Genomic DNA, 124,336 nt, shown 5'->3' with positions numbered 1-124,336 from the left:
AAAATGTAATGATAAGAGAATAATTGTCAAAAAGTATAAAGAATAGAGAAATATGGCATAAAATATCAAAGAATACAGAAATTAAGAACCCCGAATCCAGACCATCATACTAGTTGCCTTAATGAACGTTAGTTTGTCTCTGGGAGATTGCTATTGGTTATCATATGGTTTCTCTTTATTTCTATGTCTAATAATTCAGAAGCATGCTTTCATTATTTACCAACATTTTACATATCACATTATAAAAAAAGACTATTATTTTGCAAACTACCATAGATATTCGGTAATTGTTCTGCATAGACCACACCACATTGGAGTCCCTGTAATTTTTTTTCACGTGGTCCGCAGTTACCCACCCTACCCCATCATTACATAAAAGTTAATGAACAAATGTCTACGGAAATACTTCTGTCCGAACAATGTGTAAAGGGGAGCTTGGTAGCTGATGTCTGCTGCAGAAAAAAATCAAGGTTGCTGTTTAGCTTATTTTTTTTCAAAGATAGGTCCAAAGTTGGGGTCGAACACCGAACCCCATCCTTACCGAAAATGTAATAAAAATTGTCCTCACTAGGTGCAAAGGGAAGCTTTGTAGCTGGGGTCTACAGTAGAAAATCCAGGGTGTTGTTCTGCTTAGTTTTTTTTTCTAAAGTAGGTCTAAAGTGGAGGTCGTATACCCTACAAAAACCCTTACCACACAGTTAATAAAAAAATTCTACGGCAATACTTTTATCTGCTCTAGGTGAGAACGTAAGCTAGAGATCTAGGGCCTACTTGATCAAAATTACAAGTTAATTTATAGCACGGATCAATCTTTTTTAAGCTAATAAATAATTTACTTGCCCACCATACTTTGAATACAAAATTAAACCTCTTGTCCAGTCATATTTAAGCGAAATCCACTAGTTCAGAGGTAGAATGTTTTGTAAAAACAGTTTTGTGTGGCAAAAAAAAGTTAAAGCACGAGTGCAACTTTCTTGTCTTTTAATGCAGAATTATTATTACTTTTCATGAACTATTTGACAGGATGCCGATAATAAGAAAAGCTATTTCACCCAATAGTGCAATTTTGCCATCATTAAAAAAAATCATAATTATTTACGATTCTATAAACACTCCAAGTGTTGACTATTTAAAATGTAAAGCGGGCAGTACGCTGTGTAATATATCGAAAGCGATTGATTTTGGCTTTATATAACTAATAATAACATAAGATGGATGTTTCATTATAATTCGTTATTCTGATTGGCTAACTGCACATCTCATGTTACATTACACAACGAAAATCATTATTCATGATGACACGAGGTCCCACAATAAAGTGCAAAGGTGAATTTAATAAAAACTTGATAAAAATCGTGTTTTCATGATCCTAGCTAAAACATGTAATTATATGGGGACGAAGTCCCCTATTACAGTAGAAAATTCAATAAATAAAAAAAATAAAAAAAATCGGGAAAATTTCCCGAATTTTTCATTGTACTAATGAACTCAAAATCGTTCAATTTTTTTTTTTGTCGTGTTTTTTAATTTCCGGATCTGCGCAGAACACATAACTCTACTTCCTTCTTCCTGTCTTGTTGTCGTGAGACTTTGATTAGTCTAGTAAAATATAGGAACTCAAGGAACACAATACTAATATTTCATTTTTAATCATTCTTTGTCTTTGGTATGAATAAACGTTAGGCCTACCTGATGCATTGCGTTTCTTTGTTTACATTGAACATGACGTCATAACTTAAATAACGTCACAAGTAAAATCCCTAACAACAGAAACAAAATCGGAAACGTTACGGTATTTCCGTATCTTTTTTTAAACAAATATTTAAAATACAAAAAATGCTGCTTTTTGTAACTTCATAGGGTTGTAAAAGCGTTGACCGTGCGTACATTTTCAGAATGAAGCGCTTCCGCTTTTCATACAAAATGTATTTCGGTCATCGCTTTACACCTCAATGAAGTAACCAAAAAAAAAGCATTCAATTCTTAAATAAACCAGAAATGAAATTTTAAAATTCATTGAAAAGTGTCTTTGACTGCTTAAAGACAAATCCCTCTATTGTTTTTGCGCATATACAAGCGCAACAGTACTATGCCGTCAGCGGTTTATGACGTCGCGGTTTCCGCGAACTCGAAACGTAAATTAGAGTTATTCCTCTTTGACCCGATGGAGAGAGTGACAATCGTTTTGATACGTAGATTTGCCGAGAATAAAATGAAAATTGTTTTTATATAATAGACATGTTCCAGAATTGGATATACACATTAATTATGTGAATTTAGTGTAGCTGAAACAAACAACAAAACAGCAAATTATGAAATATATGAATAAAAACTATACAGCAATCTAACAACAAAAAACACATAAAACGACTGTCAAGAAACGAAACAAAATCTGGATACTCGACAAAAAGTTGAGCCAATTAAATTATAATATAATACTAATTTCCTTAATTTGCTACGTGTATGGACTTATCCGAGTCAATCTCTTTGGTACGTTTTAAATTGTATTTATATTTCCATAAATCATTAAGAAAGTACGAAAATCTTCAATCATGTCTTCAAAATTCAATGTATCTATAGCAAAAGGTACATTTCGTACATATATATATATATACCTATATATGGATATTGCAAATACATATTTTGAATGTGAACGGCGATTACATTTTTACACGAATATAATATTAAGATTTCTGATAAACACCAACAACTCAGTAACCATGCACGCATACGTGTAAAATAAAGTCCATCCAGAGAAGTTAACATATACGCTTCTAACATTGTAGGTTTTTGTATTTGACTACTCCAAGTCTGATCCGATTTACCAAGTTTAATATTTATGTACTAGGTTCGCAATTTTTATATAAAAACAAAATAATCGTGCCTGTGTTTAAAAGTTGTCGGAATAAAGAATTAAAGAGGAATACATATGAAAAAAAATCAATAGTTTCATTTGAGAAAAAGAGGTCGGACTAGGTTCCATTCATAATCACGGTATGACAACTGTATGAGTATACTTAGACTGTCTAGCAACATTACGGAATATTTTGATATGCATATATAGATGCCTATGGATGCATGCTCAAAACAGAAAGTATGTTAAATAGACCCCGTTAACACTTGAACAAAATTGAATCGATCTTTAAGAGAATCTCGCGTTTACGATCTTTTTATAACTTGTGCGTTTACATTTAGTATACATTGCAGTTATAAAATAATCGGTCTAATCATTTCGTTAAAAAAAATCGTAGAAAATAGAATAAGGAAATATTTGGTTCATTTGATATGCTTTTACATTTCTTAATTATCTTTTTGATTAACATGTCATAAGTCCTCAAGTAACAGTGCATTAGTCAAGTACTGAAACGAGTATTTACGCCTTAATAGTGTTATTTTACCTATTAGAACCAATAGCTAGCACCAGACGCAAGAAACAATGGAAAAGATTTGTTTCAAAAGATATAACACACGTATTATAAGCAAATAAGTTTACACGGCATCGGTCTAGCGCCGAAACGGGTACATACGAGCTAATAGGGATGTTTAACCTTTAAGAAAACTTAGCTTACACCAGAGACAAGCTATATAGATATAGGAAGATGTGGTGTGAGTGCCAATGAGACAACTCTCCATACAAATAACAATTTAAAAAGTAAACCATTATAGGTTAAAGTACGGCCTTCAACACGGAGCCTTGGCTCACACCGAACAACAAGCTATAAAGGGCCCCAAAATTACTAGTGTAAAACCATTCAAACGGGAAAACCAACGGTCTAATAGCCTTTTTGTGCTAATGTGGCGTAAAAATACCAACAATCAATTAAGAAAACCATTTTTTCTTAAAAGTTTCAATGTATTACAACGTGTATTTAGCTAATAAGGAACGAATAAGTAACGGTATCAGTCGAGCACTAAAACGGGTCCTGTCCCAAGCCAGGAGCTTGTAATTAAGTGGTTGTCGTTTGTTAAAGTGTTACATATCTGTTTTTCATTTATTTTTGTTTGGTTCATAAGTTAAGCCGTTATTTTCTCGTTTGAATTCTTTTACATTTATCATTTCTGAACCTTTTATAGCTGTATATGCGGTATGAGATTTGCTCATTGTTGAAAACCGTACGTAGGCCTATATTTCCTGTGTCAATTAGTCTCTTGTGGAAAGTTGTGATATTTTCAATCATACCACATCTCATTTTTTCTATTTATCTTTCAGAAGAATGAGGCAAAAACGTCGTATACATTTTTTTGTTATCTCCCTGGTCCTTTAAATCATTTAAGAATATTGCTAAAACACTGAAATCAGTTACTTATAAGGATATTTTAAACTGACCATGCGCAGATTTATTTTCATATCTACATAAAACACTTTGAATTGTAGATCGGTCTATCGCGATGTATCTAAGCGTTCACACTTAAACAAAGATCAGGGTTGCGTTCAATTGCGTAGCGGCTACATTGGGCTACTTAGATTTTTGACTATTGAACGTGTAGCTAGCCTAGCTGCTACATAGATATTGATAGAAGATAGACTAGCTACTCGTTCAATAGTCATAAATCTACGTAGCCCTATGTATATATATGTATAGAGCCGCTACGATATTGAACGCAATCCAGGAGGTGGTATTTTTAAGTCCGATGGAGATCGATCCATCTCATTTTTGCAATACTAAAGATCGGCGATCTTTATTGTTAGTGGAAGCGGGGTCTTAGATTTCTATTGATTTTAAGTAATTGCCATAAAAAAAGGAACATAATTCTAAACCGAAATTAGAATTCATGATCGTAGGCAAAGTTCTGTCTTGTCTTTCAGATATACTTTGACTGAACTATGAAATGGTATAAACAATGTATTCACTATTTTAAGAAGAATTTCTGTTCAAGACAGACATGAAAGCACTATAAATAACCTGAATAGAAATGTTGTTTATAGAAGTATTCGTGAGTACATTTGTACATTGCATTGTTTTCCAACCACCGCATTTATATTACGTGTCTGTGAAACTGACTGAAAACTAAGTACTATCAAGTGTAAGTTAATGTGCATTTATTGTAGTTGAAAACAAAAAAACAACAAAACAGCAAACTACGAGATCTGTGTTGTCCGTAATTTGTAAGAATATCGTCCAAACCGGCCGAACGTCTTTCGACGTTGTTTTAGAATTGGCGCAATGTATTCCCGCCAATTCAAATTGTTAAACCTTTTTTTAGAAATATCTCTTTTTCCATTCCGGTGACCCCATCTTTTTATTTCATGATTTTATTTAGATATAAACAACGCTTATTCTGTTGAATACTCAAAGAGAAATTATTGGTCAATTTTTATGAAACTTAATTTTTTTTATAGGTATTTCACAATAAAAATGGCGGGAAAACTATTATAGCAACTTATCGTTATTATTTTCCACTCAGACAATGGTAATATTAGTAAAATAGTTTGTATTAACAACTAGGTTAACAGAACAAACAAGTTTTTATTGGATACGGACTTTAAAAAAAATATTACACTGCTATTGACTAGAAGTCCCGATTTCCAAATTCCATGAAAAATATGGCGTTTTAAATCGAAAACGAGGTCGGTGACCCCATTTTTTTTATTTGCTTTTTTTGAAGCTTTTACCTAACCTAAAGTAAAAATAAAATATGAAGAAGATATTATTGGTAGATCTGAATAGAAGGATTTGTCTTTAATTGTATTTTAAAAACAAATGATATACTGGTTATATATATATAAAAACATTTTAAGTACGTTTGAGTCTTATGCAATATTTGTTTTTATATATTTGAAAACTGACTGCTACCGACTGGTTGCTTGAGCCTGGTCTCGCAAACTCCGCATTTTCATTACAGCCGATTATACATTGAGTGTGTAGACAAAGGTAATATCTTTGGATCGATTGTTTGTTAGCTGAACTATGAAGTAACTAGGTAAGGTATACCACCCTCCTGTAGAAGGAGCCTAGTCCTACAGACAGATTGATTGGTTATTTGTCGAACTAGTCTACTCTTAAACCTAACCTAATAATACAAGCAAGCTAACCAAGGATAGGCTACCTTTGCCTACACACTCAGTGCAATCGGCTGTAACTTTTTTACATTACAGGTTGCAACACCTTGCCAAATCATTAGGTTCCAATAAACGTTTGGAAAATTTAGTTAATGTGCTTTTCCATAGGGTTTTATGCAGAACAATTACCGGAAATCTATTATGGAAACTTGCAAAAACAATATCAAAATCGAAATCTAAGTGAACAATGAAGTTACTCACATTAAAAAAAGGTTGAGACATTGAAGGCCAAATATTTTTTTTTATTCTTGCGTGTCTTATTATAATCAGACGGTAATTTTAGAGTTTACAAAGAAATTTAATATTAAGACAAACATTAATGTCGAGTTTCATTGGTGAAATTAACACTACAATACAAATAAAGGATTCTCAAATGATCATGACTTTTGCTTGTAGTAAAATGATCAATGAATGAATGAATCAATCAATCAATCAATCAATCAATTGATCAATCAATAAAATTGAGAATGGAAATAAAAAATGTGTCAAAGAAACAACAGTCAGCCTAACCAAAAAGCACAGTCGAAGGCCACCAATGAGTCTTCAACACAACGAGAAAATCCGGGCTTCGGCTGGTCTCTCAATAAAAATATATACAAGTAATGTGAAAATGGACGTCACACTTAACTTAGACAAAAAAAACATAAAAAAACTAACAAAGATCAGAGTCTACTGTCTTGGGACAGGCGCAAAAATACGGCGGGTCTAAACATGCTTTGTTAGATCTCAACCCTCCCGCTATACAATTATATCTAGCTCATGTAGAATAAACAAACACACAACAATATGCACAGAGAAACTCAGTTTAAAAGAAATCCGAGTCCGATGACAAAATAGTAAACAAAAGAAACTACACAAAACGAATATGATTCATAAATTAACAAAGAACTACTAGCAGTAACTGACATGCAAGCTCCAGACCCCAATCAAAAATATCGAAAGAATATATAGATATAAGAAGATGTGCATGGTATGAGTGCCAATGAGACAACTCTCGATCCAAGTCACAGTGTGTAGAAGGAAACTATTATAGGTCAAAGTACCCTCTTCAACACGAATCCTTGGCTCACACCGAATAGCAAGTTATAAGGATCCTCCAAAATGACTAGTGTAAAACCATTCAAACGGGAAAACCAAAGGTCTAAACTCTATATATAACTAGAGGCTCTGAAGAGCCTGTGTCGCTCACCTTGGACTATGTGTTTTTGGTGATAGTGGTGTGTTCGTAGATCTTACTCTACAAAACATTGTTGATGGTTACAATTATCTCTATCTATAATGAACTTAGCCTAGTAGTTTCAGTGGAAAATATTTTGTAAAAATGTACAAAGGAGTAGGTCCGGTAAGACCCCTTTTTGGCCCCAAAATATAGCAGTTTTACAAAATTGTTAAAATGTAAACTTTTAAATATATATTGGACAGTAGAATGCTTCTGCTACATAAATATTGGTTGTTTTTGGCAACACAATGCACATATATCGAGTACTAGCACCATTAAGTCACGCTAAATTACTGAAATCTTCACAATTCTATCATTTTAGCTAAATTTTAGACGGTTTTCGTGTAAAACGAAAGTGGCCGCATTCGTGTTCATCCTTAATATTGAAATGTAAGTTGTATTTTATGATAATACATAACATATATAAAGATTTTGGATGAACACGGATGCGGCCACTTTCATTTTTGACAAAAACTATCTAAAAAGTGACATTTTTCGACATATTTGGTAGATTTTTCATATTTGAGCTTGAATCGGATCGTTTTAATGACTAAATCAGTTAAAATCTTTCACATAAACTAATTGATTCAAATGAAATAGAAACTTAAGTGTTTAAAAAGAGGTCAAATTCATTCGTCAGATGAACTTGAAAGGAATAAGTTCGGAAAGGACCATATTTGGCCCCAATTATAAAGTTCATAGTTAAAAGACAATAAATGTTTAAAGTTGCCTTAAAGACATGTTAGAAAGTTAAACAGAACTGTTTTTGTCAAAGTTTTATTCTAACACGTTGCTTTTTACATCCAAAAAAGGTCAAAATTAGAGATTTTGGTGAAATTTGACAAAATCAGCTAGATTTCAACCAAACAAAGGACTAGGAAACATAGAGCGCAGGCGTCGACAAGCTTTAGATTCAAATAAGACATGTGAAATGTCTTCACAAACATTATTTTAAAAGATCTGTGTTGTCGACGTATGCGCTCTATGTTTCCTGTCCAATAATTTATGGAAATTTAAACATTTTCATTGATTTTTTCGTGAAAAATCAATATGAGTATAATTTGTGACGTCATAATGAAACGCAGAAACATAAAACTTTCAACAAAATGGTTGATATCCTAGCTAGTCAATGTATTAGCTATAATTTATCAACATATTGGTCGATAAATCCGAATTTGAAATTTACGCTAAAAAAGGGGGCCATTTTAGGACCTTATCGAACATACTCCTTTGAGGCCAAAATTGATCGTTACCGGACCTACTCCTTTATGAAAATTGTTAAAAATTGACTATAAAGGGCAATTACTCCTTAAGGGGTCAATTGACCATTTTCGTCATGTTGACTTATTTGTAGGTCTTACTTTGCTGTACATTATTGATGTTTACAGTTTATCTCTATCTATAATAATATTCAAGAAAATAACCAAAAGCTGCAAAATTTTCTTAAAATTACCAATTCAGGGGCATCAACATAACAACAGGTTGTCTGATTCATCTGAAAATTTCAGGGCAGATAGATAATGACCTAATAAACAATTTTACCCATGTCAGATTTGCTCTTAATGCTTTGATTTCTGAGATATAAGCCAAAATCTTCATTTTACTCCTATGTTCTATTTTGATCCATGGCGACCATCTTGGTTAGTTGGGAAGGTCACTGGACACATGTGTTATACTAGATATCCCAATGATGATGGTGGCTAAGTTTGGTTGAATTTGGCTCAGTAGTTTCAGAGGAGAAGATTTTTGTAAAAGTTACGACGACGGACGACGGACGCCAAGATATAAGAAAAGCTCACTTGACACTTCGGGCCAGGTGAGCTAAAAAAACGAGAAGCGAGAACGACATCAACAAACGACAACTACTGTTTTTTGTGTGATTTTTTTATTACTAGACCAAATATTTCATGATTTTTTATTATCTAGGACTGTATTTTTGATTAACAATTGATAACCAAGTTTAATAAAATCATATGTGTGTATAGCAAACATATTAACTTTGGCTTGAAAGACGTCTTTTTAATTGTTTTCGACTCGCTCTGCTCGGTCGGAAAAATTGACAAGAATAAAATCCTAAGATTGAACGCGTTCGTTCAACAATCTTATTAAAATTAATATATATATTAATTTTCTCATACACATAAGTATTACGAAATCAGAGATATATATTTTGATTAGATTAGTTCGTCTTATTTACAAATGTAGTGTTATCTGTAGTAAATTTACTGACTTCTTTAATAAAGGATTTGAATAAGAATGTGTCCATACCACATAAATGCCCCACTCGCACTATCATTTTCCATGTCTAGTTGACCGTGGAATTGAGGGTCAGAACTCTATACTTGGCATTGGAATTAAAAAGATCATATGATATAGAATATGTGTACTGAGTTTAAAAAAAAAATATATCTGTACATTAACTTCACTTTCAAGTATAGAGATGTGAATTTTTGTTAGACCTTTTTTTCCTTCTGTTTTGTATCGATCTCATACGTTAAGCCCTTTTCCACTGATTTGTATAGCTTGTTCTTATGCTGTGCTGTAACAAAACTGTCCCGGCTATATACTCAGGAGCATGTAAATTTATGGTTTTCGTTTGTTGATGTCTTTTATATGTGTTTTTCGTAATTGATGTTGTTTTAAAATAGGCTGTTATTTTTCTCAATTGAACTGTTTCATATTTTTCAATTCATGGACTATTGTAGCCGACAATACCGTAGGTTTTTTCTCATTGTTGAAGATTATATGGTTGCCTATATATAATTGCTTACATCCACTACATTTGAACTTTGTTGGATAGTTGACTCATTTGCATTAATACCAAATCTCCTTAGTAAAAGTTGAGGGATGTGTGTGTGTTTCTTTGGAAAATTTCAATGTTTTTCTCCAAGGTCACCCAGTTTGAATAGAATATTTTGACATTTTGCTGTGCTCTTGGATTTGAGTTGAGAGCCAACCAAAGATCACGGCCTGTTGGTGGGTAGTTGATGACTATATGGTAAGCTCTGGATGTCTTTTTGAGTATTGCATACGGTGATTTGGTGATGTGTTCATGTCATGCATTGTCCCATTACTTTATATAGACAGCTTATCAGTCAACCTGATCTATCAAGTAGCTCTCCTCGCCTTTTGTATAGTCAGACGAAAAACAAGATATAAACTGACTTAGTTTGGTATATACATGTTTATTTGATATACTCATATAAATATAAAAAAGAAGATGTGGTATGATTGTCAATGAGACAACTCTCCACAAGAGACCAACATAACACAGAAATTATCAACTATAGGTCATCGTACGGCCTTCAACAATGAGCAAAGCCCATACCGCATAGTCAAGATATAAAAGGCCCCGAAATGACAATGTAAAACAATTCAAACAAGAAAACTAACTTATTTATGCACAAAAATTGAACGAAAAACAAAAATGTAACACATAAACAAACGACAACCACTGAATTACAGGCTCCTGACTTGGGACAGGCACATACATTTTGAATGTGGCGGGGTTAAACATGTTAGCGGGATCCCAAATTCAAGTCAAATTGATATTTTAAAACAACATAAAAGTTAAAAAGTGTAAACAAAAAAATATTTTAATAAATGTTGAAAATATTATTGTGTTTGTGAGTGGAAAACTACTTAAAATTGTAGAAATATTCAAAAGTAGCTCTCGCGTTTTTGTTCTGCGGCTACGTTAACGGAACATCAATCAGGTAATCGATCTTCATGACTATGGCTTCAATAACTTATGGTATAAAATATCATATTATGCTTGTCGTAGACTCAAAAAGACTTCAAGTTGGAATAGATCTACGAAGACTAAAGAACGTTCATGTGTGGTTTAGCAATTGTACATGCCCACGAAACCGACGTCCAGATATTGTTCGGAAGATGTTTTGTGAAGTTCCGATGCGACAAGTAAAATTAAACTGTTACAGTATATTACAGAACACAAAACTGGCTGTATTTGCTGTAAATACAAGTTGAAAACCTGACATGGTTTACATTAAAGCTAAAAATCCCAATCCCACGGCATCAAATAATTAAAAAAAAAACATATGACCTTTAACATTGGAGGTCTAAACTAGCTTTGAGCCGTGTCCAGGTCCGAAAAAAAAGGGATGTGGAGTAAATGTACACGGGACAAAATCGCACACAATCTATAGAAAAAATACAAATTATTAATGAACAGGGCTTTTATGCCTGTTCTTCATCTTGAAAGGAGCTGGAGGGTCTTCAACGGGGAACTAGACTATTGATCCTCATTATACAAAAGTAACATAGGTTAGTGCATCGGACTATACAAAAACATAAGTTCCTGGTTCGATCACCGTTCCGGTGAGAAAATTTCCAATCCACTATTTATAAATATGTTTAAACTAAAAATAGCCATACACTTGACTTTGTGGATTACATTATTTTTTTCATCATCCTACATATGTCTTTTGATATTGTTCATACATGTAAATACTAAAAGTCTTACACTGTATCTATATATTTTGCTCATAGACCAGAACATAATAAAATAGATAAATTAAAACTTGCGCTTTAAATTAAGAAAGGGTGTGAAAGATTTTGTATCATTTTTTCCAGTTCTTCTGGAGTCCTTGAGCCCTTCCCTCGCCAACAATATATAGTTTGCTTTATTTGTAAAAGAGGCTAGTTACGCTACAATATTATCATCTTAGATTAACCTCTCCAAACTTAAAAGTAAAGATCACGCACCCTTATTGTTTAGATTGATAAAGACTTTTGCATCCGTCGACATTATCTTCGATTAAAGTAGTATGATTGTTCTGACAACCGCTGTGCATGTATACTTTAACGACCTTTGAATGAATGACAAATGACAACATTGTCATTTTTTGAATGACAATTAAACTGTGTTGGAAAGATAACATAAATACACTTTCGTTTTTCGTTTTTTGTTTTTGTGAAATCAAAAATGAAAAATGAAAACGCTTTCATTTTTCGATTTTAGTTTTTGAGAAATCAAAATTGAAAAATGAAAATACTTTTGTTTTTCGTTTTTTGTTTGTGAAATCAAAAACGAAAAACGAAAACACTTTTGTTTTTCATTTTGGTTTTTAAGAAATCAAAAACGAAAAATGAAAACACTTTCGTTTTTCGTTTTGGCTTTTAAAAAAAAAACGAAAAATGAAAACACTTTCGTTTTTCATTTTGGTTTTTATGAAATCAAAAACGAAAAATGAAAACTTTTTCGTTTTTTGTTTTTTGTTTTTGATATTTCAAAACGAAAAACGAATGGACGTAGATATACACGGACCATAATGGTGAGAATATTTTTAATTTCTCATCAATTATAACCCTAAATAATATTTTCTATGTTTCCATGTATTCTGGACACACCACTGATTTTCCCATATACCCCATACTTCCTACCACAGTATACTTGTCAGCCGAAGTTGAATACATAAATTCTGGGTTGACACATATATGGTCTGTCTCAATTGTTGTACAGATTGCGCCACTCTTAGATATTGTTAAGGAGTTCACATATGTGTAAAAACAGCACATATATAATCCTATCCGTTCAGAATGTATATAAATCATTTATAATTTGAAATATAACTTTTTCAAATGTTCTCCTAAATAACCATCATTTTTTTAAGGTCGTTAAGACTTTCATTACACATGAACGTGTATTTATACATTAAAGCAATGTTTACTTCTTTCGACGTACAAAACCCCACTCCGTTTGGCGATAAACAGATTCTGATTGTTTCAAAATGTTTGTATATTTATGCTTGAAAATATATTTTTAGATATCTGAAATTCTGTCTGACAATTACTAAATGAACAAAAATACGAATTAAGTTAATCTTATTTTGAATCTGTTTTGATGGTCTTACCAAATAAACTTATTAAATCTGTGATCATGCTATAAGTGTAAGTATCCTTGTTGATGATCATGATTTCGTTTTAAGGAGTCGAAATCACATGCAGTGGTCTGTTACATAAAACCTTAATAAGGTTTGAATCAGTGGAAAGAACGTATTGCATAAAATCTCAATAAGGTTTGAATCAGTGGAAAGCTCATAATTTTATCTTTTTTCTTTTCAGAAAATGATTTTTGTCTTACGCAAATTCTACTTGAAAAGGGTATCAATGTTAATTTAGTAGATGTACATGGAAGATCTGCATTGTTCTCTCTGGTTAAAAAATATATCGGAAATGGATTATCCAGTTGCGAATCTAAAGATCGCACGTTTGAGAAAATTTTCAAGGTTCTTTTGAAGTATGGTGCCGAAATAAATCTATCTGACAAAACAGGAGGGACAGTATTGAGCTACTTCTGTATTTTTGGTTAGTTAAATCTATTTATAGTCAATTCGTTTTTAAAGATATATATATAGAATGTGTATTTATTTTTTTATGTCCCACCTACGATAACAGAGGGCAATTATGTTTTATGGTCTGTGCGTCCGTTCATTCGTCCGTCTGTCCTTTCTTCCGTTCATTCGCCCGTTCGGCCGCCGTTTGTCCGTCTGTCCTGCTTCAGGTTAAAGTTTTTGGTCAAGTTAGTTTTTGATGAAGTTGAAGTCCAATCAACTTGGTTCCAATAGGATATTAATAACTTTTCATTGTTCCATTACGATATTTATGTTAATACCATTCGGTCAGGCGTTATATGACTCAAAACAGTGAGTGATACAAAAGTATGTAAACAACAATCTATTTTGAAAGTTTGGGAAAATATTCAAAATTGTCACTTAACGATGAACATTGAATTGAATTTAAAGTTGATGTGACGACAGCTTCATGGCATACTACTGGTATCTGAACCAAAAACTTTACCTGCGAATGTTCTAGTCGCACACTATCATTAGTACTGATTCGTGAATTTCAATTAAGACAGTAATCCGGCTCTATAACGCGAATTTGTGTCATAAGGAACTAGTGCATTTTGTTTCAAGTTGATGCGAAATTACCTTCCTTGTACCAAGTCATGAATATGACAGTTGTTATCCATTAGTTTGATGTGTTTTAGCTTTTGATTTTGCTATTTAATTACGTGCTCTCCGTTTTGAATTTTCCTCGGATTTTGTCATTTTTGTTACTTTTTCGTTTTCCTAGTGATATACCATTTACATTTTTTTTTTACCGTTTTTACCGGCATATTATCTGATGGCCGCGGAGACCAAAAATCATAATATTCATTTACTACGTACCGTAGGGAGAGCATACAAATATTTTTTTGTCGTCAGCTGATTTTAAAAACTTGCTTGTTATACCGATAGTAAGCGATTTAAGTGATTACGCTCAAGCACAGTTATCTTTTGTGTTTTAATCTTCATATGAAATAAAAAAATTTAACATATCATAAACTATAGAATCGATATTGCATACTGCATATTACAAACTGGATATTGCTACATTGAACTGAAGGATGTGATATGGACATGTTTTATGTTATGTTCTACATTGTATACGTACCTCATACAATAGCTAGCATTGAAACATTGTCTACTTAACTTTACTGAACAGGTACAAATGAAGCACAAAGAAAAATACTGTTGGCGAACGGAGCGAACCCAAATATTGGATTCTGCCTTGCGGATTCATTCGAGGGTACTTCTTCAAATAGATATAGTTCTAACCCACTATACACAGAAACTGATCCTACCAAACGTAATACAAAAAGGTCTGATTTGATGCACAGTGTTCAGCAAAGACAATCAGGTCTTGTAAAAGAGTTAATCAAACACGGCGCTAACGTAAATTATACTGACGAAATGAAGAAATCAGCTTTACATTATGCTTCTGACCTTGGTAAGTAAAGTTGTGCTACAAATGTATTTGTCGATAAAATGTACACATAGTTTGTGATTCTGGGAAAGAAACGTTTTATTTGATATAACTTTGATACAACATATATCAAACTAGAATTCTATAAATAAAACATACACATAGTCCAATTATGATTTACGCCGGTTCATCGAATGATCGTATGCCCTAAAACACGCAGATACGGCAATATTTTAGATCGTGCACGAAAGCAAATATTTACTGTACCCGTAATTAAACACACTATTGATATTTACGTATAAGACTTAGAAAACGGGATAATTGGCAATCATGAACGATTTACCATTATAGATATAATTAGACAGGTTTGGAAGAAAGACAATAATTATCTGAGTTTATTTAAGGAAATTAAAAGAGCTGTCAACACATTTTTTTCATCGCTTGTTTATCTTGAATGTTTGGATGACCTTCAATTTTACATTCATGTACATATATGAACCTTTCCACAGAATGCTTATGTATTTACATCAGCTGCGAATGACGTCATTTAAACCAAAGAAAATTGTGCAACTCATCAATAAGAATAAGTCGACATGGAAGATTGAAACATCCAAAACTAATGAAAAAACCATTCACATATTGCGAAAGACAAACATTGACAGTGTCCCTTACTTTTGATTGTCACACGAACATGCATAAGTTGCTGGGTATAATGATATATTTTGTCTCCATCCCATCCCTTTTCATACCAATAAGTAAACCTGCATACTACAAATGTTTTAACATGCATTAATATCATGGCAGGAAAACCGTTTATGTGTGAAATATTTTTCATGTGAGTGTGACTTTTTTGTGCCCAAGTAAGTGTTGCTTATCGCGCCGATGTATAAATCTTGCTGGTTGCTGTTCTCAGATGTTCTGTATGTTTATATGTATGTGCTGTTCTGATCGCTATGATATAATGGTTTATGCATGCGTATTTGTGATTGAGATCGTTTTACCTTTCAGAAATTTATTTTGTGGATTGTAAACAAACTTTTTCATTTTACAAGCAGAAGATATGCTATGTTACTTAGTTTTGACAATTGGGTCGTATTCATCCTTCTTTCTATCGTTGTTTTCTTTTTCATTTTTCTTTAATGTGTGACAACAAGAAAACAACTGCCATAGTTACATTGATATTATCATAAGCATTGTCTTTATTTTTTTATCTTTTTATAATATTGTCTGTAATATGCTTTCTACATCAGGAATATGATGTTCAGTAGTTGTCGTTTGTTGATGTGGTTCCGTTTGAATTGTTTTACACTAGTTTTATTGTGTGCCCTTTATAGCTTGCTTTCCGCTGTGAGTCGTCAAGGCTTCATGTTGAAGACCGTACATTGCCCTATAATGGTTTATTTAATTATCATTAATATTATTATTATTATTATTATTATTATTATTATTATTATTATTATTATTATTATTATTATTATTATTATTATTGGTTTGACAAACAATCATAGCTTTATCTTTATAGGCCAGTTGAAGGATAGATATGAAATTTCAGCACTTCTCGTAAAGTATGGATCAAACTTAAACGCAACATCCGTCACTGGAGAAAAGCCTTTAGATCTTGTTGTGCAAAATATGATCAAAGAAATTAAGAATCTAGAGCTGAAAGGAACAAAGCAAGATACGTGCATGACACTAACAATCAATTTGTCTCTATTTAATCTACTTGTATGTGGAGGTGCAGATCTATGCCCTGTAGATATTAATTCAAACGAGGCAAGGTACATGTACGTAATGTTTTCTATTCACACAATGTCATCTAATGTTTAATATGTCGCAATATACAAGCAAAGAGATGTTGTGATTGAGAGATAGCAAACTATTTAGAAACGGCTTTCAATGAGGAAGGAAGATGCAATAAATTTATTTTTAAAAGTTGCTACTAAACACTAAAAAAAAGTGAGACAAAAAAAATCTTATACAAGGAAACTGAAGTGTCGACTGTCGATTTTAGTCATGATGACTTTTTATAAAGTCAATGACTTGTCAATCAGCTTTGCTGCAAACAGTTTGGTAACGGAATATGACTGTTCAGAGTTGGTTTTCACTCCATATTACATGGTTTCACATTTTCAAATTCCTCGAAACAATAGTTTACTTGAAATTTAAATTTTGTTTTTAATCATATAGATATAGCTATCAAATTTAGCTTATAAAATAAACCATGAAAGCATGGAGTCAGCCTTGTTATTCAAAAACAGTAAATAATATTATTAATAATTATTATATTTAAGGATGTTCGCTACTCTGTTTAAAAATAACAAGCTTTTTAAAAGACTGTTATAAATTGAAAGTATATAAATAAATAAACAAAAAAAAAAGCAGAAAAAAATGGAGGGTCCGTGTGCTGGTGTTTGAGATATAAGCCGTTGAAAATTTGGCAGGAAATAATTCTCTCTAGATTTTTCTTTCACTTAACATTGGCACCTTTTTTGTTTAAAAATCTTTGAAAAAATAACAAGGATTTCATAAGATTTTGAAATATGGCTTTTTAAATCATATGTAATAAAAATATGAAAAGAAAAATAGGGGTTAGTGGGCAATTTTGTTTAATGTTAATACATGGATAAAACCAGAGGATTTCGAAAATCTGGCAAAAATTCAAAAAGTAGAGGAGCAAACATCCTTAAATCTCACGCATAATGCTTTAAAATTGTAAAAATATGCATTTAATGCTAACAACTCCTCATAGACAGTTTTGTCAAATAAACGGTTTAAAGATGCTGCCCATCTTATGATATTTACCCCTTTGTGTATTGTTTGCTTAAATGAATCATAAACATGTAAATAAAACATAAAATTGAATACAGGCATGAATTATCTATATCATTAAACAGGTTTCTAGGAAGGTCACATGCAATACAATATTAGGCCTTGTTCACATTGACCAAAACTCGGTGTTGAGTTAGTGTAATTCACACGTAAACTAAACACAGTTACGTTCCCATTGATAAAACTCAATGTTTACATGTTGTTTAAATCATGTTTTGTCTACATGTAGTCAATGGTCAATGTAGGCCTTGTGTAGATTAAGTGTACACAAAACTAGATATTTAGGATATGAATTTTACCATGTATCTTTGAAGAAAAAACGGGTTTTTTTTAAAATAAAATTGATATTTATAATAACTATTAATTAAGTTATCTGCATAATTGTTTGTCTAAACTTGATATATTGCTTTGTTAATTAAGATAGCTTTATTAAGCCATAATCAGGACTCAAAGCTTCATCATTGCCAAACACGTAAACCATATGAAAATGTTTTCCGGAATCGACTGGATGTACACAGAAACATTTGCCTAGGGTCTTTACTCTATCAACGATTTACTCATATATGCACTATTTAAAGTAGCGTGCGGTAAATTGTATTGTTTGGCTAGAATCTCAGATCCAGTAAAATGCACTTTGAAAAAACCCATAAATTTGTAATGTACGAACTGTTATTATTTTTAAAGCCAAAGTCGTAGTTGTTAAGAAGTATCTGCATGGTAGTATTTGGTCATTGCTCTTGATTCAAACTCGGGACCGTTTTATTCAAGCAAAACTAATGAATTTAGAAAAACATGAATATTTTTCACAAAATCATCAACTCGCTATATCTTTTTAAATATTGCGTCTACACAAATGTATGCTTATCAATACCAAATTTGTCCAGCCTACTTGTGAAAACCCGTTAATGTCTGATTTATATTTATATCTGAGGGGGGAGTGGAGGAAGTATTTTGTCAAATGCTTTGGAATCAATAGGGACTTATATGGAACTGTTTTTTTTTTAATAAGAATTCATGCCAGAGTATTCAAATAACAATATATATAAAAACATCAATCTCGTCAAAACATAGAAAAAAAGAAGATGTGGTAGAAGACAAGAGATCAAAATGACACAGAAATTAACTATAGCTCACCGTACGGCCTTCACCAATGAGCAAAGTCTATACCGTATCGTCGGCTATACAAAGGCCCCGAAACGACAATGTAAAACAATTCAAACGGAAAACTTACGGCCTAATCTATATACAACATGGATCCAAGTATTCAAAGTATTGTTCAAACTGTCAAATATATAAGCATACTGTTTTAAATCTGAACTTCAAATACACTATTTATGAGAATTATATACCGTTTCTATGTTTTAGTTACACACTGTTGCTTTTCACGTTTTAGAATAAATCGAGATACAAACCGATCAGCATTGCTCTCGCTAATAAGTAACGGACTTTTCCAAACTGCCGAATACCTATTACATTGTGGATGGAATATCAATCTAGAAGAGTGGATACGTGCATTTGATGTCTCCAAACTTGATTTGGAAAATCTAAAAAGATATAACGGCATCTATAAAAGGCATGGAATTGAATCAAAAAAAGCAGAATTCAAATCTTTCTTTGAAAACTTTGTTAAAAGTCAGATATCCTTAGCAAAGATGTGTAGGAAAGAAATTCGACAACAACTCTTAATGGTATCAAACGGTTCTGAAATTGAAACGAAGATTGCAACACTACCGCTTCCAGCAAAAATCAAATGTTTCCTATCGTTGAAGGAATTCATCCAAGACAACGAAATTATTCAGCTTGCAAAAACAGAAAGGTATGTTTTAAATTCGTACATTTCTCTTTTATAATGCTAAATATGATTGCAGTCGTTTTATCCGAAGCAAAATATGCATATTCAAACTGTTTTGCATAATTATATGTACATGTTTGCGCCTTTTTTCTATTTCCATTAAGCTATATAATTTGAGAAACAAAGCATTCAGTCATTACCTTTTTTTTCCGAAAAAAAAAGAATATTATGATCCTAAAACAGGAAATAAACGTCACCTGTTTGCGATTTTTTTTTAATTATTTATTTTAATTGATCCATTTTTGCCTTTTTTCCTCGTTCCTTTCTTAAGTAAATAATTGTTGTAACCATTCCATTTAAGGAATTAGAAGCGATCAAAGTTTAAGAAGTATTTTGTAATGAAATGAATGGATACTTAGACCGAATAATCAATTAGTCAATTCTGCACTGTATCTATTTATTTTCATTTTTATGCAAAAATAAAAATGGAGTAACAGGAATGACCAACATATGCATATGCAAATCACATACAAAAACTAATGGTTATTTAAATGTTTTCTAAAGATTTAGCATTTTGTTTATTATTTTTGTATTTTTCTGCTTGATGTCGGTGGTTTTCTTCGAGAACTAAAGAATTCTTCGACCAAAAAAATTAAAAAAAAAAATGGTCGCTGTGATATAGCATAGGGTGTTGAAATTATGTTGCACACCAGCATTCAATCAACCCCTTCTGCCTATGTCTACATAAAGTTAACGTTGGTGCAATAAAAGCAATCATATTCAACTTGGTCTTTTTATAAGCATTTAATTAACATCACTTACAAATTATCAACATATTTAAGTTCAAGATAAACGAATGTTATAATGTTGCTCTTTTGTCGGGTTGTTGTCACTTTGACAAATTTCCCGTTTACATTCTCAATTTAAATTTATTTTTATGCAACATCTTTGTATCAATTTGTGATTCTCTCAAAGTAGTAGGGGGGTTCTTGCCATTCACTTTTCTTGGGTGCGACACAGTTCAATGAAGATGATAGATCGTAACTCGCATTTGTCACCTAATTATATCAAACTCATATTAACTTGATATTAACATTGATCATGAAAATATTTCAAATTTTTGTTTTCTACGTAGCCTTATATAAGTGGAAATCAGTAACGGATTGTTTCCTGAATGCAAGGACTCATTTACATCTTATATTTTTAATTTACATACGCACTTCAACGTTATTTTTTCAGCAACTGTCAAAATATAGCCTGACAATAAGAATAGGTTAACAATATTTGGTACATTATAAACTGTAGAAAAAACGTCTCAGATTCAGTAGTTGAATACTATAGTAATGTGGTTATTTTTTGTGCTTTATTTTAGGTAGATGTCTTCTGGATTCCAGTTATTAAAAGTAGACGGATCATACGGTGGTCTGTTCCAATTTTAAAACTAGTCCAGTTTTCTCTTTTAACGTCTGTCTTTGCAAATGACATAGCACAGACAGTTTAACTAAACAAGAGTTTTGTCTAATTAAACAAATCTAGATGAAACTAGATTGTTAAAGTTAAATGGTAATCTGAACATGGCATTGTTAGGTATGAATCTTATTTAATTAATTATGCGCCCTCTGTCCACTACTTTTCTCGTAAATGGAGTGATCGTTGTGATCGTAATATAACGACTGGATTATTCGTGTTATTTTTTTTGTATTTAAATGAATTGTTAGTTTTTGGTATGTTTTTGTAAAGTTTTCTCCGTTTGCATGATGCTTGGTGATATCACAAGATAAATAATTAATGCAAACATACCTAATTAACTGTTATTTGTATTGGTTGTTTATATTATTGAAGAGTATCATTGATAAATGTTTATGTTATTGTAAAAAAAAATGTTTTTTTTTGTGCATCGTTTTATTTTCATTGGATTTCTATTCTTTGACTTGCATCACTATATTTCTGTATTAATTGCATGTATAAAATAAAGCTCCCGGAGTCATGGATATCTTTTCAAATTGTAATAATATAATCAATAGACCCTTTGTTCATTTACTTACCTCTTATGGTATCTCCGATTAGCACAGAAAAAAAAATACAATGTACACGTCAGCAGTTTCAAATATTAAAATACTATTGACCATTGTTTTTGCTGATTATAATGTTTTACAAATTGTATTGAATATGCAGTATGCTTTTAGCCAAGGAGATACATTTTCAGGTAAGGAACTTACCGTCACCATGCAGCATTCGACAGTGATGAAATCGCTATATGAAGAGCTAATCAAATGTTGCTACATTTTTTTGTCATAAAATTCAATTTCATCATTCTTCTGATCTGAATTTGTGAATAGTCAAAATATGAAATAGACTTTCCTATTTGTTGTGTATCTTTTATTTCTTTGTGTACTTCAAAGGGATAGCTTCAGTCAAGATAATCACCAACTAATGAATTATTCGGGGAAAATGTCATCATCTGTATATTTGTAACGTGTAGTTAATATCAATTGTTTATTTGATGTTCACAAATACTCGTTTACTGGCTTCGTTTTCGAGTTGCCAGTAAACTGAATTTGCGACCATCAAATCACTTATTGGTGCCGTCGAAGCTTAAAATAAAATTAGTTATATCCTAAATTACTAGCCAGGATATCTGGACCATGTGCTGTTCACATGTCGTTTAAAGCTGATTGTGGAGGACTAATGTTGTAAAATTTCTTTGTTATTAACTTTAAAAAAAAATAGACCTAACTTTTCTTTTAAGCAAATATGTGTTAATAACCAATAACATGTATGTTGTTTTATTATTTGTCACTGATATCACTCGTTTGTAAAAACTGCACAATATTTAATTAATATCAAATAAAATAAAACTTAAAAGTCTGCAACAATGCATTAAGTGATTATGTAAATATATAAAAAAATATAAATTAAAAATATCACACATAAACATCAGAATTAAAATATAATACCGAACTCACATGAAAATTTAAAAACGGAAAGTCAACCAATCAAATGGCTCAAATACTTCAAACGAATGGATAACAACTGTCATAACCCTGACTTGGTTCAAGCTTTTTTGTAAGTAGAGAACGGTGAAGATAACCTCTCGCTTGTATGACAATTTCATTATATTGAAAGCAATGCATGAACAAAAAAACTAAACAGGTATAATTTATCAAATGTCAAAAATAGTGGCACAGCATTCATCATTGTGTTATAATCTTGGCATCTATAAAAATTAAACCAATTAATATTTCAACAAAGAAAAAATCATATAGATAACACATGTTAGCAAAAACGAAAGACAAAAATACAAAAATTCATCATAGTACAATAACGGGATATATAAGTACCGAGCCGCGTCAAATGGATATGACCAAAAGTAATATATAAACATTAAAATCAATAATTTACAAAAACAAATAAAAGAACACTATAACAAGTAACTAATAAGTAGAAACCTATTGGACAACACTGTGTTATGAATGGCTTTAATTTTTAAATTATAGGGTCATTATTGAAAGCTTCATCGGATACAGATAAGTAAAGATAAGTTAGACTGTCGTGTCAATTTATTGTGTAATGAAACAAATTGAAAAACAAATATAACATTATTATACATATTAATCTAAAATTAATAGATTATTATCGCACATTAAAATAATACTTAGGTTTTCAAAAAGAGATTTTGTCAATTATACTTTTCTAATTGAATTGTTTTTTTTTTCTTAAAAAGGCTTATCTTCTGTTCGGTGTACAAGAAAGTAAGATCGCAAAAATACTGAACTACGAGGAAAATTCAAAACGGAAAGTCCTTATTCAAATGGCTAAATTAAAAGATAAAACACATCAAACGAAGGGATAACAACTGTTATATTCCTGACTTGGTACAGGCATTTTCTCATGTAGAAAATGGTAGATTGACCATAGTTTTATCGCTAACTAAACCTCTCACTTGCAAGTTGTTTTCGTTTTACAGCACTGGTATAGTTCCTGACTCCAAATTTAATAAACTTGATATCAGAATAAATGAAAATGCATACCTTTCAAAAATGAAGAACAATGTTGATTTTAATCATTAAGATTTATAGTCAAGTGCAAAAATATTTCAGCCAATATTTACTTAAGGTTTCATCAATAAAAATAATATTTGATAGAACAAATGTATAATCAATACAATGTAAAACAAATATATAAATTTATATTTACATGTCACATGTCGGATGCCTTGATGTAGATGCATATAGTAGAATACAAAATTTTATGATCAATAAAAACAACAGTGTTCCTAGACAAATATCCAAACTAGAGGCTCTAAAGAGCCTGTGTCGCTCACCTTGGTCTATGTGAATATTAAACAAAGGAAGCAGATGGATTCATGACAAAATTGTGTTTTAGTGATGGTGATATGTTTGTACATCTTACTTTACTGAACATTATTGCTACTTACAATTATCTCTATCTATAATGAACTTGGCCCAGTAGTAGTTTCAGTGGAAAATGTTAGTTAAAATTTAAAAATTTTATGAAAATTGTTAAAAATTGACTATAAAGAACAATAACTCCTTAGGGGTCAATTGACCATTTCCGTCATGTTGACTTATTTGTAAATCTTACTTTGCTTAACATTATTGATGTTTACAGTTTATCTCTATCTATAATAATATTCAAGATAATAACCAAAAACAGCAAAATTTCCTTAAATTTACCAATTCAGGGGCAGCAACCCAACAACAGGTTGTCAGATTCATCTGAAAATTTCAGGGCAGATAGATCTTGACCTTATACACAATTTTAACCCCCCATGTCAGATTTGCTCTAAAGGCTGAGGTTTCAGAGTTATAAGCCAAAATCTACATTTCACTCCTATGTTCTATTTTAGCCATGGCGGCCATCTTGGTTGGTTGGCCAGGTCACGGGACACAATTTTTAAACTAGATACCCCAATGATGATTGTGGCCAAGTTTGGTTTAATTTGGCCCAGCAGTTTTAGAGGAGAAGATTTTTGTAAAAGATAACTAAGATTTACGAAAAATGGTTAAAAATTGACTATAAAGGGCAATAACTCCTAAAGAAATCAACTTATTTGTAGATCTTACTTTACTGAACATTTTTGCTGTTCACAGTTTATCTCTATCTATAATAATAATCAAGATAATAACCAAAAACAGCAAAATGTCCTTAAAATTATAAACTCAGGGGCAGCAACATATCAACGGTTTGTCCAATTCATCTCAAAATTTCAGGGCAGATAGATCTTGACCTGATAAACAATTTTACAGGATGTCAGATTAGCTCTAAATGCTTTGGTTTTTTGAGTGATAAGCCAAAAACTGCATTTTACCCCTATGTTCTATTTTTAGCCATGGCGGCCATCTTGGTTGGTTGGCCAGGTCACCGGACACAATTTTGTAACTAGATACCCCAATGATGATTGTGGTCAAGTTTAGTTCAATTTGGCCCAGTAGTTTCAGAGGAGAAAGGGATCAACAGGCCATTTTGGTTCTGCTGACTTATTTGTAGATCTTACTTTACTAAACATTTTTGCTGTTTACAGTTTATCTCTATCTATGATAATTTTCAAGATAATAACTAAAAACAGCACAAATTCCTTAAAATTACCAATTCAGGGGCAGCAACCTATCAACGGGTTGTCCGATTCATCTCAAAATTTCAGGGCAGATAGATCTTGACCTAATTAACAATTTTACCCCGTCAGATTTGCTCTAAATGATTTGGTTTTTGAGTGATAAGCCAAAATCTACATTTCACCCCTATGTTCTATTTTAGCCATGGCGGCCATCTTGGTTAGTTGGCCAGGTCACGGGACACAATTTTTAAACTAAATACCCCAATGATGATTGTGGCCAAGTTTGCTTTAATTTGGCCCAGTAGTTTCAGAGGAGAAGAGTTTTGTAAAAGATAACTAAGATTTACGAAAAATGTTTAAAAAATGACTATAAAGGGCAATAACTCCAAAAGAAATCAACAGACCATTTTGGTCTTGTTGACTTATTTGTAGATCTTACTTTACTGAACATTTTTGCTGTTTACAGTTTATCTCTATCTATAATAATATTTAAGATAATAACCAAAAACAGCAAAATATCCTTAAAATTACCAACTCAGGGGCAGCAACCTATCAACGGTTTGTCCAATTCATCTCAAAAGTTCAGGGCAGATAGATTTTGACCTGATAAACAATTTTACAGGATGTAGGATTAGCTCTAAATGCTTTGGTTTTTTGAGTGATAAGCCAAAAACTGCATTTTACCCCTTTGTTCTATTTTTAGCCATGACGGCCATCTTGGTTGGTTGGCCAGGTCACCGGACACAATTTCGTAACTAAATACCCCAATGATGATTGTGGTCAAGTTTAGTTTAATTTTGCCCAGTAGTTTCAGAGGAGAAGATATTTGTAAAAGATGACTAAGATTTACGAAAAATGGTTAAAAATTGACTATAAAGGGCAATAACTCCTAAAGGGGTCAACAGATCATTTTGGTCCTGCTGACTTATTTGTAGATCTTACTTTACTAAACATTTTTGCTGTTTACAGTTCATCTCTATCAATGATAATATTCAAGATAATAACCAAAAACAGCAAAATTTCCTTAAAATTACCAATTCAGGGGCAGCAACCTATCAACAGGTTGTCCGATTCATCTCAAAATTTCAGGGCAGATAGATCTTGACCTAATTAACAATTTTACCCCGTCAGATTTGCTCTAAATGCTTTTGTTTTTTGGGTGATAAGCAAAAAACTGCATTTTACCCCTATGTTCTATTTTTAGCCATGGCGGCCATCTTGGTTGGTTGGCCGGGTCACCGGACACAATTTTCAAAGTAGATACCCTAATAATGATTGTGGCCAAGTTTGGTAAAAATTGGCCCAGTAGTTTCAGAGGAGAAGATTTTTGTAAAAGCTAACGTCGGACGACGACGACGACGACGACGACGGACGACGGACGAAGGACGCCAAGTGATGAGAAAAGCTCACTTGGCCCTTTGGGCTAGGTGAGCTAAAAATTAAACCAATCCAACTGTCATGGATATCAACTAAGAAGTAGGTCCGGTAAGCACCGATTTTGGCCTCAAATTTCAGGTCCATCTGACGAAAGATTTTGACCACTTTTTAAACACTTAAGTGTCTATTTCATTTGAATCAATTATTTTATGCGAACGATTTTAACTGATTTAGTCATTTAAAGATTCAAGCTCAAATATGAAAAATCTACCAAATATGCCAAAATATGTCACTTTTCAGATGGTTTTTGTCAAAAATGAAAGTGGCCGTGTTCATCCTCAACCTTTATATATGTTATGTATTATCATAAAATCAACTTACATTTCAATATCAAGGATGCACACGAATGCGGCCACTTTCGTTTTACACGAAAACCGTCTAAAATTTAACTAAAATGCTAGAATTGTCGAGATTTCAGTAATTTAGCAATGACTTAATGGTGCTAGTACCCGATATATGTGTATTGTATTGTCAAAACCAGTCCATATTTATGTAGCAGAAGCATTCTACTGTCTAATAAATAACTAAAAGTTTACATTTTAGCAATTTTGTAAAACTGCTATATTTTGGGGCCGAAAAGTGGTCTTACTGGATAAACTCCTTTGGAGATTAATTAATTAAGCCTAAATATTGAACGCAAAGATACCATAATATTCAAGAACATGTTAATATTGAGACCGAAATTAATACCTGATTGTTGAAGAAAACGGGACCTTGAACAAAACTGCATGCACCCTTCTGAGTATACCATACTTTGTTTATATTCCGAACTGAACATATGACAAATCAGGACTACCTCGTGCGACGTTACACTACATAAGGCCTTGGTCGTTTTATTTTCTATAGAGTATATAGACATGACCGTCTTATAAATTATTAAAGACATAAAACAGAAACAGAAAATCACCTTGTCATAAATAAATCTGCATTTGTGATCGGTATGGTCGTGTCTAGTCATAAAGACAAGTGGGTATTTAAAAAGGTTTATAAATAAAGTTTTTATGTTAAAAAATCGTATGCAGTGGTGGACGAAAAAAGCATTTCCCTTGGCTTAGGGAGATACAAATGTTTTTTATCCTCGGACAGCCATCCGAAAAAGGAATTTTATCATGTAAACTAATTTTTATATCCTTCTCAGAATAGGGAGACAAATGCGTAATATACTCCTTTATATCAGGTAACGCATGCTGCCTTATTCATTTGTTGTAATTACTTTATTTATGACTTAATATATACATCTTTAAATATATTGGAAAAGTCAGCTTCACAAAAATTAATATACATCGTAATCAAAATCTGTAATGTGACTGTACTCATTATCATTTTCACTGTAATATGGCATCTCGAACCTGAAACAGATTAGAATACAAAATGTCATTGAATACAATTAAATAAGATTTATAACATTCGTTAGATTATTAACCTATACACCTTATCAATAATCCCGGCTGACCCGGCCGCTTGAACTTTTGACGTCAACAACAATCACTTTTCCATTGTGGCGTCAGATATTTTGCTTTATGACGTCAAAATTTTACGGGAACCTGTGTGATATCCAGTAATGGCGGACAAATAACGATAAGGTGTATTGGACAATACTGAAAAGCTTTCATTTCAAAATCATATAGTTGTTATTCAAAATCTTCTTTTGATTCAGATAAGTTAAGACAGGCAAGAATGTCGTGCATTTTATTTAGTATTTAATCAAATTTAAAATAATTAATATTATTATACATGTGAACCTTAAATTTATAATGTATTATGTATTATAATTTTAACAAGATATTTTGTCAACTAAATTTTTCCAAATGAATTTTCCTTTTTTTTTTCGGTGTACAAGAAAGTAAAATCACAAAAATACTGAACTGAAAAATAATGGACATGGAATTATTTTACCTAGAAGAACATATCTATACTATTAAACGAGAAGACCTCGGGGTGTCGCTTCTCTTCCTTCCACAATAAATCAATCATCATGCCTCTGTGTCCTATAGGTAACATGCATAGTCGCATTTGTCATCCACTCTTATGATTATTCAGATTGAGTTATTGTGGGAGAAAAACGACAAAAAAGGAGTCCGGATATGATTCCGTCATCGGACTGACTTTTAGTCATAGATAAGACTTCCGGTTTTAAAGATGCACAAATACAACCAATCGTATGATTGATAACAAAAATGAAAAATAAATAAGCCAATCAGAGCGTTCTCCATATCATGGTGTTTATATCGCAAGAACCACAACTATTATACCTCCTTATAGAGGACAATTATTTTTCGCGTTTATTTCCATGTAAACTACGATTATACTACTTTAATATATAGAGACTCTCTGTATTCTGTCTACTGTTTTCTTTGAAATGTTTAATATCTAAGGGGTCATACCAGTTGTATATATATTAATATAAGTAAAACATTTGACACAAGTACAACCAATCGTATGATGGATAACAAAAATGGAAAAAAATAAGCCATTCAGAGCGTTTTCAATATCATGGTGTTTACAACTATTATATCTCCTTGGAGAGGAGTATTATTTTTGCGTTTCATATCATGGTGTTTAGATCGCAAGAACCACAATTATTATACCTTCTTAGAGAAGACAATTATTTTTCGCGTTTATCTACATGTAAACTACGATTATACTACTTTAATATATAGAGACTGTCTGTATTCTGTCAGGGACTTTCTATGTTAGTATGCTAGTATGTTAGTATAGAAAGTCGGCCCTGATTCTGTCTACTGTTTTCTTTGAAATTTTTACTATTTAAGGGGTCATACCACTTGCATATATATTAAAACAAGTTAAACATGCTCTTCATCTAAAACTACCTCGACCAAAACCTTTAAGCTGAAGCGGGACAGACACGGACGGACGAACGAACGAACTAGAAAACATAATGACCATAAATGGGGCATAACAATTTATTGTTGAAAGGGAAAATAGTGATTTGGCAAAAATGAAAGTAAGGTAGAGAGATGAGAAGTAGGCAGGACCTTTTTCGGGGCGTCAGGATCGGGTGTTTTTAAGCTCGGGATTTGGGGATTGATCCTTACGGTATCCGGGAATATATTTTTCGATTTCGGGATTTCGGGATATGCATTTCTTTAAATTCTGCATCTCGGGATATCATGTTTTTAAGCCCGGCATTTCGGGATCAGGAACCGTCCGACCACCCCTCAAATAAGCCTTAGTAATTTATAGATGATTCATATCCTACCATTGGCATGTTAATAAGGCTCTCAAAAGAAAAAGAAAACACTGATGGATTGTCCTAGAAGCATATTGTATTATACTTATAATGGTCTATATATAAGCAGTTACATTTATTTCATGTTTGAAACGGTGCAAATTGTTAATTTGATTTGACTTTTACCAAAAGAAGCATTGTAGCAAGAAGAAGAATAATTGTGGTCTGAGGCCAGACACACGAAAATAATTGAATTTAACAGAAAGGAAACAAATATCGGACTTTGGAAAAAGGGAGAGGGCTTTTGATACCTTTTATGAAATTCTCCATACATAATATCTTTTACAAAAGATCAGTCTACAAGCTGTATATGCCCGCGATTTCGCGGGTGTGTTCTAGTATATATCAATACTTCCAGAGTATGATGAAAATCAACAATACTATACAATAAAAATACGAAACATATGCTTTCATAATCTGATGACAACGAGTTATGTCGTATTGAAGGAATAAACACACACACACACACAGATTTATTCAAGGAATGATTGTAATATGTGTTTATGTTTATTAAAAAAAACCATAAAAAATGCTGTGCACACTAGGCAATGCCGAGGGCCATTACATCATCAGAGGTCATTTTTACTGAACGAGGTCAAATAACAGGATCAATATAAACACTATAATTTTTTTACACTTTTTTTTAACCAAAATGTCAATGTTTAAAAATGTAATTGGTGTGTTTGTGCAGAATTTTAAATACATACAACCATACCAATGCAATATAAAAAAAAATTTAAATGCAGTATTTTGTTTTCATGTTCGAAGACATTTATGGCAAATAAAATACTAGAATTCCTTTAGGATTTTAAAACTCAAATTAATATAAATAAATGCATGGAATGCATTATGTAATAATTAACTTGAAATTTAATGGGTTTTTTTTCCATCAGAAATGTATTTGAATTTATAAGAACAAACTAGATGTGTCGAAACGACACGAATGGCCCCGTCTCAAAAAGTTGAAAAATCTGCAATTTTAACAACACATGTTGACTCAAAAACATGACGGTAGCCTCATATATGAAAAATATGTTCAACATCTGAAGGCGTATAGAAACAGTTTATCAAAGTCCAAAGCCTGTAATTTTTGCAAAAATTATCAGATCGGAACAAAACTTAAACTTGACCTGCAACTCATCATGGGTAACTCACATACTAAAATTCAGTCCAATATATGAAGGTGTTTAGAAAAAAAGTTCGTATAATTGTGATTTTCAACAATTTATCAAAGTCGAAAGCCTGTAATTTCCACCAAAATTATCAGATCGGAACAAAACTTAAACTTGACCTGCAACTCATCATGGTTAACTTACATACCAAAATTCAGCCCAATATATGAAGTCGTTTAATAAAGGTCCGTATAATGGTTTGTTGTGGAATAACAGAATAACGGAATGACGACATGACGGACAAGGGTAAAACTATATGGCACCGACAACTTTATTGCGGGGCCATACAAATCTGTAATAGCCTATTTTAGTTAGTGCATCATTTTATGCATAACAGCCCTGTATAAGTTGCCTTTTGGTCTGTAATGGGGCCGTTTTGCTTTTATTTGCAAAGGGGTAGTTTCAAATTAAATGCACTTAACGGATGTGATGGATATATGAAATTATCAGCACGTGTTATTGATTAGTATACGATAAAGGATTGAGAATGGAAAGACGTCAGTTCAAATTTCAATTTGATAACATCAAAAAGGTAAAGCTGATACATTTTATATCTCTATTCAATTATTGCATGGTGTGTTGTCTTTCCACTTTTTTATAAAGCTAATTAATGAGCATTGACTTACCTATTTCTCGTAGAATAAAGAGAGCTAAAATGAAATAGTGCAGTCAGTTGTTATTCGATTAGTTATTTCAATAATTTTCAAAATATTACTTTTAACCATCTATTATCAATCACAACAAAACAATCACCAGTTAATTTTTTCAACCAAAAACAAAAAAAGTAGATATTTGCATGTAACCAGTTTATTGATAAAATTGTACATATTTTATCTATTAAAAGTTCAAGGGCAAAACTAAAAATAACACTTTATTTTCAACCGCTATAGAGGCCATTTTCACTAAATTGAATATTTCCAAGGACATAACTTTTTTTAAAGTCGGACACCATTATCGAACTTGTCCGAGATATTGCTGATATCAACCTATAGTATAAATTGTATAAAAATCTGACAACATTTTTTCCGGACCGGACGGAGAGGAGGACGGACGGACGCCAAATATGTCTATGTCCAATTGCAAAATTGCAATCATTGCAGTACGCAGCGGACAATTATTGTAGTATATATATATATTTGACTTCAATATGTTTGCAAAGGGTTAAAAAAAAAACTATAATACTGAACTCCGAAGGAAAACCTAAACAAAAAGTCTATAATAAACAAGAATGTGTCCCCAGTACACGGATGCCCCACTCCCACTACCATTTCCTATGTTCAGTGAACCGTGAAATCGGGGTCAAAACTCTAATTTGGCATTGAAATGAAAAAGATCATATCATCAGGAACATGTATAATAAGTTTCAGGTTGATTGGACTTCAACTTCATCAAAAACTACCTCGACCAAAAACTTTAACCTGAGGCGGGACAGACGAACGAACGAACGGACGGACGGACGCACAGACGCACACACCAGAAAGCATAATGCCCCTCTACTATCGTAGGTGGGGCATAAAAATGTCCAAATCAAAAGCTTAAAATATCAAACGAATGTATAACAACTGCAATATTCCTGACGTGATGCAGACATTTTTGTATGTACAAAATAGTGGACTAAATCTGGATTTATAGCCAGCTAAAAATTATTCTAAAAAATCCATTTTTTTCAAACTATATTTTTTCCTTAATGTATTTAAATATATGATATATACGAACTTGGACTATCAATTGCAAATTTTTATCGTTAATTAAAATAAGGTTTTCACGCGCATAGCAAATATATAATCTAATGGGCAATAATATCAAGAACATTGAAAATAAATTTGGAATTATTTCTGTTTTGTATGTGCATATTGTATTTATTATCGCTTTTGTATAGGAATTTGTTCGCTAGTAGACATAAGAAGATGCAGTATGAGTGTCAATGGGACAGCTTTCCATCCAAGTCGCTGTTAGTAAAAAGTAAAACATTATAGGTCAAAGTACAGCCTTCAACACACCGAACAGCAAGCTATACATGGCCCACAAATTACTAGTGTAAAACCAGTTAAACAGGAAAAATAACGATAAAATCACAGGACAAGCGCAAACAAATGCAGCGGGTATGAACGTTTTAACAGGCGCTTCCGTGAGCAGTTACATGAATGTATCATCAGAACATAGAAAGACACGTTATAAAATATCAATTGAAATTTCTTAACTCAATCAAAAGACATGTTAACATAAACAAATACACTAACACAGAACTAAAACATTTTATCGATGACACAATGTAAACACAATATTAATAACAAAAAGGGGAAGATGAACATCAGTATCAGAAAGACAACTATAACCTTGGATAAAATAACGTTTTGTAAAATAATGCGTGTATCTTATATCAAAACGAAAAACTCATATACATTAAAGGAATTTAACACAACTGTATTCCTTACTTGGATAAAAATCGCACAATTTTGTAAATTATTGTATTGTGAGATACCTTTTCAAATTTTCTTTTTAATCATGACATTAATTACTTCTAACTTACCTATCTCTTGTGGAATAAAAAGAGCTAAAATAAAAGTATGTAATCAGTGGTTATTCAACCAGTTATTTCAGTAACTGGCTTTATTAACATTTTCTTTATTTATCTATCATGAATCGAAATATTATCATTTTTTTTTAAAGTGTTTGAATACTGGACATAAATAGCCTTTTTAGTTATTGTGTACCGTCTCTTTCACTTCATTTTAATACTCAGGCCATTTATGACGTCTACCTTAACTATTCTACGTGGAATAATTGTACACAGAGTCGTTATTCAGGTAGCTATTTCAATAACGTTGTACATAATAACACACAATCTTGATTATCTATCATAAATAACAATAAAAATCAATAACGAATTATTTTTCAACAAAAAAGGAAAATATTACTAATTTCGTGTAAGCAATCTCATCATTTTCAATAGTTCGGGAAATATTTCTGTGTTATGACTATATTGTCTGCATTCTGTTATTGTTTAAGAGTTCAGATTGCTGAACTTATTACTGAAAAACTATGGCGAAACCAATTTCCCGATGATTAAATTTCGATTAAGGCAAATCAAGGTAGTTAACACAACAAACAAAACGAGTTGAGACACTGATGTAGCGGATATAATCCTTATTTCGGTCTTTTATCATTAAATTCGTGATTGCGACCGTATCATTTAAATCAACCTGTGATTCTACAAATGTAAACAACACATAAAACAGATCAGCAAAGGTATAAACAAGAGGAGAAATATAACAAAGTAAAATTCAAATAAATTTCAAATAACGTATCTGTTGCATCCAACTTTTTTTTTAATGTTTAGCAATCTTTGTTTTAAAATAATTTACATCACAACTCGCAAAAGTCTATATACAGAAATTATTAGGGAAAACAACTTCATATGATATTTTTAGGTCCTTATTAGTATTTTAAATCTATTACTTTTCATACCTATGATTTTTTCGCAGTTTTATAATTTCGTAGTCCTTGAGAAGATAACGGAAGGCTAGGAATGATTGTATTATCGACGGTATAGGAAGAAGGTTAATCCTTGTCTCAATCTCTGCCCCTCTTGATGCTTCAATAAGCTGCTGTCTAATGGTCTTTCTACATATTATTGACAAAGATATTGGTCCTATATCTTTTTTGTCAATAAACTTTTGGAATTGGTCTTTACCATCTTGAACCTCTAGTTTTCTAGATGTTCCACAGATCTCAATGCCTGATGTATGAAGATTTGCGATTTTGTTAGTTCTGAACCATGTTTCACGTTCCACCTGCCAACCGCAACGAATGAGACATTCTGCCGTTTCAAACAATCCTGTTTGTAGTAAAGTTAATAAAACGGATTCATTTGAACGATCGTTGCTGTAAAAGATAACAAAAGTAATCATTAAGGTTGTTAACAAACTGCCATTAAAATGCAAAAAGAAATCATATTGTGTATTGATTTAATTCGAAATCACTCAAAACAAAAGAAAGATAACAAAGGCATAAGTATTGTTGTTTTATATGCATGGTTATTGCATTTATCCATAAAATGATTTGCGGTATATAATGAAAAAAAGTTGTTTCTTTCAATTTATTACCTGGCAATGAATTGAACCATATAAACTCTTACTTAAACAAAAGAATAAGGTCAAAAAAGACAAATATAGCGCAAACTAGGAAAAGGAAACACTATTCACTTGGTCAGTCATTTTATCAATTGTCGGTATTTGTATCGTCCATGATATGTGTTGTAATTTCACACTATATAGCAAACATTTTTCGCCATTTTATGTTATACTATCAACATGCATGATCGGTCACTTTGTTTTACACATCGCGTTTTGGTTAAACATTGTGCCACTTATTATGTTGTCTATTTTTGTCTTAATGTATTTGTCAATGTTTATGTCCAGATTTGAAATAACAGTACATATAGAGATTAGATTAGAGAAAATCGCCAATATCAAATTAATTGACCTTTAACTTTTTACATCAAAATATCTCATCTAAATATGGAACATGTGAGACAATACAAACAACTTTCGATATGTTTTTTACTTTTGTTGTACGATTAACTGGCTATCTACACAAATACTATCAATTTTACCACTGACGTATTGATAAAAATAATAAAACGTTTTTATACTTTTGATTATAAACAAGAAAATGTGATATGAGAGGTAATTAGAAAATCCAACATCTAAGTCAAATTGTATAGAGAGTTAACAATTGTAGGTCAAAGTACGGCCTTCAATAAGCCGCCTGGGTTTACATACAAAAGAAAGCTATAAATGGCTTCAAAATGACTAGTGTAAAACAATTCAAAAAGGAAAACAAACGAAACGATATCATCTATAAAAACCAGAGAAACGAGAAATACATATGACCCATACAAACAAAGAACAACCACCGAACTGAACAACTTGCTCCTGACTTAGGACAGGTGCAAAAACAACCAGTTGGTTTTAACGTTTTTACAGGCTCCAAACATCACCCTCAACCTGAGACAGTAGTGTAACATTACAAAATTAAAAAAAAAAAACACACTATAAAATATCAATAGAGACATATAAAAAAATAGTGAACAAACACATATCAAAATGTAGAAACCTATGTAACTTGCCATAAGTAATAGGTATTAATACAACAGATGTAGCAAGAGTGAAAAAGAGTGAAAAAGAGACAAATCTGTCCTCAAACAAAATGGCCTTAAATAAGACAAATCACACAGATAATTATAAATATAATAATATTGTTGTAAGGAGTACGGAAGTAATTTATAATAAGTGAAAAATTATCGTTATACTAGAATCTTACAAACATTTTATAAAAAATTGTGGGAAGAGATATAACACAACAGAATGAACATTGAATAACAGAAATTCATTACACAAATTGTGTCAACAGGTCAAGTTAACACGAAAGTATAATTTGAGAGTATTCGCAGTTACTGAAAGCTACTATAAGGCCAAACACAGTTAATAATGAAACATCATGCACCAGAGACATACTCTTTAAAACGCGTTCCATAGATTAAGTGTTTTAACGCAATTGACAGTAAAAGAAAAATTGACTTGTGCAATGCGAAAAAAAAAAGTATCGACAGGCAGTTCGTTTGAGGTATTTTGAAAATCAAAAATATTTATAACATGTAATGATGTTAATAAGAAGAGATTATTGATATTAGTCAATACGACAAAACAAGAAAAGAAAGACACATAAATTAAAACACAACGTTCTAGATCTATCAAACACATGAAATCAAAGCGTGCTCTCAATACCTCTGCAACTAGATATGGTATGCGTGTATAAACTAATTAGAATGATAATAATTCTTATCTGTTGTGTATTAGAACTACACGGGAAAACAAACGTACAATAATTATCTAAAATCAACTAACCTCTCTACAATTAAATTCGTTGACCATTCAAAAATGTATTTTTGGAACGATATAAACATGTCTGTTTTAAGATCTTGAACTGGAGTTAAATCACACCCTCCACTAACAAAACGATTGAACGAGGACAAATCAACTACAACATTTTGACAATATGGATCGTTTGGATTATCCCAGATATAGCAATTGTTTCTTAAATCATGTATCATACTCTTCATTAAAACATCTAGTGGTTTTTCTCCAGTAATTGATGGACAATTAAGATTTGCACCGACATCCAAGAGTTTATCAATTATTTCATCCCTATCCATCGCATTCTCTACAAATACACAAATATTTATAAATTGTTAATATTTACATTTTTTTATTGGAAATAAATCAATGAATTGTGACATATCGTATGCTTGTTCTGTTTTGACTATTTGTTTGTTTCTTTGGTATAGAGGGTATGTCGTTCCTGCTGATAAATGAGAAGTTGACAGCTCGACGGTTGAAGTTTTAATGTTTGTCATATTTTCCAGTAAGAAGTCGTCCTTCTGTGTCAATATCAATGAAAGATCAAGATATGAAGTAAAGCATCGTTGTGCTTATATTCCTAATTAGCAAGTTGAGTTTGATATATGCCATGCTAAAAATCACTGAAATATTGGCTATTGATTGACATCATCAATAAACATGAAATTGAAAATCAATAAATTAAAAACATATTCTTTCCATTTTTCTAAAAGAAGTTATATCAATTTGCTTGACGTAAGTACAAATGTCAGTTGTAATGGTGCAACATTTTCCACTAGAGTTTGTTATAATGTACATACAAGAGAAATTATGTATTAATTTTTATGCCGGTTTTACTTCCACAATCGCATGCAGAAATAAAAAAGATTTTGATTAATAGATCTTAAATATGAGTTATTGTTACTAAATTTTTCTTGATTTTCCTCTCTCAATTTCAAATATAAGTGAAAAAAACTATATTGGTCTGATATAATAGTATAATAATACGATCTTTCCAATAAAAAATCTGTTTTTGCCGAAAGTAATTCATTTCTTTTTATCAATTTGATTGTGTTGTTTTTATTTTTAAAATTTTCTTTACTTGAGGAAAGATATTAACTTTGTGAAATTATAACACTATTTAGAACTATGATTTTGTTTAAATGTGAATAAATTTAACACATTATATTTCTATGAGAACATCAATGCAATTTAGACTTTACAAACCCTTAATCGTGAACTAATCAAAAATGTATTTTTCTGCAAATAAATCTGCAATAAGTTTTTTTTACCTACATTATTATTCTGTTGTCCTCTACAAAACAGAATTTAAATTTGTCAATACTCATACAAAAAATGAAATGTATTTCAAAAAACAACTAAAAACCATCACACATTCTGTATGTATGTATAAAAAAGAAGATATGGTATGATTGCCAATGAGACAACTGTTCACAAGAGACCAAAATGACACAGACATTAACATCTATAGGTCACCGTATCAAGTCAGGAGCCTGTACTTCAGTAGTCGTTTGTTGATGTGTTTCATATTTGGTTTTCGTTTATTGTTGGTACATAAATTTGGTCGTCAGTTTTTTCGTTTGAATTGTTATACTTTTGTCATTTTGAGGCCTTTTATTGCTGACTATGCGGTATGGGCTTTGCCCATTGTTGAAGGCCGTATGGTGACCTTTAGTTGTAAATTTCTGTGTCATTAGGTCCATTGTAGAGAGTTGTCTCAATCATACATCTTCTTTTTTATATTTGCACACTTCTTTCTATAGAACATGCGTGTATAAAATTTCAATATCTTACTTATAATACAGGCATAATGCAACGCAGTTCTGTTTGTGTTGTCTGCAAAATTTACATCCCCTCCGTGCTTCAATATCTTCTCTATCAGGAGTATATTTTTCTTTACAGTAACTTCAATTAAATTTGATACATTTCCTTTGAACTCATTTGGAGATGCTCCTTTATCCAAAAGCAGACAAACAAAATTAACCCAGGGTTCGGTACTACTCCGTAATTGTCTATTTGTTACGGCAAAATGTAAACAATATATGTTATCACATGATTTTGGATCGGCACCTGCTTGTATGAGAGCTTCTCCTATAAAAGCATCGGAACCTGAAAATTAAAACAAACGAGATATTGTATATATTGTCTTGTTTTTTAATTGCCACAGAATTTGTATAAAATATAGCATGCCCTCAAAAGTTTTACGAGCTGGTTAGTTCTCATTGACTATCTATGTCACAAATGATGATTACGTGTATGTTCAAATTGTCATAACAACAGTCCTATCTTATTTAGCTCGATGACAACATTAACGAATAAGAATTATTTTGTAATTTGTAGTTTTGATGATATCATTAGCTTTAATAGGTGCCCAGTTCTTCGTATTATAAAAGGCCGTACATGTAGTTTTGTTTTTATTAAATAATGGATTTAGTTTTTATGTTCGTATTGTAAAATTTGCATTCGCTCGGGATAAAATGATTGAATATAAATGTCTAACTCATGAAATTAAATGAAAATATTTCTACTGCCATTTTTTATTTCCATTCTAATATCATGAATAGCCCAATTTTGTCAACCGTCATAGCCCTTTATACATGCTATTGTATGATTGTAACGTTTTACACACCATGTTGTTATATTAATAATTAAAACTTACCCATTCTCTTTTATTTAATCAATTACCATCAGATGCACACAAGAATGTCTGATGTTTATGTTTGATACCGGAAGCATACACATGACGTATAGTTGCTAAATTGCCAAAGTCATTAAGTTGATTTCGCAGATTTTTTTTTTATTGACATTTTACATCGAAAAAATATCTGAATTGGACGGATGTGTTTGATTTGTTTGTTTTGTTTATTTTTTTGCATTGCATAAGAAAAGAAATGCTTGGCCTCAGTCAAACGTTGGTTCTACTTTAAAAAAAAAAATTGAATATGCCTTACTTGACATTCAAGTCGAATAATAAATACGACTGGCGTAACAGGAACAGCCAAAAAGTAGATATACCATAACTATACTGGTTAAAGAAAAATAGGGCTTCATATAAGAATCATATTTAATTTTAGTGCATAGATTTCGTTGACTATCTAGATGTGTTTACTTTTATTGGCTGTAATCACACTACACTGCTAACTAACTTCTTTTCGCAAAGCGATTTTTTTTTGCGATTTTGGCAAGTAGAAAAATAACGTGAATATATAAAACTGTGATTGATCCATATTCAATTTACGAAGAATTTTATAAATCGAGAAATTAAAAAGCAGCAAAGTGGACTAGAAAAGGTAAACACGATATCCGGGAAAAATTTGGACTACAGTACTATTATACGAAAACAAACTTCACGATGTACTGACAAAAGTGAAACGTGGCTTCAATTATGCAGCGAATGGAAAAACGTCCATAAAATGATAAATGATGAATGATAAAACATTTGTAGCTTACAAACAAAAACTAACCTGAGTGACAGAACGTTGTTAAGGCTGTGTTTCCGGAGTTATCTTGTAAATTAACATCTGATCCATTTTTAAGCAGCTCAAGTACAATTTCTCTGGATGCATTATAATATATTTTTTTTGATGGAGAATAGATTTCCATTTCATCGCGGTCATCAATTGGATCATCGGAACACGTCTGAATGGCTAAAAACAATGCAGATCGTCCAGATTTGTCAACCATATCTACACGTATACCTCTTTCAAGCAAAAGTCTAACCAACTGCAGTTTCTTTTCTTTAAGCATGTCAAGAAAGATAAAGTATTAGCAGTTAGACAAACAGCGAATGGACCATTTTTTTTAATATATATTCTGTTATTATACATAAATTAGCCCGTTAGTTTGATCTCGTTTGAATTGTTTCACATTTGGCATGCGGTTGCCTTTTACAAAGGTATAGCTGACTAAACGATATGAACTTTGCTCATTTTTAAAGGCCGTACAGTTGTTAAAGTTACAAAAATTTAACCCCTGTTTGAGGTAATTATATACAGTGTATATAAAGTGCGAATCCAGCTAGTTCATTTTTACTGTCATATGCGGGTATGTCTATTGTAGAATAAAGGATCATGGGAAAACTGTATTTGTTTACGTTTTGAAAATACCAAATTGATTGATCTGAAGGAAAGTTTTTACATATTTTCATTGTGAAATATCTTTATTATGTACACACATAGCATTAAAGTTCAAATAAGTGTTATAAAAGCAACATAATATAGCATATCGATTATTGAAAGCGACCCATTTTAACTATAGATGCAATGAATTTTCACTGTTAGTGCAGTCATTTCTGATGTGGAATTTTGGAAGATGCGAGGAATTTTTATTGTAGAATTATGTGATAAATGCACTTGAAACAAATGAAAAAAACTTAGTTGATGACTTTAGAATTTATGGTAAATGTATTTTCAAATTGAAATACAAACTCCTCATTCATTCTTTATCAAATATATAGCTTTTCAAACTTGTAACAAAAACGCTTCTCAAAATGTCATATTGTATTCTTAAAATTACGTTTTTCCTTGATTTAAAAACAATATTAAAAGATATTTCTGTATTTTTTTGAAGTCACAGATTGATATGGCGGAGTTTAAGTGCAGTCTGTGTAAAATAGAGACGAGTACATTTGAGGACGTTATCTTCCACGCAATAAATACACTTGCGAACAGAGAAATATGCATCTTGAAACGCAACGTTGACAGAAAAGCTTATAAAAGATTAACTTTACATTGTCTTATCGGGGCCTTTTATAGCTGACTATATGCGGTATGGGCTTTGCTCATTGTTGAAGGCCGTACGGTGACCTATAATTGTTAATGTTTGTTTCATTTAGGTCTTTTGTGGATAGTTGCCTCATTGGCAATCATACCACATCTTCTTTTTCATATTTCCCAGTTGTACCCTCAACTGCTTCAATTTCCATATTCTGATAAAGACAGTTTTGGTAGAATAAATGTTCTTGACTCGATTGTTGCTAGCATGATTTTTACTGTATAAGGTGAAATGGTATGTGACATAAATTATCCACAGTCATTAAAACATGAAATGTAAGGTGTGTGGGCGAACTTTTTTGTTTGCATTGGTACGTAAAGTAGAGCACCCTTGATACAAAATTCTAGATCCGCGAGTGGATACTACCACAGAGGTCAAACAATGCACATTTGTGTAATTGTACACGACATGCATGCTACAATTCATGTTTGATGATCTTAAACCCTTTGGACCTCTATGTGGGCTATTACGGTAACTTGGTAAAAAATCCCCAAACTGGATACAAGGTTAGATTCAGCATGTCAAAGAACCCCAAATATCATAAGGTCTTTTGTCTATAAATTTGGAGACCACAAACTTAAAAAAGGGACCAAAAATATAAAAATGCATGCATGGGATACATTTGTTATTGAAGGCATGACTGTAACAATAGGATGAAGATAAAAAAACATCTTATTCTGGGGTCTCATTGGGGGGGGGGGGGGGGGGGGGGTCTGATCCCTGATCCCGCTTACTGCTTTGTCAGATTCCCGTATCCCGCTTATACTATGCAGTTCTCATTTTTTAAATTTTCCGTGTCCCGCTATACTTTGTTTCTCGTTTTCACGACACAATCATTTGACTTTCACGTGTCACGCTTACAAAAAAATCGGCTTACCCCAACGCGACCCACTATTCTACTCTTTTCTGACTCATACTAAGCCCATTATAAACATATTAAAAAAGTTTGTTTTTTATCCCTTTTTATCCCGTCTCGTTTCGGTTTGAGCCACAGATAGATATACGTCAAAATACGGTCCTCAACATGGAGTCTTGACTCACACCGAACAGCAAGTTATGAAGGGCCCCAGTGTAAAACCTTTTAAACGGGAAAACCAACAATTCAATATATATCAAGATGTACGTAATTAGTGGTGAAGTGTCATGGAAATGGATAAAAAAAAACAAGGATATGGAAATGGATAAAAAAACAAGGATAAAGATCCCTATACGATTTATGAAAAAATTAAATGGAATACATTTGAAATAAATGGTATTTCTATTGAATTTATTTAGAGTATTTTAAAACCAAACTTTCCTTCGTAAGTTAAATTTAATCAAATCCGTCTCTTACTCTATCTATTGTTTGAGCAAGTCGGCTTAATTAAGGCTTTACAGCTAATTTCCTACTGCATGTAAAGCAAAACTTTGGTTGACTTGCTTGCTTAGTTTGTATAATTGTTTATATAAACTTTGTAAATAAGATTGAAATCTTAAAACAATATGTATCGGCATAGTTTAACCTATATTTATATAATTATTATATTTGAATTAAATTGGGTGTTATCATAATGATTGTTAAAAAAAAACCCAAAGCAAACACGCCAACTAAGGTCTTGTTTTACATGCTTAAAAAAAATACGCTGTAATAGATAAAAAAAATAAAATATATCATACAGTGAAAATGCGCCGCATATACAATAATAATGAATCGCTCTACAGTTAAAATGAAAGAATATTATCATTATTCGACAGTAAACATGACTCGCATAAAGAAAGCATCATAGTAGAATTCTGTTCAATATGAAGAAACTGAATGACAAAACCTAGTCTACGTTATACAACTTTAATAATTGTGTTGAAATGAATATTTTTTCTGCAACAACATCTTACCTGTTAGTTATAAAACACCTGCACGATCTGTTCGTGAAATGTCCTAAATATTCACCTATTTTGGTATATATTTCAATGCTATTTGGATTTAGGCGCGAAAAAACCCCGTTCGCATCTCTTAATTTGTTTTATTTGTATTATGTGTTTCTTAACATATACTTTTTACCTAATTTTCTTCATTTTCTTCAAAAATAAAAAAAAAGTCGTCTGTTTATTTATCATTCTACATCAAAAATTTCTGGCATATACAGTAAAAATGATATTTTAGGATCCGCACTTTACATACACTGATATATATAAGTGGACGGTTTAAGCTGTAACACACATGATTGATTTTTGTTGTAAATGTCGTTTTTATTAACATATGCCATGCGATTGTTTCTTTAATTGTTGTTAAGCCGAGTCAAACATTAGTAAACCAATTTAGATCTGAACAGCTCTTATAAGTGAAACAACAAATTGTAAAGTTGAATTATTGAAGTTAAAACTAACTTCGGTATTTGATGACCTGCTCATATTTTTTAAAAGCTCTTAAGCGTTAACAAATTTGCTTTTTAAACGTTAAATTATAATACCGAGCGTAGATAATTGATTGACGTAACAGAACAACAAAATGGTGTATTTTCCAGCAGAAAGGTCTTTCGTACGTACATTTCATGAATCTAGCATCAAATAACACAGTGAACGAATTAAGAACGTTCGAAACGCAACGTTAAATTATATTTTATATTATACAATTATAGATATAAATTTTAAAAGCTTTGTTGATAATTTCATAAATGAAAATTAAGATATAGATAATGTCTCCATTGACTTTGTCAATGTAATTGTGTCCCACTTAACAGAATGTTATAATAAACAATCATACCAAATCTCCTCATTTGCATAATGATATAACATAAGTTCATGTTTGGAAATATGTCCGTACTTTTTATTCCGCTAGAAATAATTCTACTAGCTGTTATATTTTTTTCCAGTGGAAATTAAATTCAAGAATAAGTCTTTTATTTGGAACTCCATTAATGTCAAAATTTCTTTTACATGAACAAATAATACCAAGCATTCTTTAACATGAACAAATAATACCAAGCATTCTTATCCTTATATGGAATAAGAGAGGAGAACATTTCCTATCACATCACTGGATTGGTTGCATGTCAATATTTAGGTATAGCCATGTGGAAATAAGAATTTGGTTAGCGTATCTACTTCCAGTTGTAACATGTTAACAAGAAACTAAATTTCTGCATCCAGTACAATAAGCATTTGAACTCAACTGTTGAAATGGCAAGACGTTTTCTTCAAAAGAACATTACATTGTACATACGTTGTAGGGAAGGAATTTGAAATAAAGCAACTATCTTTTGAAGAAATTATAGAATTTCATGACTTATTTACGTTAGAAGTAAGATATAAATAACCACATACAAGACCATTTTGAACATATGTATATGTAGCAGAGAATACATATATACCACATTATTACAAAACGTGAATATATGAACTTGATATGATCGGTATATTAGGAAATATAGAAAATAAAAAGTACTGTTTTAAATCATTAATCAAATTAGAAAATAACCTCATAAAAGCCAACAGAAATATTTGTTAACAAATATAACATAGAATACCAAAAACTGAAACATAAATACATGTATGTAGCTGGATGAACGCATAATTTGCATTCGAGTGAATAACATATTCCTCTGTCCTATTCCGTTATACTTGTTAAGTTAAAGCTGATAATTAATCATATTTGGTATTGTCACAAATTACTAAATACAAAATTGAAGTAATCACAAGTTATACAAAAACATGGTCACCTTTCACTAGTTAATTCTTAAAAAAATGATTTGCATTATAGGTATTAGACAGTTAAAAGTCGTATATCAAGCCTTACCTTCGTCCGAAAACACAGAAAACAAAATATGGAGAATAGAACTTCCTCCACTGTTTGTTACATTTACATTCGCCCCCGAATCTAGTAAGAGTGTTGCTAACGCTATGTTATTTTGTCTGCATGCTGCTATCAATGGTATGTCATCACCTTCGTGATCGTTTGGGTCTGCACCATAATTCAAAAGAATTGCAGTTAACTTAGTTTTTAAATTTTCTGATTCCTCTTTTGAATGTGCATTACATTCTATCATTGACGAGAGATATAGAAGCTTCCCTCCTTCTAGCGATTTTATATCCTCTTTTAATAGTGCAACAGTTAGTAGTTGTGATAAAATCTGTGGACCATTAGTTTTATCTATAGATATAAATCATTCAAAAATACAGTCGAACATAGCAGTTTTAATGATTAAACTGCAAATCAATAAAATGGAAACTACCCAATAAACCACATCAAACGGAAAAATATTTCAAAAAAGTTTCAAAGGAATTTAAAATAGGACCAGTTGGCAGGTGTAGCTACTATCCACTTTTGAAAAATAAGGTTATAAAAAAGAAGATGTGGTATGATTGCCAATAAGACAACTGTTCACAAGAGACCAAAATGACAACATTAACAACTATAGGTCACCGTACGGCCTCCAACAATGAGCAAAGTCCATACCGCATACTCAGTTTTAAAAGGCCCTGATATGACAATGAAAAACAATTCAAACGAGAAAACTAACAGCCTTATTTATGTAAAATAAAAATCAACGAAAACCAAATATGTAACACATAAACAAACGACAACCACTGAATAACAGGCTCCTAACTTAGGACAGGCACAAACCTACATATTGTGGCGAAGTTCAACATGTTATCGGGTTTCCAACCTCCTAACTTGGGGCAGTGGTATAACAGTACAACATAAATTATGTAAGAACGAAGTTAGTATTCCTTTGGTCATATCACATTTATTTTCAAAATAAATATATTTTTTTGTTGAATCTAAACGTAAAGTGATCCAGTACATTTATGTCTGCAAATACGACAAAAATTCAACAAACGCCAATGTACACACAAATGAATGTAAACGATATAACTTTCTTTGGTTATCAGAAATTAGTTATGTTTGATGACCATTGCAGATTACAAATCTTTATAAAAACAGAAAATGACAATAAATGTCGTTTCATAATACTCAGTTTATTTACTTCAAACAAGATTTGTAAGTTTTCATCGAGTCCTTACATTTGTGTTTTGAAGATACAATTGACATTCATATTAACCAATATTTTTTTGCGTTAATTTATACATGCAATTCAAGTGACGTTAACAGCTATGTTCTATTTGTCTCTTTTTTACAACTATCTCATTCTTTCCATCGCGTTTATGAACATTACAATATGCCTTTACTCCTGGATTTTTAAATTCATAAACAACACGATGAGAAATACATGTAATAGTAGTGGAGCAGGATGTTTATTTTCTTTGTTTGTTCTTAGTAAAATATATAGACTTATTTACCTGGATATTCAAAACAAGAATGTACAGGTGTCAATCCACTTTCATTTCGACAGCATACATCGACGCCGTATTTTATTAATGCCTCTGTCGTTTTAGCATATCCTCCTATTGCTGCGTTATGTAAAGGGGAATTCTTGTATTTGTTCGCAACAAATTTTACATCATTTTTAGCAAAAAAATGAACAATTTCGACAATTTTTTCATCCTTTTTACCGTGGTTGCAACTAGCTAGCATAGACATCAAAATGGAATCTTCGTCGTCATTTACAATGCCCAAATTAAAACCCTTTCCGTGGACCCACTTCAGAAAAGCCAATGACTCATTAATACCTACAATAAAAAGTTGTGTTGAATGTTTTATAGAGCAATATATAACATATTCCGTTACAAAGGCATTCTTCATCCGTCAATATTCCATTTCACATAGGTCTGTTTCCTCATCATGTCGTGATATCGATCAAAATAACACCAACAACATGTACATAAAATGAAAATAGCATCAAATTACATAAAATTGAGAATAGAAATAAGAAATGTATCAAAGAGACAACACAATCCGACAAAAAAGTGAAATAAGTCTAAGGCCACCAAAGAGTCTTCGGCACAACGAGAACACCAATCACTCGGAAACGGTATCATCTGGTCCCTAAACAAAAATATGTACTAGCTCAGTTTAGATGAACATCATAATAAACTTCAAAACATATAAATGAACTACAATTAAAAAAAACATAGGCCAGAGGCTTCTGACATGGACAGTCGCAATAATGCGGCGGGAATCAACATGTTTTGTGATATCTCAACCCTTCTCCGATACATCTAGCCAAAGTAGAACAAAAACACACAACAATTACCACAGTAAAACTCAGTTCAAAAGAAGTCTGACTCCGATGTCAGAAAAGGTAACTAAAGAAACTGAACAAAATGACGACAGTACATAAATTAACAAAGGACTACTAGCTGTTACTGACATTCCAGCTCCAGACCGCAATTTAACTTTTTTTTTTCATCATAGTTGCACCAAACACAATATATCACTTTAGCGGTTTAGTATCATATTATCATAACATAAATGAGAAAAACATTTATCATATACTTAAAGAAGATAATGGTATAAGTGTACCCCATGGTAAAACTTATTGTCATATACTTATTCATTAAATTTGAATAATTGCCTAAGCCGTGTGATATGACTTTTGGTATCAACTACCTCCGGTTTATATCAACTGCTTCCGTTTCATATCAACTGCTTCCGGTTAATATCGCATGCTTTGCTGTAAAGTTATCGGATGACATTTCTACGTCATTCGGCAAATTCCGGAAATGAAAATCATTTCTTTTATCATATAATTTGGTATAAATCTTCCCGTTACAGATATAGACATCAAGATACCGGAAAGGACAGTGATGATTGTAAAATTATCTTTATCTAGAGTTAGTTCGGCAGGATACATCAGTCGTCATCATTGAGCAAATATATCATCCAAATATCTTAAATTGTTATTAATTTTTTTTTTCAAATCGTGAGATAAGAACAATCCGTGAAATAGCTAATGAATGTGTTTTTTCAATTTTATCATTTGAAGAGCTGTTATTTCATCTGTAGAAAGTGTTGTTTTTAATTTTTCTTCAGTGAGAGTATGCAACCAACAGTTCTATTTTGATGTTTAAGCCACGATTTTATCTTGAACATGTGTACGTTGTTCTTTAACATTTATTTTCGGTTTGCAAATCTGATTTTTCGGAGAGGTAGTGTATTGGTGGCTGATTTAGTATTTATTTGTGCTGTATGGTGTTTTAGATATTTCCTGTTTTTTCTTTAAATTTAATAATCAGATATAGTACGCCTAATCTATAGATTTACTTAAGATCTTATAACTAATCATACTACAAAATAGTAAATTTTACATGTGGGGCAGGATCTGCCTACCCTTCTGGAGCACCTTAGATAACCCCTAGTTTTTAGTGGGGTTCATTTTGCTTATTCTTGAGTTGTATATGTCGTGTCATGTGTACTATTGTTTGTCTGTTTGTCTTTTTTTCATTTTTATCCATGGCGTTGTCAGTTTATTTTCGATTTATGAGTTTGACTGTCCCTCTTGTATCTTTCGCCCCTCTTTTACTTTAGTCACTTCCCGTATATATATAAAAAAAATCAATGTCTTACAGTAGGACCAGCATACATGAAGTATTGAATTTCCAGATTTCTCTCGATAACTCATATCTGCCCCATGTGAAATCAATGCTTTCATTCCATTGAAATCGCCAGCATGGGAACAATTGATTAACGTGTTGTTCAATGAAGCATCTGTCGTTGTTGCCCCTGATTCTAAAAGACGAATCATCAAACGACTCAGCGTCATCAACCCCATCAATTGATGTTCAGTAAGATGGGTCTGTCGTTCATGGAACCACATCGACTGTACGATCTGAGCATCTATACAACACATAGCTGTTTCTAAAGCAGTCTTCCCTGCTCTATCTTCAAGATGCAGATTTGGTTGTTTCCTCAAAATGCAATCAAGCATTGACACTGCTGTGTGTAAATCTTAAAAAGATAAACAAGTACATGATTACATTAAAACCAACTTATTATGTTTTAACGTCGATACCTGTCTTAACTGGTCTTTTTAAAATGTTCATCCAAATTGATAAGAAGTCAGTTTATACGTATTTTCCTTAAGTAGTTATGATTAATGATTAAGTGAAGTCTTTTAATCTCAGCGTATGATGCTTATATGATGAACACAGACTACTCCCTTTAAAAAAACTCTTGTTAAAGAAGTTTACAAAGTACGATTATGTTTTAATAAAATGAATATGGATAAATAACCCCGAATCACACAATGCAAAAGAAAAAAGCGCATTGGCAATATCATACTTCTCATAATTAAAACGTTTTTCCAGGTCAATTTGTTTTAAAATAGTATAATATTTTCATTATGCCTTTTCTTACTGTGATTTTGTTTTCATACGATACAGTTTATTGTTGTTGTTGGGTTAAACAAGTGTTATATTCATTATACAGTTATTCTTACCCCAGGCATAGATTACCTTAGCCGTATTTGGCACAACTTTTTGGAATTTTGGATCATCAATGCTCTTCAATTTTGTGCTTGGTCGGCTTTATAAATATTTTGATATGAGTGTCACTGATGAGTCTTATATACGAAACGCGCGTCTGGCGTACTAAATTATAATCCTGGTACCTTTGATAACTATTATCAGCAATGAACTATTTATCTTATATTCTTATCAGCTCATAATTTATATTGTTCTGTTATTACTGATTAAGATTCAAATGGGCTACTATGTAAACACAATGGTTTAATTTGACATACAGTCATCTCTGACCAGAATCTATGACAAACGAGACGATTTTAATTTTGAAATTATCAATTTCCCCCACCTTAGTAGCAATATACCAACTTCACCTGCATATGGAATATACTTTTCTCAACTTATTTGGTATTCAAGAGCCTGCAGCTCCTACTCAGACTTTGTAAAACGTCACCAGTGTCTGAGCAGAAAGTTGATGAACCAGGGGTATGTCAAAGAACGTCTCGTCCTTTTTCTTACAAAGTTCATCGGAAGGTACCAAGAATTTGTTTATAAATATTCCGTATCAACTTCACAAATAATACACGATGGTCTTGAAGTATAGATTTTGCATACTGAAATTGTTTATCATCTTAATAACGTGTTATAGTATTCTTTTATTTGTCTTTATCAATATTACTTTTACTGTTAAGTTTTTTTTTTTTAGATATCCATTTGACGTGACTCTGCGCTTATGTATCCCATCATACTTTGAACGACAAAATTATTGTAATTATTAATATTACTTTTACTTATGTATCTTGTCATAGTTTTTTTACTTTGAATGACAAAATTGTTTTATTTATTAATACTACTTTTACTGTTAAGTCTGTTTTTTGTTTTAAACATTTGACGTGACTCTGTACTTATGTATCCCGTCATACTTTGAACCACACAATAATTTATTTATTATTATTACTTTAACTGTTAGGTGTAATACCACGAAATCATGGTACGTCACATCCGGTTGTATTAAAGTAGGTCTACAAAATTTTCCCTTGAATTTGACAGTTGTAGAAAATTAACCCTGCATTTCAATGCACTAAAATTTTTCTGAGTCATAAACATGTATGTTGGGTGTCTGAAAGCATCATTCCTTTTTTATTTTAAAATATTTTTGAAAGTTAACGTTACATAGTTACTAAAGCAGGTAACCAGTAAATAACAGTGTAAAATTTGGGTTGTTTACTTCCGGTGATGGTCACTTTCCTATATGCAATGAAATGTAGTGTGGAATTTTCACTGTAGCACTGGAAAGGATTAAACTTTATTCATGCAAAGTATTTCTATGGTTGAAATAAAGGTAAATACTGTACATCTTTTAAAAAAATGCCAATTTAACAAAGACTAATAGGGGAAAATCAATGGTGGTATTACAACTTTTTAGGGAAACTACATGTGCAGTCGTGACCTTATTGTCCTTTCATTTTTGAAATTTATTACTATACTAGTTCATACATTGTAAACATGGATTGAGACACAGAAAGCACGTTTGAGGTAAAATTGCCTTGAAATGGGGGTTTACGGGTGTTTGCTAAGTCAAATGGGTGGGCAGACGAAGCTGTATTCAGTTTACAGTGTCAAATTTTAAATCACCCTTACAGTTTTGTTTATACAACATGTGAATTTTTATTTCAGTGTTAACCATGTTCTGAAGAGCATTCTGTTGAAAAATCTTATATGTGATTTGGTCTGCAGATGAATTTCAGCATTGAGGTATGTATCAACTAATGTCATGTTTATTTGGGGGGTTTTTTTGGCCGCAAAAGTTTACAATTTGCCATTGTGCCGTCTGTATTTTGCACTGACAAAACATCATCTTAACATCTATTTGCCCTGGATTTATTCACATAGGAATCAAGTCTCACATACTTAAACTTTATAATTCTTACCAATTCATTTGTTTTACCAGCATTCCAAGGGACATAACCCTTTTAAAAACATTTTGAGGTATTTTTTTATTTCTCTTTCTCCCCATTTTCTAATGTAAAATACAAGAAAGTGGACTTTTTGTGTAAATCTAATAGAAATATACTGTTATAAGTAAATAAAAAGACTTTGATACGAGTAACAATAAATGATTGACTGAAAGGGAACCGTTATTTGTCATACTAGGGGAACAGATCAAAAACTCAAGTTACACATAAGGGCTTGTATAAACTTCCGTGGAGACTGTTAACATTTATAGAGACAGTTCTTTCAGTTAAAACACTTTAATTATTGATTACACATTACATTTATTTCATTTTTTAGAAAAATAATCACATTTGTTTTATTGTTTAGACAAAAGATATCAAGGTTTGATGAAAAAAGAAGGAAGAAGGAAAAATGGACCAAAAACAGACCAAAACAGACCTTCAAATGAACTCAAAAAGGTGCAATAATAATGTTTATCATCTGAAAGTTGTCTTTTGTATCCTATTTCATTATTTGAATACATAGATCATGAGTATGTGATCAGATATTAGTCAACACTGCATTTTACAGTGATACACTGAAATTAGGATTTTTCGAAGAAATTAGACTGAAATTGCCGTAGGATATGGCCTTACATTTTTCTCTAAAACTATGGCTCTGACTGAGACAAAACTTGACAGTTATGCTTGAAATAACTTTCAATTGGAGGGGAACAAATTATATTAAGTTTATTTGAAATTTAGGTGTTCTTTATGTGTAATAACACCAAATCATGGTACGTCACATCCGGTTGTATACGAAAGTAGGTCTAAAAAATTATTCCCTTGAATTTGACAGTTGTAGAAAATTAACCTTGCATTTCAATGCACTTAAATTTTTCTGAGTAATAAACATGTATGTTGGGTGTCTGAAAGCATCATACCTTTTTTATTTGATGGTCTTATAAAATATTTTGGAAAGTTAACGTTACATAGTTACCAAAGCAGTTAACCAGTAAATAACAGTGTAAAATTTGGGATGTTTACTTCCGGTGATGGTTACTTTTTTATATGCAATGAAATGTAGTGTGAAATTTTCACTATAGCACTGGAAAGGATTAAACGTTATTCATGCAAAGTATTTCTTTGGTTGAAATAAAGGTAAATACTGTACAATTTCTTTTAAAATGCTAATTAAACAAAGACTAATAGGAGAAATCAATGTTTGTATTACACCTATTAAGTCTGTTTTTTTGTTATATCTATTTTACGCGACTCTGACTTTATGTATCCCGTCATACTTTAAATTATTGTATGTCTACCTGTGCGAATTTCAAACGCGCAATTTTACACCAGTACTTTTAAGGGTGGATTTACATAGATAAATAAAATCGTATAATATAAGCAAAATGAGGATGTTAAATTTGATATATGCCTTTTTGTGCTTCTTCGTTACATTTGTTGTTTTTATAGTGATTAAGATGATAACACAATGTTGACTGCTGTACCCCTATTTTTGACATTTTTACCTATTGTGTCTGTTTGTTTTGTTCACGCATCGTTGACGATATAATGCAATTTGAAGCGAATGTCATAAAAGTGAGAGGTTTAGCTAGCTTTAAAACCAGGTTCAATCCACCATTTTCTACATAAGAAAATGCCTGTACCAAGTCAGGAATATGACAGTTGTTATCCATTCGTTTGATGTGTTTGAACTTTTGATTTTGCCATTTGATTTGGGACTTTCCTTTTTGAATTTTCCTCGGAGTTCAGTATTTTTGTGTTTTTACTTCTTTTTAATAATCTTGCTGGTCAAACGTCACAGACGTCAATAATGTCAGATGTTTGTTTACTGTGTGATTATGATAGTTTCTTTGTGTGTGTTTTTTTTGTGTTTTTTTTGTGTTTTTTTTTGTGTTTTTTTTTTGTTTTTTTTTTGTGTTTTTTTGTTGAATGCATATCTCATAACATGTCTCTTTTATAGTCTGAATTGTTCATACCAATTGTGTGCCATCGACATTTTTCTAGCTTTCGTGTGCATTTGTTAAATAAAGGACATGCATTCTGACCTCAGAATTTCTTCTGGATTGATTTCATTGGGGTATCGTCTCATCGACATTTAAATTCAATGACTTAACATAGTTTTGACGAACAACATCAGATCAACACATTGTCTGAATAAAGATAAATTCGGTGCAGCTAGTATTCTAACAAAGCTGAAAGTGCTCATTTTATTTTTCTCTGAAATAATATATTTATATAGTTGACATTTAAGAAGTGTTCATTTACAAATTATCAATTACACCGCCAGGCTTATAGTTTGATACTCTCATCTAACTTTTGTCTGTATATAAATCAACAATGGCACATTAATCAAACCAATATCGAAGAGGAAGAGTGTTGTAACTTTACTTCGACCTGTTTGCAAAACATGTCAGTAAAACTACATATACGTTAGACCTTATTTGTTACAAATAAACAATGTATTACCTCTTATCTTTATAATATGATGTATTGCAGTGTCCCCGTTCTCATCGATGGCATTAACATCTGTGTCATATTGAATCAAAAATTTAACAGCATCTAAACATTCCAGTTGGCAAAAGTAAATGAGTGCAGAATTATGAAGTTCATTTGGAATTACGTTGGATTTCGACAAAACCATTGATGAAACATTTCCAACAAGTTTTTTGTTAATGTCCTCTTTTAGAAAAGAAGAGGACGCCTGCAAGTCATACTGTTTCTGCATGTACTCCCAAAATTGAGGAACGAAAACGTTGATTTCTTCTCCATAACTTCTATTACTGAGTAAAACGTTCAACACTTCAAAGTTCGAAGTCGTGTTTTTATATTCATATTTATCTGAAATTATATTGATTCAAGCGTAAAAGAAAGAAAGAAAATACTAATGTTTTTCAAGATAAGCCATCTTTCTCATGTTTTCAGGTGTTAATGTAATCAAACAATATGTTACATTAACATACAACCATTTATATTATGTTCTTCGAATTTTTATCACGACCTGATAGTATATTGTTAAATTTTACTTTAAAACGCATGAACAAAAAACATATAAGCAAAATCTGAACGATAAGTATACAAACTTCATATCGAAATAGATATGATTTGCTCAAAGACTTGTACATTTCATGAATTTTGTGGAACTACATAATTAAAACACTCAAGTAAAGTAAGCGACAGAATTAAAAAAAAATTATATCTTGGAATTCTATGAATCAATTGTTATGGAACTATACCACAATGTAAAACAAGCTTGTGTATATTTGCAATCAGTGTATGGCATCAACAAGATGGTTACCGATGCCATGGAAAATGTGAAAATGTGAAGAAAAAAAGCAAATTCTAAATCTTTCATTATAAGACATAACTGTATGAAACTTTATGGAAATGTTACTTGGCTTGCCTAGATGTGCAGACAGTATTGAGAAATTCAAAAATGGCCGCCATTGTCATGGAAACAGGACGAAAGTTTAACATTGACCCTATGGGAAAAAATATCCAAGCTGCATCTTCTTGGAGAATATACATTAATTCCAATGAAACTTTTAGATATGTCACATGGCATGTACCAATGTGGTACATGTCTTTGGAATTTTTTCAATGGTCACCGTAACCATGAAAACATCAAAAGTTTCAAAACTAAAAATTCTCCAAATCTTCTTGAAACGTTACAAAAATGTTAATTGGCTAGTTTACATGCGTTCTACAACTTTGGAAATTTCAAAATGGCAGCGGTTAACCTGACAATAGGAGAAGGGTGCCATCAGTTATTGCTAGCCATTACAAATCTAGTTAATTTTTGAACGCAGCAAAATTACAAGGAATTATTTGACAGAATTCAAATATGGTAAGAAGAGGAATTACTCCGTCTTGCGTGTTAAGACTACACGTATTTCATTAACATGGGTATGTTCCTTACACAAATTTACTGCGAAATGATATGGCTGATTGACTTGTTCAATTGTCAATTATATGAAGGAGTTTACCAACATACTACAGATAATTGTAAATGTCTTACTTTTTGTTTGTATACATCTTTGTAATATTGACATACAATTTTCTCCAACATGATCAACATTTGCACCAAACTCCAAGAGAGTTTTGACTACTGATGGCAACATATTTTCAACTGCTAAAATTAAGGCAGAATCTTTTCCAATGTCCGCATTATTTGGATCTGCTCCTTTTTTCAGCAAAAACGATACTATTTTGTTTATTTCTGAGTCACAGTTATCTTTCCGTTGGAAACAACCATTAATGACGGATATTATCAATGGAGGATTTCCATTTTCATCTTTTACATTAACAGATGCTCCTTCATCTAAAAGTGTTTCCATTATCTCCAAAAGTTTATCTGAAAAATGTCTAATTGAGTTAAACCTTCTAATTGATATTTTATCGTGTGTTTTTCTATGTTGTGATGTTATACTATTGTTTCAGAAAAAGGGAGAAGGTTTGGTACCATTAAAACATTTAATCCCGCTGCAAATGTTAGAACCTGTCCTAAGTCAGGAATCTGATGTACAGTAGTTGTCGTTTGCTAATGTAATTTAAACGTGTTTCTCGTTTTTCGTTTTTTATATAGATTATACCGTTGGTTTTCCCGTTTGAATGGTTTTACACGAGTAATTTTGGAGCCCTTAATAGCTTATTGTTCGGTGTGAGCCAATGCTCCGTGTTGAAGGCCGTACATTGACCTTTAATGGTTTACTTTTATAAATTGTTATTTGGATGGAGAGTTGCCTCATCGGCACTCACACCACATCTTCCTATATCTATGAACATTCTTACCTTGAATGAAATGTTAGATTGTGATCCTAAAAGTGTGTATTTGAAACATAAACGTTGGAATCGATATACATTGGACCACATTTTCGTAACCATGGTAATATCGGAGAAATATTTTGCTTCTATACCCTTATTTGCAATAGGTTTTGAGTGATGTGTTTCGTGCTTCAATTAAATATGGTATAATTTTATTTAGTAGTAAGAACATCCAAAACCGCAGTTTAAAAAATACTTAGTGCAAAAATCACTAGATAGGAGCATGTTATTGTGGAAAATTATTAATATAGAAAAATAACTTTATTGTTAGTCGAAAGTAATTCCAGTTTACAAATAAAGGCAACATGTTTTCCACAACAGTGCACCAGGATAACACAATAGAATTATAAACTGTACGTGATTCATGTGTATAAACGCCACAAAAGGTTAAGTATTTTGTGTGACACTATTTTTATCACAGGTGCAACATATACCTTTATTTTCGAGGAAACACATTCGTGAAGCACTTATAAGCGGAGTTTCACATCTTTTATTTTTGATATCCACTTTAGCACCATACTTGAGCAAGGATTTTACCACTGTCGGCTGTTGTAGTAGTGTTGCAATTTCCAAAGGTGGATAATCTCCTTTATTAGAATCTGCACCTTTATCAAGAAACACTTGCAAGAGTTTTAGGACAATATCATTATGGTGTCTTGATAACAGTAGGTAAAGCGGTGATTTTCCAATTTCTGTAATAATGTTCACATCTGCGCCAGCATTTAAAAGAAGCGTTATTGTTTCTACAACTGCAAGAAAATCGCATTTCTTTTTTAAATTAATTTTTGAATATAAGTAAATTATCTTTATGAACGACAGGAAATACATACAAACTATAACACAGATGATACCAAACAGGGTATGATTAAAATCTGGCGAATTAAGTATTCAATTGCATTGGTAAACATAATATCAAAGTTATTTAAATACACGGGAAAATACTAGTACATCAATTGTAGAAATGATTAGTTAATAACATGCTAAATTCTCATTTTTACATGGACAGGCATTATACAAGTCATTATATTTATACTGAGAGTTAGTATGATATTATTACTCAAGTTCTTATAGGATTTTCAGATCATATGTACTTATAAGCAAATCCGAAGTGACAGTCAAATCTTCTAGCACACCAACTGTTTTACGAATTAGATAAAAATAAAACTTGGAAACTAACTTTAAAATTAACTTATTTTGATTTCCCACCAAGAATAACAGACACAAACAAATTGCTTATATCAAACCGGTGTTGTTAATAATGCAGATGTCCTTGAAACTTCTATTGTGAAGTCACACACATCTATCTCATGCTCATTATGAATTTAAAAAGCTGAGAATATCTTGATATTAGAATTTGTTTTAGTATTAAGAAGGCGGATCTTAAATAATTATATATTCATATGATTTTGAACATTGGAAATATGAACTTTAGTGATATACGTTCGAACGATGTTAACACATTTAAGATTGTCGAAGGGTGTTTGCCTTACATTTATATTGTGGTATACGATCTCATGTTTTTCAGCTAGGACACCAAATAGCAAGAAACTGACATTGTGTAAAGACAAAGGGTTGAAAACGATGCATACACATACAACTTTAAGGTCATGCATAAACATCAGTTTTTAGTAGGATGACTCAGTCACTCCTTACTTGGGTTAACATTTACTATAATATAGGAGAAATCAATGAAACATTTGACAAGTTATAACATCATTCTTATTCACCTTTGTCCATGTACTTGTCCTTATTCTTGCTCTTTTGAGTTTCAGGGGGAACTATAACTGCTTGTTCTGGCCAATTACATGATACAGTTGTTCTCATTTTCACAAGAGATTTTTCATTTTCAGACCACCAATACCTTTTTCCATAGCTGACGATTGGGTCTGTAACATATTCAAAAGAATAGAAATATCAATGAGTTCATAACATAATAACAAAACACGTTCAATTTACCTTTTTACGTCACAGAAATATATATCATTCGCGATGTAGATTACAACAAATTACAGGCAAACGAAACATTAGTAGGGTCAATGTACATGTAAAAGCTTCAAAATGATTGGCGTTATGTTCGCTCTTATCGCTTTTGTTAAGTAAACAAAAAATCGCTCAAAATTCAATGACGTTATCAAATCATTTGCGTGAATATGAATAAAGGCAACAGTAGTATACCGATGTTCAAAACTCATAAATCGATAGAAAAAAACAAATCCGGGGAACAAACCAAAACCGAGGGAAAAGCATTAAATATAAGAGAACAACGACACAACATTAAAATGTAACGATAGTTAATATGCCTTTTTTACGCAAACAAAATCTTCTAAAGTGGCATAAAGATCTAAGAAAGGACCTTGACGATGAAGGCAATGCACAGTAACTGCATTGGCAATTATATCTTCAAAATGAATACCGAATAACATTGGCTTACCATTACTCCTCCTTTGAACAGATAAAACTACGAGTTGTTACAGAGAGGCGTAAAATATCAAGAGTACATTCATATGACTGAGCACAAGTTTTAAAGACACGTGCTATGACTAAACAGTAAATCAATATATATTTGCAATCCAATTGTACGCTGCATATACTAAATAGTATACATTATGTATAAGTTGCGGTTCCCTTTAATCTGTAATTGTCAGAAACTAAACAATTGTCGCCGCAATTACGTAAAAAGAGCGCCAAATTATCGCTTCCCTGTCATCTTTGCATACAAGAAATTAGAGAAAAAAACAAACTCTTTAATTTTACAATCTTGCTTTAACTATTCACTAATTAAATAAATGAACCTAATCATAATAAGACATCTCAACAGCAACATCTTATGTTATAATTACCTGCTTGAACTGACGATTGTGTTGTGTTACTTGCCATTTGCTTTATTTTTGCTTCTATAGAAACATCAAATCGACATTTTCCTGCAATTGAACATAAAACAACCAATTTTTATATATGATATGTAAATGAAACTTTGTATATAGGACAAGTTTATATTCTAATATATATTAGGACGTCTTAAGATGTTAAATGTTTTAACAATATATGTGTAACTGACTTTAATGTTTCACGCACAAGTATCTATTAGCTTTTGTCTCATACTTCATTACATTGTTCAGATAGCATTTATGTTTTTTGTTTGTTGTCTTTTGTTGTTTTTGGTTTGTTTTTTTTTTGGTTTTTTTTGTTTTTTTTTGGGGGGGGGAGGTTTAATGTTTGAACATGTGGAAAATAAAAAACAGTTAATAACAAGAATGTGTTCTCAGTACACGGATGCCCCACTCGCATTATCATTTTCTATGTTTAGTTGACCGTGATATTGGGGTAAAAACTCTTATCACAGGGAACATGTATACTAAGTTTCAAGTTGTTCAGACTTCAACTTCATCAAAAACTACCTTGACCAAAAACTTTAAACTGAAACGGGAGAGACGGACGGACGAACGAACGAACGGACGCACAGACCAGAAAACATTATGCATCTCGCGTGAAAATTGCGAAGAATGTTAAATTACCTTTTAAAAGTGCAACATGCAAAGCAGTTTTTCCTCCTTCACCAACATGATTCAGATTAACCTTCGCACGTATAAAATAATGAAGTAATGCAAATTTATTGTGTTTTATCGCCACCATCAATGCTGAGCTACATTCTCCACTACTGGCATCAAGATCTGCGTCATTTTTCACCAGAAACTGTATATCGTCAAGAGCGAAATGTCTTCTTTTGATGAATCTAATTAATGGTGTTTCGCCTAAATCATTATGAATGTTCAAACTGGCGCCGTATCTTAATAAGATTAAGACTATTTCTCTATCAAACCTCTCTGAATCTTCAATATAATACAAGTAAACAAATGATTATCTAGATATATTAAATATAATTTGGGTTTTGTTATATCTAATTTGTGTTTTCTCTGTTATTGCTTTTTTGATTAATTGCTTGTTTGTTTGATTGATTGCTTGATTGATTGGTTGATTGATTATTGGATTGATTGATTGATCTTTAATTATCTGTATGCGATTTTCTGCAGTTTTGTCGTTTCCTTTTTAGATTTTGGGTTTCTGATTTGTCGGTTGTGGTTTTTTTTTATTATTTGGATGACAATTATATTAAAAAGGCAAACGAGTCATACCAAATACAATCAATTTAAAGAACCTTAGCGAGCGCGCTCACATACCTCAAGTCTCCACATTATCATTGTAGAATTAAAATAACTGTAAGAAAAAAAGAATTGTATAAGAAAATGAAATTGACTCATAATTTCCTGTCGATATGCTGCACAGTGGCGGATCCAGAACTTTTCCTAAGGGGGGGCCGCTGACTGACCTAAGGGGGGGTCCACTCCAGTCATGCTTCAATGATTCCCTATATAATCAACCAAATTTTTCCCACGAAAGGGGGGCCCGGACCCCCCAGCCCCCCCCCCCCCTGGATCCGCCTATGATGCACATCTACATAGTATGTCCTTAGTATCTACAAAGTTGGATAAGGATAAGGACCGGAGTTGCGATGACAAACTGTTGCAGTAGTATATCGAAGCAAATAAGTTCAAAGGGGCATAACTCCTAGAAAAAAATTGAATCGTAATTTTACTGTCGAAATGCAAATCTTCATAGTATGTCCTTATTATCTAAAATGGTTTCATGAAATAATGGTATGTGATTTCAGAGTAGTTGCGATGACAAACTGTTGCAGTAGTATATTGAAGCAAATAAGTTCAAAGGGGCGTTTCTCCTAGAAAAAAAATGAATCGTGATTTCCTGTCGATAAGCACATCTACATAGTATGTATATTATCTAAAAAGGTTTCATGAAATTATGTTATGTTGTTTGAGAGGAGTTGCTATGACAAGAAAGGGAACTGACGGAAGGAGGGACGGACAGACGGACGGGTCAAAAAAATTATACCATTCGCAACTTCGTTGCATGGAGAATAATAATTGTAGATAAAAAAAAGTGTAGAAAAGTAGAAGAAAAAATGCCGAGCTCCAAGGTTAAATATAAAACGATGAATGATGTCTATGGAAACTGTCGACAGTAATCGGGAGACTATACCAACCAACGGTACAGACGCTTTTTATTTATATTTTTCTTTTGCATAAATTTCAATTGGTGTTGGGAGCTTTTGATAACATAGATAAATAGCTTATACTTAAAGTAGCAGCACACAGTTAGAAGTTTAGTTCCGCATTATGGTCATGGTGAATGTTTCAAATATGTACGTTTTTGTACAATAAAATTGATTTTTAGATAATTGAAGAATAATATAGCCTTATTAATGGGTTTATATGAACATTTAGATAATTTTAAGCATGTTTTATAGCCCATTTATCTGTTTGACAGTCATTATTTTCCTATCCGTACCGCCAATAGGTCCATAAATTATTGTAGTGTTTTAAAATAACAAAGATTTAGCGCTCGATCTTTTCAATTTAATTTTATGGAGCAGAAATGCATATGATATTTTTTTTTGGACCACTTGATAGATATAAACCTATGTTTTCAGGAAAGGTATCACTGTAATTGATTGAAATTTTCCTTTGGACCAAATTTTGGAGACTTTTCTAACATGTTCACCCCCCTTTTTTGCTATATTTTGTATCAAAGAAATGCAGATTGATGCCATGGTTACACCCAAAAGGGATTATATTTCACCATTATGACCGTTAGAAATCAAATCTATAGAAGATTCTCTTTCTATAAATATATACATGCATAACACAAATATTAAGCCTTATATGTTAGAAAGGGGGGGAAAGAGGGTGTTTAAAAATTATAAGTGTCAATTTTAAGTTCTTTTCCTAACTGCGTATTTATACCTAAGGTTGGAAGAACATTTACAATTAAAAAAGAACTCTATGATGAAACATTGTAAAGGACCACTCTGATTCAAACAAAAAATTCTCTGAAACTGATATTATCAAGATGCTTGATTTCTTTATTGACAACATATTTGTTACGTTCGGAGGACGTGTTTTTCAACAGACTGTCGGCATTCCAATGGGAACAAACTGTGTCACTCTACTTGCCGACTTGTTTCTTTATTATTATGAGGCTGACTTCATGCAGGAACTTCTTAGGAAGAAAGATAAGAAGTTAGCAATATCCTTTAACTCTACTTTCCGCTATATAGATGATGTTCTTTCACTAAATAATTCAAAATTTGGTGACTATGTGGAACGCATCTATCCCATCGAGCTAGAGATAAAAGATACCACAGATACAGTTAAGTCGGCCTAATATCTTGACTTACATCTAGAAATTGACAATGAGGGTCGGTTGAAAACAAAACTTTACGACAAAAGAGATGATTTCAGCTTTCCAATTGTGAACTTTCCATTTCTAAGTAGCAACATTCCAGCAGCACCTGCATACGGGGTATATATCTCCTAATTGATACGATATTCCCGTGCTTGTATTTCCTATCCTGATTTTCTGGATAGAGGGTTGCTGCTCACAAGGAAGCAAATGGTGAAGTTGAAATCATCCCTTCGTAAATTTTACGGACGCCATCACAAGTTGGTTGACCGTTATGGAATAACCGTTTCACAAATGATATCGGATATGTTCCTTACGTCGTTACTACAATCCCCTTCCCTTACATGAATGTGACCTACCGAATTAGACTATTTGCCGGATTTGTTATCACATAAGCAACACGACGGGTGCCACATGTGGAGCAGGATCTGCTTACCCTTCCGGAGCACCTGAGATCACCCCTAGTTTTGTTATGGGTTCGTGTTGTTTATTCTTCAGTTTTCTATGTTGTGTCATGTGTGCTGTTTTTTGTTTGTCTTTTTCATTTTTAGCCATGACGTTGTCAGTTTGTTTTAGATTTATGAGTTTGACTGTCCCTTTGGTATCTTTCGTCCCTCTTTTATAACCATTTGAAACCTACCCATGTGAGTATGAAGAGCTGTATTTCCTTGATTATCCTTGCATTTAACATCAGCTCCGATTTCTATCATTTTTCTAATAACATCGATAGTACAAGACTGTGCAGCCAAAATGACGGGTGTTATGTTGTTGCTGTCGGGAGTGTTAATTTCCGTACTGTGGTTAAGCAGTAGAAGTACGTCTTTGATATGCATTTCGATGTCATCATATTTCATTCGTAATGCAAGATGTATTGGTAAGTCCCCATGAAGTGATTTTGCATTGGTGTATGCTTTTTCATCTAACAACATTTGAAAGATGAAATGTTTTCCAGCATCGATTCTGTTTTTGTATGTTTTACATCCTACAACAAAACTTCTTTATGTTAGGTAAAAGTAACATTAATAGATCATAACACTACTGTATTCCCTGGCGATATCAACTATCTTAGGACTTGTCAAAACCATTCCATTGTCGTTCCGTAACGACGTTGTACATGACAAAGTAAAAGTATTAAACACTTTTGTAGCAAGAATCAGTGTTATCTTTCTTAATTTTTCGTGAAAGATTAAAGGAAAAGATCTTTAAATAAAATTTATCAGTTGATAAAAACTCTAATCAAATCGTTTTAAACATACAGAACCGTAACCAGTACTTGCTGTCCCAATTGGATCATATAAACATTTTCTATATATGTCATCACTTTACCAATCTCGACAAAATACCGTTTTATTCCGCCATAATTAGATGTATATCTGTACATATGGAAATATAGCTTAAGTGTGCTTGTTTAATGTCAAAATGTATTTGTTTAATGAAGATGTATTTACATGTAGGAGTAAGAAAGAATGTTATCGAAAGTCATTTTACGATTGCCTCTAACGTTATGTTTCATTATAACAGAAAAATGTTTTTAAATGAATGTTTGCACCAAACAAAGGAAATCTCACCTTTTATGTGATGCTGATGAAAATAAATATGCAATGCAGTCATGTTTCCTTCTCCAACATAATTGACATTAGCACCTGCTTCAATAAGAGTTCTAACTAATACATGAGATTCAAATAAGATAGCATGCATCAATGTAGAATATCTTTTTGTTTCCTCAAGATTTGGATCAGCACCAAACTCTAGAAGTAGCCTTATATATACATCCTTTCTTTCTACTGACATCAAAGGCATGTCAGTTATGATTCTTGTCAATACGGTATGTCCATACTTGATTAAATAACTATTTTGTGGAATACAACTTCCGCACACGTTTGAAAGCTTCATGTATTTTGCATTTGAGGGTTCTATAAAGAAAAATTGCGTTAGACAGTTTAACAATATGCCGCTTAGTGTGATTGCAAATTTCAGAACTGATAAATATTATGGTAGCCAGAAGCGTCCATTTTGTTTTCTATTGAGTTTACGCCTTTGTTATCACATTGTTTTCTTGTTTGGTTTTCTGCATGCTGTTTGTTTTCTTAAAATTTCCATTACATTTTTAAACATATACATTTAAATCAAAGACTCATATAGTTGTGAAATTAAACCAAAACAAAGTAGAATACTGTGACGAAAGTTCGGGTATCTTCCGCCATCTTAGATTATAGAGCAATAAAGTAACAAAAGTATCAATGAACATTTAAAACGGATAGGTTATCCGATAGCAAAATCAAAAGCTCAAACATATCAAACAAATGAAAACCAACTATCATATTCCTGAATTGGTATAAACATTTCCTTATGTAAAAAATGATGGATTAAACCTAGTTTTATTACGAGGCAAACTTCTGACATGTATGGTAGTTGCATACAATTTCATTATATTGACAACAATGTGTTAATAAAACAAGCATATTGGATGGGGAGTTGTCTCTTTGGCACTCATACCACATCTTCTTATATCTATATATAATATGTAAAGTTTGTACAGCAGTTAACAATGTTTTAAAATAACATCTTTTAAAATAACTTAAAAACAAACAAAATTAATACAAAAACATATATAGAACAACACATAATTAGGCGAAAATGAATGACAATAAGTATCGAAGAACGTTCAAGGGGGTATTACTAAAAATAGACTAAACACACTAAAGTAATAGTTTACAAAACAAAGTATATGTAAAGCTGAAATTGAATATTTTCCAACAAGGTCATAGTATCTGTCGATGAACCTTTTTCAATAGCAGAAAAAATATCGGTTAAGGTCATTAATCAAATGTTCAAACTTTGAGAGAAAATGTCATTCATTTGTTAGACTTTTCAACTGAATGAAGATAACTATGTGTTTTATAATATTTTTGTGACTGTATGTTATAAATACAGCCATTGAGTCCCTTTATACTAATTTTTCTTTTTATATTGTGAAAGTCTAGTACAAGAGCAATTCTTAGTAGGTGCATCGGACTACTAACACAAATGTTCCTGGTATATCCCGTTCCAGGATGAAAATTTCAGGGACTGAATTTTTGGCTCTCCCTTGGCACCATTTGCGAGTATGGTCTTAATTCGTCGGAAGGGGACGATAAATGGCTGACCCGTGTTAAAAGAGAGCCATATATCTTTCACATAACAGAAACCCTTGTAGATTTCGAAAGAGCAGGCGTATGCCGCTACAAGGCAGCACTCGCACCCGCAAAGATGAAAGGGGTTAATAGAAAAAAGTAAAAACACAAAAATACTGAACTCCGAGGAAAATTCAAAAAGGAAAATCCAAAATCAAAAGGCAAAATCAAAAGTCCAAACACATCAAACGAATGGATAACAACTGTCATATTCCTGACTTGGTACAGGCATTCTCTAATGTAGAAAATGGTGGATTGAACCTGGTTTTATAGCTAGCTAAACCTCTCATTTGTATGACAGTTGTATCAAATTCCATTACATTGTCAACGATGCATGAACAAAACAAAAATACTCAAAGAGTAAAAAATGTCAAAAATAGGGGTACAACAGTCAATATTGTGTTATCATCTTAACATCACTATAAAAACAACAAATGTAACGAAGAATTACAAAAAGGCATACATCAAATTTAACATACTCATTTTGTTTTTCTTATACGACTTAATTTAAGAAGTTGCAATAACTTGTTTCCCAATTCACTATAAATGAAATGTATGGTCCATTACACAAAATTGTACATTCTTTATTGTATACAAAGTATGACATTTTTGCAAAGCCTGTAGGTTAAAATAAAATACCCGTGACACACAATTTCCTTCTTTTTTCTTTTTATTTAAGTCAGAGAGCATTGAAGATAACTACAATTTAGCTAAGTATCAATAAAACCCATAGATCTTAATGCCTCCCCCCCTTTTTTTCCCAAAATCAACCTTTATCGAAGTGGGACGAAAGATACCATAGGGACAGGTAAACTCACAGATCGAAAATAAACTGACATCACCATGTCTAAAAATAAAAAGACAAACAGACAAATGATAGTACAGAAGGCACAACATAGAAAACTAAAAACACGAACATAGTTTTGGAACAAATTTATCATACTGATACAAATTTTTTTTTATTTCAGGTAAGAGAATTTCATACTTTTGGAGCACTATAAGTTAATATCTATTATTCTGTATTTCATTTCGAAAAAGTAGAATGAAAAAAGAAGTTTTGAATATTTGATGTGAATTGTTTTAATTGGATTGCCTTAATTTACGACTTGAAATTAAGAGAAAAACGGTATACATGTACATTTTAAAGGGCAATTAAACAACTTTCCATCAAAGACAACAAATAACAACGATATATACAAATACATTTCACTGTACAGCATTAATGGGCAAAATCCATATCATATAATAATTTTTAAAATCCGAAACCATTTAGAAGGAAGAGCGATCTTGTGAGCGTTCTCCCCAAGTTTCTCTAATTTACTTATAAAATATAGTACCTTCATTCTCAACAATCCATGGTAACAGTTTTTCACCTCCTTTATGGTTGACATTTGCTTTTGCTTTCAACAAATCATTAACTATTTCTTCAAGGTCAAACTCAAGTGCAGTAGTCAATGGTGTGTCGTAATAGTTATCCATTATATTCACATCTCCTCCCATTTTCAGTATCAATTTAACGCTATCCTCACTTCGAAGCCATACCGCTATGATTAAAGGGTATATTTCTGACACAGTACACTTGTTGACATCAATTCCGGCCACCAGGAAAGATTTAAATACTTTCAACTGATCCACTATAAACAATACAGACATGTTATTTGCTTGATCATTTGATATATAGATTGCTATGGCTAGATTATTTGTTTTCATCTTATTTTCTAGATGCAGCCGTAATTCACTGACACCATTTTGATCAATCAATCAAAACTACTAGTAATTATTATGTAACATAATTTTTTTGTTTCTACCAAAACTAACCTTCTGTTATGCGGGGCATGTTTGTATTTTTCCGACTGATTAGTCGTTTTGGGAATGTATAACTTCGCACCAACGTTCACAATGGTTCAGTCAAAATCGGGAATCTAAGTACTAAACGCCACGTAGTGCTCTCTATGAACATTAATGAACCGTTGAAATACTCCTTAAAGGGTGCAAAGGTGGCCTGCTAGAAGAAAAACTCAGTAACCTTTGTTGACGATTTAATAAATTCCACGGAAACAACGATTAACACGAAAATTAACTCAATCTCTATGATTTTCAAGTACATTTTATTTGAATAATCTAATTTTCAAGACATTTCAACGTTTAAAAAAATTATTAACTGATGACAACTATTTTACATACAATTTATGTCTGAGTCTTTGTGTTTGTAGATTTCTGTCCTTGATTCCAGAAATAAATCTGTAAATAACATGGAAGATAACCTTTTGAATTGTCTACAACGTTTATAAAAAGTAAAATCACAAAAATACTGAACTTAGAGGAAGATCAATTGGGAAGTCCATAATCACATGGCAAAATCAAATAACAAAACGCATCAAAAACGAATGGACAAGAACTGTCATATTCCGGACTTGGTACAGGCATTTTCAAATGTAGAAAAGGGTGGATTAAACCTGGTTCTATAGCGCTAACCCTCTCAATTATCAATCTTTTTCAAATTGTCTTTAAATATATATCATACACATTTCTACCTAAATTACAACGTTCTAACTATTTCTGAGTAACGTACGTTGTATCCTTCACAAGAGTACACATGTAGGTTTAGGAAAATAAAACATATCTTTATTATGTATTTGAATGTGTTATTACTTATAAAAACATGTATAGATATAGGAAAGTATGGTATGAGTGCCAATGAGACAACTCTTCATCCCGGTCACAATTGATAAAAGTAAATGTAGGTTTTCACATTTCTGTATGCAACGCTAAGCTTATCATCTTACCACCATAAATGTCGAAAGCAGTCAGTCCTTTAGCATTCCTATAGGAAACATCAGCCCCTCCTTCTATTAGAGCACAACAGACTTGGAACCGTTTTTGTTTGACGACTTTCATCAGTATTGAATCATTCTCGTCTTTTACTAGATTTAAATCTGCACCCTTTTCAATCATTAACATCAGCACGGAACTGTCAAAATCTGCGTCAACTATAAGATCGATTAAATGGTTACCACATGGATGCTGGTTGTTAAGAAGCAAGCCTTTTTTAATCATCGCTTCCATGGTAGCATTTTTATTGGCAGACAATCCTACAAAAACATTGATGAACAAATTTAATACAGTAAAGTTTTAAAAGTTATTTTTGTATTTTCTCGTACAAATTCAATGGCAGATAGTGGCCACTCAAAAAGCGTAATTGAAAATGTCGTATCTTAAAGTAATATAAGATATTTTTCCAATGTCAAAGTAAATTTTCAAAGGCAAGACAAATTTTATATATCTTGTTAATTTTACATGTTTGTGTATATGCTACTATAGTCTTTTTGTTTTTAATGTCTTTCCTCTACGCGAGGAAAGACCTTATTGTTTTTCTAATGTTTTTTTTCTTTTTTTTTTTCCTTCCAGAATTTTTTTGGCACGCCCTCCTTCCGCTTCTATTGGAGTTATCAATACCAAATTTGAATTATCGATAGACCTCATCATGAACTTTTACCAGATGAGCTTTTGTAGGATTTCATCATTCCCTTTAGAAGTTATCTCCCTTTTATTGATTTTTTTTAACATGGCCCCCCCTAAATGTTTTAAAAGATATCATGACCTTATTTGGACAATAGGTAGATATCATCATGATGTATTACCATATGAGGCTGCATAGGATTTCATCATCCCCTTTGAGAGTTATATCCCCTAGAAGCAATTTCTTTTAATTGCATTTTTCTTAAAAACTATTAGAGATAGAATCAAATTCAAAACGGCACATGTACAAGACCAGATGGCAATGTTAATAAACATATACAATCATGTTGTTGTTAACCGTTAAATAAGGAGTAATTTCCCCTTGAAAAAATATACACAACTAGAACACACCCGTGATATCACGGGTCCGTGATTGAATTAAAGTATATAACTATGCGCAAGCCTTATTTTAGTATTAGTATTGTCATCTGTTAATGTCATGCCGATTATAAGATACACAGTTTTTCTCTGCTTTCAAGTCTTTCTGTTTGAACCCGTCGAACTGGAACTTATCAATTATTGGTAATATTAATTATTTGGAAAACAAAAGGTCCTGGAATGGAGTATTTTTTATTCAACAGCATTGTCCTATATAAGTTATAAGTAAAGTTGAATTATTTGCCTCGCTGTTTTACGTCATGCCCACTAACAAATTGAAAACTGTACCTATACGCCTGATTTTTAGTCCAGATTTTTAGTATTCGTATTGTTATCTTAGAAAGTCTAACCAGAGACATATAATACGTCTCATTATGTATTATATGTCTCTGGTCTAACTGATTAAAATACTACAATAGGTAACAATTTGACAATTTAGTAGTGTTAACCTTGTGGTTATGACCCGTGTATATAGCATATTAATCCTGAATACAACGTTTGGTGGTGCGCCTGTCAGATGCGGAACGTACAGATAAGGTAATAGGTAACAGGTGAATATACTATTGGTATCGGTAGCGGACTCGACCCGGAACTTCTTCATTATTGGCAATATTAATTACGTGGAAAACAAAGGGGCCTGGAGTGGTGTAATTTTTAATCTACACCTTTGTACTATATTAGTTATATATAAAGTTGAATTCTGTGATTCGTCGTTTTTACGTGATGACGGCTGACAAATTGGACCTCGTAATTTTAGTATTATAGATTTTTGAAAAATTGTATCTCGAGAACCGGAAGTCGTAAAGACTTGGGACCTACACCAATAATCTTAAGTTCATGTGACCTTCAATTTGCACCCAAGGTCCAAGGTCACCGAGTGCAAAAAAATAATTACGCTGCATTTTCAAGCTTACGTATTAGGAAAACGAGAAGTCTTTGCTGCATACATACAGCGTATAAATTGTTCCTCTCGATGAGCTCCACATTTCATACAATAAGCCCAAAAATGTCCAACCGTCTGTTTAAAAGTTACAACAGGATGATTCTTAAAAGTATACTATTGTGTGTATATCTTTTTAAAGGTAACAGATATTAACCTACTATAAACTGCAAAGATGATCAGTAATTCAAGTCCTTTTTGAACGTGTAAAACTTACTTTTACATATATATAAGATGACGCATGTGGTATGAGTGCCTATGAGACAACTCTCAATCCAAGTCACAATTATGTTTTTTTTATGTTGTGCAGTTTCACCATTAAAAGTTTAAACGGTCACAAACATATTTAACTTAGCTTTATTCACTGACTGCATTTGGTTGTTGTCGGTCATATATTTTTGTCTTTTTCATAACAATGTTACATAATCTTAATACAATGATTATTTGAATCCGTTTTAATTGGATTCGGTCAAATGGTTATATCATTGGCAATTATATATGTACTACATACATTTATAAATCATCACCATATGCAGTATAAGCGTTTACAATGTACTCGCTATACGATTTTTTGTTTGTGAATTCTTATAATACTTTAAAAACACGTCAAATACGAGCTTCTTGGAAAAAACAAGGGTGTAAAACAAACTCAAAAGTCGGCACAATGTTTTGTTGACTAACTTCTTGATGAAGTCAGAAAATGGAAAAGTAAGTGTATCACGTGTTACTCCTGTCCTTCATAAAATGACAAGATTAGATAAATTATCGTACGACTAAAACGTCTTATTACGTCACACCCGACGTCCGCTTTAAAAGAGATACGCAAAACAACTGTTTAAAAATGTTCAGACAGATTAGTAACGCATAAAGGCTTGTTAATATCATTTCTTTTTATCAATGATCTGTGCACGTCTATGCAATTGGACAAGAGAACTTGACAAATTAAACCAAACTATTATATACTTTTAAATCTGTATCATAAAATTTCACGTGTCATCTGTCTTAAATGTCTGCGCAAAAACTGACTGTGTGAACTTTAAGGTAAAATATTAAATTAAAAAAAGAAAATAACTACACATAATATTTTAAGACGCATGACTCAATATTTTTGTTTTTGCATTTCATAAAATAATGACCAGTGCATATCTACAAATAAATAGAAAAGAAAATATACGGACCCGAAACACAACATGCATTAGCAGGATTGGTCTCATTCTCTCCAACATGATTCACATTGGCACCAGCTTCAATTAATTTGTCTGCAATTTCAAACAAATTGAGTTTAATCGCTAAAATCAAAGGCGAATCTTCTCCCTCTTGAGCCAGGTTAGGATTTGCACCATCCGAAAGTAACTTTGACACCTCGTTTTGAATTTTGAGTTTTTGAGAACACGGAAACTTTGTTCTTAAAAGTTTGTCTAAAGTTGATACACCATGCCTTGATTCAATTTCATCCACGGAAATACCAGCCTGTATGAATAAATATAGTTGATCTGAAATGAGAAAAAGAAATATTTGTTTTATCATCGTTCACCCATCTTCGAATTCGATTTTAGACAAGTAATGATCGTTTCGTTTCTTTTTATTTTAATTCTATTACTAAACATTAAGCTACATGGATATTTTTGTATAAATTTGAGCTTACATATAAATGCTGTCATATATTTTGTAACCGTAATTTGCACTTTAGATGAAGTTTAGCTCAATTTAGTCTCTGTTTTATTACCAGAGTTGTAAACAGAAGTTTCCAGTTGTAATTAACATCAAATATCTAAACTTCTAGATCCAGATATCTTTTATCTTTAAATTTTATGAGAAGCAAGTTAATGACGTTTTATAATAGTATTTTTTCTAAAGAATGTATTTATATAAATGACAACTTATTCTTTACACTCACGGAAGTATCCAAAATGTTATGTTAAATCCTCCATAATGATTTTCCGTTTTGAGCAAGTTGGGAAATAAAATAATTTGAAAATGATTTCTGGATGTTCATTTCTTCATTACTGGCTGTTTTAAATCTTATGCTTACTTCTTCCCATTTATGTATAACCCTCCAGCTTGTGAGCACAAACCTGCGTTATTACGTCCAAATGCAGAGGAATCATATGAAACACAATTTACTTCTTTTATCTATGTATGTGTCTTAGGTGTAATAGGAAATGAATTTCATTATTTGCTAGTATGTTGTAACCCTAATATTGAAAGAATTAGAAAAATACATATACCAAGATACTATTTTTTTAACCCAACTGAGGACAAGCTATATTGTTTGCTATACTATTGTAATATAAAAGTGCTCAATAATGTTGCATATATATATAAACGCCTATATATATTTATATGTACTCGTACATGAATCATGATGATTTATTCTTTGGAGTTGTCAGGAGGCTGATTTAGAAGGCGGCCAGGGGGCTTGCCATCCTTTTCTGGGAAATTTTGTGGGCCTGCACTTATGAACATTTCTGGATCCACCACTGGTTGTTGGACCATAATAGTCCCAGTATGGACACAGTGGTGATCAGCAGTCATTATAAAAAAGAAGATGTGGTATGATTGCCAATGAGACAACTGTCTACAAGAGACCAAAATGACACAGACATTAACAACTATAGGTCACCGTATAGCCTTCAACAATGATCAAAGCCTATACAACACAGTCAGCTATAAAAGGCCCTGATATGACATGTATAACAATTCAAACCAGAAAACCAAGGCCTTATTTATATACAAAAATGAAGGAAAAACAAATATGTAACACATAAACAAACGACAACCACTGAATTACAGGCTCCTGACTTGGGACAGAAACATACATAAATAATGTGGCGGGGTAAAACATGTTAGCGGGATTCTGATCCTCCCCCTAACCTTGGACAGTGGTACATGTATAACAGTACAACATAAGAACAAACTATAAAGATCAGTCAAAAAAGGCTTAACTCATCAGATTGCCCATTGATATATCAAAAGCACTGAAAACTTCATTTGATATGTCTGATTTCAATTTATTCACATCATCAGGTCTTACACTTAGTATATTTTTTCGTGATAAACATTACTATTTGGTTGATTATGTAGGAAATCACTGAAGCATGACTGGAGAAGTCGCCCCCTCCCCCAGCCCCCCCCCCCCCCCCCCCCCTTATTGTCCCAGCTGACCTGAGAATCTGTCTCATTTTAACCATTAACGTCATACAACAATTACTTTTCCATTGTGTCATCATATATTTTGTATTAAAACATCAAAATTTTACATGGAATATACATGTATGTGATGTACATGCATGTTCAGTTTGTAATGGCAGACATATACATATTGTAGCAATAAGGTGTATCCAAAGCAAAATAATTAATAATAAATCAACTCAATGGATAGAAGCATACTGGTAAGTCAATTTTTTTTTTTTCACACAGCATCTGCATAGTGTGATGAGATATAAATCAGGAGATCAATCACTGGTTTTAAAAGTCAAGAATTTTTATATTTTACTTATTTGGGTAGATACATGTACATGTAACACAACATTTATCTTGTCATAATACCTGTACGCTCAGTGTTCTTCATGAAAACTATCACACTGATTTTAAATCATTATAGGAAAGTACAGTGTATAAGCAAACATTTCAGGAGGCAAAGAGTCTATTATAGGCTGACTGCAATAGTCTGTATATTATCTGAAAAAGCTTAGTTCTTGTCAACTTTCTTATTATTTCAAACATTTAAATAGATGTCTCCCAAATTTGGTGTATTTCTATTAGCTTTTTTAAGTCATTTTCATTTATTTTTCAACCTGGCCCAGAAATATGTTTAATATAGCTGATTTAGAGAAAGGCAACCTGGGTCACCTCTAACAAAGGCTATATTTATTGTCACTGCAAACATTTTACCTGTTCAACACCAAATGCTGTCAAGTTTGGGGCCCCTGGCCATGGCTCTTTTTTTTCATAATTCATCTTACATGTACATCTCCTTTGAATTGTTTGCTTATTTTTCTATGGTCTATCTATGCATATCTATCTATATACCACATTTTCATGGTCCCACAAAAATGTTTAAAATGTATACATTTGACTTTTTTCTAGCTTCTCTCATGTGATAGCCATACCTTTTTGGTCACTATTTATGTGTTGCGTTTAAATATGAATTGTAACACTTTACAGTGACTGAACAGGTAAAACAAATACTTCTCAAGAAACAGAAAAAAGAAGACTACTTGGAATAGCACCAGACTACATGTATGTACATGTATGAATAAACACTCAGATCGGAATAGCATGGAGGATATGATATGTCCTTGTGAATAAGCAAGGAAAGCTTTTAATAATAGTGCCTATTTTTTAATTTACTAGATTTTTCATTCATTATCTGTGCAAATTTCAACATAATTTGTCATAAATCCTTATCTAACTTTACTCAAACTTTCAGTGGTGGATCCAGAAATTTTCATAAGCGGGAGCCCACTGACTGCCTAAGAAGGGGCCAACTCCAGTCATGCTTCAGTGATTCCCTATAAAAACAACAAAATTTTTCCTAAAAAAGGGGTGGCCCAGGCCCCCCGAAAAACCCTAGTGCAGTCGGAAACCAGGTTGAAATAGAACAAAAGAATCGAAGCTCTTTGTTAGAAGAAACAGTAAAGTTACTTGGAATTGATATTGATTACCAACTAAAATTTGATGCACATATAAGTAACTTGTGTAGAAAGGCATCACAACAGCTGAATGTTCTCAAGAGAATTGGATCATTTTTAAACAGATTAAATAAACTTACAATTTTTCATACTTTTATTTTGAGTAATTTTAATTTTTGCCCTTTGGCTTGGCATTTTTGTACAGAGAAAAATTCTAAAAAACTTGAAAAAATACAAGAGAGAGCATTGCGATTTGTATACGACGACTATTTATCATCCTCTGAAACTCTTCTTGAGAACGCAAAGGTTCCAACCCTACAAGTAAGACGCATCAGGACAATGGCACTTGAGACTTATAAAATTTTAAATAATTTGGCTCCTGTATGTTTACAAAATTTAATAAAAATTAAACACACTAAATATTCTTTTAGATACAGCAATATTTTGGATGTACCACAGGTAAGAACTACCTCATATGGAAAAAACTCTTTTAGTTTTGCTGCTGCTACTTTATGGAATAGCTTACCTGACCACTTCAGGACTGTTAACAGCTTCTCACATTTTAAGAGTCTTGTACAGTCCTGGAGTGGAACAGAATGTTTTTGCTCTGCCTGTAGATAACATTGTGTTACAATATTTATGCTTTTTATGTTGCATTAACAGCCTGCGTTGCAACTGAAATTTTGTTTTTTACCTTTTAAAATTTGAAAGATTTGGAATTTTTTACTTTATAATTCATAAATTATTTAAAAATTAATTTTTTAAACAGAAAATTTTTAAAAATTTTAGTGCTTCATATATATGTTTTGGTATTTTGCAAGATACATGTATTATCTATTTGCTTAGAGTTAATTTTTGGTGCTGCTTCTTATTATTTATTGCATGCTGCATGCCTTGTTTTATTTGTTATTGCATATGTTTTTATATTCGGTGAAAAGCTCATTAGAGCTTATGTTTGTATTGTTTGTCAATATGCCGAATCCAAATAAAGTTTTACTTACTTACTTACTTACTTAAGGCGATAAATGTTTACTGTATTGTTTACTATAGTGACCAAATTTTTAAAAGTTAATAGAAACAAACAAAATTGCAGTTTTCTTCTCAATTACGAGGTGTTTTATTTTAAAAACACAATTTTCATAAGTTTTCAATTTATCTAGTACATGTACATAGTTAAGCAGAACAATTAGATATCAAGTCGACGACATGGGTATCTTTCAAGTTGGATGAAGAAAATGCATAACCTCCGATTTTTATGAAAAAATTACCACGGACGGAAAACATATCAATCTATTAGTTCAGTAATTTTCGTATCTACCCTTCCATTATGTGACTGAAGAAAAAATTCCAAAAATGGGCAACAAAAAGAAAAAATCGAATGCACCTTTTTATGTTAGGGCGTGTTTGAGTTGAGTATTTTGTCTTGATATCGTACAAAGTAAGAATATTTCATACATCGTCTCGCTTCAGATTCTATCATTTTTATATATTAAAGCTACAGGTTGACTTTATAACACAAAAGAATCACAGTACTAAAAGATGAAATATATGGGTCAAGTGAAATACCTATCTAATGAGTCACAAAAACAGAGAAGGTGTGTTCGAATAGCTATTTCTTTACTGAAAGTACTGACGACAGCCTTTCAAGTTGGATGATGAAAATGCATATCTTCGAAAAATTCTATTTTTGTGTGTGTGATTATTAGGGTTTATAGTCTTCATACACTAAAAAAAATCTAGTCTGCCCTTCCACGAAATATTTAATTAGAATTTTTTTAAATGTTTATGAATTTTCGAAAATTCCACCTGACAACCGATCAGACAATAGTTTTAAGTTGAATCAATGCAGACAAGATTATTAACTGATGCTCGCTCATTAGCTAGTTGATACATTTGTCTTTTAAAATACAACTAACATATAAGGATCGTAATGGTGCAATGTGGATATTTTATCGGTTTCCAAGAGCAATATTGGTAGCGCGTCATCCCTACAATGGCTTCCATTTCTACGATTGTGATAATGAACTGGCGTAATGGGGAGATAATTTTGACGAAGTAAACTCCTGACTGTAGTGTATGAAAACAAAAGCGTTGTCGACTGGAAGAAAGAAAATGCCCTCTTTTATTTGAATACACCGTCAGATGTAATTTCGGCGTTACACAAACGATAACTATACCGATTTTAGACGCAATATTGTTCATTATGTTATAGCCTCCACTAAAGTACTTCTACATTTTAATTAACATTTTAGATTAGATTTGCACTTTTTCCAACAATGTGTTATAAACTTATACATGACTTTTTTCACAGCTTAATGCTAATAAACAACAAACATGATAACCTACAAAAATCCAAAGCATAGTTTGTTCAGTAAAAATCTGTACAATGTAACAAAAATTGGGAGTGTCCACCTTAATCACTGCGCGACTCCATCTGAAGACCGTACGAATAGAAATAGACAAGCTAGATTTAATTATTTAATTCGGCAAACTGGACCTAAGATACTATATATTTTACTTACTGTAAGATTTGCAGCACTGTATTGCAGTTTTACCATCTCTTCCTTGTCTTGCGCCAGCCTTTATCAAAGCCAATAGGTCATTTCTGTTGGCGTAGTTCTCAAATGCAATTATCAAAACTGAACTGCCGTCGTTCTCAGTGTCTGGGTTTGCTCCACGATTCAGAAAGTCGGGTATTAAAGATGGACAGTTCATTGCAGCCAAGCAGAAACAATCTATCCAACCAATTTTTGTTACTCGACCTTTAAATGAAATATCAGCCCCCTTTTCCAGTAATAGTTTTGCATTTTCTTTAAGCTTGTGTTTAAGAGCAAAAAATAGAGGCTGGTGACCATACGGGGGATCTCCCCAGTGTTCATTCACATTGGCTCCATATTCAAGCAGCAGTTTTAACATTTTTGTGTGAGTTTCTCTCTCGGCTGTATAATGAATCGGTCGAAGATGTCGTCCATGAAATCCAAGATTCACGTCTGCTCCACATTGACACAATAGTTTTGCTGCTTCATATAGGTTCTGCTTTACAAGTGTAAAAAGAGCTGTACTTTTATTTGGTAAAGCCTCGTCTATATCTAAATTTCCCTTATTTTTTAAACAATAAATAATATTGCTATTACTAGATATAGCCGCATAGTAAAACGAGTTTTTGTAAACTTTTTTGTCAAAGTCCATTGTAAATGCTGATTTGAATGAACTGTCACTAACGGTTTGCATTAAATAATCAACAATTTTCTCATTACCTTTTTCACATGCAAAATGTAAGGTGTTCTTACCAGAACCTGCTGTCTCCTTTACATTGGCACCTAAGCATACTAACCTTTTTAACAAATCAACAGATCCAAATTCTGCAGCATAATGAACTAAGCTTTTTTTATCATAATATCCTTTGAAATCTAAAACAACCCTCTTCTTTGTTGGATCGTTACACAATGATAGAAGAGTTTCAACGCTTTTTGAATTTACTGCTTTGTGTAACTCTCTTTCAAATGAATCGACGTCGTCCATTTTGAAAACAATCTCAATTTAACTTTTGCTGGTTTTTCGACTGCTATAACATATTCGGCTCAGGTTTATAGAGAGATTTTATCCGTTCGAATTGTTCACGATATACTGGATAACAAAAGAAAGTGTGTACCTTTTAAAATATTTAATGAATTGTATAAATACTGCATTATAAGACAATGCGTACCCTGGTTTAAACAATAATGTCCCGGTATATTGATTTAAGGTCAGAATATTCAATCCGGAACTATTTTACAAAGCGATTTGTAACTTAGTATGTCACACTGTCACGTGTGTAAGTTATACTTAATTATTGTATACCAAATTTCCATTGACAAATATACCATACATGTGTTAGAGGGAGGAAGAAATATTCTGACTTGTCTTATAAAGCAACACCTTGACGTACATCATGAATAAACTAAGGTGCATTTGCCAAAACTTTTCGTAATTATGGGTCTTCAATTCTCGTCAACTTTGATCTTTATTTGACCTTTTTATTTATTTTTATGTTCGAGCTTCCACACCAAACAGCAAGTTATAAAGGACAACAAATTGGTAGACTAAGTGTAAAGCCATTCAAACGATACAACCAACGGTTTCTTCTTTTTTAGTTTCAGAAACCCATCAACATACTGATGTTTACTTTCCGGTTTAATCTATATATAAAAAAAAAACCCGAAAAACGCGAAAACTTATGAACCACATCAACAAACAACAACTACTGAACATTATATTCCTGACTTAGGACAGATCGACATATTCTATGCAGGAGTAATATGAATGATGATGTTTATCGACCAGGAAATGATAACTTTACCGGAGCACCCGCTCACCCTTGTTCTTCATAAGATGGCTTATTTTGTTTCGTTTTTTTTTGTGTTTGTTTTCCTCTATATTATTATATTTTTTAACCGTTAACTTTATATAAGTTATGTTGACGCATTTTGGCCCAGTATTGCCTGCCTTCATTTGGTAAATGACTTTTGTATCCCCCAATAGAAAATAGAAAACAATCGCTGAATATTCATATAAATAATTTTGTTCTGTTTGCAATAACATACTTACTGGACATGTTAATATATTTTTAAGGCCTACTTATCATTTAGATATAACCAAAACATTTGTAAGTGCTGAAACTATTGAATATTTGAACATAATATGTCTTGATTGATTGTTTGTTTTCAATGGCACAAAGAAATAATACATATCGACGCTTTAGAGTGAAAACCGGATTATACTTATGAATTGTTTATATTTATTGAAACGAATCAATACACATTGAAGTTTAACTGTTTCAAAAATGAAATGTCACTAATTAACATACAAAAAAGTTAAATGGTGTTGAATGTTGAAAGAATAAAAAAAAACATAAACTTACAGTAAAGGATGTATAAGTACCCGGCCACGTCCACTTGTATTTTTGTCCTTCTGATGAGTTAAGCCTTTTTCAACTGATTTTTATAGTTCGTTCTTTTGTTGTACTGTTATACCACTGTCCAAGGTTAGGGGATGGTTGGGATCCCGCTAACATGGTTTAACCCCGCCACATTATTTATGTATGTGTCTGTCCCAAGTCAGGACCTGTAATTCAGTGGTTGTCGTTTGTGTATGTGTTACATATTTGTTTTTCGTTCATTTTTTTACATAAATAAGGCCGTTAGTTTTCTCGTTTGAATTGTTTTACATTGTCTTATCGGGGCCTTTTATATCTGACTATGCGATATGGGCTTTGCTCATTGTTGAAGGCCGTACGGTGACCTATAGTTGTTAATGTCTGTTTCATTTTGGTCTTTTGTGGATAGTTGTCTCATTGGCATTCATACATGTACCACATGTTCTTTTTTTATAGTAAATGTAATGTAGATTTTTTTTACACTTTTTTCATCTAAAAAGAAATTAGGGCGTTATGTTGCTCTAAAATATTATTAAATTTGACGAGACATTCGCTTGAGAAATTATATGAACTATATATAAACAAAAGAATCAACAGAGTCACATTCAAGCGGGGAACATCCGATGCGAGCGTCATTGCTATCTCGGGAATTATATTATAATTTACCATAAAACACGTCAATTTTGTTAATACATGTAGTCACGCCACATTTTTCTCAAATCAAGTTTATTAAAAACTTTTTCCCCGTGCTTAATAAATATTTTAAAAATATTCGAAATTTTGTCGTATATATCAAGTACGAGTAGTCTCTGCATATATGAAACGTTTAAATGGACTGTACTTTGATTAATCAAAATATTTGAAGCCAAAACAAAAGTAAGTTTTTAAGAACATTCCTTTTTTGATGTATGATAGTAACAAAACTGTCAAAATCTATGTCAGACTAGCTAAGCTTAGTGGATACAACCAGTGTGTTCCAATACCTGAGACATACTCCAGTGATTGAAGGAAACAGAATATTTCAATGTTTTAATTAATAATCCTGCGTTTCACATTAGATATATGTATAGTGGAATTACAAGTAGAATGATTGTTAGACTGTTTTTTGTTTAATGCATTTCTAATAACAAGTTCAAACATGTTCAAGATTAGAACAAATTAATAATGAATACATTAAGCAGGTCCTGATTGAGGGGGTTGACCGAAATGAATCTTGGGAAATTTGAAATGCCATTAGAAAATGAGTGCATAGAGATTAGGCATAGAAGTTTTGTCTAGCAATTATTACGGGCCAAATCAACGAACCCCTCAAACAGCTGCTTATAATGTTCATAACGTGTAGACCGAAAGTTGCAGTGAATTATTGAATATTTAAAATTGAAAATGATAAGCTTAGAGAATGTATTCAAATAATGATAAAAACTTTATAATATCTTTATTCAGATACATGATCAAAAGTTGTGAAGCTAGAAAAAAAACTTGGAAAATAAATTTACCAAATTGACACACCAAGCTATTACAGCCCTTGGATGGTGTAAACTTTCCAAAAAAACGTATGGTGTAATAGATAAATTTGGTGTATTTACTGTCTTCTGATTGGCTAAAAGAATTGGCTTTATTTTCAATGTTATCAATTTTTATGGAGACACGCCCACTCTAACGTTGTGTTATCATACGCAAAAATCTGTGTACGTTGTTATTGGTATTTATATATAACTTTGAGCATTATATTTGATAGAAATTTATTTATAATGAATGGCAATAATTTATTTTGAATTTATTGAACCATAAAATTAATTTTTGACTGTTCACATTTAACATAATCCGCTTCGCGGATTATTCAATGTGAAGAGTCAAAAATTAATTTTATGGTTCAATAAATTCAATAAACTGTTCACATTTAACATAATCCGCTTCGCGGATTATTCAATGTGAAGAGTCAAAAATTAATTTTATGGTTCAATAAATTCAAAATAAATAAAAGCCATTCATTAAATGGTGTATGGCATATGGTGCAATGGTGTAAGGTATATGGTGCTATGGTGTATGGTGTAAAGGGAATGGTGTAATGGTGTTTGAGGAATATGGTTTGATTGTGTAACGTGCGATATGGAATGGTGTGAATGATGGTGTACGACATTTCATTGGTTGAAAACGAAGTTCTTTTTATTTTATTTTTTTGAATTGTAAACATAAACAATAATAATACTTTTAATATTTGAAATTTAATTACATAATGGGTAATGACGGTAATTTGGAATCGAGTAGATAGAATGGGGAATGGTGCATGGTGTAATGTGTAAGGTGTATGGTGCAAAGGTGTAACGTGTATGGTGTAATGGTACAAGGTCAAGGTGTATGGTGTAATGGTGTATGGTGTATGGTGTAATGGTGTATGGTGTTAGTGGGAAGTTTACACCATCCAAGGACTGTATATACAAGTTTGCCAACATTCTTTTCCGTAGCTAGCTCACTCTCGCACATATTTGTGTGTGTAACCAACCATATACTATTGTTATTGCCTCTAATGTATGTTAAGTGTTTGTCTCTTGTCTTTGTCTTGTCTGTAATTATAATGACCTGATGATGTCATATGACGCAAACTTATTTTATTTGTTTGATTTGATTTATTTATACCACTCAGACAAGTGGACCGCTGTAAAACTCAACTAAAATATCATAATTTGTATTCTTCAGTCACCCTCGTAAGGATGCCTTGCACAAAGGCAACATTTTATTATGTTTGATATTACTATCTAGTTAAATATATAAACTAGAAAATAATAACTTGAGTTACTGATAAGAAAGCACATTTAATTTTACGTCATGATTACCAGTATTAGAAAGTTTCTATAAGTTATACAAAGGAGATTTATGCAGGGCTAAAAAGATCATCTCAAAGAAAATGTAACACCTGAAAACATCTTTTGAAATAAAGCCTCTATACATTGGCAACCTCTGATGGGATCACTGGCATTCATCAAGCGTTTTTTAAGTCATATTTTTTATGAAAGCATTATGTCACTCATACTAAACGTATTTTAGCCAGGAAAGACTTATTTTAAAGGCAAGAGTCGATGGAATATTTTTTTATTCAATGCGTTTTGTGAGTTTAATGCAGTCATTTTATTTCGAAGTTCATACGTTATTTACAAACGGGAAACAATCTGTTCATTGCCGAAATGGCGTATTTTAACGGCTTTCTAACATTACCAATGCAAAATTAAAATATGCATAAAGACCAAACAAAGAGCTTTCCAATAGTTATCGATTATTGAAAGAAAACAATAGTTTATGGTATGTGTCCCAGCAGAAGAAACGAGTAGCGAAAAAGACAAGGACTCACAATGCCAAAAAAACAGAGTTTTTAAGGTCTACGTCAATTATAGGAAAACGTATCTCGAAATTGGAAAATCTAAATCGAGTATTTTTTAAATTAATTTCCAAGCTTTCCAAAAAGACTTTTCCTTTCAAGTTTTGATACTGGAATGAGTGAGCAATTAGCGTGTGAAATTTGACAAAAAATAGACGGAAAATAACGGGTTTTGGAAGCGGAATGTTTCTTACATTATCGCGACGTCCTGATTGTTGAACTTATTTTCCAACATTTTTGCTACTTGAAATTTTAACGAGACATACTACTTATTGCTTCTTAACCTGTACACATGGACGATGAGAGTGAATCTGACTGTCCTCTGTCGGAGGACGAGGAGGAATACCTTGATTTGCTCCTGAATAACCAATTAGAAGAGGAAAATTGGCGAGAAGATGACTTTGTGCCAGTTTTTTCTAGTTAAGGGTTAATTTGTTTATTTGTATTTGAGATTATTAGTTGTTCCCATATTTTATCTGTGTGGTAGCGAGCTTAAAATTCGTTCATATGAAATTTAATATCTATGTATCATTTGCTTTTGAATTGCTGTTGATGGAATAAATAAATGAAAAGAAGTGGGATGACATAGCCAGAAATTAGTAGTGGTTTTGCTAATTAATATTCATAATATGTAAATGAGAATTGTACCACGTGATAGTAGTTTGAACTAGACTGGCTTGATAGGCTTGATATCATTAAAATCTTTAAAACACGGATATTATAAGTTGCCCGTCACAGAGTCCTTGTTTACAATCACTTTGATATTTCCGTAAAGTTGTCGGCGGTCAAAATCAAAACAATGAACGCGAATTTAGTGAATTTTTCGTGCTTTTTTGAGTTTATTTTTCTTAAAATAGTGACATTTTAATTTTACGTGGGAAACTAGAGTTCAACGACTACATATACAAGGTTTGGACTTGCTTATTCTTTGGAAATTCAAGTTTCAAATTTCACCCCGGAAACCTGTTTTTGTAATGGCCTTGTACATTGTAAGCCAATTTTCAACACGAAGTTTGCAAATTTGACGTTTCAGCCATTTTAGCCTGTATTTTACACTGCAATGTTAAAAGCCTCTCGCTTCGATTTTTAAAATAGCTCAGGAACCTGTATTTTTGCAACAACAGTCATTATGTTTCGTGTAAATGGTGTATATTGTTGTGTATATTCATTTTCTGCCCCGGCAACCTGTCTATCGCTTAAATTAAAATTAAAACAGACATTTTTTCAAAATTCCCTATCATTTTAATGTAATTTCCGTGACCCGTATCCGATTTCTTTAGTATAATATTCAAATAAGCAAAGTGGCGTTGATTTCTGGATATGTCTGATTGCCAATGACCAAACTATCCAAAAAGATTTTGATGTATTTCAATAACATGTATGTACAGTTATATTAAAGCAGTATAGAAAAGCAGTGTTTACATTTAAATTTTAATGTTCTTAAAGGATGACTAAGAGATATTAATTCTCTCAATATTAACAATACTATTTTACAATAAAACATAACATGACATACATGTACATGTACAAATAAAATCAAGGGAGTAGTACATCCAACTGGTTTAGTGTAACTTGCTGTTTGGTGTGAGCCAAATCTCCGTGTTGAAGGCTGCACTCTGATAAATTGTTACTTGGATGGAGAGTTGTCTGATTAGCACTCATACCATATCTTACTATATCTATTGAAATATATAATTGGTCGGTTCTGGTTCATTATAGAGTTAAAAGTAAGGGAAATATGAATAATAAAAGAATGAACATGAATATATGATTATAGATTATTAGATAAGATATACATGTATTTGGGCAATTAAGTATAATCAAAAGTATGTCCTGTTCTTAAGAGGTGTCTCGTAATTGGACAGTTTCTTCCTTTTGTATAGAACGCCCGGTGATTGTTAAGTCTGATGTTGAATTTAGTTTCTGTTTCACCAACATACTGCAGCTTGCAAGTTCCACAAGTAAGAATATAAATACTATCCAATATATATATTATGGAGCATGAAATAGTGACCTATTCCAGCGACTCAGCTTATTAGTTATTTCACATTTTTGCGGTATAGTAATTAAATTTGTATAATTTTATTTCTTCCATGTAATACTTGAAATTGTTGCTCATCCATGTAGAACTATAACTCCTTAAGAATAATAATAATTTGCATTTTTTTTTTTCAAATTCGCAGTAAATACAAGTTAATAGTTGAAAGTTAAAAATAACCTAATATATCAAATATCAATAAAGTACTGTTCCGGTAAATCAAGTAAGTGCATTTTCGATTTGTTATCAATACAATAATCGGCCATATTTGAATGCCATTTATAAGGAATGTACTACATCTCCTTATTTTCATAAGACACATGGATGATCGGGGGTTTCTTGAAGGGCTAAAAGAAACAGTAAATATACAGGATGCTGACGAAGCTATCGAGACTTTAGTTAAAGCTGGTGCAAACTTAAAGTTAGACAGAGACCAAAAATATGGGATACAGTGCTGCGCACATAATGGTATGTTTTTTTTCTAAACGTTTATCAAAATATTCCATAGTGACACCTATATCGAAAAACTAAAATGAATATGATAAAATAAGAAGAGGAAGTATTGTTGCTAATGACACAACTTGGTTTTCCCTAGAGATCAAATAACATAAAACACGTATAAGTTGGCAAATAATGTTTCTTTTTTTTAGATTCACATATAGCCATTTAATGACGTGTGACCTATAATATCTATACAATTAACTGGTTGATAGTTTTGTCTGGGAGATCATTATTTGTTTATTATATAAACAAGAAGAAATTAACAGCTATAGGTCACCGTGCGGCCTTCAACAATGAGCAAAGCACATACAGCATAGTCAGATATAAAAGGCCCCGAAATGACAATGTAAAACAATTCAAACGAGAAAACTAACGGCCTTAAATTCATATAAAAAATAAACGAAAAACAAATATATAACACATAAACAAACGATAACCACTGAATTACAGGCTCCTGACTTGGGACAGGCACATACATAATAATGTGGCGGGGTTAAACATGTTAGTGGGATCCCAACCCTCCCCCTAATCAGGGACAGTGGCATAACAGTACAAAATAAGAACGAACTATTAAAATTAGTTGTTATAAGCATTAGATTAGCTGGTATATTAATAAAATTAACGGTACCAATTTTGTTGCACCAGATGCGCATTTCGACAATAAATGTCTCTTCAGTGATGCTCGTGGCCAAAATATTTAAAATCCAAAGCTTATATAAAAGATGAAGAGCTTTAAATGATTACCAGCCTTTTCTGGTGGTACTCGACTCTAGTATGCTTGTTCAATGAGTTTACATTGTAACAGAACGACCAGTTTTGTATTAATATCTTATACTATCACGACAACAGTCAACTGAATTTATAGCAGTGAATGATATAAAAAAAAATATTCTATAATAGGATTTCGCTATATTCTTTTATAAATGAACTTTTTCATATACTTAAAAGAAAAATGAAATGAAAAAATGGGGTCACCGTTCATTTAAGCTCACAATCTGCCTCCGGAAGAAGCATACATTTTTGTTAAAGTTCTTTTTTCTGTTGAACTAATAGGAGAAATAGAGGCAGTATAGAAATAAAAAAATAACCTAATTACAGCAATCGCTTAAATTTTACAATTATTTAGTTTATGTACAGCTTCTATGAAAACAATAATAAAAAATATAGGTCACCGATGAGTTAAAAAAGATATTTCAAATTTAATGCCAAAAAATGGCATTTTGCACCAAAGGGAGATAATTTGGATCTTTTTCAATGATATAAACATTTTAAAAGTCACCTGGGGCCAAACCGAATCGATTTTTGGGTTGATTTTTTCTACCATATCATAAAGTAATAACTAGTAGTGTAATAAATAAAATTTGTAATGAAAAAATACAGGTTAAATTATTTTGATGAAATTTTTGTACCCACGAGCCACCTTAAAGAATAAAAATATATAGAACAACAGTGTCTTGCTTACTTTGGAAAAAAATCACAAAATGTTAAATTTGACTGTTTTCGTTGTTTAGCATGTACAAACATATGCATTCTACTAGGATGTAACTTGAAAAACTAGTGAACCGGTAACCGTAAACACCATGCACTAATATCCATATTTGTTGTAAGGCGATTATATGAATGAGTAGCAATTTAACGTGTGAATACACACTTAACATAGAAAAGGGTAGATAATTTCAACCTCAACATGGCAATTATCCGTGCTTACATTCGAAAGATGTGTTTTGAAAATAGAATAAATATGCATTGTTTACAACTATAATTGATAAATCAAATTAAGTATGTATAAGTAGAAAGATTTAGAGAAGAAAATAAAAATGTGAAGGTTGGCAGATGATGTATGATTTAGCATTAGAGAAGCCAAATCCCTAAGTTGCAACTTCAGCTGGGAAAGCTAAAACATGGTTTGAAGTGTATGTGAAATACATTTCAAACATTCGTTCAATTGGCATTTTGTTGGGGTGCATTGTATATTTTTCAGTTTCTGCATCAGGAAAAGTAAATAAAATTTTAGAGTTGCGAACACACGATTCAAAGTCTTGTATCGACACAAATTTACCATGCAACTAGCCAACTATTGTTCATACAACAGGTACAAAATTTCAAAATGCTCCAAATTTATTAAAACTTAAAATTGACGATGAGCAATATTGTTGGATGTTGAATTTGGTGTTGGAATTTCTAAAATGTCTGCCGTTACCATGGAAACACGTCGAGACTGGTCAAAATGCTCCAAAAATCTAAAAGTAGGATTCACTTTCTTAAAATGGTAGGTCAAATGCATTTAAACTTTGAAGGTAAACTATGTTCCCTCCATTGTACCAATGTGGTATCTGCCATTAAATTTTTGAAATGATCTTAATTACAATATGAACCATATAAAATGTAAAAAAAATGTAAAACATTTCAAAATGCTTCAAAGTTTATGAACTAAATATGATTGTTGCCTAGCAAGTAAGTCTAAATAAGACTTTTGACTTTGGAATTTCAAAAATGGACGCCGTTGCCCAGCAAACATGTGAAAAAAGAGTAATGCTTTAAATATTCTGAATATTTACAGAAATATGTATTGCCATGCATATATGTGCATTCGAGGTGCACAACTTTACATAGGGGTCCACATCATTTCTTGTTTGAATCGTTATACATTTGTCACGTTGGGGTCTTTAACGGCTGACTATGTGGATTGGGGTCGTCTTATTGGCAATGGTACCACATCTTCTTTTCTTTACATTCAATATGACTTGTGATTGTCTGAGTATGCTGATGTATACACTTAATATCGATAGTATGTGTGGATTTTTGTGAAAAAAAAGTAAAATCACATAAACAATTTTTTAATAAAATATTTTCTGAAAAGAAAAAAAATGCACGACTTTCTTTTTGTTCATGAATATATAATATGTTGTCTTTCAAAAGTTTTCAATGACCATGGTATTGCTAGTCTTTGGAGATAAATAGATTCAAAATTGAAAGTTTTGCCACTAACATATACACTGTAGCGTATTATAATCGTTAAAAAGACTAAATATTGTAAGACATGTTATGTTAATAAACAAAACAAAATTAGAAAAGGACTATAATCAATTGTAAACACCTTAGGCTCGGTTAAAAAGACAATTCCTGAAAGTAGTACCCATTTAAGTCTAATTAAAACTGCATCGTATTTGATAACTTTCCAATGTGCTCGTATATCTGTAATGTCGTGAATGTTATTTTAAGACTTTTTCAAGTGTGTTAAACTGCAGTTAATTTTAACCACGAGATGTACTAAAAAGGTACTACATGTGTATATGTACAATTAGCAACCTTTGATTTTTTAATAATTTCAAAATTTATTAATTAGACTTTAATATTATGTAAATAGTACCAGATGCAGAGCAATTGCTACTAGGCTAAACATTGGGGTTCCATCTGGGAAAAAACAATCCACTAGCGTTACGATCAAGAAATAAATCATTCATCAACAGGCTATTTGGACAGATCGATTGGCATAGTGTCGGTTACGTTCTTTGCAAATACTACTTTTACTACCGGATAAGCTATAGCTATACATTTACTAGCCCATGTCATTCTTATTCATGTTTTATTATCAAAACTAGGCACACTGAAAGTATCTTCTGATGTGGTCATTGAAAACTTCTTAAAGATCAAAAAGCTCCTGTATTGCTTTTTTTACCAGTTTGGGATTTCAGCAAACGTTCCATTTCTCTCGAAACTCAAATTGTCAGAAATTAGATTAGAATAATTGTTTACTCTTTTCTAGCTTTAGATGATGCATTGGAATTTTTGCAATTCTCTGGGGATACAGGAAATTCTATAAAAAGTATTGATTCGGCAGAACGCTCAATACTATTATCGTTGTTGTCTGAAGAAACACGTTGCGATGATGATATGAACAAAGTTGAAATAAAATCAAATATAGCTTCATTCCTTGTTAGACATGGAGCATATTTTGGGAAAGATCAAGACGGAAATGGTCCATTGCATATAGCTGCAAAGACTGGCTCCCTAGCGACTTTAGAAGTACTCTTACAATTGTGCAAGAATACAATAGTTGACAAGAATCATGTAGGGGATACAGCGGTACATATGTGTCTGAAAAATCGTAAGTAAACTAATATTTACAGGCTGAATCAAATTAACATATGATATGTCTCTTACTGATAATTATGTGTATTTTTTCGACGATTTAATGTGTATATACTCTTTGACCTTATAACGATAGTTATCATGTGACAGCAACGTTGTTTTAAAGTGAGCATAATGCTGACTTGTATTAAGTCTTGTAAAAAAAAATTAAGAAATGTCCCCTTTTCCATTTAAACTTAGAACAGCAATCGAATCAAAAAAGTACAAAATATCGATAAACAGACAAACAAGGTACACTTGACACAACAAAGAAAACTAAAGAATAATCAACACGAACCCCACCAAAAAGAAGGGGTGGTCGTAGGTGCTCCAGAAGGGTAAGCATATCTTGGAGTTCTATTTTGTTTTTTCTAGGAATATCCTCAATATGTTGAATGAACGTTGAATAGTTGTTCAAACTTTCATAGAGAAAACAAAACAGAATGACAAAATAAGTGATTGACAGCTATGTGCATTTGAATGATCTCTCGATCATGTTTTCTGATAAATAAAGTTAACTCGTCATTCTATTTTTATTTGTAAACGTTATTTACAGTTGTTATGGAATGAATTGAAATTTGGTGATACCAATAAAGAAAAGAAGCAAACACGTAGCTTCCAATATTTATCATATTCCTGGTATTTTGTTATACTTGTAAATTAAGTATGGACATTCAAACCAATCCATGTAGTCCACCGTTGATATTCAACCTGATAACAGCAAAGTGCACAATCCATAATATTTATATTGTAATGGTAACAAACCCTACAAAGTTAAACTGAATTTAAATAAAATTGAGAATGGAAATGGGGAATGAGACAACAACCCGACCATAGAAAAAAAACAACAGCAGAAGGTCACCAACAGGTCTTCAATGTAGCGAGAAATTCCAGTACCCGGAGGCGTCCTTCAGCTGGCCCCTAAACAAATATATACTTGTTCAGTGATAATGAACGCCATACTAATTTCCAAATTCAAACCCTGTTTTGACTTGAAACACTTACAGGGTTTGTTTAATTTATATTTCTATTTTCCAGCAAAGGAGAATGTATGTGAAATTATACAAAAGCTTCTAGAAAATCAAACCTCAACACTGTCTTTGAATTTAAAAGGAGAATCGCCACTGTACCTAGCAACTGTTTTAAGAAAACTGCAAAACATCAAAGTTGACTTTTCTTCGATAACGGCTCAGTTGGTAGAAGCATTACTTGGAAATGGTGCCGATCCTAATGATCACTCTACGCATTATATACCTTTGTTGTCTACTTTAGAAGCAAAGGATGTCAAAACATCTACACTTCTATTAGAGGCTGGTGCAAATGTTAATGCCACAAATAACCGTGGAATGTCGGGACTCCATGTTATTTTTATGTGTCATGATAAAAAAGGTAAAAATGTCAATATATTACAAATAGAGAAAGGACGCGGTGGATATTTTCAAATCAAATAATTAAACGTAAAAACAGTTAGTGGTAAACAAATGGGGTATCAAGTAATGATTATGGAACAAATGACCTATTATTTGGCAAAAGGTCTATGGTCACTTATAACCTTGACTATGGGCCATGACAATCTTTTTCAATTTACAAAAAATATTCCTATTAAGATTGAAGAATCTTGATAATTGAAAAGGCTCTACATGATAGAGAAAATACAATGTTATAAAGGGTTAAATTCTTAATGATTCTTATGGTACTTAGTTTACAAAATGTATTCAATGACCCTGCTCATCAACTAAGATGGCCACCATGGCTTAAAATATTCTTAGGGTTTATAGTTTAAAAATGTGTCCGATGAACCCTCCCATTAACCAAGACGGCCTGTATGACTAAAATTATAACATGGTGGTTAATTGTAGTGTATGGCTTATATCTCTGAAATTTTCAAACGCATTAGACAACCCGTTGTTTAAAAGCTGTCCCTGAATTAGTAATTTTAACTAGAGGCTCTAAAGAGCCTGCGTCGCGCACCTTGGTCTATGTGCATACTAAACAAAGGACACAGATGATTTCATGAAAAACATGTGTTTTGTTGTTGGTGATGTGTTTGTAGATCTTACTTTATTGAAAAATATTACTGCTTATAATTATCTCCATCATAAATGATATTGGCCCAGAAGTGACAGTGGAAAATATGTTGTACAAATTTACAAAAATTTACAAAATTTATGAAAATTGTTAAAAAATTAAAACGACTATTACTCCTTAAGGGATCAAATGACCACTTTGGTCAAGTTTACTTGTTTGTAGCTCTTAATATGCTGTACATTATTAATATTTTAAAACGGTTTATCTCTATCTATAATAATATTCAAGTTAATAAACAAAAACGGCAAAATTTCCTTAAAATATCCAATTTAAGGGCAGCAACCCAACAACGGGTTCTCTGATTCATCTGAAAATTTCATTGCAGATACTTGACATAATAAACAGTTTTGCCCCATATCAGATTTGCTCTCAATTCTTTGGTTTCAGAGATATAAGCCAAAATCTACATTTTACCCATATGTTCTATTTTTAGCCATGGCGGCCATCTTGTCCGGATCACTGGACACTTTTTTAAACTAGATACCCGAATGATGATTGTGACCAAGTTTGATTTAATTTGGCCCAGTAGTTTCAGAGGAGAAGATTTTTGTAAAAGTTATCGACGACGGACGACAACGACGGACAAAGGACGACGACGACGGACAAAGGACGACTACGACGACGGACAAAGGACGACTACGATGGACGACGGACGCAAATTGATGAGAAAAGCTCACTTGGCCCTTCGGGCAGTTAATAAAAATGTGCAGTTTTGCTTAGTATCTAGGATATTATAATAGATAGAGATACACAGTTACAAGCAAGATTCTATGTATCAGAAGAAAATGCCAAAAGCATATAGAAATAAAATAAGTCAAGAAGTTGGAGTTGAATGGGCGTCGTTAAAAATCTCGAAAATCATGTGTCGGAAACATCAAAAATAAAGCTGAAAGACAAAAAAGAAAAAAATGATAATTTTGACGTAAATCAAAAAAATTATTGCTTATGTAGGCGGTATGCTATCTAATCTATGAGAGAAAACATTATTATTGGATTATTAATGTGCTTCTTGATGTGTTTCAAATACATATAAATATTATACTCATCACTCCCATCTTATAGTACCAAATGTATCATAGAAATCGAAACCATGATTGGTTGGTTCACAAAACAGGAGAAAATTTAGCAGTAAACCGCGATAACACACGATCACTTATGTACAATGTATCTCGCACACTTTTTAAGTCTTTTAAATCGAAAATTGTTTTTTTTTCAAGAATTTCAAATTTTAACAAATATGCCTCATGGCTTTTAAAATTCTACATGATTTTATTTTAAAACTTTGAGAGAACTTTTGAGAATTAAAAAGTGAACAACAAATTGTAATATTGTTTCTTGGTCAATAAATAAAGTCAGATGCAATTAATAATAATACTATGCTAACTTATATATAACTGAGAATGAAATCATTGGGTTTTTTTTCTTTCAGAAAACGATCATTGTCTGACACATCTGCTGCTTGAAAAGGGTGTCAAAGTTAATTTGATTGATAGCGAGGGAAAGTCTGCAATGTTCCATATGGTTGATACGTATATGGAGAACTATGACAGAAACGAATCAGATATTCATTTATTTAATGATATTTTCAATGCTCTTTTAAATCATGGCGCTGATCTCAATATTTGTGACAATTCAGAAGAAACAGTATTGAGTTTATTCTGTTCGTTTGGTAAGTGACTACTTTGTCATTTTGATTCACAGTAAATTTCACGATTTCATTTAAACCTGAAATCATTTTATGCAAATTTTATGATAATGTCACTTTTAACCTCTTGAATGAAAAATGAGAAATTCAAAACGTCATTTCTACGCGTTATTCTTCAGTTAAAGCTGTATATTTTGATTTTGTCCTTTCTCATTTTTATTTTGTATATTTGCCTTATTGTATTTCTTTGCCTATTTGCCTTTTTGTATTTCTTTGTTCACACATTCGTTGTTTTTATAGTAATTAAGATTATGACACAATGTTGACTGCTGTACCACAATTTTTGACATGTTTATGTATGTTAGTTTTGTAAATCCATTAATTTTAATATCATGGCTTAAAGATGGATGATGCCATCTAAATCTTTTGTTTTATATATTATCAGCTATCGCCAATCAGGCAAAATATGAAGCTATTGTTGCTATATATGCAAACATGGCTTTTTTCATTTGAACAAATGATTACAATACCATTTTTCTAACATGACAAAGTATGATACTTTAAATAGTGTAATGACATTTCAAACATTGGTAAAAAGGTGAAATTCGTTTTAATAACTACCATTTGAAAGTGGTTTATAAAAATGTTATACCGATTAAAAAAACACACGAATATATAACTTTTTAAGTAACGACTGTTGGAATACGTTTTATGGAATATGTTATTGGTGATAATGTTTGTATTTCTATTATACAGTTGTTATAACTTAAAATTAATTATTACACAAAAATGTATTCTTTTGAATGATGTTTCTAATTTTCAATTCTTTTTTTTTTTTTTTTTTTTTTGGGGGGTTTTGTATTTTCTCAATTCTCTCTTTTTATTTGTTGGTTGTGTCAGGCCTTATTTTAGACTAAGTGTAAAAGTTTCATTTACTTAAACCTTTAAACTGAATGTTGCATGCTAGGTATAATTGCAATTGGTATATTATGTAAATAAGACGACTTCATATGTTGGCGAAACTTGTGTTCGATACTATTTGTCTGTTAAAGTAAATAAATTCGTTAAAACAATAATTTAAAAAAGGACGCGTCTTTCAAAATGTATATAAACTATTTCTTTTAAGAAGAATTTATTTTGAATTTTTATAACTTTCAATAAAGATGACGGATCGGGTTTTAAATGCAATCGTAGTAAATCGTATGACAAATCTCATATTCTTTTAAATATAAGTAATATAACAAACATCTTCAAAACCCGGACAGAAATTACTGACAGAAAACAATATCATTGTGTCTTGTTTTATTATTATTGATATTTGCTTGATTACAATTTATTTAAAAGTGTGTTTTGGTACTGTTATTAGTTATAAAAACATTTTGTTGAACAATATATTTGAAGAAAATTCATTCAACACAGTACAGAATAATTTAATTGTGGACTTAACACGTCTTCTGATTGACTGATTGTGTTTTGTTTATCATTTCATAGACATAATTTAGTCATGTGACTCTACCGTCAACGTTATCAACGTGTTTTTATGATTTACTCCGGCTTAGAATTGAATTTAGCATAAAATTAAAAGGAATGACTGTTATATGTTTTCTGTCCATTCGAAATAACATAAGACAGAAAGAATGTTACAGTCATTCCTTAAGTGTTGATAAAGAAAGCATACTTTTTGATGATATAAGGTGTATCTTCAAAATTGAAGGCACTATTGATAACTTTAAAAAAAAAAAAAGCAAGTCTCCCGCTTTAAATAAACTCATCATAAATAACAGGGCTAAAATTTGTAAATACGCCAGACGTGCGTTTAGTATAAAAAAAATAATCAATGACGCTCGAATCCCAAAAAGTTAAAAATGCCAAATAAAGTACGAAGTTGAAGAGCATTGAGGATCAAAACTCCTAAAATGTTTGCCAAATACAGCTAAAGTAATTTATGCCTGAAGTAGAAACGCCTTAGTATTTAAAAAAATACAAATTTTGGTAAACAGTTTATTTATAAATATAACCATATCGAAAACAATTCATGTCAGCACAAAAGTGCTGACTACCGGGCTGGTGATAGATAGTGCCTGATTGATTTACAATTTTACCATCCACAGTTTTACAACGGTAAATAATTATGTTATACCTTTAGTTTGATATCATGATTAGTTATATTTCAAATGTTTTATCTACAAAGGAAAAAATATAGACATAGGACGAATTCTACTGGCAAGCGGAGCGGACCCAAAGAATGGATACTGCCTGCAAAATGCAATGAATATTTGTAGAAAGTTTGAAAATAGAAAATCGTGGATGTCTTTTATGATCTCCGTGCTGCAGAAAGGAGCTGATCCAAACAAACGTAAGGCAAAATCGTCAAATCTTATTGAACTTGTTAAAAAAAGAAACAGTCATATTGTTGAAGAGTTTCTCAAGCATGGTGCTGATGTTAATTATTCGGATGTTATGAAGACAACGGCTTTACATTATGCCTGTGATATAGGTTAGTGAAGAAGTCTTGATTATTGTCAATTTAAATTACTCAAATGATCTTTAAAGTATAAGTATTTATATTATAGGAGGGTATCATGAAAATGATACTGACAGTCTATATAGAAAGTTTCCAAAACGATTCATTGGGTTGCTTACTGCAGATTTTTTTAACCTTACGAACGGAATTATTTCCTCTCTAATTATGTATTCAAATGTCATGTAGGTACTGTGTCAGCAATCGGCAGTGAGATCAAGAATTGTTTATCTGCTTCCTCAAGTGAAGACATTTTAAAATAATTTTATTTTGAATGTAACGCGTCTTCTGATTGGCTGACGTTGTTTTGTTTGTCAGCTCAAAGCCATAATTTTGTCAGGTGACCGTGACGTCATAATTTTTTTTTATCGTTTATTTCGGTTTAAAATGGAATTTAGAATTAGATTATAAGAAATGGCTGTAGATTTTTACTGTCTATTCGAAATAACATAAAAAATTCTGTGCACACTTTAAAATAACACGTTTTACATGTGATTAGAAATGAAATCAATTATAATAATAACTCCTTCATCCTTATCACACATATCTTCCAATATTCTGTCCTTACTTGCAAGTTAAAACGTAAACTCCGCCCGATCAATTGAAATAACATTGGTAAAATATACTGGTCAAGTTTTATCAGGACATTGTTGATTCGATCCTTTATCCGTTGTTTTACAGGTAGTGTTAACTGCAATAATTAGGTCACCTTCTTTATGTTTTCTTTAAGTTACTCATCATATTGTATGTAAAATATAATGAACATCAAATATGCCATAAGATTACGGACTTTGCGATTTGATTTTCCTCTGAGTTCAGTATTTTAATGATTTTACTTTTTTTAAATATATAAAATAGAATAAACATCAAACATGATGTATAATTTGATATTGCATTGTTGTTAGTGGATTCAAGTTTTAACAAAAGGGCTATTTCTCGTTTGTCCAATGTTGTGTTCAATGCATCCTGGACAGGTTATGTAGTGTATTCAATATTTGAACATTCGTAAAATTGTTACTATATTTGGAATATTGTAAAGTTACAGTCTCTGATTATACGATTATCATATTTCGCGGATTCAACATCCATTGTCACCACACATTTACACATTGTTCATTTCAACTTTTGTGTTATAGTTTGACTTGCAGATTGTTTCATTTGTTATTGTATACATTTATGTACTATTCAATATATTTTTTTAAATGCTCTTACTTTGTAAAAGATACGTGTATGTATGAATCTCCTTTGTAGCATTGCAAAATATGTGTTTCTCCTCGATCACGTGTTGTAACAAATTGTAAAATTCAAATACCTATTATGCGTTTTAGTTAGATTTGTTTTAGGAATACAGATATTTTCTCATTTGATTATTTAAACATTTTGTGTAAAAAAACAGAAGTTCTGTACTTGTTCGTGTAATAAATACGATAAAGCGTAGTATATAATTCAAAATATCATAAAATACGGGTATTTCTTCTATTGAAACTAATAAAAGAATGAAGCATTCCCTGAAGAAAACCCTTTCTAACTGGTTTAGAACTGATTATTCTTCATCTGTTTTAGTGTCACTCTTCTACAAAACCCTTAAAGAGATTTTCAATGATGTCACAACCTTGTGCCAATGGCTGTATCTTTGATTTTGCTATATGTTGTACAAATAAAACTGAGATACATTTCCTCTGAGCACTATCCAAAAAGTGAATTCGGTTTTAAATCTACTGTCTACTATTTTATATACTTTATATATGTTTTCATCAATACAGAACATCTCTTTCAGTCCTCCCAAATAGTGAGGTATTTTGGTGTATAGACTTTTGACATTAACACATGTCAGAATTGTTTGTTCTTATAACTTGGAAAGTCAATACTATATCGGAATTAACTTAATATAAATGGGTACAAAAGAATAAAGACAATATCAAGGAAATGGCTTCATCGTGTTAAATGTTGCATTGTTGACTCTGGACCAATTACAATATATTAGGACTCTTGACCTATATCAAGTATCGTGCTTGTTGTATAAGGATATTCCATTCTATTAAGATTTCCGACATCTAGAACGTAAGTGCATATTAGTAACCGAAGTAATATGTTCTTGATATTAAAATATATAGATAAAACAAATTAGTATCTTCATTAGAATGGACTTGGAATTATCAAATCGCGAATGTAACGACAAGTCCACAATTATTAGAAGGGAAACTACTTCTCCTCATATATTCAATATGGTGCATACGTTCGTTTAAAGTTTCTTATCCAAATTGTTTACTAGATATTTTCTCTTCCGTTTAGCAACCTGTGTTGTGGTCATTCATGGCGAAATGCTGTCAATTAAGATATATGTCTCCTGGTGAGGCGATATCAACTGGAATGTCTTATTTATGTTCAAAACTTCTGCAAATAGAAATAAAGTACAAAGTATATTAATTGATTTTTGGATTTATGCTTGAATACTGTTTTGAATGATTGTGCAATACACTTTACAGACGTTTTATTATTTGAAACTTTTTTAACATATTAATCTAAAAAAAATGTGTGTATTTATAGACCATTTCAATGATAGATATACAATGACAGCACTGCTCGTGAAATATGGATCTAATTTAAATGCAGCATCAATAAATGGGGAAAGACCTCTGGATATTTTAGTGCAGAATATGATTAACGACATATATGATCTCAAGAGGAAAGAGGTAAAGGAAGAACAATGCAGCTTTCTAACGGTAGACATGTCGCTGTTGAATCTACTAGTTTGCGGAGGTGCAGATTTATGTCCTGCTACAATTGATCCAATCGCACCACCTAAAAACAAAAAACTGTTCTCTCGACCAATACAGCTGTAAGTATAATACTTCATTATTGACTATCTTCATGGGGTTTTAGTCTAACTTTAGAATTATTTTAACAATGCTGCTTGCTAAAACGTTACACTTGACAATACATATATAAATCAATACCGCACATACAATACAAACATTTCGATCCTTTGAATAAACTAATTCTAAAAGGCTATTAAATTACCCCCGTAGTGACATCTTTAATTCTTGTTTTTATCGATTTAAACATTTACTTTGAAAAATTAAAACATAACTAACGATATATTGAAATATATTAACAGTTATGAGAGCGCATAACCTTACATTATGTCAAGACTATTTACTAATATTTTAATATTACTCAAGGTCGTGTGTTCAAAGACTGAATGTATTGTCTAAATACTAAATCCATAAAGATGTGTATTGATTGATATATTAGTCTGGGAGAACATGGTATATTTATAAGTTGTATTTTTTTCTTTATTTATCAGTAGCTGCCAGTAATCTTATATCTATGCATGTGTCTAGTGTTTTTATTTGAGTTGTGTTCATGCCATTTATACATCTTTTGAGTTTAATAAATTGCAACTTATTAATGTCGAACCTATTTCGCACCTGCGTCAGTGGCGGCAACATTAAGGTTCAGTTTGTGATTAACGTTTTTTAAAGATTAATTACTTTGTTAAACTACATGGAATTATATGAAATTTGGACAGAAGTTTCTTTGTGACCCAGAGCGATAGAAAATATTATTTTCATTTGTACGTATTTACTTATCAATGGTGAGGTTACAGTCTTTTAGTCGTCACAAATTTTGTCAAACTATAAGAAAAATAAATGAAAATTTGGACAGAAGCTTCTTTATGACCGAAAAAAAGTATTCAGAGCAAAATGTTCAAAATAGTGAATTGTCATGACCCCGTAGTATTTTACTGATAAATGGACTTTATACAGTTAGAACTCGGTTTAAGGACAAAATTGTCAGTCATCATTAATTTTGTCCTAGAAATTTATAATATTTGAACAAAAGCTTATTTATGTGCAACTAGCAGTTTCCAGCGTTTGTTTTCATGTTTTTTTTTAAACGAAGATACAATCTGGGGTTAAAGTTTATTACACATCAGTTACTTTATCAAACCTTTTTAAAGTTTTATGAACCTTAATAGGAAGTTTTTTGCTGCATAATAGATAATTATAATAGGGTTTTGAGAAGTACATTTAGATATAAGGAAGGCCACACCACCGGACCCGCCCATACCTATTTTTTTCAAAACAGATTTTTTTGATTTTTTTTTTATATTCCCGCATCCGTAAATATAATCATGTCCATTTCCCGCACCGTTTTTTTGTAAATATTATAAAAAGATATAAACATTTGTCTTTAGATCAAAGTATTTTAAACCTGTATATAACGATTTTAAACCTATTAGCACCCCACCACACTGTGCATATCTGTGAAACCAATTAATCCCAAGTTGGAGTGCTCCGTAAAATTGGGAACAATACCACCCCCCCCCCCCCCCTTTTCCGACAAGCGGTCATTTTACTGTTTTAGAAAAGAAAATAGAAATACCAAGGATTTGTAAAGTGCTACTATACAAAACCTTTGATAACTTAGAATTTTTTACTCAAAAAGAGGTTAAATACAACATATTTTAACAACTTTTCTAAAAAAGGGGTCCACTTATTTTGAATAATATTAAACTGTTAAAGTAAATGTGTTAACATGGTTAAAGTCCAGAAATATTACAAAATTCTTTGACCATTTAATACCAGATAGATATATAGTTCTTTGGGAAAATATGAGTCCTTTTGTACTAAAAAGTGATTTTTACAAAAAAATATATTATAAAGTTACATGTATAATGACCCCTAATTAACAGGGATATTTATAACATTAAGGGGTTGTTTCCAACCTGATTATGACTTGGATTAAGAATTGTCTCATTGTTAGTCACACATACAAAGACCAGATTTAATTATTCAATTATTTGTTGGTAAACAGGGAAAAATAAAGGCAACAGTTGTATACCGCTGTTCAAACTCATAAATCAATGGATAAAAAACAAAATCGGGGTAACAAACTAAAACTGAGGGAAACGCATAGATATAAGAGGAGAACAACGACACAACACTACAATGTAACACACACAGAAACGGACCAAGCATCAGACAAAATCCCACGAGAATAACAAATATAACATCAAAATCAAATACATGAATTAGGGATAGACAAGTACCGTGACACGTCTTATCGCAATGTCAATTTACACTCAAAAATAAGAGAAAACAAACGACGCAACGTTAAATTGTAAGACACACAGAAAAGAACTATAATATAACAATGGCCATATTCCTGACTAGGTACAGGACATTTTTAAAGGAAAAAATGGTGGGATGAACCTGGTTTTGTGGCATGCCAAACCTCGCACTTTAATGGCAATGTTAACTATAACATTGACATGACAACATAATATTACAGGACTACAATACAAATAAATAGGAAAACGTATTATACAAAGAAACACATGATTAATGAATAACAAAAAGCATCATGTTAAAAATTTAATACGCCAAAAACGCGCCTCGTCCACACAAGACTCACCAGTGACGCCAAGATATAAAAGATCGAAAGCGAAAAAAAGTACAAAGTAGTACAGCACTGAAGATCAAAAGTTGAAAAAGGTTGTGTCAAATAGACGTCAACACATTTCACAAAATCCGATGAGAATTACAAATATAACATTAAACATTTAAACTAAATACATGAATTTGGGATAGACAAGTACCGTAACCCGTCTTATAGTAATGTGAATTCACACTCCGCAAAACAGTCACAATCGGGAATAAGTCACGTTTGGTAATTAAAAGATTAGACGACATAATGACCATATGGTAAAAATGTCCTTAGCTAGTTTGGTTAAAGACACATCGTATGGATCCACCAATTCGTGATGGTGTCCATAAAATTTACGGAGTGTCAATTTTAATCTGTCCTCCTCATAACTTTGTTGGAGAAGTTTCTGCGTAAGTAGCACACTCCTGTATATGAAGTCCGTATAGTGTGAACAAGCACGTGAATAACGTATCAATTGTGATACATGTATGTAAACACCATACGAAGGGGCAGATGGTATGTTACTGCTGAGAAATGGGAAATTGATAATTTGGAAGTTGAAATCGTCCCGTTTGTCATAGATTTTCGTGTGAAGTCGTCCATCTACGTCAATATTGAGGAAAAGATCAAGGTATGAAGCAGTCCTTCTAGTATCAGTAGTATCCTTAATTTCAAGTTCACTGGGATATATGAGATGCAAGTATTGGCTGAAGTATGGGTTTTTCAATGATAGAACATCATCAATATATCGGAAAGTAAAATTAAAGAATTTCGCAAGGTGCTTTTTCTTTTTGTCTTTTAGAAGGTTTTGAATGAATTCCGCTTCATACGAGTACAAAAACAAATCAGCCAGCAGGGGTGCACAAGTAGTACCCATTGGAATGCCGATTGTCTGTTGAAATATAAATCCTCCAAACTCAACATATATATTGACGATCAAAAAGTCCAGCATTTTGATAATATCATCTTCAGTATATTTTCTGGAAGATTCAGTGTAATTCTTCACAAAATATGAATTATTGTAACCCAAAACAAGAAATTTGTATTTTATAGAAAAAGCTCTGTTTTATGAGATGGTGAAGTCGATCTTTCAACTGAGCATGGGGAATAGTAGTATATAGCGTAGAAAAATCAAAAGTTTTTATGTTGCTGCAAAATTGCAAAGATTGTGATCGATGGTTAAGCAGTAGATCTTTGGAATTTTTGAGAATCCACATCTGGTTAACACCACTGGTAGAATATATCTCCTCACAATATTTTTGAAGCTCATCTTTAACTGTAGAAAGAATAGTAGTCAGTACTTTAGAAAGATGTTTAGTCGAACATTTTGAAGAACCAGCTATGTATCGTTCTTTAAATGGAGTTTTGTGTAATTTAGGTATCCAGTATAATGAGGGCAAGTTTTCTTCGTTTTCTTTGATGTTGATACCAAAAGAAAGAAGGACAGATTGATGATTTTGTAAAATTTCGTCCTTGATAAATGATGTTAAAGAATATGTAGGATTACCAGTAGTTTTATCAATTCCAAGCTCTGTAGTGAGATATTTTGCAAATAATGTTTTTTACATATGAAGCCAATATTATTGGAGGCTTTATCTGCTGGAACAACGACATATTTGTCATGCAAAAAGGATAAAGCATCCACAACCTCCGGATTCTTGAAAGGGTTAGAAACTCTAGTACTCATATTACATCGTAGTTTATGTTTGCGCCTCTGAATGCGTTATAAATTAAAGAAATGTCAAAGTACAAGTGATAAATCAAGTTTTAATATTGTCAAATCCTACTATTTTATGTTTACAAAAAAAATTATAATCGCTCGCCTTTACTTTTCAAGCTTCGTCTCAAAAATTAGCAAATTAAATATTTTTTTTATTGAAATTTTCAAATCGCTCGCTCACCTCAATTTTTGGAGTCAAAAAATCCGTAGAACAAGAAATTAAATTGGTGTGACCTAATAAGATAAAATAAACGATATATGTTCGAAGATCCATTACGAACTTTAAATGCGTCTTTTCAATTATAAGCATATATACTTATCATATTGTGGCTAATTACCTTTCAGACAAAATACAAATCGGTCAGTCTTATTCATGTTTATAAGTAATGGACTCTTCAAAACTGCCAAATATTTACTACAAAGTGGATGGGATGTTAAACAAGAAGAATGGTTTCATGACTTTGATGTCTCAAAGTTAGGAAATATAAGAATCTACAAAAAGAATGAATTCGAAGCAAGAAAAGCAGAATTTCAATCATACCTGGAAAACATTGATATAGGTCCAAAATCCTTAACAAATATATGCAGAAAATCAATTCGATCTCAACTCTTAATGGTGTCAAATGGTTCTGAGATTGAAACAAAGATTTCAGCACTTCCGCTTCCACCAAAAATCCAATGTTTCTTATCTTTGAAGGAATTTATGAACGACATCGAAAATATTGAGATAAAATAGTAAGTTTTTTTCGTATATTTTAAAATAGAATTACAACAAAATCGTACTGCATATATCCAATCGCTGTTTGTCTATCCGAAAAAGATCAGAAAGAAAGTAATTATTTTCGTATAAATCTTTCCAGAGTTACGTTATTGCAAAATCAGTTTTGTTTCGAGATCTCCCTATCGCTTTTGAATAATACACCATTCTAGCCTCACGAAGTGTGTCACATGTTGGAGTAAACTCTGCTTATCCTTCTTGAGTACCTGCAATTGCCCCGGAGTTTGGGTAGTGTTTCCCAGTGTTTATTAATGTAATGTTATGTATACTTTTGCCTGTCTTTTTGTCGATTTTCTATTTTTCTAACTTCTGTGGTCCGTTTGACATTGACTCTTAATATCCAGTTGATATATTTCGCATTTCGTTTAAAGTTTTGCATCTTTAACCAAGCATTGAAATATCGATCCTGTTTGTTTTTCAATTCTGATAAAATAACAATTCAGAGGTATGCAAATTGGTTATCTTTATTTGGTTAAAATGTATTTTTAGGATAAAACCTTAGACTTAACGTAGATAGGATGTCTTCCTCCATCTTGGATTTGGAAATACCAGAAAACAAGGTCTAGATCTTTAATAAAATGTGGAAAGTTTGAGAGTGTAGTTAATTCATGTGTAAGAGATTTCTTTTCAATATAGAAAATGACATGTGTTATTATATTCATGGTTGTATTTTACAAAAAACAGAAACTTTTTGTCTGATATTTTTTTCCCTAACTTTGCCTCATAAGGGGATGCAACTCAAATACAAGGGCATATAATTCCGATAAAGGTACTTTTACAATAGAATGTGTAAGGAATTTACCTATTTCATTATGTAGCAAGAAAACGGTCCGGTGACCCCATTTTTTTCTTTTTCTTAACTGAAAGCATACTATTAAAGCTATCTTCTCATATGTAATCTCAAAATTATATGGTGTAGTTTACGCTTTATTGCAGAAAATTGGATTTTCCATGCATAATCGACAAAGATGAATCTGCTTCATATTTAGACCTTTTTCTCGAAATGTATGTTAAATACCAAAATTTATGACAAGCGCGATGATTTTAATTTTCCTATAGTCAACTTTCCATTTCTGTGTAGCAACTTCCCAGCGGCACCAGAAAGAGAAATATATGTGTCTCATTTGATACTTTACTCTAGAGCTAGCTCAAAGTACGTTGATTTTGTTGAACGAGGAATACTGCTTTCTCAAAAGTTGCTGAGACAGGGCTATGAATCAATCAAATTTAGGTCATCACTCAAGAAATTTTACGGTCGCATTCATAAGCTTATTGGTCATTATGACAAAAGTGTGTCAGAAATCATATCTGATATTCGTCCTCAGTCATAATAACCTTCCATCATTACCGAATTGAACAAAGAAATAACACGACGGGTGCCGTATACGGTGCAAGAAATGCTTACCCTTCCGGAGCACCTGATTTCACTCCCGGTTTTAGTGGAGTTCGTGTTGTTTCTTAAATATTATTTATAACTGTTGATGTAAATGTCCTTTAATTCTATGAGTCTTTGTTTACTCCTTGGTTTTGATTGTTAGTGTCTTTACAAAATCTGTCAGTTTTGAACACCGTGTAACGTGAAAATAAGCCCTGTGACCTATTCTTTTTATTATCATTTTTTAAAAAGCATGATATAAACTACATTTTGGCAAATTATTAAAAAATGCTATGGAATATATAGTCCATTCGATTTGTGCAGATGTTTGGCAAAATTGCTCAGATTGTGGTAAAAGCATGAAATTGTGCAAAGTAATAGTATATGTCATGGACAACATTTTCAGCTATGAACCCACTCTGAAAGACAAAAATGGCAGGAGATGCGACCATTTAAAGATGGAGGACATTTGACTTCCATAAAGTCATTACAAAAATCATGAAAATGATATAAGGGAAGATATTGACATGATACCTGGTGAATAGAATGACAGTTCTCATACCAATTATCTTGTTGAACAAAGTTTTAAAAATGTTAGCCATATTGAATGGCGGCCATCCTGAATAATCTTGAAATTTTTAAGACAAAATAGGTAGAGCTCCAAAGTCATAATTCCTCAAACAAATATACATTACATGTATATGTATATTGTCAAAATTATTGTTATGTATGTGAATGACATTTCTAAACACGACAAAAAACGAGGTCCGGCGGGTTTTCCTCCAGTTTCTTAGCGAGTATAAATAAAGTTTTTATATTTTCCGACAATGTACATACAATGTATATTGTTTTATTCTGAAATTTACACCTCGTACTTGAAGTTTTAGTTATTAGAATCTGAATCATTGTCATTTACAATAGGGTGATTACAGGATAAATAATTTTGTTGATATTGTTTATTTGATACAAATTTAAAAAACCTTGATTGCAGATATAATGAGTATCATATCATAAAAGTAATGTCATAAGTAAATCATTTGCTCAAATATTCTCAATTGACGGTAAAGATATCATACAATTATTGAGTTGTACTGCCTATATGGTAATGACCAGTGTTCACTTTGACATTCACATTTTATTAGTTAAGCGCTTGCTGCAGAAGGATTCGTATGTCACTGGTATTAAAGAGATAATAGTAACTGCAATTACGATTATCCCAATATGGCGACGGTAGATATAGGTAAAATCTTTACACTCATTTGTCTTAAATGTAGCATGCTTTTGTCAATAGTTACTCAGCTGCAAGGTTTATCTATACCATTACATCATATTTGAATCGTAACGGTGCACTGGAATCGTCTGAGCGCTTTGAAAATTGCCGTTGAAAAATTCGGTATGATAATCGTAACTCTATGGTATTTTTCTTCTTTGATAATCGTAATTTTCTTTATCGGATAATAGTAACTGAAACATAATAAATGTGTCTTTCAGCATTTCAATGGTATTTTGTGTGTTAAAAATGCAAATGTCAAGTTTAACGATGACATAAACGCATATAAAAATAAATGAAGAAACTTACAGGTTAATATCTAGGACAAATTTACCTATATATATATATATATATATACAGTCATGGGACTAAAGTGAGTTCCCAGTAAAAAAAAGTCCTATCATTTCAACTTGTATATCTATTTATAACTGACAACAATATGCATAACCTTTTAGTTTAAACATATTTTACTTGCAAAAGTAGCAAAAGGGATTGGACACAAGTTATAACAACATCAGAGACGTCCTCTCCCAATATAAATATAAACACAAAGTACATTAGATAATGGCGAAAAAAACACAACATAGTAGTAATGCATGTATTACATACTTCAAACAAAAATTAGAAATAAAAAGAAAAAAGAAAAAAAAAAACAATATAATAAGGAATAATAATGAAACAACTAGACTGAAGTGAAAGGTTGTAAAGTAGAAATTTAGAATGTTAATTGACTGCTTTAAATCTTTGTGTTATTCTGATATAAGATTGTACGGACTCAAAATGTCTTTGTTTTGCTGAAAAGAAAGGTCACCGTCACCAGCTAAAAGAAGCTCAATGGATATAGCATAACTTTCTAATTTTGAAAACAGTATTTCTCTGGCTTCGTTGTGAAGAGCGCACTGTAAAAAATAGTGTATACTATCCTCAACAGGGTGGCCACAGCTGCATGCGGGACTGGGTTTAATATTAACACGATGTAAATCTGAATTTAAAGAACTGCACATATTTCTCAAACGTGTATGAATGATATTAATTTTCTATCCCCACAACTAAAATAGGAAGGTGGCTGTATCAATTTGGACTTCATCTTTCGTTTAAAAATATTTATGTTTAGGACGTACGTATGTCGGGGGGAAGGCTATTCCATTCAAAAGTAGTGGATGGGAAAAAGGATTTTCTAGTTATGTCTAGTCTATAACCGGGTACTACATAATTATTACTGTTTCGCAAATCGTAGTTAGATACTTGACCAACAAGCGGGGGCATTAAATCACTGAGATAATCAGGGGCAGTCTCATTATGTATAGAATAAAACATATTGAGCATTCTGGATTTTCTTCTGTTCACAAGCAATTGCCAGCCAGTTTCAAAATATATAGCTTCCCGACTAGCAAACACGGGCAACCCAGTTACTAACCTCCCTGCTTCTAACTGAACATGTTCTAAATTGTCGGCTTCTTGTTGAGTACAACCATCCCATAACTCACATGCATATTCCATAACGGGTCTTATAAAAGTTAAATATATACGAGCAAGATAATTTCTATTCAATACATATTTCAATTTTTTAAGAACATTTAATCTCGTGCTTGCACACTTTAAAATATTTTCTATATGTGTATGGAATTTATCATTGGAATCAAAAGTAATCCCTAAGTGTTTATGACAGGAGACCAATTCTACTAATTGGTTTTGAAATTCTATTTCAATATCATCTGGGGAAGTATGGCAGGAGAATAGCATAGCCTTTGTCTTATTAGGGTTAAAGTTAATAAGCCAATCTTTAGACCATACTGAAATTTGTTCTAAATCGCTGTTTAAGACATCTTCTATAGTGTAAGGGTTATTGCTGGAATAAGAAAGAGATGTATCATCAGCAAACAATCGAGTTAGACTTGTCAAATTATCAGCTATGTCATTTACATAAATAAGAAATAGTAGGGGACCTAATACAGAGCCTTGCGGAACTCCTGCATTAGTATTATCAAAAGGCGAATAGGCATTTGAAACGAAAACGCTTTGTTTTCTATTTGAAATATAACTTTCAAACCATTTATACAGATTTCCATCAATACCATACGCTTTTAGTTTTATTAAGAGGCCAATATGCCATACCCTATCAACAGCTTTCGAGGTATCACATAATATAAGAGATGTTATACAGCGATCATCAAGTGACATGCATATCTTATAATAAATTTCTATTTATAGCTGGTGAACCTTTTGATATATACATGTACCTGTTAAAGATACGGAAAATGAAGCAGCTGTCGAGACAGCTATTGTGGTAAGTAGATATTTTGATTTTTTCAAAGTTTCAATGTTGTGTGCGCGTTTAAGTCCGTTTTTGTTTGTTTTTTTAGGGGGGAGGGGGAGGGGGGATTAGCTATATCCCATATCCCAAAAGTGCAATCCTTTCAATTCATTGCTCAAAATGAAAGTCACGTATACCACATTTTCATATGTCATATATATGTTTTGCCTCCAATATCACGTTTATATTAAAATTCTGCGCGAAATGAACAAAAGTTTCCGTCAATAACTTTATAACTGCATTATCGGATTTAACAGTTGATACCTTTATCGGTAGATATGAGTGTTCATATTTCCCTTTTCCTTATAATTCAATAAATATAGCCGTCCATTTTTTCCCCTTTGATTCCCTTTTTTCTATTTTATACTGATATAATATATGATTTTAAAAATTTACTTCAAATGTTTTGATCAAATACCCATGTATTTTAGGACGTTTCTTTAAACAGTGTGTATGTTTAAGGATCTAAAATAGTTACAGTTTATTGTTACTATTGTTTATTGTTACTTTTGTTTATAGTTACTTTTGTTTTTTGTTTTTTTTAGCCTTACCTATAGTCTTAATACGAAGCACTTGACGGACTGAAAAAAACACACACAAATATGTATATTGATAAATTACATCAGAAGGCATAACATGTACATCATCACAGTCGGAACTTGTTTAATTACAAAGATTTTTATAGATTTTACAACAAATATTTTGTGCTTCAGAAAAATACATGACAATTAGGTTAGGCTAATTTTTGTTTTCATTTAATAGAAAATAACTTATTGTATGGCAAGTATGCAAATACAAAAATGTTCCTTGTTTAGTACCTTCAATATTTGTCTCTACAATATCTTCCATGCATATGTATGCATCATACTTTTCATATACCGAGTATTTATGAATTTTTGAATTAGTTTGTTTCTAGTATTGCGGAATATGCGTTATTTTATTCTCCACTTTGCAGTCATTCTTTGAATAAGTACTCCTTGTAAGACAATTTAAAGCCACATCAACTTCAATTCTTCATTTTCGGGCTTTTGGCCAAACTATAAGAGAACACAAATCCATGTTTGTCAAAGAACTCCACGTTACTTAATTTCATAATACACAAAAAATCCCAACCTTTCTCTATTCTTATATAGCATTAACTTTTTAAGGATGTCATATTGTTATAATTCAAAATTAAATTTGTGTTGTTTATAGTTATTTTCTGAGATATCGAAATTTCAGTGACAGTCATGAAGTAGCTAAAATGCCAAAAAAAATATGGTATGATTAACAACGAGACAACTTTCCACAAGAGACCAGACAGCTATAAAAGGCTCCGAAATGTCAATGTAAAACACTTTAGACGAGAAAACTAACGGCATTATTTATTAAAAAAACTAAATTTTATGATATACTAGTATGTAGATATAGGAAGATGTGGTGTGAGTGCCAATGAGACATGCAACTCTCTATCCAAATAACAATTTATAAAAAGGTAAACCATTATAGGTCAATGTACGGCCTTCAACACGGAGCCTTGGCTCACACCGAACAACAAGCTATAAAGGGCCCCAAAATTACTAGTGTAAAAAAACAATAACATAACATCACAACATAGAAAAACACACGTTAAAATATCAATTGGCAGACTTAACTCAATCAAAAAACATAAATTAATACACATATGTAGCTGTTTTCCTAAGAACTGTTAATAATATATGCATAAAAAGAAATGTCATAAGATGTTGGAACGTTTCGTAAATAATTCATCGACATAACTTCATTATATGCTATTAGATATATGTTTTAAGTGTCAATATCAATAAAACACTTTCCAGTTACGATTATCTTTCCATTTTTAAATACCATAATTACGATTATCTTTTTTTCCGAGTTACGATTATCATCCCGAATTTTTCGACGGCAATTTTCAAAGCGCTTAGACTAATCCAGTGCACCTTTACGATTCAAATATGATGTACTGGTATAGATAAACCTTGCAGCTGAGTAACTATTGACAAAAGCATGCTACATTTAAGAAAAATGAGTGTAAAGATTTTACCTATATCTACCGTCGCCATATTGGGATAATCGTAATTGCAGTTACTATTATCTCTTTAATACCAGTGTATGTAGTCACACGTCACATGGTTCATATTCATCACAAATGACAATGAATATCATGATCAGGGGCCTGTTTATCGAAGCTCTCTTAGGATTAGGACGTGTCCTAAGACCAACTTAGGACACATCTTAGTCCTAAATGGGTTTATCAAACATGTCGCAACTTAGGAAAATCCTAGGAATTGTCCTAACTTTAGGATACCAATTTAGGTGTCTTAAGATGGTCTTAGGATGGTCATAACTTTAGGATCATTCGAGTTTCGTCTTTTGTTCATTTTCACGCGTATTATTTTTAAAGCAGTAGTAAAAATAGTTGAAATTCTCCGTAATGATATGAATAATGCACGAGCTTTGCATTTGAACTGTTAAATAATGAAAATGTGACACTTCGAATTCAACTCACTCAAAAATATGTTATGATTTTTACGTATTATATATCTTGTTTACAGTTAGTTTGTTAATTTTTTATTTTTGTGTCATGTTTTGTTTCATACAGTTTAAATGTACAATTATTTTACAAAAAATATTTATTACCTTTAATTTAAAACTACATATTAGTTATTAGATTCTAATTAACCATATTTGAAATAAAATTATTGATAAAATATGATACCATAATCATTATTTTTTCATATTCGGTTTGATTTTTCTTTTCCGTTAATACTTCAGTTAGGACGTCCTAGCTAAGATAATTCTAAGATAGCTTCGATGTGCATGCTGAGACGTGTCGTAAGTCGGTCCTAACTTTTTCCTAACTTCTGTCCTAAGAAATTCTTAGGACCGATCTTAGGACAGTTTCGATAAACACGCCCCTGAGGACTTCTGATGTTGATTTTATAGTGGCCATCTTGAATGATTGCCATTTTAAAACATGAATTAGTTCCAATATATCATTATTCGCTTTTTAATTTTAATTCATTGTTTCCATTTATACTTTTTTGCTCATTTATTTTTTATATTAACCGAGTGATCAGATAAAACATGCACATGTCTACGCTATAATATATCGGTATCATAATTTCATTTACTTACACGTTTGCCTAAGTTACTTTTTACAACAATAAATACGTATATATGATATATGGTTATGTACAAGAAGTGAAAATAATTATCACGATGGATAAATAAGTCGTACTTCGTACTATATAATGTACAATAAATAGTGCATAGGCAAAACACCCCATCCCACTAAAAATCAAATAGTCAACAAAGGTTAACTAAATTCAATCGTGCTTTTATCAAAAATAGCTTGAAAATTTATAAAAAATGGTATTTATGGATAGCTAACAGATTATTCTTTCCGACTAATGCCATATTAGTATTATACAACAATTATGTAATAAATTATAATTTTAACTGTGTCTAAAAATAAATACAAGAAAATTCCACTTTCAGATGAAATTAGCTTCTTCATGAATACCTTGAGAGGGTTGATTTTATAATATGTTGGTATTATAGCCATTATCTACAAAAGGGCGTCTCAGGTTTTTGATAGAATGTATAGATAAAATTTTACAACTTATCAAACAATCTCTACTTTAATGTGGTAAGGATGTATACATTAATTACAGATTGATGAGAGAATGGAATACGATAGCTATAATTTGAGACAACCTTTTGTAGCTCCTGCTGTGTTGATTAAGATAACGTTAACATTTCTTGTGAAGTTATAGGGATGCCAGAGCTAAATTCATTGAAGTGAATTGACCAAGATTTTGCCATATAATTGCATAATAATTGATTACATAATGATTGCATAACAAAATATTGCATTCATTTAAAAGATTAATCTTTTATCTATCTTTATATACCTCTTTTATCAATTTATATGTAGTCATAAGAAAGTAACAGCATATTAAAGGTTGAAGTTTGGAAGTGAACAAATCTTTGTATTGTGCTACCTTAACAGGTAAATATTAAAGTTAATTCATTATAGTCTTAAAATTATTCTATTCAATATATCTCAATATATGTAAGACATGTTAGTTACTCAAATATTCATAATCAAATGGAAGATTTTATTATCTGTTGTAATAAACACTTAATAAAGTCAAAACCCGATTCAAACTGAAAATGGTAGAGAGATTCTTTACACTAGGAATATTATAATCAATTAACTTGTATTCTAATAGGTATTCTGTATACTGTATAATTTAAAATAAAGATTAAATGGAAATGTAATGTTTTTTTCAGGATGGATTACATGTACGTTTATGATAGAGACGATGACTCCTTTGATTCAGGTCTAGATTGGTAACAAAATATACCACCAATGACTGTAATGCGAATACCTTACTATTTTGTGAAACTCATCTTCCTGTTTTACTGTTGTATTGTGAACTAGGACGTTAAAAATCGGTACAAAGTGTCGTTTGTCTTTGTGTTAGTTTGTCTTTGGGTTATGGATCAATCTGATTAGATATCATTTCTTACAGTTTATTTATAGTTTATATTATGTTGTGCTGTTATAACACTAACCCAGGTTATGGTGAGAGTTTAACGGTCACAGACATTTCAACTGCACCACATGCTACATTTGCTTGTTTTCAATAAAGAATTAGTTTCCAACATTTGTGATTTGGAAAGAACTTGACAATATAATACTGTGATATCACCATTAAAACAGAGCATGTATCCAATTAAGTTCTCAAGTCGTCCCCTCGCCCCCTAAGTGGTGTGAGCTTTTGTGTCTTGTTCATCGCTTTCTGTCGCCTAAGACTATTGGTCAAGTCGCTATTAGAATGATCACCATGGTTCAACACTTTCTTTGTAGGATTCAATTGTAGGATTCAACGCTTTTTATTAAGTTGAATGCTGCTATATTTGTAAGTTAATTGTCCTTATCAGATATAGAGCCTCGTGCCATGAAACAAGGAATTTCTCCCATGTCTACTTCCACTCAGAATATTGGCTTTTAATAAGTTTTTATGTTAAATTTACATTTTAAAGTGCATGCACATTTCCTTCATCGTTTTGCTATTATCATGATGTTCTCTCCCTGTTCGTCACCAGTTGCTATTATGGAGGCCAGGGGTTGTGTTCTCGAAAGTATCCTAAGATTCGTCCTAAGTAATAGATAAGACCAATTTTAGGATGGACTTGGGATCAATTTAGGACACTCTTAAGTTGTGTCTCGAAGCTATCTCAGACGTATCTTATGTTAGGACGTCGTAAACATATCCTAAGACGAAATTTTAAATCGTCAAATTAATTTTTTGATAAAACATTTATTAATGACTAAACCAATTAATAAAATTGTTTACGAATTTCATAATTACAATCACAGAATTAAATCCATGATTTTAAATGTAATACTAAAATTATATCAAAAAGGGTTGTAATTTAAACTGGAAAACAATTTGTTATGAAATGAGAATTCAATTTGGTAGTGTTATCGAAAAAACGAAGTTCAAAGTTTAAATCATGCATTATTTTTTTTATATACGAGTCAAAACCGATGGTGCGTTTCATTTCATGTTAATCTTCAGGTAAAAAAATGAACAAAAAGCGAAATCCAAACTTTATTATGTGTGGATGAAGATAGGATGCTCCTAAGACACCTAATTAGGTGTCCTAAAGTTAGGACGAAAACTGCGATATATCATAAATTAAGAGAGCTTCAAGAACACGACTTAGGACAAATGCATGTCATAAGATGGACTTAGGACACGTCCTAGTCCTAAGATAGCTTCGAAAACACCACCCCTGGATGGTTAAGAGACACGATATTTTCATTTCAAATGAACTTCTGAAATAAACAGAAACTCCCATAGACGTTTATCGGGACTAATCATAGAGTCATAACGGAACGTACTAGACATACGAAATCCTAAACACGAGTGATAATGAAAACAGCCATCTGTTGAGCCGACAAGTTTGTCTTGTCTTTCAATGCAGTATATTTTTTTTAAATTTTGTCTACTCGTATTTTTATGTTTTTTTTATCAGTATCGTTGCACAAATCTTTAGACTTGTGCATTTACTACACTTTTTAACTATTTAATTTTAAAATAAATGGTATCAAATAGAAACTCTCTTACTTTAAACGCACTGGGTTCAGTGTGATGTGTCTAAGAATTTCTTATACTTATGAATAGAAAAACATTTTTCAAACATTTAGGGAGAAAAGAATTAACTGTTGCTGTTGCTCGTTAAATTTGTTTTTCTAAAGAATGTCAATATGGAATAATACATAAACTGTCATGTATTTACCTCAAACCCGATTTAAATATGATAAAAGAGAGACTAACTGGTAAAACAACCATGCAGACAGAAAGAAAATATTTACCAAATATCCCCACACGTAAACATCATACTTTGTCACGATGTCTTTTCTCTGCTTGTGCAACTTAAATTTGCAGTTTTCAATTTCAATTCAGTTTGCAGTTCTTTACATAATTTTTCAAAATAAAAATCTCCTTTTTCAGTTAACCTCTTTGAATCTAAAGCACCCCAAATGTCACTGCCATATGTTAAAATTGGTTTTACTGTGTGGTCAAATATATGAAGTAAAGTTTTAATTTTGGGTTTATGACCTTTAAATATTTTATAAATTTTAAAAAGAGCTTTTAATCCTCTTTTATATAGATCATGTTTAGCCTCTGTAAAGCTTCCAGAGGTACTGAAGTTTATCCCTAAGTATGTATACTGTCTAGTTTTGTCAATAGGACAATTATTTAATTTAAAAGATGCATGATTTATTTTTCCTGTACAATTGAAAACCAAACTTTTTGTTTTCTTAAGGTTAATTTCTAATCCCCATTTATTACAGTACAAGCATAACTTATCTAAACTACTTTGTAAGCCTTCTGCAGTTTCAGACAGCAAAACTACATCATCAGCATATAATAAGCAGTTCAACTGAATTGAGTCAAGTTGAACTGGGTCACAAGTTTTATCAAATATTTCAGGGAGGTCATTAATGAATAATTTAAAAAGATTAGGGCTGAGATTATCCCCTTGGCGATCCCCTATATTAGATGAGAAGGAGTCTGTCATGTGAGATTTGCTAATTCTCACATTCAACTCAGTCTTTTTATACATGCTTTTAATAACATTATAATATAAATCACTGATGCCATATTGTCTTAGTTTATAGAAGAGACCCATATGCCAAACTGTATCAAATGCCTTTTTGAAATCAACAAAACAAGAAAAGAGAAGCTTAGGGCCCATTTGAGTATATTTTTCTATTAATGTTTTGAGAACAAACATATGGTCATTTGTTCTTTTTTTCTTGCAAAAACCAATCTGTTCTTTACATATTATATTTCTCTTTGATAAAAAATTCTCTAGCCTTATGTTTAATATTTTTGCAAATAGTTTTCCTAGTGCACTTCCAATGGTTATGCCCCTGTAATTTGAGGGGTCATCAGTAGATCCACTTTTTAATATTGGGACTATAAATTCTTTTGCCCACATAGTAGGGAAGGAGCCAGTTAAAAGAATATGATTGAATAATTTTTTTAACTTGTTAATAGAAATGACTGGCTACATTTTAGCATTTCATTTAGGATCCTGTCAAAGCCACTTGACTTCTTATTTTTTTATGCTGAGTTCACACGTAATTCGAATTCGATTCGCATTATCTAATTCGAATTAGTTTAATTCGCATTCGAAACGATTTACGTCCTAACGTCAATTCTAATTCGAATTAAAATGCGTGTCGAATTTGCTTTACTGTCCAAACGACGTTAACTTTTAATTCGTATTCACAAAAGCGTATTTCTAATGCGAATTGGGTAATTCGAAATAGCCAATACGAATCAATTCGAATATAAAAAAAAAAGAGTGTGTGAACGCGATTAGCGAATTCGATTCGCATTCGATTCGAATTCAATTCGAATTAAATGTCCGTGTGAACGAGGCATTAATGTGTATATAGCTGTAATTACTTCTTTATCATTAATTTGGAAGTCAAGTTCTGAGAATATTTTTTCCTTTTCCAATTGCTTAAATCTATTAATAAAATTGTTATCGGTTGTAATAATTTTACTTTTATTTAGCTCTTTCAAATAATCAAACCATATATTACATGAAATGTCTGGAGATGTAGATTTGTTTGTATCTTTAGATAAATCCTTTTGTAAATTCCAGTATTTATTAGGGTTATTTTCATGTAGGTTGTCAAGCTCATCCATTACACTTCGTCTAAATTCCTTTAATTTCTGTTTTCTAGTTTTTCTGTATAATTTTAATAGTGAAAAATAAGATGTCCTAACAATTGGATCTTTGCTAAATTTTTTAAGGAGTTTTTGCTTACTATCTAATTGTCGTCTTAAGCCTGTAAGTGAAATATCAAACCATTTAGGTTGTCTTATATTATTTAAATGTTTTGGGTTTTTCTTTTTTTGGGTGTTTTAGTTTAAGGGAGATGTCAGCTGCTTCTGTTATGATGGAATTCAAATCAGAAACAAAATTATCAATATTATTATACACATCATCATTAACTTCTTTTATTTTATTTTGTATTTTATTTGATGATAAGGCAGTTTGAAATTCTTGAGGTGAAATTTCATCCCATATATAAGTTGATGGGGGAATTTGTGTCTTATCATCAACATTATTTTTAATTTTACAATCTATTTTTAGCATTACTGAAATTTGGCAGTGATCTGAAAGCTCGCCCAAAAATTTATGCACTTTAAAAAATAAGATATTTTCCATTAGGTTTTCAGAGGCTATAAAATAGTCAACAACACTGCTGCCATTTGGTTTATAACAAGCGAGTTGGCCAGTAAAGTCACCAGGGGTACGACCATTTAATATTCTCAATCCAGATTGAATACAAATCTCATTTAAACTTTTACCACGTGTGGACAATACCTCATCCATACTGTAACGTACAGGAAGGTTAAGATCTGGAGACATTTTATCAAAAACTGGTATATTATCAAGTGATTCATCATTATTTATAAAGTCTAAGACCTGGGTACCAGTTCTAGCATTTAGATCCCCTGCTAATAGAATTTTTCCAGTATCAGAGTATTTGGAAATGTCTTTCTCAATAAGGTCAAAAATATCTTCTTGTAGAGATTTTGTATATGAAGAATTTTCTGGAGAATTATAGATATAACAAATAAAAATATCATCTTTCAATCCAAAAAAGTTACTGCACAATTTCAGCCGTATGTAATCATTATTTACATGTTCCAAAAATTTTACACCTGGTCGTAACTCTGATTTAACAAATATTGAGATTCCTCCTGAACGTTTATAAGTGCCTTTAGATTTAGGTCTAGTAAGATGAACTGGTGTAAAACCATAAAGTGAAAGGGATTCTTCTAGAGAACAATGAGTTTCAATCAAACAAATAATATCTTTATGACATATTTCATTTACAAATCTTGGGTCACTGTATTTGTCAAAGCCCTTGTTTTTATGACCATTTATATTCCAACAACCAATGTGTAATTGTGATTTTTTTGCTTTTTTTACACACATTTGAGTCAATATGAATAATGAACAAAACAAAATGGAACAGAACCTGTGACATATAAACTATTTGTTTTACATATACTTGCATTATAATTGAATAATGAAAAATAAGACTACACACCAATCCCTGGTATGCATGGTATAAGGGAGATAATCTAAATTTAGAAACTATTATAGCTTATCATGTTTCTATAAAAAAAAAATTAAAAAAATAATAATAATAATGAAAAGAAACAGGGGGTGGTCTTGTAGTTGTAATACTCCCTACCATCACTTGGTTCTTATTTTCAGGGATAATAATCTTAATGTTTCTGATAAAAATACTGTAACAGAAGAAACAGTTTTCACTAACTTTATAAACTAATTTTACATATATTGTTTAAATAAATTGTCATGACAACAAAGTTTTCAAATTTTCATAACATTACAATACATGTACAAAAGTGCAATTTATATGTAAATATATATATATAATCAGTATACATGTAATTTTTCTAATAAAATCATACATTTTTGTTTACCTTTATACTTGTAAGATTTATTGGTACCCAAAATGTCCAAATATTATAACCCACAACACAAAACTCAATATTCAAGGATTATTTTTACCTAAATTATCAACATGATAGATAAAATCATAAAGTCCTAAATTTACGAAATATTCATGTATATTTACCATTTCCTATGAAAGTCATTCATTTGAGGGGGATACATCATTTGGTTATAATTATATCCTGGTCCCCACGGATACATGAAAAAGGGGGACATAGGTGATTGGTCATTAGCTTTCTGAAATGCACTATGAGTACAAGAAACACTATATACAAATATGCAAACATGCAAATATGCCTCCGGGTGCGGGAATTTCTCGCTACATTGAAGACCTGTTGGTGACCTTCTGCTGTTGTTTTTTTCTATGCTCGGGTTGTTCTTTCTTTGACACATTCCCCATTTCCATTCTCAATTTTATACATGTAAAACTAAGGAAAAAAACATTAAAATTAAAAAAAAAAAATTGTTGAAATGCGCATCTGGTGCAGTAAAAGTGGTAATGCTAAATTAATTGCAAAAACTACAAAGAAATAATGGAAAATGTTATGGCTTATTGCATGGTATTGGTTTTGCTCATTTTGGGAGGTCGTACGGTGACCTATAGTTGTTAACCTCTATGTCATTTGTTCTCTGGTGGAAGGTTGTCTCATGTCCATTCATACAACATCTTCCTTTTTTAGATATCTCTGTATTTGAAAGTTATGCTCTTTTTACGGGATCGAAATATTTAAAAGTTTCGTTATTTTCTTCAAGTCTTTCATTATCAAACTAAAACATCGCGTAATCAAGTCATGGAGGAATATTCTTCTTTGCATATTAAATACGGGTATATCACATATCAAAATAAGTAATTATTAAGGAAAATGTCAATGATAGATCTGAACTATAGCGTATCCCAATAAAGTCCAATTACGAATATAAAATAATGGCAAGGCAATGCGATGCAAGTCAAGTGATGATTTCATATATTTTTTTCCTCAATAACACTCAATATGGCCTTAATCATGGTTAAGTAGGTATGCGGGCATTACCTCTTTTCAGCTTTAACTCATTAATTTTTCTTTAAAATTTGTCTATTCAACGACGGGAATATTACTGTTGATTTTCGCTCGTTTCCTTGGTTGGTCATATACACAACAAAAGTATAAGGAATATCAATAGCACATTTGACATAATCTCAAAAACAATTGTAGGGCCTCGTTGGCCAAGTGGTCAAAGTGGTTAATCTACTGTATCACTTAGCTTGTCTACACTAAGGTTCTGATTTCAAACTCCGCATGTGACAGGTACGTTGATTTCAAACTTTATTTACTAGGACTGTTACGGCAGTTTTCTTGCCTAAGCTCGATGGTTGAACTGCGGGAACTTTGATTCATCCGGTCTTATATTGAACGACAAAATTATTTTATTTTTCCCTTTGTCACGTCAAACGCACGATTCTACGTCTAAGTTAATGTTAATATAACCATGTGTCTTTCAGGGTAAGGATTCGGTCCCAATGCTTACTATCCTTCAATCCTATATGTGTAGATTTTACATATATAAATTAAATCGTATATAATAACAAAGAAAAATGAGGTTGTTAACTTTGATGTACACCTTTTCGTGCTTTTTGTGTACAATTTGGAGTTTAGTATGGCGTTCATTATCACTGAACTAGTATATATTTGTTTAGGGGCCAGCTGAAGGACGCCTCCGTGTGCGAGAAATTCCCGTTGCATTGAAGAACTGTTGGTGACCTTCTGCTGTTGTCTGCTCTATGGTCGGGTTGTTGTCTCTTTGGCACATTCCCCAATTCCATTCTCAATTTTATTTGTTACATTTGTTTGTTTTTATAGTGATTAGGAGGATAACACAGTGTTGACTAATGCATGTACCCCTATTATTGAAATTTTTACCTATTTTGTTCACGCATCGATGTCAATATAATGGAATTTGATGCGACTTTCATACAAGTGAGAGGTTAAGCTAGCTATAAAACCAGGTTCTATCCACATAAGAAAATGCCTGTACCAAGTCGGGAATATGACAGTTGTTATTAATTCGTTTGATGTGTTTGAGCTTTTGATTTTGCCATTTGATAAGGGACCTTCCTTTATGAATTTTCCTCGGAGTTAAACAAATATTTTTGTGATTTTACTATTTTGTAAATAATTAATTTATAATTATGAACATATCATTGATAACTAAAGTCAACACATTGGTGCTGACTACTTAGCTGGTGATAACATCGGGAAATTAAAACTCCACCAGCAGTGACCATCATAGATACCAGGATTGAAATTTTATTTAACGCCAGACGCGCGTTTTGTCTACAAAAGACTCATCAGTGACACTCGAATTAAAACCTTTTTCAAAGGCCAAATTAAATAAAGTACGAAGTGAAGAGAATTGAAGACACAAAATTCCTAAAAGTGTTTTCGAAATACAGTTAAGGTAATCTATTCTTGAGGTAGAAAAGTCTTAGTATTTCATAAATTCAAAGTTGATGCAAAATAAGACTAGTTTAATCTTAGATGCATGATTTTTTTATTAGTTATTAGTGGCTTTAAACTAGCTGTCAGATAACTGCGAGTACTCTCAGATTTGTTCATTGTGTCTTTTGTGTCGGGATGTATAAGTACCCGGCCACGTCCACTTGTATTTTTGTCCATCTGATGAGTTAAGCCTTTTTCAACTGATTTTTATAGTTATTTATTATGTTGTACTGTTATACCACTGTCCCAGGTTAGGGGAGGGTTGGGATCCCGCTAACATGTTTAACCCCGCCACATTATTTATGTATGTGCCTGTCCCAAGTCAGGAGCCTGTAATTCAGTGGTTGTCGTTTGTTTATGTGCTACATATTTGTTTTTCGTTCATTTTTTTTTATATAAATAAGGCCGTTTTTTTCTCGTTTGAATTGTTTTACATTGTCTTATCGGGGCCTTTTATAGCTGACTATGCGGTATGGGCTTTGCTCAATGTTGAAGGCCGTACGGTGACCTATATATAGTTGTTAATGTCTGTGTCATTTTGGTCTCTTGTGGAAAGTTGTCTCATTGGCAATCATACCACATCTTCTTTTTTATAAGACAATCAATACCTAATGAAGAAAAATCCTACTGTTTCGAAATGTTAAATATTTCATATATATACCAATGAACTGATCAAAAATATTTCATGTCAGCATAAAAGCGTGGCAACTGGGCTGCAGGTACCAGCAGAGATAAAAATTTATAGATTTATCATTGAAAGGCAAATGAACAAATATGTTTGAAAAAAAAAATTATTTTAAATGTTTGCTTTTATTTTTGTTTCAATAGTACCGCATTAGGCATAGAATGAAACTAAACTGCAGAATTTAATTTATAACATCCCTATATTTCTTCGTCGAACAGCGTCCATTTTTTTTAAAGGATAATGTTTATAATTCGCCCTTCTTCATACATGTACCTCATGAAGAATATCAAAATAACCAAATTTAAACTACATTTAACAAATTCCATCGTTGAGAAGGAATTCATTATTTGTTTTATCAAAAACTTACAAATGTAATCTTGTTTCCATGGTTTTGTTTTATTTATACATTTAATACGTAACTGATGTGCAGTTCATTGTGCCGTTAATGCAGTCTTTGATAAACATTATTGTGTGTTAGTTTCCAATTTAGGAAATATTAATAGGAAAGCAATCCATTCTTATATAATGTTGACAGAAATTGTGACTGTTCTTTTGTTGATAAGTAAGTAATTGGTTATTTTTAACTATGTATATGTCGTGTACAAGTTGCGATTTTGTACAGGTTATAACATGTACAAAAATATTGTACATGTTATAACTTGTATAATGCAAAAATACAAGTTATAACATGTACAAAAGTACCTCATACATGTTATAACCTGTACAAAATATTGCTTAAAAATGGTTTTAACTTGTACAAAATCGAAAAATAAGGATATTTTTCTATTATCGCAACAGATGATATTGACCTCAATAACATTTTCATAACTTTTGCTTCATGTTAGTGTTTTTTTTCTTTTTTTGATACAGTTAATGTCCAGGGGTCGGTATTACGAAGCATTCCTAAGACCTGTCATAAGATATATCTTAGGACATATCTTTATTTGATGAATTATAATTGTGAGTGTCCACTTTGAAGGCAATAGTAAAATACTTTCTTTCTAGTTGACACTAATGAAGCGTGGTCCAATGAAAACTATTTCAGCTCTCTCTTGCTTTTACTGAGTGAGCATATAAGACATTGTTTTAGTCTTTGCATGCTATAAAAACGAGAGGGAGGAGTATTTCCCAAAATTATTAGGATTCGTTCTTAAAAT

At 31.8% G+C, this 124,336-nt stretch overlaps 3 protein-coding genes across 4 annotated transcripts in view; 2 read left to right on the top strand and 1 right to left on the bottom strand.

Moving 5' to 3' along the window:
- Window positions 1-23,143: 23,143 nt before the first annotated feature.
- LOC139482967 (uncharacterized) lies at window positions 23,144-79,556 on the bottom strand. Its single transcript, XM_071266995.1, has 23 exons — window positions 78,346-79,556; window positions 72,368-72,682; window positions 69,139-69,444; window positions 68,537-68,593; window positions 67,690-67,986; window positions 64,748-64,927; window positions 63,820-64,161; window positions 60,437-60,751; window positions 59,762-59,842; window positions 58,649-58,807; window positions 57,356-57,670; window positions 56,152-56,451; window positions 54,567-54,626; window positions 49,250-49,630; window positions 47,083-47,412; window positions 45,578-45,931; window positions 40,497-40,769; window positions 38,827-39,141; window positions 37,021-37,336; window positions 34,580-34,996; window positions 33,642-33,665; window positions 31,738-31,761; window positions 23,144-28,038 (listed from the first exon to the last, which is right to left on the bottom strand). Exons 1-23 carry the CDS (start codon window positions 79,343-79,345, stop codon window positions 27,963-27,965), a joined length of 6,237 nt encoding a protein of 2,078 aa, XP_071123096.1. The 5' UTR covers window positions 79,346-79,556; the 3' UTR covers window positions 23,144-27,962.
- A 6,778-nt stretch (window positions 79,557-86,334) lies between these two features.
- LOC139529988 (poly [ADP-ribose] polymerase tankyrase-1-like) lies at window positions 86,335-114,344 on the top strand. 2 transcript variants are annotated; one of them, XM_071325995.1, is made up of 9 exons: window positions 86,335-86,617; window positions 90,417-90,758; window positions 91,820-92,170; window positions 94,299-94,538; window positions 96,706-97,011; window positions 99,583-99,874; window positions 104,534-104,923; window positions 113,863-113,937; window positions 114,222-114,344. In XM_071325995.1, the coding sequence occupies exons 1-8, from the start codon at window positions 86,422-86,424 to the stop codon at window positions 113,885-113,887; spliced, it is 2,142 nt and encodes a 713-aa protein (XP_071182096.1). In that variant the 5' UTR covers window positions 86,335-86,421; the 3' UTR covers window positions 113,888-113,937; window positions 114,222-114,344. The 2 variants fall into 2 exon arrangements, with proteins under 2 accessions (XP_071182096.1, XP_071182095.1); XM_071325994.1 differs by lacking the exon at window positions 113,863-113,937 and having other exon boundaries at window positions 86,369-86,617.
- Window positions 114,345-123,611: 9,267 nt separating this feature from the next.
- Window positions 123,612-124,336, top strand: part of LOC139529987 (uncharacterized) — a 16,557-nt gene continuing 15,832 nt past the window's right edge. The window contains exon 1 of the mRNA XM_071325993.1: window positions 123,612-123,741. Coding sequence (XP_071182094.1) covers window positions 123,705-123,741 — 37 coding nt within the window. The 5' untranslated portion in view covers window positions 123,612-123,704. The remainder of the gene's footprint in view (window positions 123,742-124,336) is intronic.

This window comes from Mytilus edulis, chromosome 7 (genome assembly GCF_963676685.1).
Source record: "Mytilus edulis chromosome 7, xbMytEdul2.2, whole genome shotgun sequence".
Taxonomy (NCBI): Eukaryota; Metazoa; Mollusca; class Bivalvia; order Mytilida; family Mytilidae; genus Mytilus; species Mytilus edulis.
The sequence above is the reverse complement of the archived record's forward strand: the minus strand, read 5'-3'. Positions and strand labels throughout refer to the sequence as shown.

What these genes read in the sequence shown, in the direction of transcription:
- LOC139529988 (XM_071325995.1), top strand. Translation starts at nt 86,422, where the DNA reads ATGCCATTTATAAGGAATGTACTACATCTCCTTATTTTCATAAGACAC. An exon ending in ACAGTGCTGCGCACATAATG is followed by an intron (nt 86,618 to 90,416) that starts GTATGTTTTTTT and finishes ACTCTTTTCTAG; the next exon opens with CTTTAGATGATGCATTGGAA. An exon ending in GAGTTTATTCTGTTCGTTTG is followed by an intron (nt 94,539 to 96,705) that starts GTAAGTGACTAC and finishes TTATCTACAAAG; the next exon opens with GAAAAAATATAGACATAGGA.
- LOC139482967 (XM_071266995.1), bottom strand. Translation starts at nt 79,345, where the DNA reads ATGGACGACGTCGATTCATTTGAAAGAGAGTTACACAAAGCAGTAAAT. An exon ending in ACAATCGTCAGTTCAAGCAG is followed by an intron (nt 58,808 to 59,761) that starts GTAATTATAACA and finishes AATATGTTACAG; the next exon opens with ACCCAATCGTCAGCTATGGA. An exon ending in AACAACGTTCTGTCACTCAG is followed by an intron (nt 39,142 to 40,496) that starts GTTAGTTTTTGT and finishes TTTAATTTTCAG; the next exon opens with GTTCCGATGCTTTTATAGGA.